The sequence below is a fragment of the Culex quinquefasciatus genome, chromosome 2 (assembly GCF_015732765.1).
Source record: "Culex quinquefasciatus strain JHB chromosome 2, VPISU_Cqui_1.0_pri_paternal, whole genome shotgun sequence".
In the NCBI taxonomy this organism is placed as follows: Eukaryota; Metazoa; Arthropoda; class Insecta; order Diptera; family Culicidae; genus Culex; species Culex quinquefasciatus.
Window position 1 is genome coordinate 186,960,333 of NC_051862.1, and position 141,729 is coordinate 187,102,061.

A 141,729-nucleotide genomic window follows, 5' to 3' on the forward strand; every position below is an offset into this window, starting at 1 on the left:
GAAAACCAACACGTTAGCCATACATTACAGTTTAAAAGTTGGCACTTTTTGTCCACTAAAACATTATCAAAAAAGGATCAAAAATCTAAGTGGGCTAAGTTTTCCAAATTTGGAGTGAATTTAAAAAATATTTGTTCCCTTTAATTGTTTTTTTTTAAATAGTCCTAATTATCAATAACAACTTTGCCGAAAACATCAATACTTGATTCCCGAAATCGTGAATTGAGTTCATGATTTTGAGCACCACAAAATATTTACGTTTAAAGTGCAAATGTACCATACTCAAGAATAAATTCCTTCGTGGTTCTTAAATTCATGAAAACAATTCATGATTTAGGGAATTGTTTTTTTTTTTATTTCTGTGTAGCACTTTTCTATGGACCGCCCCCGAGTTAGAATGGAGAAGGCAATGATACAAAATAGTTTATTTGTAGAGTTTTATTGTGAAAAGTTCCAACTTTTTTTGTGTTTCGGGTGTTTAACGGAAGATTTTTTGTATGCAACATTCTTGAGAACTGCGATTTTTTGACAATCGTCGATTTTTTTTTAGTATTTGACAAAATAAAAACATTTTGGTAAATATTCAATAGCTATGTTTACGTTTTGAATATTTTGAAAACAGGTTCCAAATATTTGAATGATAATTTCATATATATGGCTAAGTTTGCTTAAATCAGGAAAATGTTTTTAAAAAATAAGAAAATTTGAAATATGTAATTGTTTTAGGCCTGCAATCATTCAAAATATTATTGATTATACTTATTACATTATATTTATGTAATGGAAAACATTAGAGGAAATTTTAATGCTATTTACTCATCTTAATATAGAACTTTTTAATCCAAATTGATTTCATAAACGAAAGCAATGATAGCAGAACAATTTTTTCAAAGGTCAATCTGCTATTATTTTCAAGTATCATTTTCAATATCCATAGTTGAAAAGTAAATAACTTTATTTTTTAAAGAGCTGATAGATTGCCAATTTCGATATAAATTGTAAAGATCTTTCAAAACTCTATTTAACAATCAACAAAAAATAGAGTCGTTCGTGCAAATTTGTAACTATTGTGTTAAAAAAAGATTGCCAATCACAAAGCTTTCTTTTAACTAACAAAATACACAATTTAAGAAATTCTTATCAAGGCTTTATTTTTCAATAGGTCCTAAATCGTATAAAACAAAATAGCTTATTGTATCTTAAAAAAACTCTATTTATAAACTTTAGCTAAAATTATTTTAGGTCACTAAAATGAAGTAATTCATATTTTGAGTGATTCTGTTCATGACATTTCGGTCAGTATTCCCAGTGAGCAAATGTACTCATTTAACGTGAAGACTTCCATCATCGCCATGATTTTTCGTTCAAAGATATAAATTTTGCGTCGCTTTTAATATTTTGACAAAATTCCATCAACAAGTTGTTTAGAATAGTGCCCTACACATGCTGATACTTTTTGGTAACGATTATCCCATATCTTGCAAATTTATGGAAATCGTCATTAATCAATGATTGCAAACTAGGACGTCAATGACTGTGCCACCAAATTACATAAATATTGATGCACAATTGATTTAGATCAAAAATTCCTTCAGTGGCTTCAAGAAGGCTACAACAGAAATTCTAAATTGAATTCAATACAGAGCTTTTTAGAGTGATGATCAATTTTTTTGGAAATGATCAACGGCTTCACCTTAAGTGATCTGACTATGCCGAGCCAGATAGGAATTGAACCTATCACCTTCCGCTTACAAGGCGAACCTCGTAACCTCACGGCCAATTTCAACCATAAAATATCAAATGTTTGTCCGAGTAAAAGTTAGTTTGCATTTGAACATCCAATTATATTTTTTTGTGCATGCGAAGCGAGTACACGACATGTTTGCTAAATCATCCCTTCCGATTAGTCTTGTAACGCTAGTTTCTCAGTGAAGAGCACCATAAAAAACATACCAGGTTCGTCGCTTGTTGCGCGTCCTCGGCTGCAGTCCTTCGTTTGACTATTGTTTCTTTCTGGTTTTCACACAATCACGAACATTTTTTCGTTCTCTTCAAGACGACGCCAAGCCACACAATGGCCACTGTTGTAACAACAGAAGAAAAAGAACAAAAAACGCACACAAACACACACTATTCAGCTCTAATCCGGATGTTGATCCTTCTGCTGCCAGCTCACTCACGATAATGGCTCTCGGGAGCGCTTGTCCGTCGTCCAACCAACACCATTCTGCGCACACAGCTTCCATGTGTGCACGGCGGGAAGCGCACAGACACCATCAGCAAAAGCAGAGTTGGGAGGGTAATTTTCGCTGTAATAACAACTTCCTCCCCGGGGTGAGAACGGTGGATGAAGACAAAAAAGAGTAACATTTCGATGTGTGTTTGAATGTCGGATTAAAAGCTTTTTCTTCTGCTGATGATGATGGTTACGTAAACGCCTTTCTGTATGGGTGAGCGCAGAAGTGGTCAAAATAACTTTACAACCGCAGACGACCGACGCGCGATGATCTTGCTGCTGAGGTGGAAAACGGAGAAACAAAAATAACCCGAAGAATTAATTATGGTTGGAAAGAAGCAAGCGCAAGAATAATCGAGCGGCCACCAACACAAGGACGTTTGATGTAACCAGTTGAAAAGTAAACAGGTTGGTTGGTTGTGTTGCTTGAGAGAAACCTTGAAATTCCTATAGGATATTAATGTAATTCTTTGCTGACTGGAGTCAGAACACATGAAATCGTTAATCTATGCGGTTAGCTTAGTTTTATGGTTTTAAACAAAATTTGAATATTGTTCAAGTATGAGTATAGTGTCTGATTCGATGACCAGGGTTACACCTTTCAATCTCCAAAATAAATTTTATATTGATAAATCATATAATTATACCTTTTAAATTTTTTGGTTTCTCGGTAACTTTGAACAAAATTTGCTTTGCCTAAGCCTCTAAATAAAATTTCAGGAATAATTTGACAAAATCAGGCAATTTATATTTTTTCCTTGTGTATATTCTAATAGATATATTGAGTATTTAAAAAAATATTGATAACAAATGTTTCACAATACTCAAATAAAAAATATCAAAAGCGTTTTCCAGTGCATCTTTTTAATTGATGGTCATGTTTTGTATACTGGCCTACTTTATTAAGTTTATAAATCTGATTTAAGAAATTATAGTTCATTTGTTATATATGCCAGTCATTAAAAAGAGTAAGCTTTTTTGATTTTTATTGAATTTATCTGGATTGAAATCGAATTTTGGGGATCTGTGAAGGTCAAAAGGGGAGGCGTTGTGAGCTGCACAAAATGGCGTTCCTTACTTAATTTGGCAGAAAATTCACGTACGACAAGTTAGCACGACGGTGACGATAAGGTGTTTGTTGTACTCAATAAAAATAAAAATAAACCTTTCATGTAAAGCACTGTTTAAAATGAGAATATTTTCTCCCGCCAACTGTAATACTGTAATACTGTAATTAAAGAACGCTCCCTTGGTCACCTCTGACTAGATTAAAAGAACAAAAATTGAAAAAAAAAACAAGTTGCAATTACGTAAACAAAAACTCTATGATTTCCAGGCATTATGGATCAGATTTTGTGTCACACTTTTAATACAACATGTCATTTTCAACACACATGGTTAATTGAAATTTTAAGTGAATAATAATTAAAATTATTTATCAATGAGCAATCCACCATCAAAACTAGAAATGGATTTATTTTTTTTTATTTGGCTCAAACTTTGTTGGGGCCTTTCCTATGATCAAAGAAGCCAATTTGTTTCATTAGTTCACCCCTACAATTTTGGCAGGTGTCCATGCAAAAATGGTACGTAAATATTCGAAAATCTAAATCGTTTGAATTTTATAATCGGTTTGGTGTATTTGGCAAAGTATTGATGAGGACTATTCAGAAAAAAATGATACACGGAAAAAAAATATGCCGATTTTATATTTTATTATTGTTAAAGAAAAAAACAATTTTGGTATTTTGATTTTTTTGTATGGAACAAAGAACCGCAACATTTGAACTATATAAAAGTATGGGCAAAAATTCAGTGACGAGTTACGATTTTTTGGAAAAAAAACTATTGAAATTTTACTGCACCGAGATATTGCCACCAAAAAAACGGTTTTTGTTTTTTTTAATACATGTTTTTAAAACGGTGCACTTTAACAACAAATCTGTAAAGTAATTTTCGATTGCAAACATTGATTTTACATCTAAAAGTGAAGGCAAAAATAATCGAGTAAATTTTGTGTTTATCAAAAAAAAAAAAAAAAAAACACACAATTTAAAAAATAACTAGGCGGCAAAATTTCTGGCCATTCTTTTCCATGGCTCGAAAATTGCGGTTTTTGTCCTTTTAAACAAATAAAAAAAATAAAACTAGAAAATACAAACTTTGGGAAATTGAATTTCTATCAATAAATAAAATAAAATTAAATTTTAAATCGGCATATTTTTTCCCTGTACCATTTTTTCTGAGCCGAAGACACCACCAGTCGATCAGAAAAAAAAACCACGTTATGAATTATGATGATAATGAACTGTGAATGCTTCTAAATTAACATTGCATTATTTTGATTTCTTTTTTCAATGATAAGTGGCTACTAAAATGACACACAGTAGTCCCGCAAATTAAAAACAAGCTCGGATATATTTTTAGAAAAGGAGTAAAAACTCCTTATTAGAATCATCATCATTGATTTTCCAAATATTTTTAGCGAATTTAAAATCAGAAGCTGGTAATCATTACAGTTGTTCATTTTTTTAGAGACTCTACTTATCCGTGACTTTGCTCAAGATAATCAGTATTAAGGTGAATTTGTTATAAACAGTTCTTTTTTAAAATATCATTTTTCGTATTGTTGAATGCACAATTAAACGACTGAATTGAATTTGTAAAAAAAATATCCTAAAATAGTTCATTGGGTCACAAAATCGCCATCCTCCTGTACTTTACCTGCACAAATCTGAAGCTCCCTTCCGTATGCTGTACAGCTTCGCTCACCTGTACACACCTGAGAGATACACATAGCACAAAGGTGGATATCAAATAAAGCACTCATACACACGATAGAAGGCAGCACACAGAAATTAAATACTTTTGGCCGGCCGGATGAGGAGGTTTGCCGGCCAGCCAGCCTCACCTGTATGTATTCTTTTAAGGCTCAACACCACCAGGTAACTCGCTCAAGTTGCACATGTGTGCTTACTGGCGTTGATCATGTAGTGGTATTTCAGCTCAACCTATAGCTGGTCCAGCCTAAAGCCTCACCTCGGTCACGACTGCTCGGCTGGGACTGGGAAGAATTCCAAAAGTCCCCCGCGGAAGGCGACGGTGATCTACGCAGTCAATTATGTGCTGGAGAGTGGGTTGGACGTGCAGTTGAAGTTCGGTTCAGGTGACGAGCTTAGTGCAGGGCGGTGAACCTAATTGAACCATAGTGTAATCTGTGTGTTTGCCAACGTGATAAGCTTAAACGGAGAAATTGGCGTTCAAGTCACCCGCGGATATCATGCAGCGATGAGTCATCTCAAGTTTCTGGGAACGAAACCACGGGAAGCTGCCGAAGGTGTAATTACAAACCCTTGAGGTATCGAATGCAGAAGAAGGAAAACCAGTTCTACCGAACACACCACGTCCAACAAGTAAACATTCTAAACAACAACTTTAACGTTGGATCGTGACTTGGGACACGCGAAAGTGCCACCACATTCCTTGCGCAAGTGTGTTGTTTAGAGATTTAGCAAACACAACAGGTTGAACGCGTCATCGCGAACTTGCAATACCATAGACGATGTCATCGCTAGCTCGTACCAGAACGATGGTGTGGCTTGGGCTGGTGGTCTTGGCGGCGTTGACCGTAGTGTCGATCAGTGCGGCATCGGAGTTCTGTAACGAGACCAAGCCGTGCAAGGAGGACGAGTACTGCGATGAGCATAGTTCGAATTGTGCGCACTGCAGCCAGATTTGTACCGCCGGAAGGCCGGAGTTCAGCGAGGTGGACTGTAACGGCAGGTGTAAAGGTGAGTGGTGGAGAACTTTAGATCATTGCTGTTATAATTGTTGTGAGGAGTGATGATTTTTACAAAAGGTATTAGTTACATTAGAATTCAAATTTTCTTCTAAATGGGTAATTCTCTACCAACTCACACGAAATCAGGAAAAGTTGCCCCAACCCCTCTTCGATTTGCGTGAAACTTTGTCCTAAGGAGTAACTTTTGTCCCTGATCACGAATCCGAGGTCCGATTTTTGATATCTCGTGACGGAGGGGCGGTACGACCTCTTCTATTTTTGAATATGCGAAAAAAGAGGTGTTTTTCAATAATTTGCAGCCTGAAACGGTGATGAGATAGAAATTTGATGTCAATGGGACTTTTATGTAAAATTAGACGCCCGATTTGATGGCGTACTCAGAATTCCGAAAAAACCTATTTTTCATCGAAAAAAACACTAAACAAGTTTTAAAAATTCTCCCATTTTCCGTTACTCGACTGTAAAAAATTTTGGAACATGTCATTTTATGGGAAATTTAATGTACTTTTCGAATCAACATTGACCCAGAAGGGTCATTTTTTCATTTAGAACAAAATTTTTCATTTTAAAATTGCTTGTTTTTTCTAACTTTGCAGGGTTATTTTTTAGAGTGTAACAATGTTCTACAAAGTTGTAGAACAGACAACTACAAAAATTTTAGTATATAGAGATAAGGGGTTTGCTTATAAAAATCACGAGTTATCGCGATTTTATGAAAAAAAGTTTTGAAATGTTCAAAAATGGAAGGGGTCGTACCGCCCCTCCGTCACGAGATATCAAAAAACGGACCTCGGACTCGTGATCAGGGACAAAAGTTACCCCTTAGGACAAAGTTTCACGCAAATCGAAGAGGGGTCGGGGCAACTGCTGTGTGAGTTGGCGGAGAATTACCCAAATAAATTTAACATTATACTGAGTGCAAAAAAAGTGTCTGATTCACAGTTTGTATAATATTGACCGTACAATTACGCCAGCTCATTCTGACAACATAATTAGAAGCATTCAATTTAAAATGGTATGAGTTTATTTAACTTGATTTGTTGCACTTTTTTTGCAGATTTTTGCAAATTAAAAAATAGCATAAGTTCTAAATAACTTGAAAAGGGTAGGTGACTTTCAGTGTACAGCAATTTCACGTCAAATCAGCCAGTTGCCTGGCCAGACCCATTTTTTTGGTTGGCAATTAGGGTCCTAGCTGAGTTCGGGTTCTCAGAAAATAATTTTTCGTTTATTTTCGTTAAAAAGATATTTTTTAATTTTTTCAGAAAAGCTGCTTTTTTCAGTTCAGAGAAAAGTTGATCCATCTGGTTTCATGTGGAATCACTGTATAAACATTTTCAAACGTTAAAATTTAAATCATTAACAAAGAGTTGACCTTTTTTGTAATTATTGTTTAATGTAGTCTTCAACGTACCTATAAATTATTATTTTTTTTGCAAAATAGGGCTTTAGAGATATTATAATAGCATTTAAATATCGCCGTTACTTTCTTTTAAATAATTCATGGGTTTTATTTTTGTAAATGGCTGGCAGAATTCTTTGGCGTGACTTCCGAAAATTGTCCATTCTCAAGTTTTTTTTTAGATCTAGAAAAAAGTGTACTGGTTTTAGATGCAAAATTAGACAATTGTCTAAATGATAGTTTAGAGTTTATAATTCTAATCATATTTATACCGGAAGGGTAACATTGAATGTTAAACCCTTTTGAAATTTTAGTCCTGATTTTTTTTTGAAAATATTGTTTTCGAAAATATCGGAAAAATTCTCAAACGTTTCATATTTTAACGTTGTAAATCGGACCATTAGTTGCTGCGATATCGACGTTAGAAAATGGTGGGTTGTTTGGTAAGACTCAGAAAACATAAATTTTCCTGTTTTTGAACCTTTTTGTATGGCAATATCTCAGCAATTAAGGGTCGTATCAACAAAGTTCAGAAATGTAAAATATAGAAATTTTCTCAGCTTTTCGTTTTTTTCCAAAAGTGGGTAAACATGTGCACTAATTTTAAAAAATGAAAAACTACTACTATTTTCTTAAAAGTTACGTTTTCAAGGCTTTAATTTGAAAACGGTCAACTTTATCAACATTTCATCAATGTACTTTTTGATTGCAAATTTGATTTAAAAAAAAAATGAAAAATGAAGATGAACAATTTTTGCGATACATATTTCGATTTTTTGAAGAAAAAAACAGTGTATTGATTAAAAAATTCATAACACGGTCACAATCTGGAAATTTCTGAAAAGTTGGCTTTTGATTTCCCCTAAAACATATCACAAAATAAAAATTGTGTTTTTTTTTGCAAATCAAGTATGAGTGACAAAAAGTCAAATAAAAAATCACCATTTTTTACCGTGTATCATTTTTTTTCAGTGTAGTCCCTATCCATACCTACAACTTTGCCGAAGATACCAAATGGATCAAAAAATTCCTTCAAAAGATACGGATTTTTGAAGTTTCATACATCATTTTTGTATGGACAGCTGTCAAATTTGTATGGAAAATTATATGGACCAACTAATGATGCTAAATGGCTTCTTTGGGCATACCGAAGGCACCAAAAAAGTTTCAGCGAGATTAAAAAGTACAAAAATTAAAACTAAAAAAGACCGATTTCGTAGAGAATTGCTTATACGGATTATATATTGAAATAAACACGATTCGGTGCCGTAAAATCGCGAAAATTGATTATTCCTACTTATCTGTAATCAAATTTGTAACTTTTTCTCAATTCTAGATTACCTAATTCTGCAACGCATCGCCACCCTGGAAAACAACCTGTACACCACGATCATCATATTCGCCGTGGTCCTCGTTCTCCTTGCCGTAACGGTGGCCATCATCATCGGCCAGTGGTCCCGCAAAAATGGCCACCTTTCGTGTGCCCGGCTAAAGCGCCTCATCCGAAGGGACGAAAAATCCAACCCACCACCTGCGATGGAGTACACCCACGAGAACCCGCACACCAAGAGTCCCAAGTTGAACGCCCGGAGTTCGGTTGGTAGCGCTGGAGGCACCAGCCACAATGGTCCACTGCCGTTGCCTCCGTCGGCGGTGGGATCGGTGGCCACGGTTAGTCCGGCCAGCATCTACATGGGAATGGAGGCAAATGGATCGGTACGGACTACGGTTACGTCGCTGAACAGTCAATATCCGCCGTCGGAGGTTTGGAGGGATAACTATGCTTACGATAATGGCGGATTGGTTGTTACTCCCACTGAGAATAATTATGAATACGTTGATGCTAAGATGCATTTGAGGAGAACTTAGAGTGTGAAGTCTTTATGAGAGTGGACTAAGGTACTTTGGAACTAGGTAGTATGCAAATATTCTTGTCCCAGTGATAGTTGTGAGTGTTTTAATTCAACAATTCCCTCCACTAGATTTTCGATTAAGGATTAGTATTATACAATGTTCTTTGTCAAAACACGTTGAAATTACGTTTAAGATACCCATCACAAACAATCACAAAGAATTTATCCATCACATATTTTAGCAAGGTTTTGATAGTCACCATACAGTCGTAGCAGGATATTTCTTTCCAGCAAAAAATCACAAAACTCAGGAGTTCCTTAAATAAAACGTATTTTTTTCGACCCAATGAACAATTACAATTCATCAATAATGGAACAAAGCCGTCTATTCGTTCAGAGTAGCTACTCCTCTACATTCGCACTAAGTAATAACTAGGTAGATATTCGCTAGGATTCGAATAAATTCGCACAAGCGTGGCGTTTTTAAAATCTCGATAATTGCATGGCAATTTGATATTCGTTTTTATGTAAATACTATAAATTAGGACACACCAGAATAGTATTAGTATCAAGTAAAATCTTCTTGTATGGCAACATAAGAGTTAAGTTACGTTATAAGTACTACAGATGAAAAAAAAAAAAAACTTGAGTATTCGGCCTTAATCTCTCGGTACTGTACAAAATTGCGTTTAACTCCCCTCTAGATCACACCCAATACTGATTCCTTCTAAGCAGTGGGTTTGGCTGTTGTTGTGCCTGCTGCTGCTGCGCGGACTGCAACTGGTGTTGCTGCGGAAGCAACTGCTGCTGCTGCGCAACCGTTGCGTAGTTCACATCCGGACCAACCTCGCACGATGAGCTCCACTCGTCCCCTTCATCGCCGTACGGATAGTTGAGGTTGTTCCCGTGCTGGAGCAACTCGCCGTGGATGTCCATCATGTCCTCCTCGGGCTCGGAGTCCAGCTGCAGCGAGTTATCGAGCCCGATCGGGATGACCTTGCAGTGCGGGATGCTGCTCATGATCGGCAACGGGGTGGACGCGTTCGTCACCGGGAGGGAATCATTCTCGGACGGGGTGTACATGCGGTTGTTCAGCGTCATAAAGTCCGGGGGACGTGGCAGCGACGGTGGATGATCTTTGTCGGGGTGGTCTTTGGGGGAGCCGCTTGATCTGCACCTCAGCAGGATGATGATCATTACGAGGATTAGAATTGTGGCGATTGCTGCGCAACCCGCAATCAAGTAATCGTACGGTATCTGACTCTCGGCTGTTACAATGTCCACGTCGTTGTTGTCGTGGGAGTTGCGCGACGGGGAGTATATTTCGATTGGGACCGTTCCTTGGCCGGGTTGAGCCGTTTTCGTTGAGAGGGTGTACTCGAAGTTGTCGTTGATGGACTGGAAGTCCTGGTTAAACTTTCTCGCCACGTAGTAAATGACTCCACTTTTAAGTTCTTTATAGGTAAACGAAAGAATATCTTTGTCACTCGGTTGTTCGATGTAGTCCAATCCGGAGCTTCTAACGATTTTCCTTAGTCGACCGTACTTTGGTCTTCTCGTAATAGTGATTTTTGGATTGTAGCGATTTAATTTGAGCTGGGCTGGATTATCAAAGATGAACGTTGAACTCAGCCGAGTCTTTTCGCCAGGTGTGATCGTAATAGGATTAATGATAATAAATGGCTGTACTATCATGCTCACATCAATCAGGCACGCTGATGTAGTGTCCGGTATGAAGGCATCCAACTGGAAGCTGTCATTAGATCGAGCCATATCCGTCTGCATGTAGTTGATCCGGCCATCTTCCAGCTGGCGCTGAGTGAATTTCAGTACCGGTTTATTATTCGAGATGATGATTCCTCCCATTGGATTCTTTGTTACATTATAAACGATTCTAGATTTCTGAACGTTTGTCTCCACAGAAACGTGCTTTATCTCAAGAACACCCAGGTTTGTGCCTTGCTGGACTATGATTGGTTGACTGTTGAATCCTGGCAGAATGGTGATCGGTAGAATTTTGATGTTGAATATCTCGTAGGCAGGTTTGTACTTTCCATCGGAAACCTTGAAGTAAAACGTGGTCGATTGAGGATTCCCGGAGTGCGTGTAAATGATCCTGTTTTCATTGATATCTGCCTGTGAGAATTGATTTCCGTAGGTAATTATGTCTTGTGGATAACCTTCGTCGGAAATCTTGAGCAAAACACCTAAATTTGGTCCACTAATCACGTCGTAGATGATATCTTTTGGCCCAGTATCGGCGTCTTCAGTCAGCAGTTGCGACGAAGTAATGGTTTGATTTTCTCCCTCAATAACCGATATATGGGGTGAAGCTGTGACCAGCTGGAAGGGCTGATCGTTAACGGGATTGATCGTAACCGGAATCGTAATGTTACACAAGAATAGATGCCCCGGTACAAGGTAGACTGCCAGCGACACTTTATCCTCCACCGTGTCAGAGTGATCATGCTTGTAGATCACCTTATTCGTGTAGAAATCATTCAGCGAGAATCGATTCACCTCCGGAATCATGTCCGCCAGCTCAACCGTACCGTGCGCTGGAGGGTAAACTTCGATGTACAACTCGGGATTTTGTATTCCAGCTCGAGTCTCCAGATATTCGAGGACCTTCGACAAGTCCAATTTTATTGGGCCAGATTCACCCTCATCCAATGTAATCCTGGGAACTGGCAGAAATCGCAAAAGTCCTCCAGACGATACTGATACATCAATACTGAAGACCTGATCAACCAAACTGTTCGACAGTGGAGCAGTCACGTCAAAGTAGAACGAATCGTTGGTTTTCAGCTCAACCATCGGGTGAGTGTGCTCGTAGAAGATCCTTCCATTCTCCACATCGTGCTGAGTAAATTCGGTGATTTCGTTCGTATAATCGTGTTCCATGTGCTCAAACATCAACCGTCCCATCTGAGGAGGAATCGTTACCACATACTTCACGTCTCGATCGTCATCCGTGCATTTGTAGTTCAGCTGATCCGGTAGAATCTGCTTCCGTGTAAGCGGAAATACGTGCAAGATTTCATTCTTTACCAGCTCAAGTGCCACGGGATTCGTTACAATGTGCAAGATTTGTTCGGTAGTATTGTGGATTCCATCTGTCACGTAGAACAAGATCTTTCCGTTTTGATTGCTGCTATCGTGAATAAAATAAACCAGATTCTGGTTGATGTCCTGTTGTGAAAACGTGTGAATTTTACGACTGTAGCTGTCTTTCAAAGCGACGTATCCTCCGGACATTTGTTGCACGTAGAATGTCAGGTTCTCCGGTGCCGTGTCGTAGTCTTGGACCACTAAAAAAGAAGATACGATTAGTTCAAAGTACAAATTCAGTTTCTAGTAACTTACTCAAATCCGAACTCTGAATCATGGACTTTCCGCCGATCCACATGTGCATACCGGTATTAGTTACGATCTGCGGCACCTCGTCGTTGATCGGCAAGATCTGTATGTTCAAGTTGAACGGAACGCTTTCCTTGTTCCTGCCCAGCGCCACTATCCGTATCGTGTCTGACGAGTTTTCACTTCCGTTGTGGATGTAAGTGATCACGCCCGCTTCCAGCTGCTTCTGCGTGAATCGGTTTACCTTGGAAGATTTACCGGATTTGATGCTTCCGTGCAGCGGATGGTCCAGTATTTTATACTCGAGAATCTTTCCGACGTAATACTCGGAGTAGGGTGTCATGTCGGTCGGCTGGAGTTTGACGCTTTTTCCTGAAAATTTATAACAATTGATAAATTGGAACTATAATAGAAACGATTGGATCATACCCTCTTCCACGACTATCGTGTTGGTTCGCATGTACAAATGTTCCGGAATGATAACGATTCTCATCACAAGATCTCGTAACCAAGTGATCCCGTTTGTGACGTCGAAGGTGAAATAGTCCAACGACTGATTGACTCCAGCCTGGATGTAGAACATTTTTTCTGAGTTGATTGTCGACTGATCGAACACCTTCGAGTTGTACTCGTCATCTGAGGTGATTGACTGTATCTCCAGATATCCATGCTGTGGTTGGGTACTCACGAGGTACGTTATATCTCCAGGAGAAATGTTTGGGTGGACGATCTGAAAATTACTTTGATTAGTTTAGTTTTAAAATGAGGATCTGGATCTCCATACCTCTAAGATATCCCGAGATATGATAACACTAGTGGACTCCTCCACATACAACGTTTGATTACGTCGAATTCGCAGCGGTTCCCAGTAAGCTGGAGGGTAGATCCTGATCATTATCGCTCCTTCTGCCCAAACGCCCTTTGTCGTTACTCGATACCTAATCTTATCCATAGAAGCAACGTCTCTATTCCAGTACACCAATCGCTCACCGATCAAGTCAACTTGAGTAAAGTTCATCGTCGTGGTTGCGTTTGTCAATTTCTGCAACTGCGTTGCATTGAATCTACTCTTGAACAGCTTAAGAACTCCATTGCTTGGGTCGCTGAGTACTTTGTACTCGATGTCTTCTGGTTTGGCGTTCAAATTGGTATCCACGCTTAAATCATCCAAAGTTAACAGGACAGCTCGACCTTCCTGAACAATCGATGCATTGCTCTCTCTAATTTTCAAAAATGGATCCGACGCTTCGACCTCCATAGATCCAGGAACCTCATAAAGTCCATCAGTAACAATAAACGATAGCTTTCCTTGATCAGTTCCGTTGTGCTGGAAAATCAGTCTTCTATTGTCCAAATCATCCTGCGTAAAGAATTCTACCAGCTTGCCATTCCTGAACAGTTCACCGTTAGTACATGTCACCGATCGAAACTCAATATCCGTGCTCCGCGTTTCAATATCCGGATCAGCGTACTTCAAATCCACCGAAGTCAGCAGCTTAGTTTCTTCCCGTACGATATGGAACACCTTGTCAAACACCCTGTACGGTCCATTGTCGTTCAGCAGCGATATCTCAACCTGGATCTCACAAACGAACTGAAAATCGGTCTCATTGTCCGACAGAATCAACAGCCGGAAGCTATCCTGCGTCGATTCGGAGTCATCGTGGCAGTAGTGGATGTCACCCAAGTACAGGTATTGCAGTGTAAACGAAGATACCTCTTTTGCTTCGAAGGTTCTCGGATTTACCTTGCAGAGCGATCCGTGCTTCGGGTAGTGCGTAACGTTGAACGTCAGATAGTTGAACTTGTTAAACAGCACTTCAAAGTTCGTTCGTGAAAGAGCGGTTTTGTTACCCTCATGTACGTAAACTTTCTCACGCTTCTGGTAGATGATCTGCTTGGCTAGATAATCCGGTGGGTTGTATATGAAGTCTACCTTTCCCTGAACGTCGTCACACTCCGGGACGGACACTATAAACTCAAACGTATCGATAAAGTTACCGTAAGACGATTGAAACGTTCGATACTTGATGATGCTCTTATCAATCTCTTGTTGGGTGAAGGAATCTCCCGGTTTAGCGTACTCCGGATGTCCTTCAACGTAGATGATACCGAACTTGGGAGGCTTTACGACCGTGTAGATGATGTTGCGGGCGAATGTTGGAATTGGAGTTGTTTGGTGGAACAGGTAGTCCGCCCGAATCGTGTTGTCTTTCGTGTTGATGTACATGTTGTTCTGTCGAACTACTCCGATGCGAAGTTTGGTGAATGAAATCCTGAAGTCGTACGTGGGTGTAGTTACCGGACCAAGTGTAACTGTGAACTTGAACTCGTCGTGCTGGGGAAGATCCGAGGTGTGCAGGTAACGAATCTGACCGAGCAGGAGTTGATTGCTGCTGAACGAATCCACGGATATCCAGGAAGAATCTACGGATCTTAGTTTTTGCAGGCTTCCGTAAACGGGGGCTTGAACTACGTCGAATCTCATATCGACATTATCTTCCTCGGAATTGGGAACAAATGACAAGTTGTGTGGTGTAATCAGTGCTGAGGATTTGTGTATCAACACCAGTCCCGTGTTGTTCATCATACGCAACTGTAAGGGTAGAACAGATACCCGTATCGCACTGGACGGACTCGTTTCTATGCCGTCGGAGACCTGAACGTTGAGATCGAATGAAGAGTCCTCCGAACCTCGGGAGTTGATCAAATAGGTAACGAGTCCATTGTTGACATCCGATTGAGAGAACGAAGCAACAGCTCGGCCGTTCAACTCAACGCGACCGTGTTGTGCTTCCGAGTTCGGATTGATCAGAATCGTGTACATGAGAGAATCTGACGGACTGTCAGGATCTTCGGCTTGTATGAAGTCAGGACCGATTGTCTTCGGAATTCCTTGGGTAACTCGCAGAAGCTTGTTTGAGGGTAGTCTTAATACGGGTGGATCGTTTACAGGGGTTACGTTGACGTGCAGTACGAATCTATGCTTTCCCTCGAGGTACTTGGGCAGGTGGTTCCGATTCGCGGAAACGATCTGCATATCGATGGTCATGTGATCGTTGGAGTTTTCCGCTCCGTTGTGGGTGTACTTGACCTTGTCGGTGGTGAGATCGATGTGGGAGAAAAACTTCATCTGCGTTGCAGAAGCATTGCTTTCCGACCCATACGAGTGGATGGTAACCTTACCGTGCTTTGGGGGTTGAACGATGTGGAAAATGATCCCAGCTTCCTGAATCCCTGATTTTGTGAAGTCGAACAGCACATCGATATACTTGGGCGAGAGGAAAGCTATACCACCTTCCATCACTTCCATTGGATTAATCATCATGAGTTCCTTCTCGAGCACTAAATCGGACCGCGAGAAGATCTTGTAGCTATCAGCATAATCCGCCTTGATGCAATACGCTTGATCACAATAACAGATGAAATCAATGATTCCCTGATGGTGGCACTGTCCGGAAGGAATGCAAGGTTGCTTTTCGATGCAAGGGTATCGCCAAACGCAGTCCACCGTAACTCCATGAGTCACTTTGAAGTTTGGGAACCCAACGGCATGATCGTCCAGCACGATATCTTTGATGCAACCTTTCAGACTAGATTCCGTTGCACGGGCGCCTTTCATGAAAGCTTTACGCTTCTTCCTAAGATCGTACCCGCCGATGAAAAACTCTTCCTCGAGCTCAATCATTTGACTACTACCGTTGGCGAACGTGGCACTGTTCGTTACATCGTCAATTGTTATCTGTAATAGAAGGACAGTCAATTTAAATTCGATTAACTTCAAACAAAACCACTTACATCAACCAACATCGGACTGTAGGTAACCGACACGTTGTGCCACTTCCCGTCCGAAACATTCCTGTCCGGTATCAACTCGACAGCGTTCGATCCTTTCCCAACCAGCAACCGCACCTGACTTTCGACGATCTCCAGCGCCATAAAGTCATACCGCGGATTCGTGGGAATGTTGCTCAACAGCATTCCGAACGGTTCATTCGTTCGGAACTCCAGGCTCCATCGATCACCGGATCGTGACGTGGGTTTCTGCAGGATCACATAACTTTCGTCATCGAGGAAGCTCACCGGGGTGGTGACGTCGGCGTCGAATTCCGGCGCGCAGATCCACGAGACACGCTCGTTGGTGACGTGCCCGGTGCGTTCTCGAGCCCGCTTGAAGATGTTGATGTTGTTGTAGAAGATCTGCGAAAATGACCGAGTTATTATTGTTGGTTTTTATTTGTGATAACGCTACCTACATCAGCGATACATCCTCTAAAGTACTCCAAAGGGTTAAGGTACGGAGCGGAGAAGTCCCCAACACCTCCGATGAACACTCCAAAGTGCACGTTTAGCTCGGTCACGTTCGACGGAAGTGTCTTCGTGGCAAAGTACTCATCGATCTGCATCGTCAGGTTGGCTGCGTATCGCGAGATCGAGATGTCGTGCCACTGCAAGTCGTTGAATTTCAGCGTCACAGGTGACCAGAGCTGCAAACGAGAAGCGCAAAACTCGTAATTTATCTTAAACCAGCGTCGAATGCACACTTACATCCGTGTGGTACTCATCAATCTTGAAGCTGAACCGGATCCGACCCCCATCGATGCTGAGCAGAGAGTAGTCCGTCCGGCCGGCCGTCAGCAGAATCAGCGCGTTGTCTAGCCGGGACCGGAATCGCAGCCGAATGTTTGTGGATATTTTGGCTTCCTGCAGCGGCATCACGATGTGGCTGGCCCCGTAAAACGATACTGCAAAACAAACAGAACACGAACGGAAAACAAATTAGCTGTGCTGCGCTCCCCCAAAACGACAAATAAATAGTCGGGATGTTTTTGCTCCCTTTTCAAGTTGGATTAGCATTTTCCGACGCGACCGCGTTGATGGATTGAATCATCGACGCCAACGGGAATTCCGCTCGATCGCACGTGTGCGACTCGGAACGACGGCGAGAGAGGCTTTCCCAAATCAAAATAAGCATTCCAACCGTCGTTTTGTGCTGCGTTAGTTTGGACAGATTTTGACCACGTAGAATCTTGGTCTAATCCGATGTAATTTTTCTAGTTTAGAACAGCCAAGTTAGTTTCCAAACAAACCCTTTCGTAATTCAACGAAATTTTTGGAAGAGTTCATCGATCCACTTGAAGGTAATACCTCGATTAAAGATTATTAATTTTACAACCAGCCAACACAAAACCCATCCAAACATATGGCACCCACAGGTCTATAAAAAGATGACGACAATTTGTACCGTCGAGCGCGCGCCGTCAGCCGCGATCGACGCATCATTCATTCACTAAAGTTAGTTGGGAAAAACTGCTCTAGCATAACATCGGATGCAGTGGCAGAGGGTCTGTTTTTTTCATAAGGGAGATATATACGAGTTTATGCTGTTTGGCTCTGTGTGTTTATTTTTATGCGCTTATTGACTCATAGTGTGTATCCATGCACTTCTGTGTTGTTTATGACATTGGTAGTGTTGGTATCTGTATGGTTAAGAGTGTGGGAATCGAATAGTTCATCGTGGAAATGCATTTCAAACCGCCAGTAGTATTTTGTATATAGTGCACAATTTTTAAGTTAAAAGCATTTGTATATTTTATTTTCGATATTTTTTCCAATTTGAAAATGATAAATTATGGAAAAACGCCCTTACAAAAACCACATTCTAAAAGCTGTAAAAATTGGCACCGACTTAGTTGATCTAACTGCTGCTTTTTTGAGATACAGCCACTTGATGTTGAATCACAATTGCACCGGCTTAATTAACTGTTATTTTTCAACAGAAATCTTGGATCTATTGTTTCGATTTTGGAAATGTTAAAATGATTATTATGCTTCATGTTAATGTGTTTTTTTTTTCAGAGGTGACAATATGATTATTTTCGTTTTTCTTCGTAATTTAAAATCATTCACGAAAAATGATCTTAAATACATGAAAAATCAATGAATAAATTATATTTTTTGAAGAGAAGTGAGACAAAACTGAGTCAAAACAAAACATCTTCTCCAAGTTCTTTTTAAAAAACTAACTTAATCCACCTATGTGGTTGGTGCCTTCCTCACTCTTTTCCAACAATGGGTGATAAGTGATATGATGGGTTTGGACACAATTTTCGTCTGATTTCGTTAAGTTCCGGAATACAAAAAACACACATATCACTCAAGGGCTCATAAGTCGCATCTTAAGTGGTCAAAGCATGAGACAGGGTTGCTAGATCTTCAATGTTTTAGACACGTTGGAAAGGTCTTTCGATTACCTTACCAACGATGGGTTGGATGATGGATCCGGACATTGTTTACATACATTTAAGTGAGATCCGGCTACAAAAAAGTACGTAAATATCACTTAAGTGGTCATAGCTCAAGACAGGGTTGCCAGATCGTCAATGTTTTAGACTCGTTGGAAAGGTCTTTCGATTACCTAACCAACGATGGGTTGGAAAGGTCTATCCGATCATTGTTTACATGCATTTTAGTGAAATCCGGCTACAAAAAAGTACATTAATGTCACTTAAGTGGTCAGAACTCGAGACAGGGTTGCCAGATCTTCAATGTTTTAGATTCGTTGGAAAGGTTTTTCGATAACCTAACCAACGATGGGTTGGATGGTGGATCCGGACATTGTTTGCATACATTTATGTGAGATCCGGCTTCAAAAAAGTACATAAATATCTCTTAAGTGGTCATAACTCGAGACAGGGTTGCCAGATCTTCAATGTTGTGGACTCGCTGGAAAGGTCTTTCGATTACCTTATCAACGATGGGTCGAATGATGGATCCGGACGTTGTTTACATACATTTAAGTGAGATCCGGCTACAAAAAAGTACATAAATATCACTTAAGTGGATATAACTCGAGTCAGGGTTGCCAGATCTTCAATGTTTTGGACTCATTGGAAAGGTATTTCGATTACCTAACCAACGATGGGTTGGATGGTGGATCCAGACATTGTTTACATACATTTAAGTGAGATCCGGCTACAAAAAAAGTACATAAATATCACTTAAGTGGTCAGAACTCGAGACAGGGTTGCCAGATCTGCAATGTTTTAGACTCGTTGGAAAGGTCTTTCGATTACCTAACTAACGATGGGTCAGATGGTGGATCCGGACATTGTTTACATGCATTTGAGTGAGTTCCGGCTACAAAAAAGTACATAAATATCACTTAAGTGGTTATAACTCGAGACAGGGTTGCCAGATCTTCAATGTTTTAGACTCGTTGGAAAGGTCTTTTGATTACCTAACTAACGATGGGTCGGATGATGGATCCGGACATTTTTTACATGCATTTAAGTGAGATCCGGCTACAAAAAAGTACATAAATATCACTTAAGTGGGTATAACTCGAGACAGGGTTGCCAGATTATCAATATTTTGGACTCGTTGGAAAGGTCTTTCAATTACCTAACCAACGATGTATAACATGATGATGTTTGGTTCAGTTTACTGCAATTTATTCAACTTCCGAAAATATGCGAAAACACGTTTTTATACATAACTTTTGAACTACTTATCAAAACTTCAAACAATTCAATAGCACCGTATGGGACCTTAAACCAAGTCGAATGCGACTGGTTTGGTTAAAATCGGTTCAGCCAGTGCTGAGAAAACTGCGTGACATTATCGGTCACATACACACACACATACACACACACATACACACACACATACACACACACATACACACAGACATTTGTTCAGTTTTCGATTCTGAGTCGATATGTATACATCAAGGTGGGTTTTCGAGCTTTAAATAAAAAGTTCAATTTTAGAGCAGGATTATAGCCTTACCTCAGTGAGGAAGGCAAAAACGAAGTTGACTTTATATCTGTTGGCCACTAGTGTCTTCCTTTTTATCTACAAGGACTTCGCCGCCTTGGGCTCCTAAGTGTATGAAAGTATGGCACGGAGCGACGGCGCCGAATACTCATATTTACACAAAGAATTTTAGAGCGCCCGCGGGGAGCGGTCGTGGCTGAATGGTTACGATGTTCGCTTTATAAGCGAATGGTTCTGGGTTCGATACCCATCTGCTCCCAACGAGAAAGTTCTGGACTCATTGAATTTGGAATTAATGAAAAAACTTGTAGCTCACGGCGGGGTTCGATCCCCTGTCCTTAGGATTGGCAAGCAAAATGCTTTCCACTTAACCGTGGAGCATTGGTAGCTTGAGGAGAAATTAAACTGGTATAGTTGAATCCAAGAATCGGACAAAGAGTCAAATTGAATGCAAGTTGAACACCAGAACGTAAAAAAAAAACCAGATTGCAAAAACCAGATTGCATGCAAGATTGCAAGCGCAGTTGAAATTGAATTTAAAAACTAACTTAATCCACCTATGTGGTTGGTGCCTTCCTCACTCTTTTCCAACAAAGGGTGATATGTAATATGATGGATTTGGACACAAATTTGATCAAAAAAAACACACATATCACTCAAGGGCTCATAAGTGGTCAGAACTCGAGGCAGGGTTGCCAGATCTTCAATGTTGTGGACTCGTTGGAAAGGTATCTCGATTACCTAATCAACGATGGGTCGGATGATGGATCTGGATATTGTTTACATACATTTAAGTGAGATCCGGCTTCAAAAAAGTACATATATATCACTTAAGTGGTCATAACTCGAGACAGGGTTGCCAGATCTTCAGTGTTGTGGACTCGTTGGAAAGGTCTTTTGATTACCTAACCAACGATGGGTCGGATGATGGATCCGGATATTGTTTACATACATTTAAGTAAGATCCGGCTACAAAAAAAGTACATAAATATCACTTAAGTGGTCAGAACTCGAGACAGGGTTGCCAGATCTTCAATGTTTAGGACTCGTTGGAAAGGTCTTTTAATTACCTAACCAACGATGGGTCGGATGATGGATCTGGATATTGTTTACATACATTTAAGTGAGATCCGGCTTCAAAAAAGTACATATATATCACTTAAGTGGTCATAACTCGAGACAGGGTTGCCAGATCTTCAGTGTTGTGGACTCGTTGGAAAGGTCTTTTGATTACCTAACCAACGATGGGTCGGATGATGGATCCGGATATTGTTTACATACATTTAAGTGAGATCCGGCTACAAAAAAGTACATAAATATCACTTAAGTGGTCAGAACTCGAGACAGGGTTGCCAGATCTTCAATGTTTAGGACTCGTTGGAAAGGTCTCTCGATTACCTAACCAACGATGGGTCGAATGATGGATCCGGACATTGTTTACATACATTAAAGTGAGATCCGGCTACAAAAAAGTACATAAATATCACTTAAGTGGTCAGAACTCGAGACAGGGATGCCAGATCTTCAATGTTTAAGACTCGTTGGAAAGGTCTTTTAATTACTCAACCAACGATGGGTCGGATGATGGATCCGGACATTGTTTACATACATTTAAGTAAGATCCGGCTACAAAAAGTACATAAATATCACTAAAGTGGTCAGAACTCGAGACAGGGTTGCCAGATCTTCAATGTTTAGAACTCGTTGGAAAGGTCTTTTAATTACCTAACCAACGATGGGTCGGATGATGGATCCGGATATTGTTTACATACATTTAAGTGAGATCCGGCTACAAAAAAGTACATATATATCACTTAAGTGGTCATAACTCGAGACAGGGTTGCCAGATCTTCAATGTTGTGGACTCGTTGGAAAGGTCTTTCGATTATCTAACCAACGATGGGTTGGATGATGGATCCGGATATTGTTTACATACATTTAAGTGAGATCCGGCTACAAAAAAGTACATAAATATCACTTAAGTGGTCAGAACTCGAGACAGGGTTGCCAGATCTTCAATGTTTAGGACTCGTTGGAAAGGTCTTTCGATTACCTAACCAACGATGGGTCGGATGATGGATCCGGATATTGTTTACATACATTTAAGTGAGATCCGGCTACAAAAAAGTACATATATATCACTTAAGTGGTCATAACTCGAGACAGGGTTGCCAGATCTTCAATGTTGTGGACTCGTTGGAAAGGTCTTTCGATTACCTAACCAACGATGGATCGGATGATGGATCCGGATATTGTTTACATACATTTAAGTGAGATCCGGCTACAAAAAAGTACATATATATCACTTAAGTGGTCATAACTCGAGACAGGGTTGCCAGATCTTCAATGTTGTGGACTCGTTGGAAAGGTCTTTCGATTACCTAACCAACGATGGGTCGGATGATGGATCCGGATATTGTTTACATACATTTAAGTGAGATCCGGCTACAAAAAAGTACATATATATCACTTAAGTGGTCATAACTCGAGACAGGGTTGCCAGATCTTCAATGTTGTGGACTCGTTGGAAAGGTCTTTCGATTACCTAACCAACGATGGGTCGGATGATGGATCTGGATATTGTTTACATACATTTAAGTGAGATCCGGCTACAAAAAAGTACATATATATCACTTAAGTGGTCATAACTCGAGACAGGGTTGCCAGATCTTCAATGTTGTGGACTCGTTGGAAAGGTCTTTCGATTACCTAACCAACGATGGGTCGGATGATGGATCCGGATATTGTTTACATACATTTAAGTGAGATCCGGCTACAAAAAAGTACATAAATATCACTTAAGTGGTCAGAACTCGAGACAGGGTTGCCAGATCTTCAATGTTTAGAACTCGTTGGAAAGGTCTTTTAATTACCTAACCAACGATGGGTCGGATGATGGATCCGGATATTGTTTACATACATTTAAGTGAGATCCGGCTACAAAAAAGTACATAAATATCACTTAAGTGGTCAGAACTCGAGACAGGGATGCCAGATCTTCAATGTTTAAGACTCGTTGGAAAGGTCTTTTAATTACTCAACCAACGATGGGTCGGATGATGGATCCGGACATTGTTTACATACATTTAAGTAAGATCCGGCTACAAAAAAGTACATAAATATCACTAAAGTGGTCAGAACTCGAGACAGGGTTGCCAGATCTTCAATGTTTAGAACTCGTTGGAAAGGTCTTTTAATTACCTAACCAACGATGGGTCGGATGATGGATCCGGATATTGTTTACATACATTTAAGTGAGATCCGGCTACAAAAAAGTACATATATATCACTTAAGTGGTCATAACTCGAGACAGGGTTGCCAGATCTTCAATGTTGTGGACTCGTTGGAAAGGTCTTTCGATTACCTAACCAACGATGGGTCGGATGATGGATCCGGATATTGTTTACATACATTTAAGTGAGATCCGGCTACAAAAAAGTACATATATATCACTTAAGTGGTCATAACTCGAGACAGGGTTGCCAGATCTTCAATGTTGTGGACTCGTTGGAAAGGTCTTTCGATTACCTAACCAACGATGGGTCGGATGATGGATCCGGATATTGTTTACATACATTTAAGTGAGATCCGGCTACAAAAAAGTACATATATATCACTTAAGTGGTCATAACTCGAGACAGGGTTGCCAGATCTTCAATGTTGTGGACTCGTTGGAAAGGTCTTTCGATTACCTAACCAACGATGGGTCGGATGATGGATCCGGATATTGTTTACATACATTTAAGTGAGATCCGGCTACAAAAAAGTACATAAATATCACTTAAGTGGTCAGAACTCGAGACAGGGTTGCCAGATCTTCAATGTTTAGGACTCGTTGGAAAGGTCTTTTAATTACCTAACCAACGATGGGTCGGATGATGAATCCGGATATTGTTTACATACATTTAAGTGAGATCCGGCTACAAAAAAGTACATATATATCACTTAAGTGGTCATAACTCGAGACAGGGTTGCCAGATCTTCAATGTTGTAGATTCGTTGGAAAGGTCTTTTGATTACCTAACCAACGATGGGTCGGATGATGGATCCGGACATTGTTTACATACATTTAAATGAGATCCGGCTACAAAAAAGTACATAAATATCACTTAAGTGGTTATAACTCGAGACAGGGTTGCCAGATCTTCAATGTTGTGGACTCGTTGGAAAGGTCTTTCAATTACCTAAATAACTATGTATAACATGATGATGTTTGGTTCAGTTTACTGTCATTTATTCATCTTCCAAAATTTGCGAAAACACATTTTTATACATAACTTTTGAACTACTTATCGAAACTTCAAACAATTCAATAGCACCGTATGGGACCCTAAACCAAGTCGAATGCGACTGGTTTGGTCAAAATCGGTTCAGCCAGTGCTGAGAAAACTGAGTGACATTATTGGTCACATACACACACACATACACACACACATACACACACACATACACACACACATACACACAGACATTTGTTCAGTTTTCGATTCTGAGTCGATATGTATACATCAAGGTGGGTTTTCGAGCTTTTAATAAAAAGTTCAATTTTAGAGCAGGATTATAGCCTTACCTCAGTGAGGAAGGCAAAATACCTCGCTATAAATAGCCCGGGCGACTGATAGAATTCATCCAATTAGAGATGAGAAGAATTGAAAGTATTCCCATTAAAAATGAGCACACACGAAGAATTCGAACAACAATGCCAAAGGTCGTTACCACTCGCCTAGGGTGGCTCCTCAGACCATTCACCTTCCCAAAAACCGTCCAACTCCAAGCGAAACTTACTTGAGGATACCGTGGAGATTTTCCCTTAATACTCTTAAAAAAGTGGAGCATCAACACTTCCCGTCTTCCAATTCCCTTTCCTTGTTCCTGGTGCGCGGTGGAGATGGGAGCGGCCGGCAATGGACGGCTGCCATGGTGGTGAGAATCTGGTTCAGGTGGAATTGGTTCTATACCCAATTATCGATTCCTAGGCAACTTGGGCTTGGACAATCATCACATCACATGGCGAAAATCCAGTCTGCAATCCGCTAAAATCACCGTCTCCTAGCGAAGCGAAGCGAAAGAATTTTAGAGCGCCCGCCGCGGGATTAGAACCGGCAACCTCTGGATTGTGAATCCAGTGCGCGGTCCGATTGATCCACACGGGCGGGACAAGGTCCTATCAGTTCAAACAATCATGATCACCGTTTTGCATTACAAATTCGGACACTTTTTTCAAATTAAAATGTAAAAAGCAGAGGTCATTAGGGTGACAAGAAACCTTAATCTTAACCGATTTTGCTCAAAATTGGCACAGTCACTTCTTTTTGCCTAAGGAATCGAGTCAGAATCATCCCTGATGTCGATTTTTTATTGTCACCCTATTGGGCATTCGTTTATAATTATTTGCAATTTTAAAATATGTTTTCTAAAGATAAAAATGTATAAAAATGTTGATAATTCAAAACATATTTTTCAATACTCTTCAGAATATAAGCGTTTCCGCTAAAAAAGTGAATTATCTTTTTTGTGAACTTGCACTTTTTATCCTCCTATATTTTTTTTCCGTGTATCCATTTTCTTGAACAGTCTTCATAATAACAAACAACTTGGATGTAGACACCAACTCACTAAGAAAATAGTTTTTCTTTATACAGATTTTCAAATATTTTCCCCAAAAAAAATGTTTCGTTGAAATTTAAACTTGTGAACTTTATTTTCTGTAACTTTTATGTTTAGAGATATTTCAAATTTAATTCAATGGACAAAAAAGCATTTAAGAGAAGGACTTGTACCTGGTAAGGCCGATGCAAATATTTAAAAAAGTTTTTGTCCCTCGGCCCTGGCCGAGGTCAAGGGGGAGGGGGGGCAAAAAAATAAAAAAATATAAAAATTTAAATAACAAGCCATAGTCTTCACATTTAAATGAAAAAAGTGTTTTAAAATGCATTTTACACTAGTTCAGTTGTTTTGCAATCATTAGTTTTCAAAAAATCTAAGATCTGATAAAAACAAAAATTGTATCGAAAAAAAAGATTTTGCATCGGAGATTTTCAAAAAATCTTAAGATTTTTTAATAAACCCAAAGATGTTAAAAATGATTTTAAACGCAGAAGAATGTATTTTAATTTGATTTCAGCTGGTTGCACTTGAATTTTCATTGAAATTTTGAAGTTTATTGTAAAAATATTTTTTTTGCCCCCTGATTTTTCGGGCCAATATTGAAGGGGGGGGGGGGGGTGTGACAAAAACTTATAAAAATATTTGTACCAGCCTATTATCACTAAATAAAAATTGTTCTAAGGGTTAACTTTTGTCCCTGATCACGAATCCGAGGTCCGTTTTTTTGATATCTCCTGACGGAGGGGTGGTACGCCCCTTAGAGTTTGAACATCGGAAAAAGACGAGTTTTTCAATAATTTGCAGTTTAAAATGGTGATGAGATGGAAATTCGGTGTCAAAGTGAGTTTTATGAAAAATCGAATGGCGGACTTTTCGAATCTGCAATAACCCAGAAGGGTCGTTTTTTCATCTAGCACAGCATTATTCATTTTAAAAAATTCTTGTTTTTTTGTGCTATTTTTTGCCTAAATAGTTTTTTGCCAGCAATTAAGCGAAACATTCTTATAGACAACCAACCTTAAAATTCAGTAGTAAATCGAATTAAAGATAAATACCACACTAAATCACACTTACCCTTAACGGCATCGATGACTGTGAGAAACAGCGAGGCAAATGCCACCGCCAGCACGAGCACTCGTCGCACATTAATTTTCTCCATCTTTGGTGCAGATCTGGATTATCTTCCGAAGCTAATTGAGTGACCGCGTTTACGCTACTTGGCTTAACTTTATTTTACTCGGTTATCGTGTGGCACTGAATTAAAAGCACTGTTTTCAATCTTGTCGTCACTTTCGACTGCTTCACTGCTTGTTCGCCTTCCTGCTGCGGGTGGCTTTCCGTTTGCATTTTATCGTACTCATTGCATTAAACACTGAAAAAAACGCATCGTCGCTGCACACAATTCAACTAAGTAACCATCATAAATTCTCATCATATTATCAGCCCAAATATCAGCCCAAACACGCGCCACTTATTTACAAATATTTGCCAATCAATTAACGCTCCTTAATCACCCGGTTGTCGCATTCTGGTCAAAACATTCCCATTAGAAGGGTTTTTCTCCCTCTGCTTTTTCTAAGTTTATTTTTCAATTTCTTCCCGTTTTGAATTCGAAAAAAACGCCAACTCCAACGCTGGGTGACGCACACGAAACGTGACAGTTGGGCACACCCGACCGTCTCTATAAACTACAGCGCGCGCTTATGGGCTAATCTTGCGTGAAACTTAAGCGTTCTTCCTCTGGCGGCGAGAACATGTGTATTTATGCTCTCGAGATCCCTTTCACTCAGAGAACTCTCTAAACATGCAGTTTGTTATGGGTGCTGGCTTGTGGTTGCGTGGGGGAAATCGCTGTGTTAGAACGACAGACAATGATGTGATGAAAATATCACAAATATTGCAATTTGAGGTTATAAAAGCTTAGCACTTTTCAAAGTTAACAAATTGTATTCAATAATTAATATTCCTGTTGCAAAATTCGGTCAAAATGAAACTATCAAAAATTAAGTGATAAAAAATAAAATGGTGTGGTTTGGTACAAGTCTCCAAATAATAACGTTGTTTTTCCCTTAAACTTATTTAAAATTTCCAAAATTCTTATTTCTTGATTTTGGATTTTTGATATGTTTTAGAGGACCCAAAATTGCATCTTTAGAGCCACAGAGAAGTAGATTGCCTCTGAATGATTATAATTTGCCATAAACTTATAATTTCTTGATGAAACAAAAAATATCGAATTTAATTGTTTTATTGATATTTTGTATACAAAACTGAATTTGCTACAAGATCCTTATTTTTTTTAAAAGGCTCATAAAATTCAATTCAAAAAGTGCTCATTTCCAATGTGGCGCTTTCCGATATATTTGCCTCAGGTATTAAGAAGATTGGTCTTTTCGTTCTGAGATACAGCCACTCAAAAACAATTTATCAACAAAATTTAAGTTTCTTATAAATCTCCCAAATATCACTCAAGCTATATCTCAGAAACTAATAATTAATTTAAAATAAAAAAAAATAATCATTCATGAAATTTTCTGATCAAAACTGACATAAAAAGCCATAAAATCAGTATAACGTTTTTTATTTTGCCATAATACTTAATTTTTTTTATATTCCTTTTTTATCACTCTACTTTATTCAAAAAGGCATCATCAGGTGGACATCAAAAATGCTCAAAAGTCGTTAACAATTTTCTAGTAATGAACTTGAAAGTGCTTTTAAGAGTTCTGAATTTTGTTTATCTATGTAGTCCCAACAGTTTCTGTTATGGGAAATAAAAAAAAATTACACAATAGTAATTTGAGCTGTGCTTGGGATTTGACAAGGTTCTCATTTTTTATTATTTTATTTTCCTCAACAACATTAAAATATCATTCTAAAGAAAGATTTTGGAGGCTTTGTAAATGCGGACCCGATTCTTCACGAGTCATGTGAAAAAAATTCTTTTACTTACTATAAGAAGAATTTCGAATCAAATTTTAGCCACTCACTGCGTAAGTCTTGTTTGAGAAACTATATGTAAAGTTTTAGCCGAGTGTTTTGTTGTTGAACTTTATTTTTTCCATCAACCGTGAGGGTTTCCAAAAGCAAAATATAAAAGGGGAGGGCTGTAAATTAAAGTTAAGAGCATCAGCCAGCCAGCCGGCAGCAGCTCCTACACTATATTTAGCGACAACAAGAAGCCATGTCGTTAAAGTCGTGAAGATCGTTGCACTCTCGTTTTGGGTGAATTTTCTCCGGCGGTGTTGTTTTCCGAGCAGAAATGTCAACAGTGGGACACACTCTCTGACTGGTAGGATTTCGAATCCATTAGACACCGGTTTTCAACAATGGCTGCGTTTCCCTTGAGTATGACACTTTTTTCAACTTGTTTTTAAAAGTTTGCTGTCAGAGATGATCGATTAAAAATCATACTGAGGAATGATTTATGCTGAGCATTTTTATGTCAAACATTTCAAAAACTTCATTCGTAGCTTACGAACATAGGCAATAAATTGGAAATGTTCGCGAACAATTTCGGAAACCGTCAATCTTCGCCCCATCATTCTCATGTCACGGCCTGGCTGACGGGTTGTCTGGATGACTAGTGGTGGCCATCTTGGCTGGTTGGTCATGCTGGATGATCAGCGAAGAAAAGTGCCGCTATGTGACTAATTGATTTTAGTAGCGCAGTGTGGTATACGATTGGTGATTTACCAAGTACATTTCTAGATTATTTTGAAGGGCCTATAAGCTATTGTGTTTCATATGTTTATAGGACCTTTTTTGAAAAAAAAACTCTAGATTTGTGTTTGATTAAATTTATCATATGAAATTTTAAAGGTTTCCAAAGCACCAGAAGAAATAATGCAAATCATGCTAGGTAAATTAGGAAAGCAAATAATTTCCTTGTTCCCCTACTGAATGCAAAGAGACTATTTGATAAATGACAGAGTCAAACAAACAATGAGTTTATTTTGCTTAATCATTCAACCGTTAAATTCAAAATTCTTGGGAAATATGAACAGGAGGTAAACTTTTTTCAAGTTTCTGCTTTAATTTAGTTGCTTCTATGAACAAAGAAACAATAATAAGAAAACATAATTTGGATTTCTAAATAAATTCAATCGGTTACCAATACGCAATTTTCATCAATCTCAATCTGTAAAGTTTAATTATCTTGCTTAAAATAGATTATTGGTGTTTCACAATCTCAAACTACTGTAAACCTTATGTTATAATCTCTTTTCCTTTTCTTGGCATTATTGTGAACAACTTTTATTTCAGCAAAAAGTTTACTTCTTTTGTTTTATTTGTTCAATATTTTTTTCGTATTATAATAGACCATAATTTGCATATCCAAATGACACAAAACTTTTCAAAAAGCACTATATTTATTCGCAATAATTATTCCATCATCGATTGTAGCGCAAGTAGCACAATTTTCCGCAGATTTTCCTTCACCAGTCACCCAAATTGAACCTAGCACGCATCCATCTTCCTGCTCCACATATATTTTATGAATCATCCGTTCGCCGCCACCACACGACATCAGCAGCACTTGGCTCGTGAGCTGTGATGTCGTTTTGTTGCCTTGAGGATCTATTTTCGTGGAACACTTTTGCACTGTTATTTTCCTGTCTTCCGGGAAATTCAACCCGATTATTCGTCACCTTTATCTTTGATTGGGATTATTCAATCGCCCAAATTCACGTTTTTCGCAATCAAAATTTGCCTTTTACTTCCATCACTACAGAAATCTCCCCCAAAAATCACTCTTATTCAGCGGCCAACCAGGGGGACAAAAATAAATATCCACTAAAAACGCGTGCTTACTCACTCGCGGTTCTCAGGGTTCTGAAAGCACGGGGCGATTTTCTTCATTTTCTCGCTGCGCGCAGCAACGACAGACTTACGACGACAACGACGACGTCTCTGCTGCTGTTTTCCACTTAACGTTAAGTACACTACTGCGATCGACGCCGGTGCCGTCTGGCTGAACTGGCTCTGTTAGTTTTTCCGTACGAGGGGTGTGGGGTGAAATTGGCATTTGAAGTTTTTTGTATACTTGAAAATTAAAATCTATAATTTTCTTTTTTTTCAATCAAATAAATTTTCCAAAACTGACAAAAAACAATTATTTTAATGCTTGATTTGAAAAAATAAAATTGTTTCTATCAAAAGAGCAGAAAATTTCACAACAGTTTAATTTTTAACAGCATTGAAAATCGATCAAATTTATACATTCCAATATGCCGTCAGAAGAAAAATTAGGTATATTTAGGCTTATGAGGAAAAGTAATTTTTCAAAAGTATTTTTAACTTCATGAGGCTATATCTCACCAACCAAATATCCAAACAACAACGTCAAAAAAGATAATTTTAACCTGTAAAATTTTTATGTTTCATTATAATTTTCAATCGCATTTTGAATTAAAAATTAATTTCAGAATGTTGTATGATATCAATTTATTCGAAATAATCATCATTATTTAAAAAAATCACAGCCCCGGAACCAGATTTTGATTTAAATTGAGTGAAATATTGTTATTTTGAGAATTCAACTTTTTGTAAGGTAAGAAATAATTTGGTATTTTTTTAACCGAAAATTTCGCCAAAAGTAAATTTACAAAGCGGAAAAAATTGACAAAAAATTAGGTATTGATAATATTAATGATAATTCCGATTTTTTTACGAGAATTTGAAATTTTTTAATAACATTGGTAAAGTCATATGGGTAATTCTCTACAAACTCCCACGAAATCGGGAAAAGTTGCCCCGACCCCTCTTCGGTTTGCGTGAAACTTTGTCCTAAGGAGTAACTTTTGTCCCTGATCACGAATCCGAGGTGCGTTTTTTGATATCTCGTGACGGAGGGGCGGTACGATCGCTTCTATTTTTTAACATGCGAAAAAAGAGGTGTTTTTCAATAATTTGCAGCCTGAAACGGTGATCAGATTGAAATTTGGTGTCAAAGAGACTTATATGTAAAATTAGACGCCCAATTTGATGACGTACTCAGAATTCCGAAAAAAACGTATTTTTCATCGAAAAAAACACTAACACATTTTCCGTTACTCGACTGTAAAATTTTTTGGGACATGTCATTTCATGGGAAATTTAATGTACTTTTCGAATCTACATTAACCCAGAAGGGTAATTTTTTCATTTAGAACAAAATTTTTCATTTTAAAATTTCGTGTTTTTTCTAACTTTACAGGGTTATTTTTTATAGTGCAACAGAGTTCTACAAAGTTGTAGAGCCGACAATTACAAAAAAATTTGATGCATAGACATAAGGGGTTTGCTAATAAACATCACGAGTTATCGCGATTTTACGAAAAAAAGTTCTGAAAAAGTTACTTTTTGCTTTTCTCTTTATTTCATCGTCCGTGTCTGTCGCGGGTGACCATGAACGGCCATGATCGATGACGACCAACTTTTTCAAAAAAAAAAAAAAAATTCGTAAAATCGCAATAACTCGTGATGTTTATTAGCAAACCTCTTATGTCTTTACATCAATTTTTTTGTAATTATCTGCTCTACAATTTTATAGAACATTGTTACACTCTAAAAAATAACCATGCAAAGTTAGAAAAAACACGAAATTTTAAAATGAAAAATGTTGTGCTAAATGAAAAAATGACCCTTCTGTAGATTTTAAAACTTTTTTAGTGTTTTTTTCGATGAAAATTACGTTTTTTTCGGAATTCTGAGTAGGCCATCCAATCGGGCGTCTAATTTTATATAAAAGTCCCTTTGACACCAAATTTCTATCTCATCACCGTTTCAGACTGCAAACTATTGAAAAACACCTCTTTTTTCGCATGTTCAAAAATAGAAGGGGTTGTACCGCCCCTCCGTCACGAGATATCAAAAAACGCACCTCGGATTCGTGATCAGGGACAAAAGTGTGAGTTGGCGGAGAATTACCCATATAAAACATGTCAATTTTCCAACCTTTATATTTTCCTAAATTTAAAATGTTTTTCTTTCCAATGCTTTTTAAAGATTAAAAATTTGGTTAGAAAATTTATTTTTGGCAAAGTATTGGTCCAAACCCGAGGTTACCTTGTAGAGGGTTAATAAACTCTATGTAAATTATTTTTTGATAAGTTTTTGCATAATTTGTTTACTTTGGAAGTGAGCAGGATACACTCATTGTTTGCATACGCATATTGGCTTCTTCACATTGTTTTGCTGTTTAACTCCGATTTAAAGGATCGAACTTGCAACATAATATCACTTTCATAGTCCATTTTACCCTAAACATCCCTCCCCCACAAAAAAGGTAGACAGCACTAAGCGCGGACACACACAACCGTACGCACGCAAATCTACCACGCGGCTTTTCCACTCCCACCCAAAGCTGGGGTGCGCCGTGCCGCCTAAGTTTTCACAGTGCGCGCGTTCTTGGCGTAAGGACCGCGGCCACCACACGTCACTAACTCGCGCTGACCGGCTCAGCCGGTGATGTTTATTTTCCTCTTTTCATTCAATCCAATCATCCGAGAGCGAGTGAAAAAACAACAACAAAGATTCGGTGATGATTGATTTGTGTTGATTTGTGCGTATCCCGAGGTACTTCGGAAGTTTTAATTTATTTTCGGGATGTTATCTTTCAATATTTATCATTGCCTTTTCCTAATTCTTCTCCTTATTCTGTACCGTTATCAGTGGTGACACTGGGTTTGGGGGGTGAGGTTAGGTCATATAATTTTTTACATTTTTGCAAGACTCAATCTCACCCTAATAACGATTCTCTGTTTTGATGTGACCTTCTTGTATAATTTATTTATGTAGATTTCTTTACATCATTTTTAAACAAACTTTTTGTGTCTTTTTAACAACTCACTTTCAGTGCTAGCATATTTTTTCACCGTGCAACCATAATAAAACATATGCTTCAGGGAGCCGCTGCAGTCGTGCGTGAAAATTCTCGCCTCCTCTTCTCTCTTCTTCACCCACCCACAAGTGATGGTGACATCGGCAAGACACTGTCTACTTAAGCTTAAGAACGAGTGAGACAACAACAGCACCTAGACAGGGACGCACTTTCAGAACGGAAGAAGAACAAGATCGGAAAAACGGCGCGGCGCCACGCGTGGATTTTCACGAACTAAAGAAAACGCGTCCGCTCAGCCCGACCGATCGGCTCTGACTAAAGATCTGCTCTGTGAGTGACCCGAAGTCGTCGGGAAAACTGTCTCAAAGCGGCTGAGCATGCGCAAACATAATGATGCTGGTGCTGAGTTACTCTCACGTCGCGCGATGCTGAAGGGGAAGCATTTAATTGACTATCCCGAATTGACGCTACCGATTTTTTTTTGCTGGTGCAACCATGCTGCCATCTGCGATGATACCGATACTTTCGGTTTATATTGGAAAGTAATTTTGTTCCAAACTAATTTGCTTATAATGTTTTGTTACAACAAAAATACTTCAAAAAGCAATTTTTTCTAGTTTTTAGTTTTTAGTTTTTAGTTTTTAGTTTTTAGTTTTTAGTTTTTAGTTTTTAGTTTTTAGTTTTTAGTTTTTAGTTTTTAGTTTTTAGTTTTTAGTTTTTAGTTTTTAGTTTTTAGTTTTTAGTTTTTAGTTTTTAGTTTTTAGTTTTTAGTTTTTAGTTTTTAGTTTTAGTTTTTAGTTTTTAGTTTTTAGTTTTTAGTTTTTAGTTTTTAGTTTTAGTTTTTAGTTTTAGTTTTTAGTTTTTAGTTTTTAGTTTTTAGTTTTTAGTTTTTAGTTTTTAGTTTTTAGTTTTAGTTTTTAGTTTTTAGTTTTAGTTTTTAGTTTTTAGTTTTTAGTTTTTAGTTTTTAGTTTTAGTTTTTAGTTTTTAGTTTTTAGTTTTTAGTTTTTAGTTTTTAGTTTTTAGTTTTTAGTTTTTAGTTTTTAGTTTTTAGTTTTTAGTTTTTAGTTTTTAGTTTTTAGTTTTTAGTTTTTAGTTTTTTGTTTATTCAAAACTTACAAAATTATGATCAACTCTATTTCGATCACATGTTTCACACACACTTTACTCTCGTCTGCCAAAAATCATCCACCAACACTTTTAAATCATTTGCCGGCAAAAACAAAAAAAAAATGAGCCATGTGTGTCTAAGATGAACTCACGCACGCGAATGACGAACCCAAAGAGGGTAGACCAAGAGGCAACGTATCATTACACTATGCTTTCCCATCAATCCAACAGTTCAGCGTGTTCGTCATGAAGCAGCAGCAGTCATCTTCACCAGCTGGCAGTATTTGGTTGTGAGGTTGGTGATCGTTCTTTTTGAGTAGACTTTGTTTTAGATTAAATTTTATTATGGTAAATAATGAATTACATTGTGGTTTAGTTGATGAATTAAAAGGTTTCTTTTGCAGAATTGGATTAAGGTCGCTCTAGCGACATTCATAGTGATTTTAAGTTCAATACACCACAATGACGGAGCAAGAATTCTGCTCGTATCGACGTTCCCCGGCAAGAGCCACTGGCTGACGTTCGAGCACATCTTGGGTGAACTGCTCGAACGAGGTCACGAGATAACCGCGATCACCAACTATCCGCTGAAGAACTCGAACCGACACGGTGATCGCTACCGGGAGGTGTTGATCGATCCGCCGTTCGACTTCGAGGCTGATCTTCCGATGGAGTCGTACTACAAGACGACGGCATTCAGTAATCCGTTCTTCAAGCTGAATATCTTGCTGTGGCTTGGACTGGCCACTACCGAGTATGCCTTTGAGAGTCCGAATGTTGGGAGCTTCATGAAGGAAGAGGGGTTGGGCTATGACCTGGTGATCGCGGAACAGTTTGCGCAGGAAGCGTTTTTGATGTTTGGCCACAAGTATAGAGCTCCGATTGTTACTATTAGTGAGTATAGTTTTCCATCTTGTTCAATTTAAGTTGACTTTAAATTTACTTGTAGACACGCTGGGTTACACCGACTACATCGATCGGTCGTTTGGCATGATAACGCCACTATCATACGTTCCACACTTCTTCACCGAGTTCACCGATGAAATGAACTTTTTCGAGCGTTTGTACAATGTTGTGCTGACGGTGTACGATTGGGCCCATCGAAAGTTTGGGTTCATTCCCAAGCAGAATGCGCTGGCGCAAAAGTATTTTGCGAGCGAAGTCAGCGAGCTTGAAGGGCTACCAACAATTGAGGAGCTGGAGCTGAATGTGAGCGTTACGCTGACCAACAATCATATAATTTCGTTCCGACCTAGACCCAAGATGATCGGAATGGTTGACATTGCTGGTGTCCATATTCGGCCAGCGAAGGAGCTGCCAAACAATATCAAAGTAAGTATTACTTGATATTACTTCAAGATAATCATACAAACCTAACGTATCGCAGACCTTCCTCGACTCCTCACCGCCTTCCGGTGGAGCAATCTACATCAACTTTGGAACGTTCCTACGTAGTTCGGCTATGCCCCCAGAAACGCTGCAGGTTTTCCTGGAAGTGTTCCGACGACTACCTCAGTACAACTTTCTCTGGAAATGGGAATCGGACCAGGCTCCTGAACTACCACCCAATGTCCTTCTGCAAAAGTGGATCCCCCAGAACGATGTCCTAGCACATCCAAAGATCAAGCTGTTTTTAACCCACGGAGGCATCTTCGGTGCTCAAGAGTCCGTCTACTGGGGACGACCCATGCTGTTTGTACCGTTTTACGGTGATCAACACGGAAATGCCCTCAAGTTCCAGCAAGAAGGTATTGGTCTCACCATCAAGATCGCCAACGTGACCGTAGAAGAGCTACAGGGCAAGATCGAACAGATCGTGAAGAATGAAAGCTTCCAGCAGAACGCGGACCGACTTTCTAGCTTGTTCCGGGACAACCCAACGGATCCTCTGCAGGAATCGGTGTTCTGGATCGAGTACGTTATACGGCATCGCGGTGCCAAACATCTGAAATCAGCTGCCGTTAGAATGCCCTGGTACAGATACCTGCTGTTGGACCTGGCAGCTGCGACTGCTGTCGCTATTTACGTTTCAATTTGGCTCACGAAGCATGCAATTGGAAAGGTTTGCAAAAAATCTGACAAGAATTTAAGCAAAAAGAGGCAATAAGAATAAACTAATTTTAATGTTATTTTCCACAAACAAACTCGAGATATGCTCAATAAATGTTATTTTAGTAAAATTTTAAACTCCAAAAATCGAAATTTTCTCCTCAAAGTGACAACATCTTGAAAAGTGCACTTCTCCTCGAATCCAAACTGTTTGTACCGGTCACGTACATGTTAACGACGGTGAACCGAAATTTTGCCTGCTTGAATAAATACTGAGTTGCGAATCGGACATCGTACTGGTGCAGCACCGCGCGCTGTGTGCACAACACAGAGTAGAGGATAGCGCGCGCGGTGTTTACTTCACTCTTAAATCGTTTATAAATACACCGGCAAGCCGGTGACTTTGTGGCGACGCGGGTAAGTGGGATGGTTTTGAGTTTGAGAATTGAAATACTTTGTTTAAATTATTTAGAAGCATTTTTTTTTGCAACCGCCAAAAAATATTTACATAAAAAAATTATGTAAGAATAAAATTTAAGTCATTACACCTCTTGGATATTTTCTCCTTGCTTTGAAAGTCAACTATTATAGGGGGGAACCTATAATAGGTTTAAAATATTTCATTATTGTACAAAACATTAACAAAAGCATTAGATAAATTCTCTACGTTTTCGCAAATATTTTTTTTTTATTTGAATGAAGCCTTTGTCCTTGCATTTCCTAAGTCAAAAGAAACTATTTTGCATAATTCGTTTCTCCGTACAAGGCTGATCGATTTGGTTTTTTTTCGCAAGGTTGTAGGTAACGATTGAGACTTTTTAGATGAACGGATTTTGTTTTTGATCAAACTTTTTATCATTTTCATTTCAAAATGTTGTTAAAATGACATGTTTTCAGGGACTAAAGAATGCATCTTTAGCGCTTGAAAAATTTGATGCGAAATCTGATTTTTAAGAAAAAATCAACTTTGCAGTCAATAGTTACTCAGCACAATTTTAGGAAAGTGAATCGTATTTAAGTTCTCAAGCATTTTTTTTCTAAAATTGTTCAGTTTTTGCAATTTGAAAACACTTTTCGTTGGAAAAAACATATTCGAAAAGCTGAGAAAAAATATTTAAATTTTCCTTTTTGACATTGTTGATTGGACTTCAGATTGATCTCAGTGTCATCCAGGAGAAATTCACTTACTCAGGAAGCACTCGCTCTTAACCCCATCCAATTTTCCGTTGTGTCACTATTTAATCAACTTATTTTGTATCACTCTTAATAGAAACGTCAAAGTGCTGATATGCCAACATTAAAGGCGATGGAACTACCTGTTGTTCCTTTTACTAGCCCTCATATTTGTAATCGCGATACCTTGGAACTATTTGTGCAATTTTCAATGGTTAAAAATAATCTTTTTTTCAATTTTAAAATATTTCGATATTTCGAGCTAAAAATTTGGAAATGTTAAAAATATGTTTTTGCAATTCCGTCGTGAAACTATTGCGTTTACTGTCATTCTAGAACGTCTTCTTTTCTCTACCAAAATTAGCAGAATCGAATAAAAACACCTTTCGAAATAAATGCTCAAAAGTTCAGCACTGAAATGGATGTTGAAAAGATGAACTATTCAACACATGTTTCGAAATGTAATACTTTTTAACATCCAGTGGAATGTTTCACAAAAGTTTCTTAATTTACAACAACAATCAATAAAATATCATAAATCCTCAAAATATCATAAACATTTTTTTTGCTGAAGTTTTTCGTGTTTTTCTAAGTGTGATCTTGTTTGAAAATTTGAGAATCACTTTCAGTTTCCCATTAGTTTGAAAATCTTTTTATAAATATTGTCGAATTAGATTACATTTGATTGTTCACGTTTTTTTGTACGAAAATTTCATTTTTTTCATATTTGTGTTAGCTTCTGAAAATTTTTCCTGTGAAATCTGCAATGAAATTTGTTTTTTTTTGTGTATGGCATGCTACGATTTATCTGCCGTTATAAGTTTCTAGGCAAATCATAAGCAATTTGTTTCTGTTACTTTTATTATTATATTTAGGAGACATTTTAATTGGTGCCCAGTTTTTTTTTTGTTTTGAGCTGAGGAATCACGGATAATGATTGAACACTCAATAATATTTTTCCGTTGTATTGCGCAATTCCCACTAACTTGGACTTCGCACTAATTTATTGCTATCGATCGCACTATTGCGACTTGTCAAACTGGCTTGAGAAATTTTAAATTTCCTAGAAAATAATCAAAGCGAGCCGAGGGTACTCGCTCGTTTTTCAGCTGTCAATCGCAATTTTGAAGTGCGAAAGTCCAGTTTGGTGGAAAATGCGACTGGAAATGTAAATAAACAACAACTGGTTGCCTAGTTTTTCAAACTTTTGTTGTCAAAAGGGCGAGAGAAAAGAGCGGGCCAAATCCAAGTTACAGTGCAAGGGTCAATAACTATTATTCATTGTTTTAAAATTTAACGAGATTTTACACTTGCGTACATACTTCCCGAACTATTTTTTATAATAATCTTTTTTATGTTCTAAATCTGGTTAAATAGTTTTGTTTCAGATAGAAATTTTTATCGAAGAGAACTTTAAACTTTTTAATAATATATTCACATAAAATACTTTGGTATTAAACTGAACCGCTACTCCCGCCCGTGTGGATCAATCGGACCGCGCACTGGACTCACAATCCAGAGGTCGCCGGTTCGAATCCCGCGGCGGGCGCTCTAAAATTCTTTGTGTAAATATGGGTTTTCAGCGCCGTCGCTCCGTGCCATACTTTCATACACTTAGGAGCCCAGGGCGGCGAAGTCCTTGTAGATAAAAGGAAGACACTAGTGGTTGGTACTAGCAATGGTGGCCGACAGCTATAAAGTCAACTTCGTTTTTATTAAACTGAAACCAATTTGCCTATTAGGGTGGATTTTCATGGATTTTTTGATGACCGACATCGAAAGCGGCTTTCGATGCTCGTGGTCAGATTTGGACGAAAACGCAGTTTTTTCAATCAGGTTAAGTCACAAAATGACTGAGAATGATTTTTTAATGTATAATTAACAATACAAACAAATATTTATTGCCGGAAAGTCGCAAAAATGCGATTTTCCTACTTTTCATTTTCGATGCACGAGCATCTTAAGACGACCGACATCGAAAGCATACTCACGACCATGCTTTGCTAAAATGTCAGTGCATTGAAACTCGATGCTCGTCCAGTGCTTTTTCATGTCACAGCGGCACCCTGGACACAAACCCAAACTAACGCTTTGTAACGCTGCGAACGAGATGGGAATGAAACTTGACGAAACTTGACGATCTGTCAAAAATCTGTGTTGTCAAATAAAAACAGCTGATTTTGTTTTCGGTTGGTCGCAGTCGTCTTAGTAAAATAAAAAAAAGGCGGTTTGGTGCGCAAATTTTGAAAAAGGTTAGCATACACAACTTCACAGGCTAATCACAATCAGTTTTAATCAAATATTGCTTCATGATATTGCAGATTTAACCCGAGCCATGCAATGTTGGAGCTGGAAGACCTAGAAGGAAATTGGCGTGTTTGGCTAGAGGGCAGGCGGCTCCAAGAAGGATTCGATCGATGTTCGTGCTTTTCCGGCAAGAAGAAAGATTCAAACGTAACCGGAGAGGCAAAGGCTGTCAGCTACTGGCCGTGATGAGCAGCTCCAGAGTGGACAACAATACCATGCTGATCGCGCCCGCGCTGTCGTCCAGATCTTTGGCGAGAAATAACCAGGAGGTGCGGGAACAACAAGCGTTCACTACGTAAACACCCACTCCAGCTTTGCGATGAAGCAACGTTCGGGTTGGACTTGTTTACGATGCTGAAGGGAATAGGAATGTGAAGGGACCCATGCAGTGAAGGAGATCCTGCGCAACGCTCCATAAAACTAGGTTATCGTGACGTTCCTAAGTAAGTTGACGGTGGTCAATGGAAACGTCGAACAAATCGGCGAGTTCCAGGGGAATAAAACGAAGTCCATCGGAGGTGGGGCGGCCAGCCCGTTGCTGAGGAAAAGGACGGCCAACAAAGAAAGAAGATGAAATCATGGCGATGAAAACGGAAAAGTAGGCCTTGAGAATGGATCAAGTTGGTGGGTCAGTCAAAAATAAAACTTTGTTTTGCCAATTTCAAAAAGTTTCAACTCATTCAAAATATTGGGGAATAAATCAAAATGGATTAACAAAGAGCATAAATCTAATAATTTAACGCTTTATAAAACATCCGAAAGTGTGCGGAGCTAGTGGAGTCGAGCGGGAAGCCGGTTTTGGAATCTGAGATAACACCCGAATGGGAAATGGGAGCTGAGGACTCTTTTTAATTACTCGGATTCTTAGATGAAGTCGTTTAATTGAGAAGCTAGAGCTGGAGTTGCATAATCTTCGGTTACTAAAGTCGAAGCCGGATTTGCTAAATTTTCAGAAGCCGGAATCAAAGTCGCATCTAAACTTGACTCCGTTGGCTTCAAAAATAGATTCTAAAATGCAAATATCACATTTTAGTTAGCTTATATTTTTAAAAGAAAATATAAAATTTCAATTTTTTGTTTCTAAAATGTCTAATATTTCATTCTAATAAATTTTATAAATTTTATAAATTTTATAAATTTTATAAATTTTATAAATTTTATAAATTTTATAAATTTTATAAATTTTATAAATTTTATAAATTTTATAAATTTTATAAATTTTATAAATTTTATAAATTTTATAAATTTTATAAATTTTATAAATTTTATAAATTTTATAAATTTTATAAATTTTATAAATTATATAACTTTTAAAATTTCATCAATTTTATAAATTTTAAGAAATTCATTAAATTCATAAAATGTGTATAATTTCTCAAATTTCTCAAATTTTTTAAATTTCCTATATTTCTTAAATTTCTTAAATTTCTTAAATTTCTTAAATTTCTTAAATTTCTTAAATTTCTTAAATTTCTTAAATTTCTTAAATTTCTTAAATTTCTTAAATTTCTTAAATTTCTTAAATTTCTTAAATTTCTTAAATTTCTTAAATTTCTTAAATTTTTTAAATTTCTTCAATTTCTTCAATTTTTTGAATTTTTAAAATTTCTTAATTTTTTTGGTTTTGGGGATCATAATTGGGTCCTAAAATCAAGCTTAGATTGCTGATATTATTGTTTACAGCGATAAAGCTTATTTTTCTGAGTACAATGACCCTTTGTACGACCACAAAAAGTTTAAAATGGATTTTTAAATTAATTTTGAAAAATTTACCTCGCGTTCCTTCTTGACAGAAAAGTTCCTACTTGACAGCTCGTTCCAAGGGGACCATAGTTGATCCATCGAAAAAATGTTGTCTTGTCAACAAAAAAAAATTGCATTAAAATGAAAAAAAGTGATCAGAAATGTTTTTTAAGCGTGTTATTTACCGTTGTACATAAAAATTGACATAAGGCTTTAGTACCCAATTGAGCTATATTTTGCAAATCCCGTAACTTGTCATATTCCGGGTTTCACCGGAGTACCGAGAACCGGTCCCAAAGTTGCAAATGATGAACTTTGACATCCATATTGTCCTGTCAAAACTTGTTCAGAAATAATCCCGTAATTTGCCATATTCCGGGTTTCACCGGTGTGCCGGGAACCGGTCTCAAAGTAGCCAGATCGGCCAAAAAGTGGTTTAGGGGATCATAGATGAGCTCGATTTTGAAAATGATGAACTTTGACACCCATATTGCCATGATAGAAATAATTTTATTTCTGACCGTCCCTTGACCGGTTCCCCGGGGGTAGGGAACCTGTCCGCCCAATCCGGAACATCCCCGGTGGTTCAAAATCCATGGTCAGCACTGTCTGTGGGTAGAACAAAGATCAAAACATGAAAAATTGTATTTTTTCCAAGATTTCTGTTAACAAAATTGTGGAGGACCCAAAAATGGCAATGTTTGACCCTGTTTACCCAGTGACTCACCGGAATATCTCCGGCCACCGGAACATTTCCGGGTTCTGCGGGTCATTTTTGGAAAATAGACATTCTAACGAGTCCAACTAACAAAGAAGTAAGCAAATTGGTTGAATTTTCGCAGAGTTATGGCCATTTTAGTGATTCTAGTCTGCTCATACGACCTTTTGAAAAAGATTTATTGAGTAACATCAGCTTATTTCAAAAGTTGTGCTGGAATTCCGACCGCCGCGCAATGCTGCATTGTTTACTTTTGAATATGTCATTTTTCATCCTTCGTTAACTTGCATGCAAGTGTTCCTTATTCCGGAAAGTCGATTTTGGGTTTGTGTCCAAGCTAAGTGAAGTAACGCAAGCCATGAGCATCGAGTTGGTTCGATGCTCGTGCTCTCGATGTCGTTGCATAATCCATGAAAATCCAGCCTTAATGGCAAATAAAAAAACATTTCACCAAGAAAAGTTAAATGACATAACGCTCACAACACCGTTCAGTCTGTGTCGAAAGATTGATAACTTAAAGTGCCCGTAGTTGCTCATTACAACTCATCGAGATAATAACTCCCAACCTTCATTGACACACCGTCCGTCCTCATTAAACCTCAACTGCCACCCATTGATTAGCGTCCCCAAACCGGCAACTGGGCCCTTCGTTTGCTCGCAGACCGAATGCACTCCGACGACTCGGGAACCTTCTTGGCGTCATTGTCGTCGTAGCGGTGTGTCGTCCTCAGAAATCGGTTCAGCGGGTGCGGCGCTTCGACTCAGTTGAACGCCGGCCGTCGAACTTCGTAGACCAACCAACCAAGCAGCGGCTTGGACGTCGCGCGTTTCGTGTGAAAGTGTGTGAGAGTGTGTTTTTCGTCTTCTTTTTGAGTGATTGCAATAAATTTCGCTGCGACAGCTGAAATATACATGAATTGAAGACGAATTCGATAAATAAGCGGGTTTTGTGTGTTGACAACTGCAAGGGTTGCGGACACGCTGGACACGTATAGAAGACTTGCAGACGTTATCGGAAACATGAGTTGATGAAATTGAAAACGGTGTCAATGCTTCAATAACAGGATGTTCTTCTTCAATTTGAAAGTAGAAACACAGATTTCAATTTCGTAAACACGTGTTTACCTTTAGCTAGAAAAAGCAGTGGAGACGCCTCGTAGTTGGTGAATGCAAGTGCAGTTGATGCAGTGCGGTGTAACCGCTACTGGACGATGAACATCGCAAAGTGACTATATCTTGATGACACCCGGTCAGCGACGAGATTCGACGTGATACAGTAGTCCATGTGACGAGAGCGATTACAGTCACAGCCGGTCGTCGTAAATTTGTTGACTTGGTGCTCCTCGCCAGTTTTCCGCGGAACTCTCGCCAGAACAGTCCGTTGGTCGTCGAGATCTTCACCGTGGATTATATAATTTTCGTGAAAAACGGTGATTTTAGTGTGTCGCCGCGAGTGTGTGATCTTAAATTAGTTTCCGTTGATCCGTTTGTTACTACCGAATCAGCACGTTTTCAACGGTTTAACACAAAATGGTACGTTTAATCACAAACGGTGTCGAACCATTCTTGACCTACGACAGCGTCGTGTTCGTACAAACTTGTAACACGGGTCGCCGTAATTAACCTCCCCCAGCTTCACTGCTAAAACGTGTGTAGTAGCTTGTACAACTCTTCTGTCCACAACCCAGTGACAGTGACAGTGAAATTCACGAAATGGGTCATATTGTGTCGAATGAATGCCAAGTTTAACAAGAAAGTGGCGTCGTCGGCGATGGCATGGTCTTCTTGGCGCACCACAGCCGAGAACCGACTGTCCGCAACTATTTTTAAGGATGGGAGTGAATTTTGCGCCGGGTTAAATTTAGATCCCCGATTTTGTTTATGTTTTGGGTTCGCCCCACCTCCCTCCTGGTTGATTTTTTGTGGCGTTGTGATGCAGCAAAATACGCGACAGTATCGAGAAGAACTTTGTTTGATGTATGAACCAACATGTGCGTACGGGGGAGTCTGCGATCAGCAGAGAAGCGAGTCAGACGTGCGTCCCTCACACACAAAAAAAAGTGCTAAAAAGTGCAAAAAATGCCTCACGGCAAGAAAAAGAGGCGGTCCTCACCAGCAGGATCGGCAGATTTGAAAAAGCTAAAGAATGCCGAAGCGCTACCTGCAAAGCCAGGCAGTTTGGACAAGGACGCTCAAAATTCGTCTGGAAACCTGTTCGCTACCCTCCCTGTGGACGTGAGCGAGAAGGAAGAATTTGAACGACGGGAAAAGTTGCCACCCATTTTTGTGAAAACATCGTCATCGGATTCGGTGCGAAAGTGGCTGACCGGGTTTATCAAATCTGGTGCTTTACGAGCTTCCATTCGCTTGTGTGCTGATGGACTCAAAATTCTGCTACCTACCAGAAAGGATTACAACTACGTTCGGGATTTCCTGAACAACACCAAGATTGAATACTACAGCCATGACGATCCAGGTAAACGCCCCATGAAACAGGTCCTCCGAGGCCTGTACGACATGGATGTGAATGTGTTGAAAGAAGAGCTCAAATCTCTGAAGTTGAACGTGATCGAAGTCTTCAAGATGACGAGACACAACAAGGACATCAAGTATCGTGATCAACTGTACCTGGTTCATTTCGAGAAAGGATCGACAACGCCGTCTGAGCTGAAAGCAGTTCGGGCAATTTTCAACATCATCGTGACTTGGGAACGTTATCGTCCAGTGCACCGTGACGTGACACAATGTTCGAACTGCTTGCAGTTTGGACATGGTGGAAGGAACTGTTTCATCAAGAGTCGTTGTGCAACCTGCGGAGGTGAGCACAAAACTCAAGCTTGCGAAACAATCAACGAGAACATCGAAGCGAAATGCTTCAATTGCGGCGGCGACCATTCGACCAAGAATCGAAGCTGCCCAAAACGAGCTGAGTTTGTGAAAATTCGGCAGCAAGCGACGACGAGGCACCAACCAAATCGTCGCATAACACCACCAACTTTCACGGACGTGGATTTTCCTGCTTTGGCGTCACCTGGAGCGGGATCTGTTCAAGTGGTTCCAAATCTGCAGCCATTGCCGTTGAATCAGCGGCAAAAAGTTGCAGAGAACACAACACCTCCTGGCTTCAGTCAGCAACCGAGGGAAAACCAACCAACATCAACGGGTGAAGGCAGTAGTGACCTGTTTTCACCACAAGAACTTCTGAACATTTTCATCGAGATGACAACAACACTGCGTGGTTGCAAAACTCGTGCGGAACAAGTAAGAACGCTTGGAGGATTTATCTTGAAATACAGTTCGTAGTTTACTCGTTCTAATGATTTTGAATATTTCAATGAATTTACTGTTTTTAGTTTTAAGTTAGGATTAGTTGTTAATTTTTTTCTTTTTTACCCAAATGTATTCGATTCAATGCAAAAATGTAAAACAATTTGAAGTAAATAAATGAATGTGAACAGTTAATAATAAAACGAAAAATACAACAAAGCTGAAGAGCATTTAGCCATACCACTTAGAATGTAAATGAAATGTAATTATTATAAGAAAGTTCAATAAAGACATATTTAATTTCAAAAAAAACATGTGCGTACGTTTTTTTGTTGTTGTTGTTTTCGACAAACAAAACTTTCGATTTCAAACGTGAGTTGGCGTCAGGTGGAGACGTTTTGGCAACAGCAGGTTATTTGTTATGGAGACAGCTTGAAATTTATGAGTTGAATAAGTTTTAAAAACCGATTTTTTCTAACAAGTTTGGCCTGAGAGCAGTTCTTTACATTTTTTTTTGTTTGTTTTTATTCAAGACGTTGCTAATTTTGGTATCGAAGTTGTTAAATTAAAAAAAAAGTAGGTTTTAGCTCCGTAGGATAAGTTTTTTTTCCTGATTGGTTATTAATTTGTTTAATTTTTTAATTTTGTATTGAATTAAAAGAGGATTTAAAAATAATTAAATAAGCAAATTTAGCAGTCATCAGTCATAATAATCGGTTATAGCTCTAAAAATCTCTTGTCATTTTGCTCATGAGTTGCTGATTGCTGTTGTTTCTATTTAAAAGCAAAATTTCAAATCAAATCAAATTATTCGCTCTACAGCATTGCCTTGGCGTTCTCGATTGCGAGATTCCTACTCGAAGCTAAGTGTTCGAAGGCTTGATAGTTGAGGCTATTGCAAACCTCTTTTTACACCTAAGCTTCCTTCTACCTCGGGATTCGAACTGATGACCTTTGGATTGTTAGTCCAACTGCCTACCAGCGACTCCACCGAGGCAGGACCCAGGGAGACGACTCCTACACCTGGACTGAGCTAACGACCTAACCTCTAGGTTAGACCGGGACCAACATTTACTTCCCTGTCCGACGGAAGGCGTGATCAGACAAATCTCGTCTCAAAATTTGCCACCGGGACCTTCTGGGATCGAACCCAGGCCGACTGGGTGTATATGAAAAAATAGGAGCATAGTTTTTAAATTCTAAAAACTTTTTAAGTGTGGTCAACGCATCCATTTTTAACAAATTTTAATTTTTAATGTAAATCTGTCTTGTATGTATGAATACAACAATCAATTACACAACACTTTTTTTCATAAAACCGCGATAGCTCGTGATGGTTACAAGCAAACCCCTTATGTTTTATATCGTTTTTTGTAATTGTCTGTACTACTACTTTGTAGAACTCGAAATTTCAAAATGAATTTTTTTATTCTAAAAAAAATACCCTTCTAGGTTAATGATGATTTGAAAAGTACATTAAATTTCCCTTAAAATGACATATTCCAAAAAAAATTACAGTCAAGTAACGGAAAATTGCAGAGTTTTTAAATTTATTTTAGTGTTTTTTTTCGATAAAAAAAATATTTTTTTTCGGAATTTGGAGTAAGCGGGGCGTTGAATTTAACATAAAAGTTCTTTTGACACCAAATTTGTACCTCATCATCGTTTCAGGCTGCAAATTATAGAAAAGCACATCTTTTTTCGCATGATCGAAAATGAAAGGTGTCGTACCGCCCCTCCGTCACAAGATATGGAAAAAACGAACCTCGGATTTGTAATCAGGGACAAAAGTTACCCCTTAGGACAAAGTTTCACGCAAATCGAAGAGGGGTCGGGGCAACTTTTCCCGATTTCGTGTGAGTTGGTAGAGAACTACCCAATTATGATTAATACAAGTTCCATGATTGAAGGAGGATGTCTCTAAATGCATTACGCCGTCGCATTGACTTTGACTGTCCGAAACGTTCTGAATGGATCGTTGATTTCTAGAGTTTTTTAAAGGTCCTTTAAGCTGTTTTGTTTCATATGTTTATAGGACCTTTTAAAAAAATCTAGATTTGGAATAATTATTTATAAAATTAAAAAAAAAACTGAAGAGGAAATGATTCGCATTCATGATTCATGATTAGGAATTTTGACACTTACAACCACAACTTTTTTGCTGCTGCTTTAAAAAAAATGAAGTAATTTCAAAACGTGATTCTTAAATTTGTTAATTTTGACTCAAAAAAAAAAAAACTTTTGCGAAATATTATGCAATAAACAATTTTTCTAACAATTTAAAGTTGTATAAATTTTAAAATACAATGAAGTGATGTGATTCAAATCTATTACAGTATTTATTATGGCAAAATAAACTCAGCAACAAAATTAGGACATAATAAATATTTATTAGTTTACCTACTTCAAGGCAATATTGATACATACAGTTTGATCGACTCGAGTGAGCCTCCTGGCTTTTATTTTGCTAATTTTTAAATTAGTTTAAATAATTTAATTGAAAAATATTTTTTTGAGATTGTAAACCGGCAATTTGGAGCCGCAATATTTTTTGCCTCAAAATTTTGGACACTCTCCTATTTGCTTATTTTTGAAATAATGTCACTTTCATCGTTTTTGTTTTTATTTTTGAGTGAAATTGAGATTATTTTCCTTTAGTGAAATAACTCATAAGTTACACTTAGCTAAATAGGACACTTATGAATATGCTGGGTACAGTACGATTATTTTTTTTTATTTGTGTGCAGGGATGAAATATTCGCATAAAAATCTTTTTCGCTTGTGATCATTCTTCACCCGCGAAAGAGAGAGGAGGTGATTCACAAAAAAAATCGTTCCCTAACTTCTCCAAGCAAATCAATCTGTTGAAAATTTTACGTGAATTTCCTACTCAGCACTACTTAAAAAGATTTATTTCACTTTGCCCATCTACAAAAAGTGACAGCTCATTTTTCGACGTGTGACGTTACACTTGCAAGTGTAGTAGTGGACAAGATGTTCCGGCGAATAATCAATACAATGATTTTTTGAGATTCCTTTTACCGCTTTTTCGTGCACGAGAGAGGTGAGCCATACCTTCGGATTTTTTCTCTTGAGGAAGGTCAATAAATTTTCTTTTGATGATGAATCTTCCATCGCAGTTTGTGTGGATCACACCTACCAGTCGAGTTTAACTGCAAATTGTTATGAAAATTAATCTAATGACACAACACTAAGTGAAATTAAGTCCAATTAGAGATATACAAGATGTCCGGGTTTCTAATTGCCGGGAATTTTCATCATGACGTTATTCCACTAGTTTGAAACTGAGTTTGATCGTCCAACTGAGCTTGTCAATCGTGCAAAAAGTTAAAATTTCGCTGGCGAATTGAAAGAGATGTTTGCGTTACAAAAAGAGATCAATTTTTTCCGCTCTTCGCTGTGATGCTTGAAATGCAGGTTTGATTTTCAATGAACACAAAATTTTAACAGCTCAAATATAGTTGTATCTAAAATCAATGAACTCACTTTCAATCTCAATCACATTTTACTAGTCTTACAAAATGCAACTTTTTATCCACTTTGTCAGAACACCTCGTTATGAGCCTAATCAATCAACTCGGTACTCGGTAATGATATTGCAGTCATAAGTAGTAGTTAGGTTTCAACTAACCAGTGAACAACTGAACCGCTTTTACGACGGACATTACTTTTATCTTAGTTCAAAAATCACTTTACAAGTCATTGCATTTTTTTTATCACTGTTGCTGTTTGTACCGATTTGAGAATTTTAAATGAGCTTTGAAGTGGTCCATGTTTATCATGCAATGTTTTAGATTATTGCGTATTTCTATAACTTGTGGCTAATTAGTATATCGCGTATAGATTTCAATGATTCAATTCACCGAGTTCAAGTTCACAATTTAAGTTGAGTTTACCTGATTTAACCACTGCATTTGATTTATTTTTGTCCAGCATTGGATCTTATTGGATATTCATTTACTTCTAGAATAACTCTGATTAATTTCCATATTGCAGCATTTCACGTCGCTTCTGCTGACCACGCTGCTGCTCGCATTTGCCCCGCTGGCAACCGGCTCCAAGATACTGGTGCTCGTCCCCTTCCCGGCGCCCAGCCACTGGCTGTGGTTGGAGCACTTCGTTCAGGAACTGCTCGAACGGGGCCACCAGGTGACCGCGATCTCGAACTTTGCCGCCAAGGAGCGCCATCCCAACTACACCGAGATCCTGATCGACCCGCCGTTCGACATACCGTACTACTGTGAGTGGTTGATTTTTTTTGTTCGAGTTTCATGGGGAAATTATGAGATTGATTATTATTTCAGTTCCTGTGTCAGATATTTTCGAGGCTAAATACACCAGCGATTTGTCCAACCTGTTACTGTACTGGAATGTAGGACTCACGACGACTAAATTTGCTTTAGAGAATCCTAACGTTCAGCAGTTCATCGAGCAGGATGACAGCGTGTTCGACTTGGTCATCTCCGAGCAGTTCTACCAGGAAGCATTTCTCATGTTTGCCCACAAGTATCGAGCTCCGATCGTTACCATAGGTGAGCCCCACGATATGTGGTTCTAATTAAATGCTCAAATCGAGTACGTTGCAGGAACCCTAGGATACTCGGACTTTATGGATCGTGCGATGGGTTTGCTGACTCCATGGTCGTTTGTACCACATCCAATACTGCTGTACATGGACGACATGACGTTTAGTCAGCGATGTTACAACTTCCTGGTATCAGCAGTAGATGCGTTGATCCGCAAATACTACTACATGCCCCGACAGGACAAACTGGCCCAGAAGTACTTCTCGGCGATTGAAGGTAAACTTGTAGTTATCGTTGAGGTCTTTGCATGAAAGCTGAACTTTTGTTTAGGTCCCGAATCCTTCCCATCCGTGTACGAGCTGGAAAAGTCCATCTCGGTAATGCTGATCAACAGCCACGTCTCAACTTCCCCACCGAGGCCGTCGATCTCAGGCCTGGTCAACGTTGCCGGAGCGCACATCCAACCGGCCAAGCCACTTCCGGCGGACATCCAGCGATTTCTGGATGGAGCTACCGAGGGTGCCATCTTTTTCAGTTTGGGATCGTACGTGCAGAGTTCCGACATGCCCAAGGACAAACTGAAAGCGTTTTTCGAAGTTTTTCGCAATCTCAAGCAGAAAGTGCTGTGGAAGTTCGAGGACGAATCGATGACGAACGTTCCGCGGAATGTGATGGTCCGAAAGTGGCTGCCACAGAGTGATATTCTAGCCCATCCAAAGGTGGTTCTCTTCATCACCCATGGCGGCATGTTTGGTAGCCAGGAGGGGATCTTCCGTGGAGTCCCCATGTTATTCATACCATTCTACGGTGATCAACACAGGAATGCTCTTAGGGCGGAACGGGCCGGCTATGCTCTGACGTTAAACTTTGCCGACGTGAACGCCATCACGCTGGGATCTCGGATCAACGAACTTCTTACAAATCCAGCGTTCAACAGACTAGCCAAGAAAGCATCGGAACTGTTCCGCGACAACCTGGTACCACCAATGGACGAGGCCATGCACTGGATCGAGTACGTCATCCGCCACAAAGGGGCCAAACATCTCAAGTCCATCTCGGTGGATTTCAACTGGGTCCAATACTTGATGCTGGACGTTCTAACATTCTTCGTGATTGCCATTCTACTCACATCGTTCCTTGTTTACCACATTATCGGTGCATTTCTAGAAAAGCCAACGAAACACAAATCGAAAGATCATAAAAGGCCAACCGTCCCTCCCAAAGTCAGAACCGTTAAAAAAGTTAAAGCGAATTAAAATATAGAAACAACTATTATTCAAACTCAACCAATCTCATTACTCACGGCCGTTCAGCGGCCGTATCAACTCGCATCAGAATCTCCAAAAGTACCACATCAACTGCCCCCGGTTGTCCACTTGCGATAGCATTAATGACTTCAGGTGTAAGTCCCAGCTCCAGCTTCTTGAAGACCTTCCTGTTGAGCGTTTCCCAGTTGTCCAGCTTTCGGGCGATCGAGAATCCGCGCGTGTAATTGTGTAGATCAACCAGACGTGGAAACAGCTGGTGGACAATTTCGGCAACCAGGACTGCAATGTTTGAACCAGTTTCAGTATGGGTTGTTACGAAAACCGTTTGGGGCAGTCACCTCCATCGGACATGTCCCGACTGAGCTTCTTTATCGGGCTGGACAGTTTGAACTTGTGAACCCACTGTAGTACAGTATCTCTCTCTTCTGGACTTAGCACCGGATATGGTGAATTAGGCATTTCCGTTATTGATTAATGTGTAACGAATGTCATACTGAAACTCTCTGCATGCTGTGTTTGTAGACTTAACTGAACATTATAAAAAACTAAAAATTAATGTTTTTTTCGCGGACACTTTTTGGGGGGAAGGGGGGGGGGGGGGTTTAAGCGATTGTCCACGCTCCATACAAAAAAGTTTTTTTTGTATGGACAATTCCACGAAGGGGGGGGGGGGATAGAGATTCCCAAAAAAGTGTCCACGTGGTTTATGGATGGCCCTAAACAACGAAAATTTCGCTGTTTCATTGACCTTAGCATTTATTGCCAAAGTTTTTTTAAATAGAAAGATCCATAAACAAAATTTTAATTTTTGTTCGTTTTTTTATGTTTTTGAATATTTAAAACAATTGTATAAACACCAAAATGCAAAAAAAAATAATTTGTTCATTCGACCTTAAAAACTCTAGAATAAATGCTGTGAAAAATTTAATACTTTAGGAATAAACAATTCTAATTAGATAATCGTATAAATTTCCAAATATTTACAGCTTTCAAAATTCAATTAGGAGTGTGAAATAATACAAAGCGTTTTCATGTTTACTTTGAATAGTTACTTATCAAAATAGCAATACTTGTTTGTGCAAATATTTGTTCCATTAAAAGTCAAACACTTTGCTTCCGTGAGAGCACACCACCTCGACTTGAATAGAATACAATTTGTTTATTTTGTCGACTTCATTGATAAGGCCAATCAAACAACACTCGAAATCTCAGCTTTCTATCGCCACTCTCTCAGTCGTCATCCGAACGCGACCGGCACCAAAAGTCACAAATCAAAATGAACGCCAAGGTGATAACCACGCTGCTGGCGTTCTTCTTAGTCGGCCAAGTTCAAAGCTACAAGATACTGTTTCTGGTTCCGTTTCCCGGTCCCAGCCACTGGCTGATGCTGAAGCACTTTATACGCGAGCTCACAGAAGTCCGTGGCCACGAGGTAACGTGCATCACGAGCTTCAAGTTTGGTGAACCGCTGAACCGGTACCAGGAAGTGTTGATCGAGCCGGCTTATCCGATAAGGGAGAAGTGTAGGATGGTGTGATTGTGTCATGTGGTATGAACTCATCGTTTTTTTGTGATTACAGTTCCGTTGTCGGCGATCTTCAACACGGCAACCTACAGCAGTGACTATAACAATCTGTTCTTGTACTGGAAGATGGGGCTAGATACTAGTCGTTTTGCGTTGGAAAGCCAGGCTGTTCAGCAGTTCATCAAGCGAAATGACCTTTCGTTTGACCTTGTGGTGTCCGAACAGTTCTTCCAGGAGAGTTGGCTAATGTTTGCGCACAAGTTCAATGCTCCCATCGTTACGATCAGCACTTACGGCTATTCGGACTTTATGGATCGAGCGATGGGAATCCTGACGCCATGGTCTTTCGTTCCCCACATGATTCTGGATTACGAGGATGACATGAACTTTCTCCAGAGGGCGTACAATGTGCTGGTGTCGTCGGTTGATTACGTGATTCGAGAGTTGTACTATCTCCCTCAACAAGATAAGCTAGCGAAGGAGTTTTTCGGTGATTTAGAACGTCAGCGTGGTCCGCTACCCAGCGTTCGGGAACTGGAAAAATCAATCTCAGTCATTTTGATCAATGCTCATCCCACGCTAACCAAACCTCGTCCTTCCACGGTTGGTTTAGTAAACATTGCTGGAGCACATATTAGACACCCAAAGCCGCTTCCAGAAGACCTACAGCGTTTTATGGATGGCGCAGAACACGGCGTAATCTACTTCTCCCTGGGAGCCTACCTTCAAAGCTCGGAAATCCCTCCTGCAAAAAGAGCAACACTCCTCAAAGTATTCGCCAACCTCAAGCAGCGAGTAATCTGGAAATTCGAAACGGACACCATCGAAGATGTCCCCCAAAACGTAATGATCCGCAAATGGGCACCGCAGAACGATATCCTAGCGCACAAAAACGTCATCCTCTTCATCTCCCACGGGGGCCAGTTCGGAACCTTTGAATCCATGTATCACGGAGTCCCAACCCTGTTTATGCCCTTCTTTGGGGACCAACACCGGAACGCCCTCCGAGCGGTGCGCAGTGGCTACGCTGGCCACATGATGTTCCAGGACGTCACCGAGGAGTCATTTGGGGCACGCATTCGGCAGCTGATCGAGGATCGGACGTTCTACACCCGTGCCAAGGAGATATCCGCGCTGTTCCGGGATACCATCGTAGAACCCATGAACGAGTCCATCTACTGGATGGAGTACGTAGTGAGGCATAAGGGAGCGACACATTTGAAGTCGAAGGCGGTGAACTTGTCGGTTGCGCAGTACCTGTCGCTTGATGTACTCGGAGCTGTGATGCTGGTCGTGGTGATTCTCATCGCGGGTGTTAAGGTTTGCTGCTGTGGTAAAACGGGACGTAAAGTTAACAAGAAGAAGACGCAGTAAAGCTTTGGTTTAACATTTTAGGGATTTTTACAGATTGTTCTTCATTAAGAACAGTAAATTCAGACAAAAAAAAAAGAATTAATACACGTTGGCTAAATTAAAAAAAAAACTTTCAAATGAATTTGACTAGTTTGCCTTTATTTTAGCGCTAAACCTGGTGAGCTGCCCTTGCTTAATGATACCCGGGCAGACGGTAATAACAAAATTCATGCCATTTCAATAACAAATTCTGTTAAAATAACAAAAAGTGTTATGGATTCTTCTTGAAAAAATCATTTTTGCATAAGAGTTGAATAACAGTTTATGTTATCATAACAAAATTTGTTATTGGTCTGATATTGATTGAAAGCAAACACAACCTGGGAATAACATTTTTTGTTATGGAAGAATAACTCCAAATGTTATTGGGATGATCGGATTAATTGTTAAAATAACAAAAAATAATAACAAAGATTTGTTCGAAGAATAACTAAAAATGTTATAAGTCTGTTATTACAATAACAATCCAATAACAAAAAAATCGAATAAGAAATCAAGTTATTAATAACATAAAATGTTATTGCCTAGTCTTTTCAAATATCAAAAAATGTTATTCCAAAGTTATTACCGTCTGCTCAGGTACTCGATCTTCTAATGAAAAAATTGTCCTTGCTGAGCGATTCAAGAAGTCCTTCGTCTTATCGTCCTATGTCCTCCTCATTTAGCATGATACACAAATAGTATAGATCAACTGAAAATTTTAATTAGTGGAAATTTAACGTGGAACCATCTTTAATTATATGTGAATTGAAACAAAGCAATATCTGAATTATAATCTTGAGTTTGTATCTCATTAGTATATTTCATTTAAAATTTGCAGATAATCATACAGCATATTTATATTCGTTCAAAAATTATGTATTAATCTACCAAATGATCGAGCTTCTGGACACGACCTTCTATTGACACGACAGCGTTTCGCAGTCCTCATCCTCACAAACATCGCAAACCTGCATCACCTTTCCCTCGTAGGACGCGATGGCGAAGCGATCCGAGTGTTCTGAAAGTAGAAAAAATATATGTTTTAATCAGCATTCAAAATGGATATTCACTAATCGTTCTACCTCCTTCATCGTAATAATCGTACACGACCACGTGCGCCGGACGATGCAGGGCAACCTTGAAGTGGCGTTCGGCGGTCACTCCGAAGCAGTTGGGTTGGGCGTTCAAGCGAAGGTAGTACACCACGAGGGAGGTTCCTCCGAAGCGAAGCTCCGTCTTCTGGATGTTTCTTCCGATTGACAGATCCCGTACGGAGCTTTCGTCCGCCACGATACCACTGGGGAAGAAAACTTCTACCAGCGCCATGTTGGAGTACTGGTAAGCTTCCCGGGCGATGAAGCTAACGCAGACGCTGAGTTCCTGACGGTAGTAGGTACTGTTTGGGAGAACATTGACATCCAAGTTGAAGCTACTCTGCCGGTGGATGATGTTCTGGTTGTATTGGTAGGAAATTTGAAAGATTCCGGTTCCAACGCCAGTGACTTGAACGTTCACATTCCTTGTGGCACTGTCGAGTTCTAGTTCCTGAACTGCCAATTTGTGGCTATCAACGTCAAAGGTTAACACTTTTTCCGCCTTCGGTCGGACTGTGACTCTGTAGTCATTGTTATGGTAGGAAGCTTTAGCGGCAAACTGTGCCAACGCTTTTAGTCCTACAAAAGTATCCTGCGTGCTTCGATAACCTCCCTCACCGTACCGATGGGTAGTTAACCAACGCACTATTGGAGTGGCATCCACGATCATGTCGTGGGCAATGTACGACAAAACCGCATAACCTGCCGTTTCTACTCCATATGAAGCGGTGTTCCAGTGACGTGTGCCGGTAGTTTCGTCATAAGTCGATTTCTCTATAAGCTTGTCAAGAAATGGTTTGGAAATTCGACGATCTGGTACAAGAGACAGCGCGTACGCAGTGAGTGCCAAATCGTAAGAATTGTCTATGTTTTGCAGGTTGAATGTAAGATAATTGATAGTTTTTTGAATTTTTGCCTCATTTTGCAGTCTGACGTTTCCGGCTTCCAAAATAGCTGCCAGAACAAACGCTGTAAGCGCAAAGCAGGAAGATCGTAACCCTCCTTGTATTGCCGCAGACCAAATAGATCCCACCTCTACAAATCTACCGTCGGGTTGTTGTTTACTCAATAGCCAACGATAAGCTTGATCGATTACGTTAGTATCGATGCTAATGTACTTGCTGGCCAGTTTAAACGATTGTGCTACAAACGCCGTCAAAAAGGTACCACCACTTCTTCCGCGGAACACGGAAAATGATCCGTCGCTGTTTCTATACCTTAGCTGATTTTGGTAACCCTTCTTTAGGTTTTCAATGGCCTTCGATTCAATTTCCTTGCTTATTGTCTTAGTTTCCGACAGGTAGTCTAATATCACCACGTTCGGTACAAATTTCATCATATTTTGTTCACCACATCCGCAAGGTAGCTGTATAAGGGAATCCAAATTTTTAACGACACACCCCAATAAATCAGCTGTCAAAAGAAAGTAATTAAAAATGTTATCCCTAAGCTATAATTCATCAACTCACGATCAAGCGTAAACTTGATAAACACCGAACCCTCGTCAACGTTCCGCGGAATATCGATCGCGATATCGTAACTTGCCGAGCGCTGCTTCGTAAGATCAACGAACCTCGCCTCGTTCCGCCGGATCAGATGACTCTCGGGAATCACGCGCAGGATGTGCTCCACGGAATCTGCCTTCAGCGCATTGACGGCCTCGATTTTAATTGCAATTTCACCCAGCTTTTTAGCCTTGATCAGGAACGAAACTGCGTGGCCATTGTTCGCGGGAACGAAAACCGCTTTCGTCCGTCGGGTGTCTGGAAAAGATCGTTCATGAATACCACACTTGACAATTGGAAGCAACTTCTTACCATCACCTGAAGATTTTTCCACAAACTCAAATTCGTTGTTTTTGTTGAACAGTGTCACACTCGTTGTCAGCGGGCTTCCGAGAAAATTGAACACCGTCACTCGAATGACTGCCACTTCGTCACGTTTGATCGAGTACGGTAGATTGGCAACGATGTAAAATGGCTGGTCTACGGTGAACATACGCGGCTGATTTATGATTCCTAGTCCCAGCGTTGGGCTCAGGGCAAATCCTGTGACGAGCCATGACGTGACCGTATCGGGAACCACCGACTCGATGGTCATTGAGGTGCTTCGTCCATCCAGGGTGTAGTTGCGCCAGAACCATGTTTCGGGAAACACTGTTCGAATCTGAATTGCGTGCTGTGGCCTTCTACTGTCTACGGATCGTCTGGATCGGGAATGAAGCACTTCAGCGTAAGCTGGAAAGTAAGGCAAGGTTAGTTTTTTTGATAGACTTTATTTTACAAGACTTACGTGAATCTACTTCAGAGGTCGTCCGTAAAAACAATCCCAATGTCTGAAAATAAGCCATATTTAATTTTAAAGAAGCTTTCATTTAAAATGTCACAATTACGGAGAACGGGTCCAGCTCATCCACGTGTATTGCACTGTATTGATCTAGTTCAGAAAAAACGTCGGCTCTAGTGAACAGGTGACCACCGTGACCTAAATGAAGAACACTCTGATCTATTCCGTGAAACGCCACATACGAGTCTTTCACCGCACGCATATCTACGTAAACATCCTGGCCCGGATTGTAATTATCGCTGTCGAGGAAGAATTCAAACTGAAAGATATCTTATTAGCAAATATTTTTCAAAACAACAATTTTCAACAACTCACATCATTATTGAAAACGTCAAAATCCAAAGCTAGCACATCGTAAATCAAATAGTCCCGACTGATGTGGGAAATTATTAGCTTGGCTTGGGGTGCCATTTCGGCCAGCAGCTTGTACCGGAAGGAGTACTTCTTCTTGTTCATGACATTCACGTGTCCAGCATCGATGATGCGCCCCCGCGCCACAAAGGTGTACGAAAAATGTTTGAAACGTTCCGTGCAGGATACCTCAAACACCACCTCCTTGTTTGGACGCACTCTGGAAATGATAAAACGGTTAGTTTTTGTTGCTGGATCTTGATTGTATAAAAAAATAACTAAAAAATATCACAACATTAACCATAATATATTGTTTTGTTAAAAATGAAGAGAGAATCAATCAATTTTAAAGTATTGGTTGGTTTGGCTGAGTAGAAAAAAATAATACTTACTTGTATCTTTTTTCATTCAATGTGACTGTAATATACTGATGACTTAATGACTGAGCCGCATATATTTCCTCTTCAAACTCTGAACCTTCATACTTAGCCTGAAATTTACTAGAAATATTACAAATTTCACTACATATGCATAATTTAAATCACTCACCTGCAATTGAAACGATGCTGCAGAATTTGGTGGAACAATTTTCAACGTAATCACACCCATGTCATCGGGTTCTCGTTCAAAAGTTAGCTCATCCTCACCATCCTCAAAATAATCTCCATCGAATAAAATTTCAATTGTTGCTAACTTTCCACCTCTAGCCGGCGTTCCGTAATGATCCTTGATAGAAAACTGCAAGGTAAACAATTTCCCGGGTTCAAACATCGGCTCCGAGGGGACAACCGAAATTGTGTATTTGTTTCGATACACTTGAATGGCTTCCACGATGGTTTCGGTTTTGTCTAAAATAAATTTGAATCAAGTGTATTATTGTTTAGTTTAGCTACTTTACGGTGGAAAAATTACTTGATAATGTCTCCAACACACTAACTCTAGCAAAAACGTGGGTAACGTCACTGTCACCATCGACTTCTAGTTCCTCCTTCAACTGGAACTCAACTGTTGATTGTGCTTTGATACGACCCGAATAGGTGTGGTCAGGTCTCCTCTTATTGATATCATTCAGGAACAAATCGACCACAAGGTTCCCTTCCACCTGATTTCCCGACATGAACGCAGTTGCAACGTTTAGTTTGATTCGTTTATCTTTCACCAACAGCAACTCAGCAGGGTGCACTTTTACGGAGAATTTTGGTAACGTGTACTCCTTTAACTCAATTTCTTTCGAGATTTGCTAAAAGTGAATTATTTATTTTGATGATGAAATTAAAACAAAATAGAAAACCACATACGTTGCTTCCAATAGCCACAACCAAGTTCCACGTCCCTAGTTCAGGCGCCGACGCAAGCTGAACACTGGACTCGAAAACTCCCTTGTACAACATCCCGAACGGCCAACGATTTATCATGTTTCCCCTGGGATCATACAGAGTCACACTCACAGACTTTATGCTAGTCGCAGGTCGAGTATTCTCATCGACCACGACCACTCTGAACCGCAGAACATCGCCCGGTTTGTACACAGGTTTATCCAACTGAATAAACACGGACTCCGTTTTGCTGTGGTAATGAAGATCCACTTCCTCTTGGAAATCACCGTCAGCGTCGATTCCTCTAATCAGGACTTTGTACTCACCCTCGGGGATATTTCCCACCTAACAGACAAGCAAGATTAAAACTTCACAGTTAAGCTATTTTATACTACGCATACCTGAAGTGAAGCAGATTTTCCAGATCTGCGGGGTACCATGACGTTGGTTTCGTTGAGAATCGAATCATCGTTAGAGTTCATCAGTACAACATCGAACTGGGCATTACGAGACAGGGAGTTGGCGAAGGATACCGTAAATGGGGCGTACGGTCGGATTACATTTGGTCCAATTACCGACAGTCTGAATTTAAAAAAAAATTGAGCATAAATGAGTATAGAGTAGTACACTACAATTTTAAAAATCGGCTTTCCTTTATATTTTTCAGTTGGATATATCAAAGAAGCAATTTTGCATAATGAGTAGAGTGTAACAAAAGTGACTTTTTGGCGGGCATTCAGGGGTTTGTTCTGGTGGGCATACTTAGCTTAAATCCCAAATATAAGCTTGATTGGACGTTACATAAGCTGGCGTTTTGCATTTGAATTTTAAATATGATTAAACCCGTAAAAAGAGATTTTATCAAAAATATTATTTTTGAGGCACTTTGACCTCTAAAGCGATTTTCAACATCACTGGCGTGTAGGCATTGCACGCCCGATCCTTGCGCATCTATTGGTATAAATAACATTGAAGTTTGGAGCATCCTTGAGCTCGTTACAGACCTCAAAAATTTGGCATTTTTGTCGAAACATCGTCGCGGCAAAAAAGATATGCGTCGCACCTTGCGACGCCCGAGACGCCATTTGATTTTGCTTTGAACGATTTTTCGAAAAAATGGCAAATGGGTTTCACCTGCCGGAGGTCCTGAATTTTGTCAGTGCCTTTGTCGAAGTACAGCAGGTACAGTACCGGTGGTTTCCTTCGAGAGTATACTTTTATTTCGCGTGGTGCCGGTTTTGAGTCCCGATTTTCGTACGTGAAATACTTTAGGTTGTCGGCCTCGAATATCGCCAACGTCTTGATAAAGTGCACTTTGTCCAATGCAAGCACCGCCACTTTCGTCACCTTGGTGAAATATTGAACTTATGACGGTATCAATAAATCGTCCACGGTACCGGCTAGCGAGTCAACGGCGGCCTGTCTCTCGCCCGAGGCAGAGAAATTGCAAGTATTTTTGCCTTCTTTGCAACGTCTTCCAGTGTCATTGTTCGCCTGCTGAGTTGAGCTTTTGTCGTCGTCGTCGCTATCAGACAGCATATCGAACGAGTTTGTTGTGGGTTGCTGTTCCAACTGCTGCTTGTTCTTGCTAGTATGTCCACGTGTCCGAACGGGGCTCCTCGTGATGATTTGATGGCGTACTTGAAATTCCGAAAAAAACGATTTTTTCATCGAAAAAAACACAACAAAATTTTTGAAAACTCTGCAATTTTCCATTACTTAACTGTAGAAATTTTTGGAACATGTCAATTTAAGGTAAATTTAATGTACCTACTTTTCGAACCTACATTAACCCAGAAGGGTCATTTTTTCATTTAGAACAAAAATTTTCATTTTAAAATTTCGTGTTTTTTTCTAACTTTGTAGGGTTATTTTTTAGAGTGTAACAATGTTCTACAAAGTTGTAGAGCAGACAGTTACTAAAATTTTAATATATATAAATATAAATGGGTTTTCCTGTAAACATCACGAGTTATCGCGATTTTACGAAAAGATGTTTTGAAAAAGTTATTTTTAGTGTTTCTCTTCTGTCGCGGGTGACGATGAACGGCCGTTATCGACACAAGCAACTTTTTCAAAACTTTTTTATTCGTAAAGTCGCGATAACTCGTGATGGTTCTAAGCAAACCCCTAATGTTTATAAATCAATTTTGTTTGCAATTGTCTGCTCTACAACTTTGTGTTTAGAAATTTATTTTTTGTATTTTTTAATCCGACTGAAACTTTTTTGGTGCCTTCGGTATGCCCAAAGAAGCCATTTTGCATCATTAGTTTGTCCATATTATTTTCCATACAAATTTCGCAGCTGTCCATACAAAAAAATGTATGAAAATTCAAAAATCTGTATCTTTTGAAGGAATTTTTTGATCGACTTGGTGTCTTGGACAAAGTTGTAGATATGGATATGGACTACACTGAAAAAAAAAATGACACACGGTAAAAAAAATGGGTGATTTTTTATTTAACTTTTTGTCACTAAAACTTGATTTGCAAAAAAATACTATTTTTATTTATTTTTTTCATTTTTTGATATGTTTTAGAGGACATCAAATGCCAACTTCTCAGAAATTATCAGGTTGTGCAAAAAATCTTTGACCGAGTTTTGAATTTTTTAATTAATACTGATTTTTCAAAAAATCGAAATATTGGTCGCAAAACTTTTTCAACTTCATTTTTCGATGTAAAATCAAATTTGCAATCAAAAAGTACTTTAGTGAAATTTTGATAAAGTGCACCGTTTCCAAGTTATAGCTATTTTTAGGTAACTTTTTTGGAAATAGTCGCAGTTTTTCTTTTTTTTTTTTTAAATTATTGCACATGTTTGCCCTCTTCTGAATAAAATATTTTTGAAAGGCTGAGAAAATTCTCTACACTTGCATTACATTGCATTTTTAAACTTTGTTGAACGACCCTCAGTTGCTGAGATATTGCCATGGAAAGGTTTAAAAACAAGAAAGTTGATGTTTTCCAAGTCTCACCCAAACATCCCACCATTTTCTAACGTCGATATCTCAGCAACTAGAGGAACAGCATCACATGTGGCGTCGCGGTGTTCATCAAACATTCATAGCATGCTAATGAAAATTTGATGCTTTTCTGGGGAAAACCGTTGGTTCGAAAACCCCGGATGTATTGCCGTTGAGCTCGATGGGGGTTGAACGGATCGACCAGGTCTCTTAGGGAAAGTTGTTCTCCAGTCGATTCCGCTCATTTCTGGCCATCCTAGAAGTTTCTACATGTTTTCCCCGGGCCTGTAGGAGCGAATGAACGAAAATTCAAAATTTCCCATAGTAAATCCCATGTAAACTTGAGCTCGCTTGAGACAAGCCAGTTTTCAACCAAATGAGCTGAAATTTGGCGTGAGAGTCCCTATGGGTATGCCCTACAAGGGGAACCACACCAGAACTTGATCTGAGAACTTTTCAAAATCTGTACCCACCCTAATATCCATACCTACAACCTTGCTGAAGACAAAAAATTCCTACAAAAGATACAGATTTTTGAATTTTCATACATTGTTTTTGTATGGACAGCTGCCAAATTTGTATGGAAAATAATATGGACAAACTAATGATGCAAAATGGCTTCTTTGGGCATACCGAAGGCACCAAAAAAGTTTCAGTCGGATTAAAAAATACAAAAAAAAAATCGTATGACCGAAATCTGAGAGAACTGCTCCACTCCAAAAAATAACGCAATTGTAAAATAAAATTTGTGTTCTAAATGAAAAAATTACCCTTCTGGGTTAAAATAGATTCAATAATACAAAAAATTTCCCAAAAAAAAGACATCTTTTAATTTTTTCTACAGTTGAGTAACGAACAATGGCAGAGTTTTTAACACCTTATCAGTGTTTCTTTCGATGAAAAATAAGTTTTTTTTCGAAATTTTGAGCACGTCATCAAATCGGGCGTCAAATTGTACATAAAAGTCCCTTTGACACCAAAGTTCTATCTCATCTCCGTTTCAGGCTGCAAATTATTGAAAAACACCTCTTTTTCGCATGTTCTAAATTGAAAGGGGTCATTAAATTAAATTAAGTAATATGGCAGTAAATCGATTTTATTAATAATCGCTATAATTTTGATCAGGTTTATGATCTCTTGAAGCACATGAACGAAAAAGTTATAAATGAATTTGAATGCATGAATGAAAAAAAACACAGATGTTGAAGATTAAAAAATCATCACTAAATGTGTAGCCACTACTGCCAGTTAAAACCATGTTGGATAGTCTCATACTAACCCTTGACCATGGCCTAATCCGATCCAAGCAGCACAACCAAGCAGGATTTGCCCGATCCTCCTGACGCTCCAAGAAACCGCCATTGGTTCTCCGTTTTTTTTTGAGTCACTTTTCACTTTGTTTACTTTGTGGCTACTTTCACTAGCAGGTGATTCCGCTTGCCATTCTACTTGGTCTATTATTCACGACGCTTTGCGTTCTACTAAATGGGCTAGGGGACTCCTCGTGGGCTTCTTATATCTTACTTATCACAGCAATGGTACACTTTCCAAACAATGAAATTTATGACATGTGAGATAATTTCATTGGCAAAAAATTGCGGCAGTAGAGCAATGTAATGTTATTTGCTAGTTTACGAAAAATGGTATCGAAAAAGAAACTATTTTTCCAATTTTGTAGTAACTAAATACATAAAAAAGATAAAAATTAAAAAAAAAGCATTAACTCTTGACGCGTACTGTAGATTCCACACCGTGGTCACATGTTTCCGGTACAGGTGAAATTAAATGCGATGAATCTGTTCAAGACTGTGGCAGATAAAGAGCAGGAAGATAAGTGCCGCTCTATCAATCGTATATCAGTATGACACAGAAATCCGATAAGTTTATGATAGCTGTACTTTTGGGCGTGAGATAGAATTAACATATGACTAACTTCCCAGGAACGCTTTCTTTTCTTGCGTCCAAAATTTTTGTTTTTTGAATTGGCTACTACTTTTTCACTTAATTATGACCAACATTAGAGCCAAGGATGTGGATTGTTTAGAAAAAGTAATACTCTTGAAAAATACCTATTTTTTTACTGTCTTTTTCCACAAAAAATCAAACACTTAAAAATGTATTTAAGATTATTTATGAAAATATTTGATTCGAAGAGTTGCAAAAACCTTGTACCAATATTAATAAAGGACTATGCAATTCGAACCAATCGATGTTGACATATAATCAAGGACCAAGCTATGTGCAATGAGTTTTCTTCCATTCCATGTGTGTTTAAGTGCTTTCCAATCAGCTTTCATTTTTCAACTTACAATATCTCGGTAACTGTCGGTTCAATTTTCAATCTTGAAAATGAAACCTTTGTGAAATCAAACTATGTTTCGAATAAAATAATCTTTTAAATAGAACCCTAAATTTTTCAAATGGCTAAACACATATTTCACGCTTTTCTTATGACGCTATTAAAAAATGCAGGAGGGATGGGGGTTTGTGACGAATTTAATTTTGTACGGAAAAATACATCGAGAGGGGAGGGTTAGTCAAAAATTATCGAAAATTCTACGTAACTTTAAAGTTTATTTAATTCAACTCAAATCGGTTTTATTGGTGAATAATCAAGATACAATGAGTTATTTTTAAGTGGATAACAGAGTTTTGGAGTTCCTTTCAGCTGTGGGTTGCATCATAATAAATTTTGGAACAATTATTTCTTTAACTAAGGCACTAGCAAGAGCAAGAAAAAAAACTTTGATATTTTAAAGTTTAATTATTTCCACAAAGTGATTTTTTTATTTTCAATTTTAAGTGGGATAAATATGCAATTCTGGGTGGCTTGGCGGTGAAACAAAAGGAAGACAAATACATATTTTTAATGTCTTTTATTATATTTGATCAGTGTTTTATCACATTCATGAATCACTCTTTTACTTCTCCAACCTAGGGACACGACAGGGTCTCACAGTCCTCGTCGTCACAAACATCGCACATTTGCATCACCTTTCCTTCGTAGGTCGCAATGGCGAAACGATCGGATTGGGCTGAAAAAAAAAATCAGATTATTTTAAAGCTCAGAGATGTAAACCCGCAGGAGCTGTACCTCCATTATCGTAATAGTCATACACGACCACGTGGGCCGGACGATGCAGGGCAACTTTGAAGTGGCGTTCGGCGCTAACTACGAAGCAGTTGGGTTGGGCGTTCAAACGAATGTAGTACACGACGAGGGAGGTTCCTCCGAATCGAAGTTCTGTCTTCTTAATGTTTCTTCCGATTGATAGATCCCGTACGGAATTCTTGTCCGCCACGAGGCCACTGGGGAAGAACACCTCTACCAGGGCCATGTTGGAGTACTCGTACGCTTCTTTGGCGTTGAAGCTAACACAAACGTTGAGTTCCTGGCGATAGTAGGTGCTGTTGGGTAGCAGGTTGACCTCCAAGTTGAAGCTGGATTTCTCCACTACGATGTTCTGGTAGTATTGGTAGGAAATTTGGAAGATTCCTGCTCCCTTTCCTAACAGTTCGACTTGTACCTTTCTGGTGGTACTTTCCAGATTTTGCTTCAGTGTGTTTAACGATTGGGAGTCCACATCAAACAGGTACATTTTGTCACGTTTGGGAATCACAGCCACTCGGTAATCGTTCCGGTGGGTCGATACTCGTGCAGAAAACTTGGCCATCGCTTTCAGAGCAACGAATGTGTCCTGCGTTGACATGAATCCACCCCGGTCGTAACGTTGAGTGGTTAGCCACCGCATTATGGGCGTTGCATCGGGCACCAAACCATGCTCGATGTAAGAAAGCAGAGCATATCCGGCTATTTCTACACCAAGCGAACGATAGCTCCATGAACGTGTTCCAGTTGCCTCGTCGTATTGGGAGAATTCGACGAGTTTATCCAAAAACGGCAAGGACTCGTTACGATCCTTCAATGATATAGCATAGGTAGCCAAAGCCAAATCATATGGGTTGTTAATAGAGTCCAGCCCCGTTGTAAGATAATCGGCTGATTTTTGTAAAATCTCCCAACGTTCCCCGTTGACACTTTTTGACTCTAGCAAGGCAATCAGAACGTACGCCGTCAGCGAAAAGCAAGATGTTTCTAGACCTCCTTGCATATCAACGTGTATGATATCTCCAATTTCTTCGAATCTACCGTCCGGTTGTTGCGTTTGTACCAACCAATCTAATGCACCTTCAATTACGCGCTCGTCTATGTAAATGTATTTGCTGGCAATTGCAAAAGATTTTGCCACAAATGCCGTCAAAAATACACATCCCCTCATTTCTGGAAAAACGGCGAATGAATTGTCCGACAACTTGTAATTTAGTTGATTCTCATAACCTTTGGTTAGTTTGGAGATCAGGTCCGAATAAAGTTCCTCTTTAATCGTTCTAGTTTCATACATGTAGTCCAGCACTACTACGTTCGGTACGAGTTGAATCATGTTCTGTTCGCCGCATCCACACGGAAGACTTATTAATGACTCGAGGTTTTCTACAACCGAGCCGAAAATATCAGCTGGAATAAAAAAGCACATTTAAAATATTTTGATAAGTTCCAGGGTTACCAAAACATACGGTCCAAGATAAACTTTACGCTTACGGATCCTTCATCGACGTTGCGTGGAACGTTGATACTGATATCGAATTTCTGGTAATTTGTCTCCGAAAGGTCAATGTACCTGGCCTCATTCAGCTCATGCAAGTGACTTTCTGGTACAACACGCAGCATGTGCTCTACCGAATCAGATTTAAGCGTATTGACGGCTTCGAACTTGATTGCAATGTCTCCCAATTTTTTCGCTTTGATCATGAACGATACAGATTTGCCGTTATTTGCCGGCACGATAACTGGCTTGGTGCGACGAGTAACTAAAATGGGATTTTTTCAAATCAATCGTCAAGCACGATAATACAAGCATCTTACCGTGAGTCTCCACAGCTCTCACGTTCATATCGGACAGCGTGACATCTGTTGCCGACTCAAATTCAACATAGTTATCGACAAACTCAATTTCGTCGTTCTTGTTGAACAGTGTTACATCCGATGTCAAAGTGGTCCCCAGAAAGTTAAACACGGTTACCTGAATCACCACCACTTCATCGCGCTTTATCGAGTACGGTAGATCGGCGATAATGTAGAAGGGTTGATTTACTGTAAACACCCGTGGCTGCTTCATTACGCCCAGGCCTAGGGTGGGACTAAGCGCGAATCCATCGACCATCCACGACGTGACCGTATCGGGCACAACAGATTCAATCGTCATGAATGATCTTTTACCATCCATTGAGTAGTTTGTCCACAGCCACGTTTCCGGAAAGACGGTTCGGATTTGGGTCGGTGCCTTGTCGATTTTTTCTGATGATCTTGAGGATCTCGAATGGTGGTTTCGTGCGTATGCTGTAAGCAGAACCTGTTGAAATTTTCATTTTGTCATAAAGAGGATGTACTCTCACCAAAATCTACCGCAGCTGTACTCCTAACAAACAAACCCATGTCCTGTAATGCAAAGTTGATCAAACTACTAACTTTAACAGTCACTTGATTAACTCACATTGAAGGGTTCAAACTCGTCCGACTCTCCCACGCCGTACTGTTTCAAGTCACGTAACACATCGTCCTGCGTGAACGCATGTCCGTTACGGCCCAGGTGCAGAACGCTCTGGTCGATCGCGTGGAACGCTACGTACGAGTCGTTGGCCGCCTGCAAATCCACGTAGATGTCCTGTCCAGGCAGATAATCGTCGTCGTCCAGGCTGAACTCGAACTGGCAAGTGGCAATTTTCAAATCTGTCACACTATTGATATCATTAAAAAAAACTCACGTGATTGCTGAACATGTCAAAGTTCAGCTCCAGGTCGTCAAAAATGAGAAAGTTTTTCGAGGTGTACGTGACGATCAGCTTCGCTTTGGGCGCCATCTGCGGGAGCAGTCTGTACCGGAAGGAGTACCGTTTCTTGTTCGCTACATTAACGTGGCCCGAGTCGATGATGCTTCCGCGTGCCCAGAACGTGTAGGCAAAGTGGCTCATCCGTTCGGTGCAGGAGATCTCGAACAACACTTCCCGATTGGGGCGCACTCTGGATGGAAGGAGAACGTTGGTAAGGGCAATTTAAGTTTTGATCAATCACTCACTTGTAACGATTTTCGTTCAAAGTTACAGTTATAAACTGGTTGCTCTCTGACTGTGCTGCGTAAATTTCCTCAAAGTTGTCATACACGATGGAATCATAGGTGATCTCCATTTGGAAAGATATTGCCGTCCTCGGCGGTACGATGTCTACCGTTATTACTCCTTTAGAGTCTGTTTCCTTCACTAGTGAAATTTCGTAGCTTTCTTCACCAGACTCATCTCCATCGTAAATGATTTTGATTGTGGCAGATTGTCCATCACTAGCGGGAATTCCATTGTGATCCTGTACGATCAACTGCAACGAGAACAGACTTCCTGGGCTAAACAAATGGTCAGATTTGACCACCGAAATTGTGTTAGGATATCGATGCACTGGAATTCTCTCGACGATGGATTCAGTTCGATCTGGAAAATTTATGAATTGTAGCACGTTCAAATTCATTTTGAAATTTTAGGGTTGTAGGTACTCACTGGTGAAAGTTTCCGTGACGTTGACTCGGGCAAATACGAAAGTTACATCACTATCACTTTCCACCTCCAACTCGTCATTCAAGCGGAACTCAACCGTAGTTTGTCCTTCGATACGTTTTGTAGTGAAATAATCTGGCCTTCGTTTGCTAGCATCGTCCACAAACAGGTCCACCGTGAGGGATCCCTCCAGTGGCTTTCCCGAGGTGTAAGCTGTCTCGACGACCAGTACGATTCGTTTCTCCGTGACCAGCAATGCCCGTTGGGGATACACCTTCACGTGATATTTGGGCAGTACGTACTCTCGAAGCTCGAGTGACTTTGATGCTTTCTGAAAAGTGAAATTCTAGAAAACCAAGCTTTTCAACAATTATCAATTCCAAATCCTACACTTCTTCCAGTCATAACTGTAAAGCTCCACAGCCCTAGCGTGGGAGACGACGCCAGTTGAACCTGGGACTCAAACACGCCATGCTGAAGCTTTCCGAACGGCCATCGCCTAATTGAATTCCCGTTGGCATCGGAAAGGGTCACATTTACAGTTTTAATATCACTAGCCGGTCTCGTGTTCACGTCTACCACGACGATCCGGAACTTGAGCACATCACCAGGTTTGTAGACCGGTTTGTCCAGCAAAATGAAAATTGATTCCGTTTTTCCATCGTACGCAAGATCAATTTCTTCGTTGAATGGAATACCCACATCTTTGCTCCGGACCAGAACTTTGTAGTTGCCCTTTGCAATGTTCCCAACCTCGAACGAAACGGATTTCCCGGTCCGTCTCGACACAATCGCGCTGATAGTTTGGTTTATGGACAATTTACAACCAACAGGTCCTCCCTGCAGCGTAACGTCCACGGGTGCATGGCACGGAAAAGAATTTGTGAACGAGATTGAGTACGGTGTGTTCGGTCGGATCGTGTTTGGTCCAATAGCTGAGAATCTGGGAGATTAAATTAGTATACATTTCATTGACAGCTGGAAAATTCTCCAAAATTGATTTCAGACAGAGTGTTCATAGTTAAAATGATCGAATTCCATACAAACTTGATCTAAAGAACAAAACGGAAAAATATCAACCACAAATTTGGCTTGAATTCAACCAAATTTTAAATGGCTTATTTGTTATATACAAATTCTACAGATTTTTAAACAAATTATTTCGCTTGTAGCCTACAAGTTGTAGGAAACCATTTTAAATTTGATTGCAAATGTGTCAATTTAAATTGATTAAAAGAATTAAATACTACTCATTGTTTATTTTTTTGCCAAAATCGGTAGAACCGATTATTCAAAAAAGTAGTGGCATTAAAAAAATATGGTCGATTGAATTCTACCTAAATCGGTAAAAAAAACAACCCTAAAGGCAATATGGCGACTTACCCTTGTCCTTTGCAATACCCAATGAAACAAATACCTAGGATCAGTAGCTCTAAAACCCACATCATCCAACGATTTGTCACAAATCGAGTTACTAAACTCATTTTGTCGCGAAAAAACTAAACTATTTTCCAATGTAACTTTGTTTTAACGATGCACTGTGTAAAACTGTAGCACTCTATTAGCAGCTTCGCGAACTGCACTGAATACGAATGGTCAGTTGGATGCCTTTTTAATTTCTTTCTTATCAAAGAGATGGTCAATCTTTTTCAAGTGGACCTGTGTGGATACTAAGCTCAAATAAGTTGTTATGCAACAAAAGCACACTTTAACAATGTTTGGTAGTAATTTGCAATGTTATATTTTTTAATATTATAGTTTTCAAAGTGATGGATGCACTTTGAATATTATTTTTTTTACATTTTATATTTAAAGTTTTTTCTGTGCAACTAGATTTATTTCTGTGCAGCTATTCGATGAAAGAAAGACATTTGTTTTGCTCTTCAAGGTTCTTCAGTTAAGACGGAAATGATTTATTCAATTGGTCATTTCCTTTTATTGGTTCTCGGTTGAGTTAAAACTGGTTTAGCCGTTAAGTGTGTCAGAATATTTTGAAGTTAAACAAATTTAGTATATCTAAAAACTTTCTCATCATTTTCTCTTAAAAGAATGTCTCGGTCATGGATTTCAGTCGGTTCGCAATTTATTGATCATTGGCTCGAGACAGTGCACGGTTATTTAGGAAGGGAGAATCACCCTGGTTAACCCGAAGCAGTACTGGGAGGACACGCCAGCGTTACGCAGTCTTCGTCTTCGCACACATCACACAGCTGCATCACCTTTCCCTCGTACGACTGAATGGCAAATCGATCAGATTGTTCTGAAAAAAGTAAAGGATTAAAGTTTTTTGGTTCTGCATGTATAAACTAAGCATCTTACTATTGTCGTAATAATCATACACCACAACATACGTGGGTCGATGTAGTGCAACATTGAATCTACGTTCGGCAGTTACGGTGAAGCAATTCTTTTGTACTCCAAGCCGAGTGTAGTAGACAACCAACGAGGTTCCACCGAATCGAAGTTCCGTTTTCTGAATCGCCCTGTTTGATGACAGGTCCTGGACGGCATCGTCGTCCGCCACGATACCACTAGGGAAGAATACCTCAACCAGTACCATGTTGGAGTACTGATAGGCTTCCTTCGGATTAAATTTGACGCACACGTGGAGTTGCTGCCTGTAGTAGGTGGTCGTATTCATCAGATTGACGCTTAAATCGAAAGATGACTTCTCTTTGAGGATGTTTTGATAGTATTGGTATGCTACTTGGAAAACTCCTTTTCCGATGCCACTGACTTCTACGTCGATACTTCTCGAGGAACTGTCAAGGTCCAGCTCTTGAATGCTCAGCACTTTCTTATCGACGTCAAAAGTTAACAATTTCTCTTTCTTAGGACGAACCGTAACACGATAATCATTCCTGTGGGCCGACGCTTTGGCTGCAAATTTCGCCAATGCTTTCAAACCAACGTAAGTGTCCTGGGTTCCCGGGAATCCTCCCAGATCGTAGCGCTGGCTGGTCAACCAACGCATTATAGGCGTTGCATCCAATATCTGTTCACGTTGGACGTAAGAAAGTAGCGCATAACCAGCTATTTCAACGCCCAGAGATTTGTAGCTCCAACTTCGCACCTTATTTGTAGAATCGTATGTGGAGGACTCAACTAGTTTATCGAAGAACTTTTGAGAACTTGCCGGGCTCTGCAGCGACAAAGCGTACGTCGTAAGTGCCAAGTCGTACACATTGTTCATGTTGTCGAAATTACTCATAAGGTAATTGGCAGATCTTCGAATCACATCAGAATGTGTCTGTGCAATGCTTTTTGTTTCCAAAAAGGCGGCCAAAACATAAGCCGTGAGGGCATAACTTGTTGAACGCAAACCACCTTGCATGTCTGCGTGGGCCACGTCTCCGACTTCGGTGAATCTTCCATCCGGCTGCTGCTTTCCTGCCAACCAGGCAAACGCTTTGTTCACCACGTCAATGTCCACGCTCATGTACTTATCGGCAATTTTCAACGATTTTGCTACGAACGCAGTCAGGAAGGTACCACCTCGGGAAGAGGCCCAAATGCCAAACGAACCATCACTGAGCTTGTATTTCATCTGATTTTGGTAGCCACTCTTCAAATATCCAATGGCCTTTTCTTTTATGTCATCTCGGATCGTGCCAGTTTCAGACAAATAGTCCAGCACCACGATGTTCGGTACGAATCTCATCATGTTCTGCTCGCCACAGCCAGTTGGCAGGCGAATCAGCGATTCCAAATTTTTGATGGCCGTTCCTAGGATGTCAGCTGAAAATAAAGTAAAATATTGAATCAATCGTTTTATAAACCACAACTCTAGAGTTTTTTTTTAACGTTCATAAACTAATGTCTTTCATATGTTTATAGGACCTATTCAAAAAAAACTCGAGAACTGAAATAAGCTTCTAGCCGGGTTACAATCTAAAAATCCGTCAAGGACATAAGTTTAATTCATCAGGGTTTGGTCGTTAGTTTTGTTTCATGTAATTTTGCATAGCATTGATGTAGTTTTATGAAAGATAAAAAGAATAAAACAAGACAAAATCAGTTAATCGTTTAAGTTAACATGCTCAAAATGACATTCTGAACACTGGACCATAATTCAAAATTCGGCTATTATGCCAAATCAAGTATTCCGAGAAAACGCGTTTTAGTGTTTGTCACCAAATGTTCATCAAGGCAATTTCCCATAAGAGTGGAATATTAGCCGTTTGGTTTTTGCATCGGCAGCTAAATTTAAACACTATTTTAGTAAAATTCAAGTTTCAGAAGACGCGTTGGAACATCCTCTACCACCTGGTGCTAATAACTCGTTTTTGCCAAAAGTGGATATTAGCCGTTTTTTCAATGGTGGGCAGTGGATACATTTAAATTAACAATTTTGACAACACGTCAACGTTATGCTTCTTTTGTTGTGCAAGTGCCAAAAAAGCATGAAAAAAATTCTCTAACATCTGAAATTTTAAAAAATCCAGCCACTTACGATCCAACGTGAACTTGATCCTCGCCGACCCTTCGTCGATTTCGCGGGGAATGTTGACCTGAATCTGGAAGTTCTGCACCGTGTTCTTGGGCAGGTCGATGAATCGCGCCTCGTTCACCTCGTGCATGTGGCTTTCCGGGATCACGCGCAGCATGTGCTCCACCGAGTCCGTCTTCAGCGGGTTGACCGCCTGGATCTTGATGGCAATTTCGCCCAGCTTTTTCGCCTTGATCAGGAACGAGATGGGTTTGCCGTTGTTGCCCGGCACAATGATGGCCTTGGTGCGGCGGGTTGCTGGAAGTTTGATTAATTTAGTATTGAGCTTGACAGAAGGTGAAATTTACAGTCTTACGATCATCGGACGATTTTTCCACAAACTCAATTTCGTCGTTCTTGTTGAAAAGAGTTACATCCGTTGTCAGAGTATTGCCAAGAAAGTTGAACACTGTCACGTGAATCACTGCCACTTCGTCGCGCTTGATAGAGTACGGAAGATTGGCGATGATGTAGAAGGGTTGGTTTACCGTAAACTCGCGTGTTTCTTGCATAATACCCAAACCGTACGTTGGACTCAGCGCGAAGCCAGTAACGGTCCACGAAGTGACTGTATCAGGTACAACCGATGCAATTGTCATCTTGGAGTTTCTTCCATCCATGGTGTAATTTCGCCACAGCCAAGTTTCCGGAAAAACTGTTCGAATGTGAATCGCTTTTTCAACGCGTTTACCAAAAACGGATCCTCCAAATCTAGACAGTTGTTGGCGAGCATAAGCTAGAAACGGACCTTTTGTTAGCATAAATTTGATATCATGTTCCAAAAACAAACTTACGAAAATCTACTTGTGCAGTAGTTCTAAGAAATAGACCCATAGTCTGCAAAAGAAAAAGTTTATCTAGTACCAAATTTAACCAATGCTTAAGTTACGCAAAACCTACATGGAACGGATCAAACTCGTTGGCCTCGGTCGCTCCATATTGGCTCAAGTCCTCCAGCACATCATCTCTGGAGAACACGTGACCGTCACGCCCCAAATGAAGTACGCTCTGATCAATCGCGTGGAAAGCAATGTACGAGTCGTTGGCAGCTTTCAAATCCACGTAGATATCCTGCCCGGGGTGATAATCGTTACCGACTTCGTGATCCAGCGAAAATTCAAACTAAAATTAAAAATCTTGTTAAAACCACCTTCCGAGCAAAATATCCCCATTTACTCACATCATTGTTGAACACGTCAAAGTCCAGATCCAACTCGTCGAAAATCAAAAACTCCTTGTTGGTGTACGAGACAATAAGCTTTGCCTTGGGGGCCAACTGGGGCAGCAACCGGTAGCGGAAGGAAGTTTTTTGCTTGTTGAAAACGTTCACGTTTCCCGAGTCGACGATGGACCCACGTGCCACAAGTATGTAGGAAAAGTGGCTGATTCGTTCCGTGCACGAAACCTCGAACAGGACCTCCTTGTTGGGGCGAACTCTGCGGGTGAGATTGTGAAATTAGGTTAGGGACTTTAAAAATAAGTATTCTTGTTTTTGTTTTATGGTCTTAAATATAATCCCGGATATATTTCTTTTTAAAGCCCTGGTACTAAATCCCTGTATTGATCAATGCTGAAAAATCCAAATTTACAGAGAACTTCAAAATTCCTTTACCTCACAGGATTGGAACCTAATTCCAGTACTCGAACCATTACACATTCTGTTGTTGGGTTACCTCAGCAAACGTAAACATAATCTATAGTAATTCCGTTAGAATAAGGTGGAATTGTCATCAAAATTTGCAAAAATAATGTGTAGGAAGCAAACCTTATCGACGATAACTCACTTGAAATATCATTCTAAAATTACCTTATTTACCAAATCCTGAATAACTTCATAAGGCGTCATCCATAAAGTATGTCACGCTCTGGAGGGGTCTGAGCAAGTGTGACATTGCGTGTCGTAAGTATACACCCAGAACTGGACATCGGCATACGAGAGGATAAAGAGCACGATTCGGTAGTAAAATGGTACTGTGTGCGGACGGAGAGGATAAATCCCGAAATTACCGAAAGTACTTTACTCATGGTTCATTTCCCAAAAAAGTTCATCTATCAAAAAAAAAGTACCGGTACCGAGACTCGAACCCAAGACCTTCGGCATATTGAACCGTTCCATGGTTCGGTGAATAAATGGCGGTCATTTGTCCATATAAGCCACTCAATAGGATGAACTGTTCCAATGAACGAATGAACACGCGAGAGGACTATACTCTCGCAAAATAGCACTTTCCTCACGTTTCTTTTCGTGAGGACTATCCCCTCGTTCTTTAACTTTGGGTGTAGGAAAAGCGTGACAAAGCGGGGGAAGGCGTGAATAATCAGCTTTTTCAAAAACAGAAACATTTGAATGTTAATGAAATTCTCCCCACAAACTCGTAGAAAATCATGGGACATAATCTAGAAAAATATTTGTAATGGCCTAAGTTACTAATTTTTTTTCTCAAAATACCGTTTTTTAAACGATGCCAATTTTTCGATGTATTTTAACTTTATTTGAGTTTTTTTTTGTAAAATTCTAATTTTTTCACATGATAAAATATTTTTTTTTAAATAAACCTCACATATTCACTTTAAGGGGTTACACACCCAAAGTTAAAGAACGAGAGGATAGTCCTCACGAAAAGAAACGTGAGGAAAGTGCTATTTTGCGAGAGTATAGTCCTCTCGCGTGTTCATTCGTTCATTGGAACAGTTCATCCTATTGAGTGACTTATGTGGACACATGATCGCCACTTTGTCACCGAACCGCGGTGGCCCATACGGCAAAGGCACGGTTCAATAGGGGGATGGCGTCGCTATTTTTAGACCACGTTTTCCACTTTTACTCCATCGAAACCGACTACTTTATCGACTTCATTTTGCTGGGCGAGATAGGACGCCGTCTATTTTTAGACGATGACTCAGCACTTTTCCACTCTTGCACTAAAAAAAACCAGATGGCAGCACGATTTAACGCCACGTCCCTATATGTCGAAGGTCTTGAGTTCGAGTCTCGGTACCGGTACTTTTTTTTGATAGATGAACATTTTTTGAAGATGAACCCATGAGTAAAGTACTCTCGGAAATTTCGGGATTTATCCTCTCAGTCCGCACACAGTACCATTTTACTACCGAATCGTGCTCTTTATTCTCTCGTATGCCGATGCCCAGTTCTGGGTGCATACATGTAGAAAATCACAAAATTTCATATTACAGAAAATTTATTGAATCCACTAAAAAGATAATTTTCAATCACTCCTGAAAGTTTCATGAAGATATTATATGATTAAACTGAGTTAGAGACGATTTTAACACTCAAACGCTCGGGTAGTCATTTGACCCCTATTTTTTTACTTAAAAATCTCATAACTTTTGGTAGAATTGACCAAATTGGATGCTTCCGGTTGCAAAAGATCCAGATTTGTATATATTTTGAACTGTCAGATGGGGGACAAATATGGTCCACTTTTACCGGAGATATTCCGGATTCCGTTGGGGTACCTCGACCCTCCTATTTGGAGTTTTGGTCAATAGAACAAAAACCATTGCACAGAAAAATGCCGGAAATGATGCAAAACTTCAAGGCATCATTCTAATACATCAAAGCGCAAAGCGGACTGTCAAACTTTCTGAGCGTTTTTCTCGAAACACCGAGTTGATTTACGGGTGCCATAATATCTCGAGATGGGATGGACCAAATTGGCTGAAATTCGGGGTGAAGACTCTGGAGACATATCCCGTGTGCATGACGATGCCCGATTTTTAAAAAATACAAAAATCAAAAACTGATGATTTTTAATATGAAAAACATAAAAATATTTTTATCATTTTTAAAAATAAACTTTTTGGAAATCGGCCTTCGTCATGCACACACATGACCGGTTTGACGAGTCTTCTCCAAAATTTTGAGTCGATTTGGTCAAGGCAGTGTGGAGATATCGTGGCACCCGTTTTTTGAAAATGCTAACTTCAAATAGATATATCTCAGCAATGATACAACCAAATGTCTTCAAATTTATTTTGTTAATAGTTGAAAATGTATATTTTAATGCCCTGAAAACATATTTTAAATAAAATTAAGTGTAACCCCTTAATAGAGTCTTTGTTATAAAATCAAATTTTAATTTCATGAAAAAACTCACATCTGCATAATTTTTTTTTGTTTTTGGGTATAAAGCGATGCGATATGTTGTATGCATATTTACCTTATTCAAATTTTGAAAACTAATTATTGCAAAACAACTGGACTGTTGTTCGTGTACTCTTTTACGTCTCCCCCTTGACTTTCTGACCAAGGAACAACGAAGGACATAAACTTAAGAAGTATATTTTTTTGTGAAATGCATACCAAATTTTTTAAAGGTTTGATATAAATTTTGTTTTTTTTTTTGTATTTTTATGAAATCGGTATTTGAAGAAAATATTGGTTTTCAAAATTTGAAAATGACAAATTGATAATTGTTAAAAAGTGAAACTGTATATGGGTCATTCCATCTGAAGCGGAACAGCATTTGAAAATTACCCTCTCCGATCCTGCTCAAATTTGGCAGGGCAGTTGATACTATCAAAACATCCAAGAATCCCGAATGTCGTCCAAAATCGGACCACCCCCTCAATTTTGGTACCTTCCCAAAAAATAGACTTTTTGGCAATTTTTGGGCGAACCTCCCATCTTCCAACGGCGATAGCTCAGGAACCAAAAATCTTAGAAGGTCGGTCTTAAGCTCAATTTTGAAGTGAAATTGAACGTAGAATCCATTTCCGTGATCAAAATTTCGATTAAGATGTTTTTTCTATCTGTATTGCGCAATTCAAAACTTTCAATGGTCGTATCTCAAAACTGCCCTATTTATTTTTTAAATTTGACCTCACCATCGCATTCCCCTGCCAATTTTACATAAAAATCACTTATTGGTAGAAAGGAATATGTTTCGTTCCAGAGATATCGAATTTTGAAGTTTTGAGTTTTCAGTCGCAGCATTTGCTAGAAGCACACTGGTCGATTTTTTGGGGAGGTACCAAAATTGAGGGGGTGGTCCGATTTGGACGAAATTCGGGATTCTTGCATGTTTTGATAGTATCAACTACTCTGCCAAATTTGAGCAGGGACGGAGAAGGTAATTTTCAAATTTGTATTTTTTCTTGCAAGCTTCAGGTGGAATGACCCATATACAATTTCGCATCATTTGATATCATATTGAAAATTTTGAAATTGTAAATATTTTCTTAAAAAACGGTATTTTGTTAAAATTTTAGTAATTATAAAAACAAACTGTTATAAAATAAAAGTGCTTACAAAATTGTAAAACATTTGATACCCGTATTGTTTTTTATGAAATGTTTAGTTTTTTTCATAAAATACGTTGTTTTGTAAAATTTTAGTTTTTTTTTACAAAAAAAAACTCTTAAAGAGTGAAAATTTATTCAAAATTTAAAACTAATTACTTTCCTTATCGTTATCAAACTACGATAATTTTATTGTTAACAATCTTGTTGTTGTAGTTAAAATTGGAATCGTAGTTGGTGGAGTCGGGTCTTTTTGAAAAACTGGGTCGGAGTTGTTTTGTTATCTGAATTATAACTCGAAATGATTCAAAATTTTTGATAATAAACAGAAAAAGTATGATTTTAATATAAAATTTAAATGAATCCATTTATGAGAGTTTAACACCAATTTAACACAACAACACAATTCATTCGATGAACATTGAATTTTATCAGAAACAGTTTGTTCGGGAAATTACTTTCATTTAATTCTTTCCAAAAAATCTAACAGCGAAAATAGGACCATGTGTATTTTCTGGGTATCAAACCAATTGAATTTTAAGGAATGTTCAAAATACTTACTTATATTTCTTCAAATTCAACGTGACTGTAATAAACTGATTACTTCTTGATTGAGCCGCGTATATTTCCTCAAATTGATCGTACTCAAACGAATCGTAGATTACCTGAAATTATTGATTAGAATTTAGTAAATCACAGTTAACTTAAAAAAGTATCAAATCCATTACCCGCATATGTAGTGTCGTAGCCCCAGTTGGAGGCGTCAGTTCCAATGGTACCATGCCTTTTGCATCAACTTCACCAACCATGGAAATTTCGTCAAAGTTTCCTCCATCATACATGATCGTAATGCTTGCAGTAGTTCCTCCTTTAGCAGGAACTTCGTTGTGATCTTTGATTTCCAGTTGCATGTTGTAGCTCATTCTAGCGCGGAACATGGGCTCCGATTTGATCACCGTTATCGTGTACGGATTTTTATAAACCGGTATGCTTCTCATGATGGTTTCAGTTTTGTCTGCAATTATAATGGTAATGTTAAGATAGATCTAGCAATAAAATAAATGATTCAAATTACTGGTAAAAGTCTCCATCACGCTAACCCTAGCCCAAACATTAGCAAAAATACTATCTTCCTCCACTTCGACTTCCTTCTTCAAGTCAAACTCCACCGAAGTTCGTCCTTCGATGCGTTTCGTGACGGAGTGATCAGGATTTCTTTGGTAGATATCTTCCAAAAACAAATCCACCGTCAGCGTACCGTCCAGAGGTCTGCCGAAAGTGTAAGCCGTCTCAACGGCCAGTTTAATTTGTTTCTTTGAAGCTAGCAAAACCTCCGTGGGATACACTTTAATGTAATATTTAGGCAGGATGTACTCTCTCAATTCAAATTGTTTTTTAACTTTCTGTAATCAAAATTATTCATTATAAAAAGAAATCTTCTCTCAAACAATCCAATCTTACACTGCTTCCTGCCAGTGCCGTTAAGGTCCAGTTTCCTAGCACCGGAGACGATGCCAGCTGGAAGCTGGTCTCAAATACTCCGTTGTACAGCCTGCCAAAGGGCCATTCCATGATAGAATTTCCATCCTTGTCCGCCAGCTTCACCTGCACAGACTTGAGGTTGGTCACTGGTCGCGTGTTGACGTCGACCACGACAACCCGGAATCGCAGCATATCTCCCGGTTTGTAGACCGGTTTATCCAGCTGAACGAACAGCGACTCCGTTTTGCCATCGTAGATGAGATCGATTTCTTCGTTGAAACCAAAGTCAGCCGAAAGGCTCTTGATCGAAAGTCTGTACTCGCCGTTTGGAATTTCTCCAACCTAGAAACAAATGACAAGTTTAGGCCACAGTTACACCCAAAATCCAACTGTCAGACAAAGCGAACCTCAAATGTGTGCGATTTTCCTGTTCTTCTCGTTACAGCTAATCGGGCCGCCCTGTTCAACACGGAAACGGAATCGGTGGGTCCTTCCAGGACGACTTCCAGCCGTGCGTCACGTGACAGTGAGTTTGCAAAGGCAACCGTGTACGGCGTGAAGGGTCGAATCAGCTTCGGTCCAATTACTGACAATCTGTGGTGGGAGGGGGAGGTAGAAGCAAACAGTAAAACTAGGTGTTATAAGTTTTTCTCAGTGTGGCAGGGAATCCCCGGTGTGTTCATTTTCCATTAGGACTTGTAGACTATAACCGATGTTTAACTATTTAAAGCCTAGAGCTGTTTGGTTAGCGTAAACATAGAAAATGGTAAAATTTTGGTATGAATATGCAGAAATGCATTACTACTACCCACAAACATCAAATATTTTCAAAAAAATAAAGTTAAATTGAAGATCATTACCAGGAAGATGAGTAACTTTTGTTTGGGTGTACCCCATTTGGCATAATGGACATTTGGCATAACGGGTTTTTAAGAAGGACGTTTGGCATAATGGACGTTTGGCATAATTGCTCCAAGACATTAGGGACGTTTGGCATAATGGACATTTGGCATAATCGACGTTTGGCATAACTTGTTCAAAAACCATCGAGGACGTTTGGCATAATGGACATTTGGCATAATGGACGTTTGGCATAACTCGTTTAAAAATCATCTAGGACGTTTGACATAATGGACGTTGGGCATAGTTATTTCTAGATTTTTTTTTGTTTTTTTTTAGGAGTATTTCTTATTTTCACGAATGAAAATGTATTGTTTATTTACCTTTTTTATATCTTTAAGAGATTATTATTTTTTTTTTCGAAAATTTGGTATCTCTATATTATTTCCCAAATAGTATTTTTTTCCCTTTTTGATTATTATTCACAATAAATATTTTCATGAAATCGCGATATTTTATTGAAAATTTAGTTTAATGAAGGAAATATCTCTTGTTAGCTCTACATTTTTCCCCTTTCAGTATAATTAGCAATAATATTTTTTAAATAAAATTTTCCCTTCTTTTTTATGAAATTCAACTAAAAGATGAAAAAACCTCTTCAAATCATCGACAATTGAGCTGTTATAATGCAATTTTCCCTTCTTTTGATCATAATTTAACTAGAAGAAGGAAAAATCTGTAGATAAATTCACATTTGTCCCTTCTTTTTTCGAATTCAACCTAAAGAACACCCAGAACTGGGCAGCACTCGTCCGACACGAGAGTAGCGGTAAAATTTACAGACACAGAGAACACAGTTCTAGATGACTGAGAGAATTATGCCCTCGAGTCCGTTCTAAGAAAAAGTTCATCCTTCAAAACAAAAAGTCTGGAGCTTTTTTTAAAACCCTGACTCAAGGCGGTTTCAAAAACACCGAAAAAGCAAAACTGGAAATTTGGTTTATTGGACCTTATAAAAAAAAAAAAAAACTCCAGAAGTGTTGTCTACGGGAATTGAACCAGGGACCTTTAATATAATAACTCAATGACTAAACTGCCTTGGCCACAACAGCTTGGTGACACAAGAGTAGTGAGATGTCGATGTATGACTCTTGTTGAAGATTTACTGTTTTAATTAATTAATGAAATTGATTGTTTTGCAGGTATGAGTTGGAACCATTATTCTATCGAGTTTAGCATTGAACTCCTATAAATGTTGATGGAACAATACTCTTGACCCTGTATTTTGGGTGAAGGGATGTCGATTTTGCTATTAACACCGGCTCCGTGGCTTAATGGTTACGGCATCTGCCTCACAAGCAGAAGGTTCAGGGATCAAATCCCGGCCGGTACCTTTGAAATTTGGAATGCTGAATTTGAACTTTGAATATGAACAAAAACGAAAAATGAATCAGCTGCGATTCGAACTCACACCTCTGGATTGGTGGTCTGGGACGCTAAGCAGTCGGCCATCAGAAGGTTTACACTCCAGTAGTGAATTTGATCCGTAGTGTTGAAACATGTTATCTTCTCATATTAAATACGCGCTGATCCCTGATTTGCCTGACGGGATTGGAAGTCTAAATATAGATCGAGTTTCCTTCAGATGCTTGCTTCTATGTTAAGGCGGGGCCGAACAATGCCCAGCGACCTCGGAATTGGACCGCAAGGAGCTCTGTCATTCTGAAACGGGTCGTTGGAAGCAGCGCGAGGGCTATCACCACCTAATACCCGGGACTGAGATAAGTTGTATCAGCATTCGGCATATACAAAAGTCTGATACAAACTATACTTTCCCATAATATCGCTACCGGTTAGCGGGTATTGGATTGGACCACACACACACACACACAGGGATGTCGATTTTGATATTCTTTAAATATTTTCAATTAAGTTTTTTTTTGCAATTTTCCCATTCCCATCTTTTATATTCAACTTTAAGAAGAGAAATTCTCTTATAGATGTTCTCTTTAACATTTCTATCATTTTTGCACATTTTTTCTCTGTTGCTTTATTTTTTTTTGCAATAAAGTTGTTTATGCAATTTTCCCTTCTTGTATATATTTAAAACTAATCTTGAAGAAGGGATAATTGTTCAATTAAATTGATATTTTGAATAGAGGTAGGTGAAAACATAAAAATAAAGCGATTATCAAACGTTTAAAGAGTAGCAAATTGTGAATCTGTAAAGAAACTTTTTCTATAAGTTGAATTTTATATAAAAGAAGGAAACATTTCATAAACAAACTCAATTGTCAAATATTCAAAAAGTTTTGTTTAGAGATTTTCCCTTCTAAAAATTGAATTTAAAATAAAAGAAGGGAAAATTTCATAACTACTTATTTGTCAGATATTTAAAGTAAGAAAAAATGTACTTTCCTTATTTAGGTTGATTATTTAAGAAGGGAAAATTGCATAAAAAAAATAATTGCAAAATATTGAAAAAAAAAACAAACTGCAGATTTTTTGAGAGATTTTGCCTTCTTTTAGTTTTAAAATAAAAGAAGAGAAAATTGCTTTGAAAATCTTAATTGAATTTCTTTAAAGCAGAGCAAAATATTCATACATTCTTCAGGTTGAATTCTAAAAAGGAGGGAAAAGGAAAAATAGTATAAAATCTTGATTGCAAAATATTTAAAGACTGGCAAAACTGCCATCTCATTGATAGTTGAATTTAAAATAAAAGAAGGAAAAATATCATACAAAACAATAGCTGCAAACTTATTCTAAAAAAATATTTTAAATAAATTTATGAAAAAATGCATTTTAAAGCTTTATAAACAAATATTCCAAAAAGGGGAAAAATTACATCTATTGAAAAAAATAGATACATGATATCTTTGAAAAAAAAAATCATCTTTTAAAGTAAAATTATCTGTGTAAAAAATAGGAAAAAAGCTATAAATTATTATACTTTACAGAAAATAAATACTAATTTAATAAAACAAAAAAAGATAGCAATAATTATGCCAAACGTCCTTGATGGTTTTTGAACGAGTTATGCCAAACGTCCATTATGCCAAATGTCCATTATGCCAAACGTCCCTGATGTCTTGGACCAATTATGCCAAACGTCCATTATGCCAAACGTCCTTCTTGAAAACCCGTTATGCCAAATGTCCATTATGCCAAATGGGGTACACCCCTTTTGTTTAGACTTAAAAAATCGTTTTCTTGGAATTTGTTTGATTTTTATTCGATTCTTTAAAAATACTTTAAAATATGATTTGAATGTCTTGTTTTGCCTTCCTCACTGAGGTAAGGCTATAATCCTGCTCTAAAAATGAACTTCGTATAAAAACGTCGTAGACCCACCTTCACGTATACATATCGACTCAGAATCGAAAACTGAACAAATGTCTGTGTGTATGTGTGTGTGTATGTGTGTGTGTATGTATGTATGTGACCAACAAACTAGCTCATGTTTCTCGGCACTGGCTGAACCGATTTGACTCGAACTTGTTGCATTCGACTTGGTTTAGGGTCCCATAGATCGAGTTTTATACAGATTGAAGTTTGGATAAGTAGTTCAAAAGTTATGTATAAAAATGTGTTTTCATATATATTTCGATCTCACTTAACCGTATGTAAACTATGTCCGGGTCCATCATCCGACACATTGTTGGTTAACTTATCAAAAGACCTTTCCAATGAGTCCAAAACATTGAAGATCTGGCAACCCTGTCTCGAGATATGGCCACTTAAGTGATATTGATGTACTTTTTTGAAGCCGGATCTCACTTAAATGTATGTAAACCATGTCCGGATCCACCATCCGACCCATTGTTGGTTAGGTTATCAAAATACCTTTCCGACGAGTCTAAAACATTGAAGATTTGGCAACCCTGTCTCGAGATTTGGCCACTTAAGTGATATTGATGTACTTTTTTGAAGCCGGATCTCACTTAAATGTATGTAAACTATGTCCGGATCCATCATCCGACCCATCGTTGGTTAGGTTCATGGATCGCCGTTTAGAAAAGTTCAATTCTTCAGATATGTTTTTTCGCGCTTGATGATTTTTTGAAAAGTTAACCTTTCGCAACTTAAATCAGTTATTTTTTTTTGGCAATAAAAATAAGGTTAATTTGTCACTTAAGGACAAAAAATGCAATTTTCACGGGGACAATAATTTCAAAACACATTCATTTTTAACGTTACACTTATAGAAAATTTATTCTAAATTTCTTTTCCCTTTTTCTTCACTTGTTCTTAACAAAACAATATCTATTGGATTAAACTAAAGCAAAGAGGTTGTAAAACAAGTTCGATCTTTTTAATAATTATAAAAAGTAATTATTCAGCCTATTTTTTCCAAATGGAAACAGCAGTCTTGTCTAGCAGCAAATATAAATTTTACTAGAATCTTTATATATTTTCAAATATTTGAATATTGAAAAAAGTTTACATCACCCCTCATTCGTATTCCCAATTTCCACAGGAACCATTCAACCAAATCATCAAGTTTCGTGAAAATTTCACGGGATACTAACTTTACACAAGTTATGCTTAAACAACGAAAGAAATGAAATGAAAATATGATTTGATTTAGTTAGCTTTGAAGAAAGGCTGATGAAATACTATCGATTTTTTCTATCACAGTAGAAAATTTAATTATTTTATTCTTTTAAATTGTAAAATTAGCGAAACGAACAGTCAAAATTCATATGAATTGAAATTATGATTGGTGGTTGGTACTGTTTCTTGTTTACTTTATTTGAGTATTCATTGCATTCAATTCTTATTACCGTAAAACGGGGTGACTTTGATAGCCGGGGTGACTTTGATAGGTTTGCGATTTTTCCGCAAATGAAGAGTACAATTAAAATACGTAAGGAATGGTTTAGAAACATACTAACCGTGGTAGAGATGTGTTCAAATTACCTCAAAAAGATCATTTCATAACATTTTGACAACTTAAAAAGGTAGTTAAATATAGTTAAGAAAATGTTGATGAAAGTCATTATTTTCAACTTCTCAAAGTGTCTTGATTTTCTCAATGAACATGATTTTATATCGGAAAACGGAATGCATTTTCGGATTCTTTGGACAATTTTCCACTAGGCAAAAGGTTAAAAAAGTTTGTAAATCGATGCCTCTGTGCTCTCTTGTTCTTAGCTTGTTGGTTTTCCTATGTAGTTAGCATAAGAGAGCACAGAGGCATCGAAATAATAAATTATATGCGTTTTTGAAACACAATTAAAAAAAATCTCCAAATTTATAGGCAATTTCAGTTGAACAAATTTCATGTAAAATGTGAAAACTTGTGATTCGTGCTTCGAATTCAGTATAAAATGCAATATAAATCGATAATTTTACAAACAAAACTAGTTTTAGTAAATTTCAGGCAAAATTCCGACTTTTTAACAATTTTACCTAAAATTTATATGTATTTTGCTTAAAAGCTTGTACACTTAGTTAACTAAATATAAACATTGATTTTTTTTCTCTTTGAAACTATATCAGCTACTTTAGTGATGGTACATTTAGCGTACAAATAAAGTTTGAACATCTTAAATATGATTTTAACAAGAAAAACTAGGACTATCAAAGTCACCCCACAATTAAAACTAAGAATTTTTAACGTAACTTTTTTTCGAAACATTATTGAAAAAACTTTTTTTCCAAAATAGTGCATGGACTTTGTGTGGCCTACCCCAGTACATGTTTTAAAAATAATAATCTTGAGAAAAACCTTACCTGTTGGAAAATATTCTAAAAACAAAATGAAATCCTATCAAAGTCACCCCGGTTTACGGTATATATGTTTTCCTTTCAATTAATTTAATAATTTATATTAGTTTTTCAAACGAGAAATAATATAATTTTCATAATAAGCATTTCGATGAAATATTTGTTGAGTGTTGTTATTGTAAGCATTCATTTAAGAAAATTATCAAATTTCTCAAAATTTCACGGAAATATCCACAAAAAATTAACATCAACAAAATAAATCATTGTGCTGGATGTACCAGAAGAAAGTTATCCCCCCAAATATTTAGAGATAAATATTTGGGATCAGAACCAAAATAAACAATGTATTATGCAATATTTAAACAAAATATTTCCAAAAGACCAATAGACATAGGAAAAACAGGTGTTGAATACTGCTTCAGGAAACATTGTAGAGAGGTAATTCACAAACAATATAGTATATTTGTTTGCTATTGGCCCAAAATCAGTCTTATATTTTAATTGCAGTTAGAATTCATCTACTTTACTCGGTGTAATTTGACTAGAAAAAATGCACCCTGTTGCAATATTTTTTGTATATATTTTCAGTAATTCAATTGAATGGTTGCATAGAATATATTCGTGCATTTATAATAACGGAAAACAGACTTGAATTTTGAAAATGTATAATTTTTGCCTGGCTGTCTGTTGCCAAATTGGCCTTTAATTTTTTTTTCTTACAAATATTTTGCGGATAAAAATAAAAATTCATTTTTTCCGATCACCAGCTTTTATTTTTTGTTGAATGATTTATAAGAATTAATTAGCATGGAGCACAATAATTCTTCCGGTTTTCCCTCTAACAAGAACAGTTAAACACATGATAAGTGAAAACAAAATAACAATTGCATTCTAAACTTTTTGCTTCTATAATCACTTGCACTGTTTTCACGTAATTGCGTTCGATTTTCTTCCTAAATCCAAATAAATATCCAAACTCCACACTTAATCCATGTGACACAAATCGTAAACGAAGCTAAAAATCCCCGTCGAGCATAAAACCGAATCTTCCGCACACTTGGCAGAGCCCATCGCACCGCACTATCACTTCTTCTTGGGCCGATTGCGAATTCGAACGGGGATTTCTCGCAATCTGGGGGATTCCCTCTTTCCACAGCATCACAGCAGCGCGCAGCGGCACAATCAAAACAAACTCAACTGACCCTTGACTCTGGCACAGCTCGACGAACAGGCCGCAGCAGAGCACCAACTGCAGGAGCCACTTGAGGCGATTGGTCACCATCGCCACACACTCTTTCTCTCTCTCTCCTCACTAATTAATTGCTCTTCTTCAGTGGAGCTTTCTTCGTTGGAGCTGTGCTTTTTTAATTCGCGTCTGCTCCACGCGACGATCCGGACCTGACTGACTGACGATCGAGCCCGAGAGGATCGTGCAGTCTACTGTACGAATAGGGACTCGACCGAAGTCCTTATCAACGGCCAGAATTCGCTCGGCAGCAGAGATGAACGCTCACTTCGGGAAGAGAATTAATCAATGAGAAGTGAAAACAAGGATGAATGTTTATCAAAAAATTCAAAAGGGGAAGTACACTGGAGGATTTCTCTGTGAAAAAAAATCAAATTAATTATTTTTATTATTCAAAGGAGACAAGACTCTTCCTTTTGATGCCCAATTTGATCAGAATATTATTTTAAAAGGGGGTAATTCTCCGCCATTTCACCCAACTCGATTTACGTTAAACTTCGTCCTAACGGGTAATGTTTGTCCCTGAACACGAATCTGAGCTCCATTTTTCGATATCTCGTTACTGAGGGATGGTACGACTCCCTGTATTTGAAAAAAGACGTGTTTTTCAATCATTTGCCGCAAAAATGAAGATGGTTTGAAAATGGTTAAAATTGGACGCCCGATTTGATGGCACACCCAATTTTTTTTCGTGAAATTGGGATAACCCGTGATGGTTACAAGAAAACTCCTTATGTTAATACATCATCATTTTTTCTTTAATTGAGCAATTCCAGCTCAAATCAGGATTTTTCTGGTACTTTTGTACCCGACCCTCTCCGATTTCAATGAAACTTTGTAGACATGTTATCCTAGGCCTATATAAGTCATTTTTGTGTATATGGAGCCAATAGTACTCGAAAATAACATAACATAAAAAAGTGGCCAAAGACAAACTTGTAGGAAATTGGACGGGCTTTCTGAAAAGATACACTGAAACAAAAATACACGCCATTTTTATGTCATTTTTAAATTTTTAAGTTTAAAAGTTAAATTTGAAGGTGATGTCACGATTTTTTTTCGCTCAAAATTTTTGAGGAAATAGCCTAAAATGTTACTAAAAGACTGACGAAAAATGCAGGATGGTATGTCTCTCCTAAAAAAATACAAAAATCATTTACTAAAACTGTTTTTATGAAAAGTGGTCTAAACGTCAAAATTTTTAAAAACCGGTAGTGGGAATCCATTCCCCAGATAATTTTACATAAAAGTCTCCATATTGACCATTGTCCTATGTCCAATCCTTGGGAAGATACAGCGGTTTTAAAAATAAAAATGTTGAAAAAACGGGATTTTTGGTGGTTTTTGGCATTTTCTATATGACAGACTTGGTTTTTCAGCTCGTTAATATTTTTACCGGAAAGCTCGTCTAATTTCCCATAAGTTAAGCTTATTGATTTATATCGTTTTTATATTTACGTAATCAAATTTACTATCCTGGTTTCTACCACACTGAAAAAAATATTCTATTTTCAGTTATAAGCAATGTAATTAAGCTTATATCTGTAAGCCCTTACATCCAATTGAAATGCTGTCAAAGGCAAACTTATGGGAAATTAGACGAGCTTTCCGTTAAAAATATTTACAAGACTGAAAAACCAAGTCTGTCATATAGAAATTGTAAAAAACCACCAAAAATCCCGTTTTTTCAACATTTTTATTTTTAAAACCGCTGTATCTTCCCAAGGATTGGACAAAGGACAATGGTCAATACGGAGACTTTTATGTAAAATTGTCTGGAGAATCGATTCCCACTACCGGTTTTCAAAAATTTTGATGTTTAGACCACTTTTCAAAAAAACAGTTTCAGTAAATGATTTTTGTATTTTTTTAGGAGAGACATACCATCCTGCATTTTTCGTCAGTCTTTTAGTAACATTTTAGGCTATTTCCTCAAAAATTTTGAACGAAAAAAAATCGTGACATCACCTTCAAATTTAAATTTTAGACTTAAAAATCAAAAAATCTCATAGATGTGGCGTGTATTTTTGTTTCAGTGTATTTTTTTTTCAGAAAGCCCGTCCCATTTCCTACAAGTTTGTCTTTGACCACTTTTTGATACGACGCAACGGCTTCGAGGTACAGTAATTTTTAAATTACAGAATACAAAAATATTTAAATACCTTACGCCCTTCTCAAATGTTATTTTCGAGTACTATTTGCTCCATATGCACAAAAATGGCATATATAGGCCTAGGATAACATGTCTACAAAGTTTCATTGAAATCGGAGAGGGTCGGGTACAAAAGTATCAGAAAAATTCCTGATTTGAGCTGGAATTGCTCAAATATCTTTTTAAAAAACCCCTCCAAAGTTTTGTAACTGTAACTAACACGAAGTTTCGAAATTAAAGTTTTTGTTCGAAATAAAAAAAATAATCCATCTGCCGATTCAAAATGTACCGGGGTGACATTGATAGGATTTCAATTTATTTTCGGAATATGTTTTAGTTAACTTTTTGTACCTTTCAAAAAAAAATTAAAACTTCTTCTAGAAGTGCAGTTTTCTGGTACTTGTGTACCCGACCCTCTCCGATTTCAATGAAACTTTTTAGACTTGTTATCCTAGGCCTATACTGCCGTTTTACGGCGATATGATGTATACGCCATTGAGGTGATTTTGCTGTAGACACGATTTTCTGTTTTTGTTCATATTTTCAATTTTAAATGACTAATTTAAGGTCTGCTCTGTAGAAACTGTTAAAAAGTACAATAAAAATGTGGCCCCTACAAAATTTCTTGTTTTTTCCTATTCTCTACGATTTTAAACCACAAACATCATTTGGCCGTAAAAATAGCAATAAAAAATCACTACTTTTCCTGCCCAATGATGTATGTATACTAGGGTGGGTACGGATTTTGAAAAGTTCTCAGATCAAGTTCTGGTGTGGTTCTCCTTGTAGGGCATACCCAAAGGGACTCTCACACCAAATTTCAGCTCATTTGGTTGAAAACTGGCTTGTCTCAAGCGGGTTCAAGTTTACATGGAAATTACTATCGGAAATTTTGAATTTTCGTTCATTCGCTCCTACAGGCCTGGGAAAAACATGTAGAAACTTCTAGGATGGCCAGAAATGAGCGGAATCGTCTGGAGAACAACTTTTCCTAACAGACCAGGTCGATTCGTTCAACCCCCATCGAGCTCAACGGCAATACATCCGGGGTTTTCGGAACCAACGGTTTTCCCCAGAAAAGCATCAAATTTTCCTTAGCATGCTATGAATGCTTGATGAACACCGCGACGCCACATGTCAAACAGCTAACACGTGATTGTAAAATTTGCACCATAACAGTTTTTTTTTTTCATATTTGGAGGTTTAGAATACAGCTAAATAGTATCAGGATCTCCATAAATATTATTCTATTGTTCAAAAAGTAATTAAAAATAATTTTTTATAGGCGATGCTAGTCCACGTGCTAGCTGTTTTACATGTGGCGTCGCGGTGTTCATCAGCATTCATAGCATGCTAAGGAAAATTTGTTGCTTTTTGGGGGAAACCGTTGGTTCCGAAAACCCCGGATGTATTGCCGTTGAGCTCGATGGGGGTTGAACGAATCGACCTGGTCTCTTAGGGAAAGTTGTTCTCCAGACGATTCCGCTCATTTCTGGCCATCCTAGAAGTTTCTACATGTTTTTCCCAGGCCAGTAGGAACGAATGAACGAAAAATCAAAATTTCCCATAGTAATTTCCATGTAAACTTGAACCAGCTTGAGACAAGCCAGTTTACAGCCAAATGAGCTAAAATTTGGCGTGAGAGTCCCAATGGGTATGCCCTACAAGGGGAACCACACCAGAACTTGATCTGAGAACTTTTCAAAATCCGTACCCACCCTAATGTATACATTGCTCGATCAAAGCTGGCTTTATTTTTTGTGCCAGCAATTTGATAGCTGAGTGGATCCCGTAATGCATTTTACACGTGGATACTATAAGGGGGGAAAGTATTAGGAAGCGTTCTTTTATTACGTAACGCAGTTGGGGGAGGGGGTCGGAGGCCGTGTTACGCTCCATACAAAAATTTAAAATTTGTATGGAAATTTTGATACGAGGGGGGGGGGGTCTATAAATCCGACTTTTTGCGTTACGTAATAAATTAACGCTCCCTTATCGATTGTCTATGTCCATAAACACATTTTTTGCATGAAAAATTGTCAGCAAGGGAGGTGGGTGGGTCTAGAATTTTCAAAAAAGTGTCTACGTGGATGTAGATAAGGTGTCATCCATTAAGTATGTAACATTAAAATCAGCCAAAATTTATTCCACCCCCCTTTGTCACGATTTCCCTATGCTTTTAACACGCAACGTCACGCTTTCTCAAAACCCCCCTCTTCCCTCAGAACGTGACGTACTTTATGGATGACGCCTAATGGACGTCCCTTTAAGAATTAAATCGAAATAATGTAATCAAATATTGCCAAGTCTTGATTTGGTCCCAAAACCACAAATCAACATTTTAACAGTATTGAATTTGACTTTTATCAATGTATACATACATCATGATGAGTAAAATTGGCGCATACATCATTGTTTGTTTGCTTAATAAAATGGGCCCCAGAGCAGTTTTTTGAAAAATTCTTTCGCCAGGAGGTAGGGTAGAGTAGTCATCAATGAGACACGGGGAACAATGATAAAATGGCTCTCACAAGTCGTAGTTTCAACCAATCTGGATCATATTTGGGGGAAATGAGTGTCTACGAGATACACGTCTGCCATATTAGTGGCTTTGGTTATGGACGCTCCCTTGAAAAGTTATTCATAAATGTTTGATTCTCGGGTGTAAAAGTAAATTATGGACAAAAAATACTTTTTCGCTCGTAGGCTGCCATTTACACCAAAACTCATATTTCTTCAAATTTCTTTCGACGTTCCATAAGGATTGAGTTGGGCTACAATGTCCTTTCATTAGGTTTGACCAAAATTTAGAATATACCCAGAATCCAGGGCTGTCTCATTGTTCCCCACTCATTTTAGCCCATGGGTAACAATGAGACACTTTGATTTTTCTTCATTAAACATTTCAAAATCCATGTAAATCTTTCAAAACATGAATTGAAAGTGATTTTTGGCATATTTATAGAGTTTTAACTTCATTTAATCAGACATACAAGTTATGTGGTATAAATATATGGATTTTACAAAATTTAAATAATTTTGAGTATAACTTTTGTTAATTAATGTTTCATGTTGGGAAAATTGCTCTAAAATGTTCAAGGCAAGTCACTTGTAATGGAACAATACAAAAACATGATGTTTTACTAGAAAAGTATTGATTTTCGTAGAGTGTCTCATTGTTCCCCAGCTGTCTCATTGTTCCTGCCAAGTGCGTCTACAATGAGACAGTTGAATAGCTCTGGCTGTAGATGTCGGATCGATCTCATATTTTGGTCAATGTTTAAACACACTAAAACAAATAAAATGAAACAAAAAGCTCATTAAAACATGCTGATGAAAAAATTAGAAAAATCCTTAAAAGTTGAAAACCAAAAGTGTCTCATTGATGACTACCCTACCCTAGCTTTTAAGATTCTTTATCAGACTGTACAATAAAATTAAAAATGTCCAAAATGGCGTATACATCATATCGCCGTAAAACGGCAGTATATAAGCCATTTTTTGTGTATATGGAGCCAATTGTACTCAGAAATGACATTTGAGAAGGGCGTAGTTATTTAAATAGTTTTGTATTTTATAATTTAAAAATTACTGTCTCGAAACCCCTTAAAAAAGTAGAGCATCAACACTTCCCGTCTTCCAAATCCTTATCCTTGTCCCTGGTGCGCGGTGGAGATGGGAGCGGCCGGCAATGGGCGGCTGTCATGGTGGTGAGAATTTGGTTCAGGTGGAGTTGGTTCTCTTCCCAGTTATCAATTCCTTGGCAACTTGGGATTAGACAAGTTTGCAATCACCGTCTCCTAGCGAAGCGAAGCGAAAATTACTGTCTCGAAACCGTTGCATCGTATCAAAAAGTGGTCAAAGACAAACATGTAGGAAATTGGACGGGCTTTCTGAGATTTTTCAATTTTTAAGTTTCACAGTAAAGCTTGAAGGTGATATCACGATTTTTTTTCGTTCAAAATTTTTGAGGAATAGCCTAAAATGTAACAAAAAGACTCACGAAAAATGAAGGATTGTATGTCTCTCCTAAAAAAAATACACAAAAATCATTTACTAAATCTGTTTTTTTTTTAAGTGGTCTAAATGTCGGAATTTTCAAAAACCGATTGTGGTAATCGATTCCCAAGAAAATTTTACATAAATGTCTCCATATTGACCTTTGTCCTATGTCCAATCCTTGTGAAGGTACAGCGATAAAAATGTTGAAAAAAAAGGTTTTTTTTGTGGTTTTTGGCAATTTCTATATGACAGACTTGATTTTTTTTTCTCTCGAAAATATTTTTACAAGATAGCTCGTCCAATTTCCTATAAGTTTGCCTTTGACAGCTTTTTAATTTGACTCGTTTTAATATTTACGTAAGCTCATTTACCATCCAGGTTTCTACCACACTGAAAAAATATACTTTTTTCAGTGATGAGCAATGTAATTATGCTTATATCTGTAAGCCCATACATCCAATTCAAATGCTGTCAAAGGCAAACTTATGTTAAATTGGTCAAGCTTTTTACGAATTATTGTAAAACACATCTTTTTTTTCAAAACCGCCTTTCCGTAGCGAGATATCGAAAAATGAAGCTTGGATTCTCGGAACAAAACTTCAAGCCCTTTTTCAAAATTTGGAAGCAAAAAGTATCAAAAAATGCTGTTTACATTATAACAGTCATGCTACTACAGAAAATTGCAAAATTTGAATAAATATTTGAAAACATGTTTTTTCTAAAGTTTTATGTCTTTCCCGATCTGTGATGCCCTTTTTGATTAAAAATATTAAAATAAACTGGATGGGGAGGACAAAAACATGAAACAATGTTTCCAATCGCATATTGGTGTGCAAAATTTACATTCATGCGAGCATTTTCAGTTAGGCTCATTGAAAAATGGAATATCAATAAAATGAATAAAACATGTCATGTTTATGTTCTTTCTTATTTATTTAGACTTTAAACATTTTATTGCGATTATTTGGCAACTTTGCATGCCATAGTTTCACAATCTTCATCTTGGCAGATATCGCATGGTTGGTTAACAATTCCGTCGTATTTCTTTATAGCAAACACATCTGCAATAGAAAAAAAAAGTATCAGAGAGTCGTTACATGCCATCAAGGAAATCACATTCACATGGCACAAGCTTTAAGCACCACAGAGGCAGGTCATGGGTTAAAATGTAAAACAAGCAACTTACTGTTATCCACGGCATCATACACAACAACATGGGCAGGACGATGCAATGCGACGTCATAGCGACGCTCAGCTTTGACTATAAAGCAAGAGTCAAACTCTCCCAAACTTTTTTTTTTTTTTTTTTTAATTTATATTTATTCAAATTTCTTTTCCATGTACATTCATTCAGTTAAAATATTATTGAGTGTCCAATCACAAACGATGACTTTTCACCTCAATTTTAAATACTAGCAACTTTCATTTATTCATGAAATATTGTAGCTTTCGCTATTCAGTGATTTCAAATGTAGGAGGTCCTACATGTACAAAAGGGAAAAGGGATACCTTAAAACTAACTTATAAACTATATAAAGAGCGGATCAATGCAGCTGAAGACTGCAATGATTTTTGTCGAAATGCATCAATTATCTTATTGGACATAACATCCAAAGTGTCAACTTCGGCTAATTGATGAAGTTCACTGGTGCTGAACCAGGGAGGAAGTTTCAGAATCATTTTCAGAATTTTGTTCTGAATCCTCTGAAGTTTTTTCTTCCTGGTTAAGCAACAGCTTGTCCAGATCGGCACAGCATAAAGCATGGCAGGTCTGAAAATTTGTTTATAAATTAACAGTTTATTCTTGAGACAAAGTCTAGAATTCCTGTTTATAAGTGGATACAAACATTTAATATATTTGTTACATTTAACCTGGATACTTTCAATGTGATCCTTGTAAGTAAGGTTTTTGTCAAAACCAAGTCCAAGATATTTCACTTGATCCTCCCACTTTAAATTTACCTCATTCATCTTTATAATGTGATGACTTTTGGTTTAAGAAAATCAGCCCTTGGTTTGTGAGGGAAAATAATAAGTTGAGTTTTGCAGCATTTGGAGTAATTTTCCATTCTTTCAAATAAGAATTGAAAATATCCAAGCTTTTTGTAATCTTCTTGTGATGACACGAAGGCTTCTGCCTTTGGCGGAGATGCTTGTATCATCAGCAAAAAGTGATTTCTGACATCCTGGGGGCAAATCAGGCAAGTCAGAAGTAAAAATATTGTATAAAATTGGACCCAAAATGCTTCCTTGAGGGACGCCAGCACGTACAGGTAGTTGATCAGATTTGCTATTCTGATAACATACCTGCAGAGTACGATCCGTCAAATAATTTTGAATAATTTTCACGATATAAATCGGAAAATTAAACCTTTTCAATTTCGCAATCAAACCTTTATGCCAAACACTGTCAAATGCTTTTTCTATGTCTAGAAGAGCAGCGCCAGTAGAATAGCCCTCAGATTTGTTGCTTCGAATTAAATTTGAAACTCTCAACAACTGATGAGTAGTTGAATGCCCAAGGCGAAATCCAAACTGCTCATCAGCGAAAATTGAATTTTCATTAATGTGCGTCATCATTCTATTAAGAATTATTCTTTCGAATAATTTACTAATAGATGAAAGCAAACTAATGGGCCGATAGCTTGAGGCTTCAGCAGGATTTTTATCCGGTTTCAAAATCGGAATTACTTTGGCATTTTTCCAACTACTGGGAAAATATGCCAAATCAAAACATTTGTTGAAAATTTTGACCAAGCAACTTAAAGTTGCTTCTGGTAATTTTTAATTAAAATGTAAAAATGCCATCCTCACCAGGGGCTTTCATATTTTTAAATTTTTTGATAATAGATTTTATTTCATTCAGATCCGTATTAAAAACTTCATCTGATGAAAATTCTTGTTCAACAATATTCTGAAATTCTATTGAAATTTGATTTTCAATAGGACTCAAAACATTCAAGTTGAAATTATGAGCACTCTCAAACTGCTGAGCAAGTTTTTGAGCTTTTTCCCCATTAGTTAATAGAATATTATCACCATCTTTTAAAGAAGGGATGGGTTTTGAGGTTTCTTAAGAACCTTTGAAAGTTTCCAAAAGGTTTGGAATAAGGTTTAATTTGTTCGACATCTCTTGCGAACTTTTCATTTCGCAGGAGAGTGAATCTGTGGTCAATAACCTTTTGCAAATCTTTTGAATTCGCTTCAGTGCAGGATCACGAGAACGTTGATACTGTCTTCGGCGAACATTTTCAGACGAATCAGAAGCTGAAGATCGTCATCAATAATGGGAGAATCAAATTTGACTTGGACTTTAGGAATAGCAATATTCCTAGCATCCAAAATTGCATTAGTTAAAGATTCCAAGGCTGAATCAATATCAGCTTTGGTTTCTAAAACAAAATCATGATTTAAATTATTCTCAATATGATGCTGATACCTGTCCCAATTAGCTTTGTGGTAATTAAACACAGAACTATTGGGTCTGGTAACTGCTTCATGAGAAAGTGAAAAAGTTACTGGAAGGTGATCAGAATCAAAATCAGCATGAGTCACTAAAGGACCACAATACTGACTTTGATTTGTCAAAACCAAATCAATTGTTGATGGATTTCTAACAGAAGAAAAGCAAGTTGGCCCATTCGGGTATAAAACCGAATAAAGACCAGAAGTGCAATCTCTGAATAGAATTTTACCATTGGAATTTACTTTTGAATTATTCCAAGATTGGTGTTTGGCATTAAAATCACCGATGATCAAAAATCGAGATCTATGCCGAGTAAGTTTATTCAAATCCCCTTTGAAATAATTTTTATTTTCCCAGTGCATTGGAATGGCAAATATGCAGCTGCAATCATAATTTTCCCAAAAGAAGTTTCAAGTTCAATGCCCAAACTTTCAATAACTTTTAACTTAAAGTCACGTAACGTGCTATAAGTCATACTACGGTGGATAACTATTGCAACTCCACCGCCATTTCGATTCATTCGGTTATTAGTTATAACTTTATAATCTGGATCACTTTTCAAATAAGTGCCAGTTTTTAAAAATGTTTCGGTTATAACAGCAACATGCACGTTATGAACTCGTAAAAGTTGAAAAATTCATTTTCTTTCGCTTTTAAAGAGCGAGCATTAAAATTCATAATATTGATGGAATTACTTAGATCCATGATTAAACTTCAGGGTAAGAACAACATCATTCGCAAATTTTAATCCAATCTGGATTGCTTCCATCATGGATGTAGCATTACTCATTGTTTGAATCAAACCAAACAGTGAGTTTTGCAAAAAGTCATTTTTCAAACGTAACATCGCCGAGATCAGAAGATCCCAAAGCGTTGCCAGCAGAAAAATTTTCAAATGAGATTTGAGGTACCTGCCCAATTTCAGAAAGATTGGTAGAGGATTTAAAATTCGTGGATGAACCCGAACCCGAAACGACGTTAGCATAAGAAATGCCATTGTTGTTACCTAACTTTTCCACGGTAGGGGTATTTCTAGAATTGTTCGAGTGAGACAGCACGAACGTTTGATTTAAAGATGCAGGTACAACCTGACTTTGAGAAAATTTCGGTTTGGATTTCGGCTGATGCTTAGCACGAGAATCCAAAACCTTTTTCTGATGGGGCAATCCCAGAAATTTGATTTGTGATTTCCACCACAATTTGCACATTTAAATTGGGTGACTTCTTTCACGGGACAATTGTCCTTGTCGTGAGAAGAATCCCCGCAAACCATGCATTTTGGAACCATGGCGCAATGATCAGTACCGTGACCGAATGCCTGGCAACGCCGGCACTGGGTCAGATTCTGGCCATTACCGCCATGTTTCTTAAAATGCTCCCACTTTACCCGTACATGGAACAAAAACTGAACTTTGTCCAAAAGTTTCAAATTGTTGATTTCATTTCTGTTGAAATGAATCAGATAAAATTGTGAAGTCAAACCAAAGCGAGAAATATTCCCGTTTGATTTTTTCTTCATTGGTATTACTTGGGATGGGGCAAAGCCAAGCAACACCTTAAGTTCGTTTTTGATCTCATCCACCGACAAGTCGTTGGAGAGACCTTTCAAGACCGCCTTGAATGGGCGAGCATTCTTGGTCTCATACGTGTAGAAATTGTGTTTGTGGTTTTTCAAATAACCAACAAAAGTTTGGTGATCTTGTAAAGATTCCGTCAACAAGCGACATTCTCCTCTTCGACCAAGCTGGAACGAAACTTTCAAATTGCAAGTTTCCTTGCAATTCTTCAGTTGCGTTCGAAAGCTGGCCAAATCGGAGACGGAAGTCACTACAATTGGCGGAGCCTTTACTCGTTTCTCGACGGCAGAAGGCTCAGTACGAGGAGAAGGTTCCTTGTCATCAGTTTCGGATAAAACACCGAAACTGTTTGTCAATGGAATTGGAGGATTGACCTCACATTCAGAATCAGAATCAGACCTCAGAAGAGGCTGTTTTCTTTTTCTGTTTCCGTTAGCCGGTTTAGCGTTCAAACGCTTCACCGACGTAACGATCAAATCTTCAGAAGATTTGCGTTTACCTTTGTTTTGACGCATTTTGCAAGCAAAGTTCTCTTAAAAAGATGGCTTCGTTTGTAAAATACAACAAAAATTTCAGGTGGGGTTAGTCTTGAAAAGACTGTTTAGAATTTGGGAAAATAACTATTGTAGTACACGCGAACGTTAGTTCCCTGGTTAAGCAATTTGATTTTCTAAGAAAAAAAAAATGGAAAAATATAGTTTTTGTCACATAAATTGATTTTTCAAATTACCATGATTTTGTGTCTGCTTGCAAGATCTGTTATTGCGTTTTCATTATTGACGTGAAGGCCGCTTGGGAAGAACACTTCAACGTATGCTAAATTGGATGTAGTGTACGATTCAGGCTTCCTAAACTTAGTGCAGACTTTCAAGTTTTGTACACGGTAATTGCTGTCTTCCATCAACTTCAGACTCAAATCAAATCCATGCTTAGCGTCTTTCAGTTCAGTGCGATATTGATAAGCTACTTGGTAATAGCCGATTCCTATGCCATCAATTTCCACCGATACCTGTCTTACGTCTGATGGTACGATGGTAGTTTGAGTATAACGAGCATTGTACCTGTTTACATTGAATTTTTTCGCTAGCAATTTTTTCCATCTCAATGTGATTGTATAGTCATATGCGTCCACCGATGCCTTCAATGCATATTGAGCCATTGCTCGCAGCCCAATGAATGTGCTTTGAATTGAACTAAACCCACCAGTTTCAGATCGTTTGTTGGTCAGCCAGTTTACAATGGGTGTTGCCTCGATGACGGGATAATATTGCAAAAATGTAAGTACAACATAACTTCCGATTTCGGTTGAAAATGGGCCCTCGTTCCACAATCTGACAGCACCTGTTTGATTCGAACGCTCAATTATGTTATCCAAACACCGTTTTCCGGCCTCATGTTGCTTCAATGATAGTGCATACGCTGTCAACGCCAAGTCGTATGGGTCGACCAGTTTTGTATGAATTTTCACCAAATACTCAATAGCAGAGTTAATATTTGCGGAATATTTGTTTGCCAATTCCCCGACTTCGAGAAATGCCGCCAGAACATATGCAGTAAGGGCATATTTGCTCTGCAATCCGTTGTGAATTTTGTCTCCAACTTCTACAAAACTTCCGTCGCTCTGTTGATTACTGGCTAGCCACTTTAAGGCAGATTCGACAATTTCGTTGCTTATCAATCCGTCAACATGTTTTGCTGCAATTTTGAATGATTTTGCCACTAATGACGTGATAAATATGCTTCCTTTTTTGTGCTCTTCAGATTCCCAGTTACAAAAAGAACCATTGTTTAACTTGTACTTCAACTGATTATGATAGCCTGTTTTTATATAATTGATCATTTTGTTTTTAAGGTTTTCATTATCCATTTTGGATTCCGTAAGATAATCCAACGCAACAACTTGTGGAACAAAATCTAACATATTAGCTTCCCCATATTCTTTAGGAGTTTGCATCAGTTGATTGATATTTTTAATCGGAATACTTAAGAAATTTGCTGAAATTTAAAAAAAGTTAAAATAAGCCTAACGAAACATGTTTTTTTAAACGCTTACGATCCAAATCAAACGCGATTTCTATGGAGCCGGGTAAAGTATATCTTGGAATGTCAATTGTTATATTTTCTTGCGTTGATTTGTATTCCTGATGCTCAATATATCTTTGCTCGTTTTTGCTGGACAAGTAACTCTCTGGCTCCACCCGAAGTATATGCTCGACGGAATCCTGTTTCAAACTGTTGACCGCTTCAATCTTCACAGCAATTTCTCCAATCTTTTTGGCTTTTACTAAAAAGGACACCTGTCTACCAGAATTCCCGGGCATAATGACAGCCTTGGTGCGGCGCATTGCTGTAACGATAGATCTTTAGATTAAACAAGTTTATACGAACTTTGCACGTTGGATTACTGTCACTCGAAGATTGATCCACAAACTCAATTTCGTCGTTCTTGTTGTATAGACGTACATCAGTGATCAAAGTATTTCCGATAAAATTGTAGATCATCACTTGAATGACGGTAACTTCGCCACGCTTGATGGAGTACGGGAGGTGCGCCACGATATAAAACGTTTTCTCCACTTTGAAAGTGATCGGCTCGTGGATGAGACCCAGCCCGGTCGTGGGACTGAGCGCGAATCCTGTCACCAGCCACGACGTCATCGTGTCTGGCACCTGGGCCGAAAAAGATACATCGGTTTTGCCCTCCATGGACACATTTTGCCACAACCATGTTTCAGGAAAGATGGTTCTTATGTGCAGAATCTCTTTGGCATTTTGAAATCCTAGTCCGTATCTGGACAGTTTTGCTGTGCCTGAAATGGGATTTTAATGTTATTTTAGAACATTTTGCTCAATATTTCTCAAATATCTATCAACGTGAAGTTCTTCATGCACGATTGTAAACTTTTTTCGTTTCACAAATCATTTACAATCCCGAAACTACAACGTTTAGGTTCAACAAATCCAGCTAGGGGAACAGCATCTAAATAAATCGTGCCTCTAATGTTGCCATATCAGCACTTCGACATTCAAATGCAGCTCATAAAAAGCGTTTTCAACTTAAATCGCGTAGGAAGTGAGCCAGCTAGTTTCTATACATAGTTTTGCCAAAAATACGAGAATTTCCCCTATGAGCCAGCTTTAAAAAAACGGGAAGAGGTCCCAAAATCATGTGAAGGATAGCGAGATTAATTAGTTTTCCAAACAAATTACACACATTTTTTAAACTCTTGAAAAAAAATTGACATTGGTTGCACGCATTTTCCAATTAAACTATACACAGACCCCCATAGTTGATCGATGTTATCAAAGTTGTACTAAGTACATTTTGACATAACTAAATCAAACTTACCCGAGTCTTGTTTAGACGTTGTTTGCATAAATAATCCCATTGACTGTAATTTTAGATATGAGGAAATTATTAGTACAGAAAAGTGATTCATTAATGGTTTTTAGAAAGCATAGAAAACTCAACTTACGTGGAATGGGTCAAACTCATTGTCACCGAAGGAATCAAATTCTTTTACGACGTTCGCCTTTGTCAAATCGTTCCAGCTATCATTTACTAGCAAAACGCTCTGGTCAATCGCATGAAATGCGACATACGAGTCGGAAGTCGCCTCCACATCTATGTAAGCCTCTTGACCTGGGTTGTATTTTTTCTCGTCCAAGAAAATTTTGAACTGAAATCGAACAAAAAGAAATTAACTTGAGTTGCATATATCGTAACCAAAATGTGGCGTTTCACTCTTACATCATTATGAAAAACATCGAAATCAAGCACTATACTGTCCCAGATCATGTATTCTTTGTTGGTATAAAACACAATTAAGCGCGCCCTGGGTGCCAAGTTTGGTTTCATTTTGTATTTTAGAGAGAATTTTTTTCTGCGGAATGTTTTTACAAGTTTTGAATCGACAACAACTCCTCTGGCCACAAGAACATATGTTATGTAGCTCATCGGCTCGGAGCAAACAATTTCAAATTGCACCTCTCTGTTTGGACGTAACCTATTGAACAATAGAATATGATTGTCAGGAATAAATAACTCTAACCTTGTTGTAACTTACTTGTTGTATTTTTCTGGTAATATAATTCGGAGGTACTGATTACTCTTCGAAATTGCTCCATCAATTGTCTCTTCAAAGTCCACAGATTCGTAGGAGATCTATGAAAAAATAAGCTATCAATAGAGGTTCATCGTAAATAGCAATGCTTTAAAACATACCTGAACGTTCATTTCTGTTGCAGTTACTGGGGGCACAATATTCGGCAGAGATAGTAATCCTCTGCTGCTGATAGTTCCCACAATATCGGTTTCTCTATCCTCTTCGTTGTTCAGTCGATAAGTAACCCGAGTTGTTACCGTTTGTCCGCTACCAGCCGTACGTCCCATCCTATCTTTGAATGAAACTTGCAACGGAAACGGCATCCCAGGGCGAAACATTGGCCATGGTTTGATAAGAGCGATGTCAAATTCATCCCTAAACACGCGAATTGGTTCAAAAATAAATAGTGTTGTATCTAGAATAAAAAGTGACATTGTAGGAATCTGAATAAAGTAACATTTCGGACTAAAACAAATGATTGACTTACTTGTGTGCTTCTCAGTTACAGTAACATTGACAAAAACGTCCGCAAACTCTTTATCATCATCCAAATCAACTTCCTCATTAAGGAAAAATTCAAACATAGTCATCCTTTCAAAATATTTACTAATTGAGTGTTCCGAGTTTCTTCTTATTTTACTAAAATACAGATCTACTTTAACCACTCCTGCAACTGGTCTGCCAAATGTAAACTCCGACTCCACTGTAAGCTTTATAGTATTTTTCCCAGCTAGGAGAACCTCCGTTGGGTACACCTTGATCCAAAATTTGGGCAATACATACGGTTTAACTTCAAATTCTTTAATTTTCTGTACCTGAAACTGAACGAAAAAATGCATTTTTTTCTACAATATGTAGGAAAAAACAAACCTGTTCGGATTCTACAGTCAACAACCATTTACCCAAGTTTGGCGAAGAAGGCATCAGCACAGCAGATTCAAACACCCCGTTGTGAAGCTTTGCATACTGCCACTCCCGTATGGAAGTATCGGTAGAGTCCTTTAGTCCGACTGTCACATAGGACAGATTTGTCACTGGCCTGGTGTCCGAGTCTATCACAATAACTCGGAAGTGCATCATGTCACCCGGTTTATAAACAGGTTTGTCGATCTGGATGAATATGGAAAACACTCTGGGATCGGATATGAGTTCAATATCTTCCCGGAATGTTACACTGTGGTCCAAACTCCTGATAGACAGGTGGTATTCGCCATCCGTGACATGTTTTGTCTAAAATGTATGAAATGTGTTTTATCATTTAAGAGAGTTCATCACTTTAAAACAATAAAAAAAAATATTATAAACTCATGATAAAATTTACAAAAAAATAAACAAATATCAAAATGATTAAATGATTACTTTAGGCATTTCTTTAGACCACCATTAATCTGTTAAATAAAAAAAAAGAATCTGGGGGATTCTAGGCCGAATTATTAAGGACCGTAAAATTGAAGGACGACGATGAAGAACTTTCATCTATTCTATTAAAAAAAAAACTTTTTTGCTAGCCCACGAGTTAGTATATAAACCCACACAAACCTCAAATGTAATCCTTTGCTCAGATTCACGCTTTGCTTTAATCGTTTGTTTGTCGTCCAGGTCAGATCCGTAAAGCAAGATCTCCAGTTGAACATCCTTCGATAATGTGTTTGTTATGCTTACTGTGTAGGGTGCAAATGGTCGAATGGTTTTTTGGCCCAAAATAGATAAGCTGGAATTACCAAAAAAAGTTCACATGATTAGATTTAAAATTACATACAATGCTTCAACATTTCGTTGCCGTCGTGCTAACTAGTCGTACGTGCATTTTGGGCCAAATTGAGTTAAGAACGCCATTTTGTGCAGCTCACAATGCCTCATCTTTTGACCTTCACAGATCCCCAAAATTCGATTTCAATCCTGAGATGAAAATCAAAAAAGTTCCAAAAATTTTTGTCACTTTTCATTTGTAAGAAGTTCTAATCCTGTCGAGCTATCTTGACACTGCCTGTAAATTGATGTGACAATTGGCCAAAGGGACTTCAGGTCAGATCGCGTTTGACACAGATGCTTGACTACCGTATACATTTTCAATTATAACTCGGGACTCTGGCAACCAAATTCAACCAAACTTCTGGGCAATGCACAGAATGGTCAACCAAACAAAACGTGTGTGATATTGTTTACATTGCGTGCTCTCGTTTTTGTTTATTCAAGGTCAAACATTAAAACGCGTTTTTCTCGGATAGTCAAAAAGCGACGTACGACATGATAGCACGACGGCGTCGATTTATAAATAATATGGCATTAACATAGCATCAGTACAAGCTGAAAAAAAACAATTTTTCAAGCAATACAATATTTTTGCATTTGAATTTAAATTAGTGTTCAAACCTGCATGGTCAACAGTTTTTAATTGAAACCTTGCATAATTTTCATATGCATATGTAAGTAATTGGAATTAAGAATTATTTCGAATATTTTCAGAATACATTGTTGAACGCATATTTATGCATTTAAAATCGAATCAAGACTTTTTTAATCTTTTCACAAATTTCGAATTTTGGGCCACATCCAAGACGTAAAAGTTTAGGAAATAACTATTCATAACTGTAATAAAGTATACTTGCAATACTTTTTGTTTCGATATTCTGAAATCTAGGTGGGTAATTCTCCGCCAACTCACACAGCAGTTGCCCCGACCCCTCTTCGATTTGCGTGAAACTTTGTCCTAAGGGGTAACTTTTGTCCCTGATCACGAATCCGAGGTCCGTTTTTTGATATCTCGTGACGGAGGGGCGGTACGACCCCTTCCATTTTTGCACATGCGAAAAAGGTGTTTTCAATAATTTGCAGCCTGAAACGGTGATGAGATAGAAATTTGGTGTCAAAGCGACTTTTATGTAAAATTAGACGCCCGATTTGATGGTGTACTCAGAATTCCGAAAAACGTATTTTTCATCGAAAAAACACTAAAAAGTTTTAAAATTCTCCCATTTTCCGTTACTCGACTGTAAAAATTTTGGAACATGTCATTTTATGGGAAATTTAATGTACTTTTCGAATCTACATTGTCCCAGAAGGGTCATTTTTCATTTAGAACAAAATTTTTCATTTTAAAATTTCGTGTTTTTCTAACTTTGCAGGGTTATTTTTAGAGTGTAACAATGTTCTACAAAGTTGTAGAGCAGACAATTACAAAAATTTTGATATATATACATAAGGGTTTGCTTATAAACATCACAAGTTATCACGATTTTACGAAAAAAAGTTTTGAAAAAGTTGGTCGTCATCGATCATGGCCGTTTATGGTCACCCGCGACAGACACGGACGACGAAACAAAGAGAAACGCAAAAAGTAACTTTTTCAAAACTTTTTTTCGTAAAATCGCGATAACTTGTGATGTTTATAAGCAAACCCCTTATGTCTATATATCAAAATTTTTGTAATTGTCTGTTCTACAACTTTGAAGAACATTGTTACACTCTAAAAAATAACCCTGCAAAGTTAGAAAAAACACGAAATTTTAAAATGAAAATTTTTGTTCTAAATGAAAAAATGACCCTTCTGGGACAATGTAGATTCGAAAAGTACATTAAATTTCCCATAAAATGACATATTCCAAAATTTTTACAGTCGAGTAACGGAAAATGGGAGAATTTTAAAACTTTTTAGTGTTTTTTCGATGAAAATACGTTTTTCGGAATTTGAGTACGCCATCAAATCAGGCGTCTAATTTTACATAAAAGTCGCTTTGACACCAAATTTCTATCTCATCACCGTTTCAGGCTGCAAATTATTGAAAAACACCTCTTTTCGCATGTGCAAAATGGAAGGTCGTACCGCCCCTCCGTCACGAGATATCAAAAAACGGACCTCGGATTCGTGATCAGGGACAAAAGTTACCCCTTAGGACAAAGTTTCACGCAAATCGAAGAGGGGTCGGGGCAACTTTTCCCGATTTCGTGTGAGTTGGTAGAGAATTACCCAGGTTTGTAATCACTAGGTTGACAATAAAAAAAAGCGTAATCGGTTAAGGTTTTATGGATGTCATACAATTTTACTTAAGAATCTCACACTTGACAATGATCCGACACCTTTTGGTTGAATTATATGTATGCAGGTTTGCAGCACCATCATACAAGGTTCACGAGTTGCGTCCGACTATACGATCAGAATTTAACTGATCGCGATCCTTCATGCTACCGAGCTCACACTTTCAAATGTTGCGATTATTTCACTATCAATGAAAGCAGTACAGCACAGCAGAGAAGAAGGAAAATTAATCTTGGGAATTCCCATTGATTGGAAATAGGGAAATTTAAAGCTTCTTTGCTTTGTTTCTGAATTGACTATGGAGAGAGAGGTTTAAATTTTTGTTTTTTTTTTTTTTTTCATTTTATAAAGTTTTGGAAATTTTAAACACCATTTAAGATTTTTTTAAATCGCATTAAGATTCCTCAACATGTTATAGGCTGGAATTATAAAACATTTAATTTTGAAATATTCGTAACATCCAATTCTTCTAGTTTACCTGTCTTACTGTTGTCGTAACATGGAAATATCCCCTAACCTTTATTCTACAAAGACGGGTTCGCCGAGTCGGACTGACAAATTTTGAAAAGCTGAAGTCGGCATCGGAGTCACTAAATCTTCTGAAGTCTGAGTCACTAAAAAAGACTCCTGACTCCACAGCCTGTTTATGGATCATTTTTTGCTGTGGAATAAAACCATCAAAAAGGAAACTTTTTTTTGAAAAATTGTGATATTTTTGATACTATTAAAAAGATAATATTCTATCGGTGAAAGTTGCGTTTTCAGAAAAAAATGAGTTTTCCTATATAAGGTACCGTGGGAGGAGGAGCATGGTGGCTCAAGTGAATTCGAATTATTTGTTAATAAGCCTTACTATATGACGTGTTTTGAAATGTTTTACATTTCTTTTACCTTTGATTAGCATAAACTTTCGAAAAAGGTACTTTTTAATCAATTTCTTTAATTTTTGTTTGGTACCATACGTCTCCATTAGTATGAAAAAACACATTTTTGTTTTTGATAACGTGATTTTCTCAATCAGGAAGATAAAACACAACTTTCTACACGCAAACGAAAAATCCGCGAGGGAGGCCCTCCCAAATCGAATTGGACGTTGTCGTGCTCAAATTGTACGGAAATCCCCGCACGCTCGAAACGAGCTTAATAATTCACGCACACCATTACATGAAAAGCTCACCATACACTAACGCGCAGTTGCTCCTCACAATTGAGTGGTGTTCCGGTATGCGTGCTTGCTTGTTTCAGTCCAATGTATGTAGATGAGATAAGGTAAGGCGGGTTTTCCAACAATCAAAAAATAGTTAGCACGAATGCACAATTTGTTTAATTGTTTAACGTATACGTATAAAACTCCCATGGGTGTTTTCGATTTATAATATTTTGCTTCCTCCATACCGTGTTCATATAAAACACAAAGTTGTTCAACTATCCTAGGCTAAGATATGGACTACCTTTCAACGGAACTATCACCACATAGATCACACCTTAACCAAACATCAACGTAATACTAACCTCTGACTTTGACATAATCCAATCATGGAGCCCCATACTAGTACTATCAGAAACCACAAGCGATCTAATCTTAAGCGAGGCATCTTCAGGAAGCCACTTTCAAGACGAGGATTAAGCACTACCAATCGGATTCGCGAGTTGCGCCGGCGACGTTCAACACAGAACTGATCGTCGGCTCTGAGCAGAGAAGTCCATACTGGAAATGGTGATCCTGTTCGGGTACCGTAAACTGGAGCAAATAATAAGATTTAGGAAGATTTAGGTTATTCAGCGACTGCTCACGTAATTATTATTTATTGAATGTTTAACTCATTTTGTAGCTCACGTTCTTTTTCAAATCAAATAAGTCGAAAATTTACGCAACATAGTTAATCGGCTGCTTGCCAGGAGCGTCTACGTCACTACACCATGAAACGGTAGTTTCACCATCACAGATCATTAAAAACAGAAAATAACAAAAAACGAAAAAAAAAGAAATAACGAACTCGGGAAATCCCCGGGATCACCAAAGTGCGAAGAGCTGGTTTATTCAAGAAAGATTGAATTTTCAAATTCTTTATCAATTTTCTGCTGCTGTGCAATGCGTTGTTGATCGATTTTTTTCTGGGGGCTTCAATTAGAAATTAACGGTGACGTCTGGCAAGATAGTTTAACATTCTGCGGTTTCGGAGAACCTGAGAGTGGCTACTGCGAAAAGTGCGGTTTTCTGTTCTGAACTGTTCTTTGGTTGCGGCGGTTCGTCGCTGTACAAAAATTGCATGCAATATGTGGGAGTATCGATCAGCACTAATTCTCCATACAACTTTGGAGAAAAACCTTTCTGCCCTGTTTAAATATTTTTGAAAAATTCAAAGTGCACGTGTTTCTGGTGACCCTAAAGTTAATGCTTCCCCTCGAGTTGAGCCTGCGCAGGAATTTTGTTGGTGGGTGTTATAGAACATAAAAAGCATTTTAAACTAAATTTGACTGATGAATAGCTTAACCCTTTCAGGCCTGAATTTTTCTGAGCTGTGTTAATCTACAATTTTGGTACCAGTAGTTCATTTTTTCCATGAGTAAACAGAAACAGGCAAAAAAAAGTTACATTTCATTATTGGACGTTCTGGGTCCTCCAAAGTGTCCTGGAATATAGATCTTGGAGTCTACCGCCGTAACAACACGATTCTACCAAGTTTCCGATTATGGTTCATATTCAGCGATGTCCCTGGGACCCTTTGGCAACACTATGAGCTATGTGGATCACTTTTGGGATGTTCTGGGTCCTCCAAAGTGTCCTAGAATACAGATCTTGGAGTCTACCGCCGTAACAACACGATTCTACCAAGTTTCCGATTATGGTTCATATTCAGTGATGTCCCTGGGACCCATGGCAATACTATGAGCTATGTAGATCACTTTTGGGATGTTCTGGGTCATCCAAAGTGTCCAGGAATACAGATCTTGGAGTCTGCCGCCGTAACAACACGATTCTACCAAGTTTCCGATTATGGTTCATATTCAGTGATGTCCCTGGGACCCTTTGGCAACACTATGAGCTATGTTGATCACTTTTGGGATGTTCTGGGTCCTCCAAAGTGTCCTGGAATACAGATCTTGGAGTCTACCGCCGTAACAACACGATTCTACCAAGTTTCCGATCATGGTTCATATTCAGTGATGTCCCTGGGACCCTTTGGCAACACTATGAGCTATGTGGATCACTTTTGGGATGTTCTGGGTCATCCAAAGTGTCCAGGAATACAGATCTTGGAGTCTACCGCCGTAACAACACGATTCTACCAAGTTTCCGATTATGGTTCATATTCAGTGATGTCCCTAGAACCCTTTGGAAACACTCTGAGCTATGTGGATCACTTTTGGGATGTTCTGGGTCCTCCAAAGTGTCCTGGAATACAGATCTTGGAGTCTACCGCCGTAACAACACGATTCTACCAAGTTTCCGATTATGGTTCATATTCAGTGATGTCCCTGGGACCCATTGGAAACACTATGAGCTATGTGGATCACTTTTGGGATGATCTGGGTCCTCCAAAGTGTCCTGGAATACAGATCTTGGAGTCTACCGCCGTAACAACACGATTTTACCAAGTTTCCGATTATGGTTCATAATCATGATCGGAAACTTGGTACAATCGTGTTGTTACGGAGGTATACTCAAGATCTGTATTCCAAGACACTTGGAGGACCCAGAACATCCAAAATGATCCACATAGCTCATAGTGTTTCCAAGGGACAGACCTGAAATGTAGAACTAATCAGTAGATCTTATTCTGACATTTGGAGGACCCAGATCATCCCAAAAGTGATCCACATAGCTCAGAAGGTTGCCAAAGGTTCCAGGGACATCACTGAATATGAACCATAATCGGAAACTGGTAGAATCGTGTTGTTACGGCGGACTCAAGATCTGTATTCCTGGATGACCCAGAACATCCCAAAAGTGATCCACATAGCTCATAGTGTTGAAGGGTCCCAGGGACATCACTGAATATGAACCATGATCGGAAACTTGTAGAATCGTGTTGTTACGGCGGTAGACTCAAGATCTGTATTCCAGGACACTTTGGAGGAAGATCATGAAATCACATAGCTCATAGTGTTGCCAAAGGGTCCCAGGGACATCACTGAATATGAACCATAATCGGAAACAAATCGTGTTGTTACGGCGGCAGACTCCAAGATCTGTATTCCTGGACACTTTGGATGACCCAGAACATCCCAAAAGTGATCTACATAGCTCATAGTGTTGCCATGGGTCCCAGGGACATCACTGAATATGAACCATAATCGGAAACTTGGTAGAATCGTGTTGTTACGGCGGTAGAGATCTGTATTCTAGGACACTTTGGAGGACCCAGAACATCCCAAAAGTGATCACATAGCTCATAGTGTTGCCAAAGGGTCCCAGGACATCACTGAATATGAACCATGATCGGAAACTGGTAGAATCGTGTTGTTACGGCGGTAGACTCCAAGATCTGTATTCCAGGACACTGGAGGACCCAGAACATCCCAAAAGTGATCCACATAGCTCATAGTGTTGCCAAAGGGTCCCAGGGACATCACTGAATATGAACTATAATCGGAAACTTGGTAGAATCGTGTTGTTATGGCGGTAGACTCCAAGATCTGTATTTCAGGACACTTTGGAGGACCCAGATCATCCCAAAAGTGACCCACATAGCTCAGAGGGTTGCCAAAGGGTCCCAGGGACATCACTGAATATGATCCATAATCGGAAACTTGGTAGAATCGTGTTGTTACGGCGGTAGACTCCAAGATCTGTATTCCAGGACACTTTGGAGGACCTAGATCATCCCAAAGAGATCCAAAGGGATCGAAGTGGTCCCAAATGGTCGTGAGGATGTGACTGGTAATAACTAAACTTCATTTGCCTTGAAAAATCGTTGTAAACCTGAATTATCTTCAACATTTTCTGAAGTTTCCAAATTTCAGGTTTTCAGGATGTTCTAGGTCGTCAAAATGGCCATTAACAACCACTCAAACATTTTTTCCTAGGTAGAGAAACTCATAAATTACAACTTTGCTGAACAATGTTATATGTTTTGAGCACTGTGTGATTTTATACAACCGAATTTCGGTATGGGTCATATATGACCCATCAGGCCTGAAAGGGTTAATAGGAAGTGAACAAGCATGTTTCTACCAAGAGCTTTGCAAAGAAGTTGTTTAAATAATGAAAATCAGCAAATCGGCCCTGCTAAACATACGAAAATTTTCTCTACGTTTGCTTGGGTGCACATTAGGGTGGTCCAAATCCGGGCCCCTCCCTCTAATCGCTTGAAATTTGTATGGGAATAATCGTCAAAATGTATGGAAATGGAAATTAAGTGAAGGTCCAACATCTTAGAATAATGATCAAGATTTGACGACTCTTGCGCCCTCCACAGGTAAAAAACTGAATCAGTTGCTTTTCTCCATACATTTTGACGAAAACCATACAAACTTCAAGCGTTTAGAGCAGGCGGGCTCAAAGTTTTTGAATGCCGGGCCAAATTTGAAGCTCAAATGAACTTGCGGGCCAAATGTACAAAATAATTTATTAAGAAAAGAAATTGTGTAATTTTAATTTTAAAGACAATAAAACAGATATAACTTAAAGTTTTTTGTAATTTCTGCAATATTTCTAATATTTTTTGAACATTTTAAGAACAGAAAATTACAGTTTTATTAGTTCTGTTGATTTTATTGTTTAAAATAGGGGTGCCCAACCTTTTGGCCCTGAGGGCCGGTCTTATTTTTCTGAAGCAGTGACGGGCCGGAATTAATATTTGATAAAAGTTGAAAAAGTAAACACATTTTTTTTTCAATTTTCATATCAGAGCAATTCTCTACGAAATCGGTCTTTTTTCTTCAATTTTATTTTTTGTATTTTTTAATCCGACTGAAACTTTTTTGGTGCCTTCGGTATGCCCAAAGAAGCCATTTTTCATCATTAGTTTGTCCATAAATTTTTCCAAACAAATTTGGCAGCTGTCCATACAAAAATGATGCATGAAAATTAAAAAATCTGTATCTTTTGAAAAAATTTTTTGATCGATTTGGTGTCTTCGGCAAAGTTGTAGGCATGGATACAGACTACACTGAGAAAAAATGATACACGTTAAAAAAATTTTTGGTAATTTTTGATTTAACTTTTTGTCACTAAAACTTGTTTTGCAAAAAAACACTATTTTAATTTTTTTTTCTTTTTTGATATGTTTTAGAAGACATAAAATGCCAACTTTTCAGAAATTTCCAGGTTGTGCAAAAATCTTTGACCAAGTTATGAATTCTTGAATAAATACTGTTTTTTTTTTCAAAAAATCGAAATATTGGTCGCAAAAATTTTTCAACTTCATTATTCGATGTAAAATCAAATTTGCAATCAAAAAGTACTTTAGTGAAATGTTGATAAAGTGCACCGTTTTCAAGTTAATTCCATATTTAGGTGACTTTTGTGAAAGTAGTCGCAATTTTTAATTTTTTTTAAATTAGTGGTTTAAAAACAGGAAAATTGATGTTTTCTAAGTCACACCCAAACAACCCACCAGTGTTCAATGCCGATATCTCAGCAAGTAATGGTCCTACTTTCAATGTTGGAATATGAAACACTTGTGAAATTTTCAGATCTTTTCGAAAACAATATTTTCAAAAAATTTAAATCAAGTCTAACATTTCAAAAGGGCCAAACATTCAATATTACGCCTTTTTAAAATGTTAGTCTTGGTTTAAAAATTTTGAAAATTTTGTTTTCGAAAAGATCGGAAAATTTCACAAATGTTTCATATATTAACATTGAAAATCGGATCATTAGTTGCTGAGATATCGACAATAAAAAATGGTGGGCTGTTTGGGTGAGATTTAGAAAATATCAATTTTCCTATTTTAAACCTTTGCATTGCAATATCTCAGCAACTAAAGGTCGTATCAACAAAGTCCCAAGAAGCAAAATATAGAGAATTTTCTCAGCTCTTTAAAAATATTTTTTCCAAAAGTGGGCAAACATGTGCACTTATTTAAAAAAAATTAAAAACTGCGACTATTTTGAAAAAAAGTCACCTAAATATGGATTTAACTTGAAAACGTTGCACTTTATCAAAATTTCACTAAAGTACTTTTTGATTGCAAATTTGATTTTACATCGAAAAATGAAGTTAAAAATTTTTTGGACCAATATTTCGATTTTTTAAAAAATCAGTATTCATTCAAAAATTCATAACTTGGTCAAAGATTTTTGGCATAACCTGGAAATTTCTGAAAAGTTGGCATTTTATGTCTTCTAAAACATATCAAAAAATACAAAAAAATAAAATAGTGTTTTTTTTTGCAAAACAAGTTTTAGTGATAAAAAGTTAAATAAAAAAATCACCAGATTTTTTTTACAATGTATCATTTTTTTTCAGTGTAGTCTGTATCCAGACCTACAACTTTGCCGTTGATACCAAATCGATCAAAAAATTCCTTCAAAAGATACAGATTTATGAATTTTCATACATCATTTTTGTATGGACAGTTACCAAATAATAATAATAAAAAAAATACCCTACATTAAAGAAATAGTGTTGCGAATATGATTCATACATCTTGATTTAAAAAATGAAAAACAAAGATTACATTCAAAATTATGTTTATTTGACTTATTTTAATTGTTGCTTGTTTGAAATTGTAAAGATATTGTTTTTGACGATTGCAATTAAATACCTTGTTATATTTTTTCTTATAAAAAAAACATTAAAATTTCAATGATCGTTGCAATTTTTTCAAGTTTTTGATACATTTTTCAATATTTTTAAAATGTTTCCAGCGATCTTTTTTCAGTATGAATAATTTAATTTTTAAGCATTTTAAAAAAAAAACCTTTTTCACTAAAAAGTTGTTCTGGAAAAATACCTTAGTTTTGCTTACTTATTTATTTATAAAAAAATAGAAAAAAACTTCAAATTGAAGTTAACACAGTCAAAACTGAAAGAAATAACATTTTTTCTCTTTTTGTAAATTTTAAGACCACAATCCAAGTTTTTTCATAAATTTCAAAATTTTACGAAATGGATAAATTTGTTTTCCTGCACAATTTTTCAGTTGAAAAATATCAATATAAAAATTATAAGAATTAAATTCAAACATGAAGAATGTTCTTATAACATGTTAAAATTTGACCTCAAGCTTATTTTTTTAATTCAGACAATAATTTTATTTATTTAATACTTCATGAACAGCCCTAAGGGCCGGTCATAGAGATATTTTAAAGAGCCGTCGCGGGCCAAACCTACAACTTTGCCCAAGACGCCAAATCGCTCAAAAATGTCTTCAAAAGATTCAGATTTATGAATTTTCATACATCATTTTTGTATGGACAGCTGCCAAATTTGTATGGAAAATTCTATCATGGACAAACTAGTGATGCAAAATGGCTTCTTTAGGCACCTAAAAAGTTTCAGCCGGATTAAAACAATACAAAAAAAATGAATGACCGAAATCTGAGAGAATTGCTCACTTGTGTTATATATTTTTTATATTTTGAAAATGTTGACATGAATCTGAAAAAAATGTAACGACATAATTTTATCTATAAACTAAATGTAATAAATGAAAAGTCGTAGCAAAAAAAAAAAGTTTTTGTCCTTCGATTCTGAGGATGGTCGAAGGCGGAAAACCAATAAAAAATATATTCAAATTGTAAGTACAATCCAGAATTTAAATTTTTAAACATTTCAATCAATACATACATAATACACTCAAACCCCGATGGTTTGACCCCAACTCATGTCAAACGAACGGGGCCACTTTTTAGTCTGACACCCCTTTTACACGGAGTTCACTCAAACTATTTTATAATGGGGATTGAAATATGAATAAATCAATTGTTTTATATTAACAAAAAATAAAATAAGAAAAAAGATTAACATAAAAAAGTTAAAAATAAACCTTCATTTAAAAAACGTTACTTAATCCACCTGTAGGTGGTTGGTGCCTTCCTTGCATTCTTAAAAGTGAATACACTACACAGCCTCAAAAAAGTGTAGAAATAAAACTTATTTTTATCAAAATATCTGAGATCCGGCCTCAAAAACGTGTATTGAAAACACTAAAGTACTTATAACTTTTGATAGGGATGTCAGATCTGCAATCTTTTGAGCTCATTGGAAAGGTGTTTTGATTACCTATCCAAGGATGGATCGCATGATAGATCCGGACAACTTTTTCATCAAAATATTTGAGATCCGGCCTAAAAAAAGTGTATAAATAACACTTAAGTACTAATAACTTTTGATGGGGTTGTCAAATCTTCAATCTTTTGAATGTGTTGGAAAGTCTTTCAAATAACTTTCTAACAATATGTAACATGACGGGGTTTCTTAAAAAACTACCCTTTTTACAATCTTCAGAAGTTTAGCTAAAATCGTTTTTTTTATCATAACTTTTGAAGTACTTTACTAAACTTCATCCGTGGGACCCCAAGACGGATCGAAAGAGACCAAAACGGTCCAAATCGGTTAAGTCAGTCCGGAGATAATCGTGTGCATATTTTTCGGTGCACGGACTTACAGACATACATACACAGTGGTTGCAATATTTGCAAAAAAATACAAATTTGCTATGCAAAGATTCTGAATTCGACTAAAAAATATCAGGATTACTCGAAATGATCATTTTCTAGTTAAAAGAAGGTTTGAAATTAAATATTCCAGCCGTTTCTCACCCACGGTAGCTGCCTGACGTATGGCGTTGCGGTGTTCATCAAGCTTTCATAGCATGCTAAGGAAAATTTGATGCTTTTTGAGGGAAAACCGTTGATTCCGGAGACTTCGAATTGTTTGCCGATGCGCCAGTTCTAGGGGCAACGAATCCATATGCTCTCTTGGGGAAAAGTGTTCTCCAGACCATTCCCCATAGGCCTGACCATACCAGAAGTCGGCGCGTGAATTTCCGAGACCTGTACTGCCGTTCTACGCATAATTGTCCCATGTTCAAAAAAGTGCAACGCGAGAAAAACGCGATTGAAATTTTTCGACCGATTTCTGTGTTTCTACGCATAATTGTCCCGTGGGTTCCTATTCGCCCTATGTGTCCCTAATCGCCCCAGTTAGCAGTTTATCACCCTTATTTGTGATCCTCTTGCTATACAACAGGTAAACAAGGCATAATGCTTAGTAAAACTAATGATTCCGTGTATGAAAATACTTGGTGGGACAATTATGCGTAGAAGTTCAACTATGGGACAAACAGACTTGGTGTTGTTTTTGATGAGTTTCCGAACAAAGTACCAGATTTTATGTGTTTTTCTTAAAGTACACATCAGACTAAGCATAAAAATGGCATAAAGTCAAAATCGTCAAAAACTGACATGGGACAATTATGCGTAGAACGGCAGTGTAGGAGCGTTTGAACAAAAAGTTCCAATTTCCCATAGTAATTCCCATGTAAACTTTGACCCTGATGCGCGCAGCCAGTTTACAACCAAATGAGCTGATATTTGACATGAAAGTCCATATGGTCATGCCCTACAAGGGGAACCATACTAAAACTTGATCCGAGAACTTTTAGAAAAACGTACCCACCCTAATAACACATCCCCACAGACATTTGTTCAGAATTTGATTCTGAGTCGATAGGTATACGTGAAGGTGGGTCTACGAGGTCGAATAAAGAAGTTCATTTTTTGAGTGATTTTATAGCCTTTCCTCATTGAGGTGAGGAAGGCAAAAAATACAAAATCACTTTATAAATGGACAAAGGGCCATTTTTCATGATCATTCAAAATGGGTCCGCGGGCCACAAAAAAAAAAGACTTTGAGCACCTTTGGATTAGAGGGAGGGGTTCCCGTGGTCAGAATGAGATCATATTTGGAATTAAGCCTAGTGATGGGTCAATCTTTGATTTCAGGGGGTAGCCCCGAGAAAAACCGGATTTGGACCAGCCTATAGCCTATAGTGCACATGCTTTAGAATCAAACTGCATCATTATTTCAAACTTAAGGGAGTTACATATAGGGCAAACTTGCTTCGTGCTGCAGTGAAATAATTATAACTCAATCGTGAACCTACTCAATTTATTTGCTGATTTTTACACATTTACACACAACGATCAATACCAGAACGTCTTCCTCGGTGTTCTGTCCTCTTCGATGCCCATCTCTTGCATGACTTCCATCTCAAAAGTTTGCAGCGACGGTTTGAACGTAATCTCCTTCACCACATCGCCGGGCGTGTCCTTTGGCCGTTCCACGTACAAACTTTTGGCCTTGTAGTCGTGCGTCTCCTCGTTGCCCTTCGGAATCGGAATGATCCGACCGGTGCGGGTTGAAACGCGAACCTTTTCTCCGTCCTCGGTGAATCGCCACTCGACACCGGTTCCCTGCAGGTCGGAAGGATCAACGAGCCGAACCTGGTGCGTCACCAAAAGTGGCGCCTCCGAACGGATCGTGATTCCCGGGTAGTCCTTCTCGTCGGCAACCTTTCGCAGATGACAGTTTAGACCGGCCACGATGACCCAGTTGCGCTCCTGGAACACCTGACTGACGATTCCCTGCTTGCCCTTGTCTTTACCGGCCAACACCTCAACGCGGTCACCCTTGAAGAACGTCCAGTTGGCCACCGGTTCAACGAAGACCTTCTTGCGGATCGTTCCCGGCATGTTTTGCTGCCGGAACTGGCCCGTCCACGGTCGGTTCGTCGTGAAGCGGAACTTTTTACGCTCGACCGTCCGTGGCAGATATTGTGGCTTGCCGCGGGGTGTTTTCCAGTAAACCTACGGCGAAAACAAGAGAGTTGTGCAACGTGATTCTTGTCCGAGGAAATTTGACTTACCTGCTCCATGCTTCGCTTGATGTACGCGTCAGGTAAGTTGCTGAATTTCTTGGAAGCATCGCCAATTTTTTGTAGAATTCCGGTGAGCCTCATTGTGGATGTGGATTGTGTCGATAATTTAGGTAAATGGTAAATTTATTGGAAATCCTTTCGTAAAACTCAAAAATCGGCACGCGAGGTCCCGCACTGTAAACACACGAATGTTATGAAACGATTATTTTGGTTCAGCTTGACGTTTCTGACCGGGAGGAACTTGGCAACTTTGGTCGAATTCGGTGTGGTCGAAATTACGGTAAAAGTTAAACTGATTAAAAATATTTCACATTATGTTTTAATCAAATTAATCAAATAATAAGGATTTGCTTATTTAAACTCACTGAAAACTACAAACATTTTGTATTTATTATAGGAACTGGCATAGAAATATTGAAAATTTTGAATGGCCTCAAACATTAAACCAAATCTCAAAATGCAAAATCATAAAATTAAAAGGATGGATTTGGTTTTTTTGTATTTGGGTCATTTCGCCTCAACTGTACACAAAATAGTACAAATTCGAAATCGACTTTTTCTGATCAAGCCAAAATTTGGTGGAGCTATTGATACTATCAAAACATGTAAGAATCCCGATGTTGAGCCAAATTGGACCACCCCTTCTTTTTTGGCACCGTTCCAAAGTTTTACCACAGACAAACAGACATGAAAGTCGAGTTCACTAACTTGTCCCAAGAATGTAACGGTCATTTTTCAAAAATTTGAAAAGCATGGTAATTGCTTTCCGGTTTCACCACCAGAGGCGCCTTTGTGCTCAGCGACCGTTCTTCCAAATGACAGCTTTGAGCTTTCATTTTTATTTTGTTTGGGTTCCCGACAAGACGACAACGCTTGGAGTTATCCAACGTATTTTTGAAAATCTACGGATCGAAGTTGTTTTTCTGGGGCTTCCCGTGGGTTAGATCACAACGAAGATCATGCACTAGGTTCCGTCCGTGCGGCCGTGCCTGTTTCTCCGGTGGATTGGGCTGCGCTTGTTTGTGCAGAGTGATTGTTTGTTTGGGCAGCGGTTTCATCGGTGCCGTTTCTTTGTGACCGGTGCAGGCGGAGAGCTTGAAACCAGCTGCGCAGCGTTCTCTTTGGCGCGCTTGTTGCCAAGTTGATTTTGGCGAGGTGGAGGACCCCACCCCACCCATCAATCGGTGGGTGGAGTTTCCAGCACCACTTGTTTTGTTCGTATGACACGACCTAGTCCCGAATACTGAGCTGATGGCTGCCCTAGGATGAGTTGAAGGATGCCCTGCGGCTTGTTCGAGCACCCAATGGAATGAATACCCTAGCTGCTAGGTCAGATTTTTTTCAGGGCATCGCGTTCATCGAGGTAGACACAATGCGGGCAAGTCGTTGGCCTCTCTCCCACCTCGTCAGTATGACCGTGGCAACGGGAATATCGAGGCTGTGCAGTTGGTGGCCGGTTCTCCTTTTGCACCGGTTATTAAGGAGACTGCGCCGATGGAACCATTTGTCCTGGCAAACAGTCACTCCGCAAAGACGGACGCAGCCTAGTCCACCGGGGCACGGCCGCACGGAACCACCCCGTGGCTCCGCTCATTCAGCGGAACCAACTGCATTGTCTTCGTTATGATCGATCCGATCCGGTGTTGTCCGCGGCAGGGCACATGCTTTTATTATGAGTGTTTACTTAGCCAATGTCGAAAGGAACAAACTGACCTTGCAGCCGCGATTTTCCGTCGGGCTTCTGAACAGCAAAATGGGGAATTTCCGTCGAAACGGAGCTAACCGTTTTTTTTCTGCCCTTATGCATTTTCGATTTGTTTATGATTGCTTTGGATGCTTTGGTTATCTGTCAACATATACTAATACATACATCGCATGCCCTGCAGTCATTGGGGAGACAGAGATTCTAGGAATCGTAGATAGATGTCGTTAGTGGGCAAACGAAATTCAAATTTAAACTGGTCCCACTTTTTGGACAAAAAATTGTTCTAGCTTTCATGTCTGTTTGTCTGTGGTTTTACGGTTTTCGATTTTTTTTTTTTTTTTCAAAAAACCTCTTTTCCAAATGGCCATATCTCGGGCCATATCATGGAAACAAAAAATGATAGAGCAAAACTCGACAGCTATTTTTAAAGGAAATTGGAGGCTGAATTGAATGGCGTCATCAGAGTGGTGTGCCAGTACCCAGTTAACTCAATCGGAATTCTGAAACGGAATGCAATTAATATCGTTTACGTATTCCGTTTCAAACGCAACAATCGATTGTCGACATCTTGCTAGTTACGGTAATAGGCCCACAGCTCTTAACTTCAGTGAATCCTAGGATGACCCAGGACATTTCAAACCATCAACAAAGTAGTTTACCATACTCACTGACGCTATGCGGTTATAATCAATGGTAAAAAATCACTGACCTCTTGCTTGTTACGGCGGTAGACCCATCGGTCTTAACTCCGAGGAGTTCTTGGACGACCCAGAACATCTCAATAAGTTGTTACAACAATGCACTGTAGCCTACTAACTGAAGCAGTCTTGGTAGGATCCGTTTTCAAAATCTTCAAGTATCGACTTGTTTCTATGGTAAGCCTCTTGCACAAACGGTTCAAACGTATGAAGTCAAGAGAAGTCATGTTTCAATCATGCTAAAACATATCAGAACTTATAGTTTTTGCTGATACGCGTCGAATGAAGTCAAGATGATCGAAATCCATAATAAAATATGGATTTTATGAGTGATTTTAGAAATAGCAAAAATAAGATTTTTTGTACATTTTAATGCAAAATACTCAAACTTCAACAACTTGTAACTTTTGAACCCCGGGGTTTAGAGAGTTCGTCCAGAAGACCTTTTTTCATGTCTCGGCGAGATCTTTCTAATAAAGTGTCTCCCGTTCGTGTACATCCATGGACCAGCTCGCATACAAATTTGCCCATTCTCCTTTTAGAATACAGTTCCGACTCGATTATCTGAAGCCTCGGTTACCCTAAGTTTCGATTATTCCAAATTTTCTTATTAATATTTGTTTCGCTCGATCGAAATTCCATATTTTGCGGCGTAGATTTCTTCCAGTGTCTTTTCTCTTTTCGACCTAATCATCTCACCAACACAACCCCATTCTACTGTCACTTTTGTCCGCGTCAGCTGATGGTGTTGGTGTGTCGTCAGCTGAGTGAAGGAAACAAACAAGCCAAACTCAACAACACTCAAATCAGTTCCCCGCAGCAGGGCCATCCGCCTGGTATCGTTTCGTTCGTTCGCTCGCCGCCATAAGAATTCCGTCGAGTTCCGCTGGTCGGATTCCGTCGTACGGGCGGGGTAATTTGTTGCCCAAATTAATTCAGGTGGTGCGTGCGTGCGTGTGTGCGGCCGTCGCGACATCGACGACGCGGAAGGTTGCCGGATTAGATTAACCTTTTCTCTCCGGCTCCTGCTGCAAGGGTGGTGGTCGGGATTTTTGCTGGTGTTTTTGGATTGGGTGAAATTGGTACGGGAATTGTGTAATTTGAGCAGCAATCGTATCGATTCGTTCCGAAATGGAACCCGAGGTGGATTCGGCCAGTTCCAGCTTGGAAGGTTCGTAGCTTTGTTTCATTGCCAAATTTGGAATTGAATGACTAATCTTGAACCTTTTTTTATTACGCTTTCAGCTGCTGCCAATGGAACCGGAAGGCCGTCAGCAGATGAGGTGGAAATTCCTGTGCCGTGGGGCATCGTGGCCGGTGAGTCAGGAAGTTCATTCATCAAAAATCTTCCTTGGGAACAACCACTTTGATAAAATGTATTCCGCTTATCGGATCACTTGTCTTATCAATGTTCAGCATTATTGCACAGAATGATGTTGCAAAAAGTCACATTGTGGCTTGTACGAGAATCGATCGAATCCCCGCTGATAAGCGGACCTGTGCCGAACGTTGGCACGTGCTAGCATGTGTGGCGTTGCTTCCCGTATAAACAATCAGCGCATTGCAATTTGCATGCAGTGCAGTGGGAAGTGGGTAGAAAGGGACGAGGTGTTGCAATTAGAGCGTGATCGATACATTAGTCGTAGAGTTATTTTTTGCTTTCTTCCACGGAAAGCCGCGTAAACGCTGCTTTTTTTTTGTTTAGTCATGCTGCTGCTACCGCTACGTATGTGCGAATTCATTCATGTGTAATGTTATGAAGCCGTCCGCCGCGAGAGTGCGTAAGAAGTTTATGACTCGCGCTGGCAGAGCGTGTGACGTAAGGTGATGTAGTAAAGATGACGATATCGGCTGATTTTCGTGTGGACTTTGTACTAACGAAAGTTTAGTGAGTGTGTTGTTAACGAACAAAGGTGATAGGCTTTTCGCAACATTTTTATTGAATTTATTGTTGTACTTCTTGATTAAAATGATACGTTTTTTGTGGGCTCAAAAACACGAGACCGAGCTCATCCAGTTCTGTATAATCTTTACGGTTATATTTTAACAAAACTTTTCCAAACTGGTTTGAATAAGTTGAAAAAACTGTAAGTTGTTCTGAGAAAAATTAGCAAAAACTTCGTGAGAAGCTGATCCAAAATTATCGATGCCCGGTTGTACACTTCTGAATAATGCCTTGAAAAAAATAAATAAAAACAGAAATAACAAGCCATAGTTCCAACATTTGAATGCAAAAAGTGTTTTCAAATGCATTTGACACTAGTTCAGTTGTTTCGCAATCATTAGTTTTCAAAAAAGTATGATTTGACGAACACAAAACATTTAGCGAAAAAAAACTTATTGCGATACTAAACATCGAAAATTTTCAAAAATTCAAAAGATGTTTAAATCAAACCAAACATGCTAAAAATGATTTTCAACGCAGGGGAATGCATTTTAAATCAATTTCAGCTGATTGCAGTTAAATTTCCATTGAAATTTTGAAAAAATATTTTGTTGCCCCTCGATTTTTAAATTTTATTTTTTAGCAAATTAACACGTTGTTTCATGCATTGTTCCAGCCCGTTCGTCTTGCCCCACTAGTTGAGTAGATCGTACGAAAAATCAATAATTTAAAAATCTTTTTTTTTACAGTAAAAACAAGATTTTTTTAGAATCTTGTTCTATCAAAGGGGATATCCACAAACCACGTGGACACTTTTTTTGGAAATCTCAACCTCTAAAAGTGTCCACGTGGTTTATGGATGGTCCCAAGTCTGGAATAAGATAGTTATCAAAAAAGCCAACAGATTTTTTTTACGTTTTAAAGGCCGTTGCAAATATTTTTCGAAGTTTATGTCGCTCCAAATTTGTTCGAAAAATCAGAGGCAAAAAAATTTTTTTTTCAAAAAGCTTCAGAATTTTCATGAAAACAGAAGTCTAATCAACTGAAAACAATCTAAAATGCATTTTTCTGCATTGATAATCATATTTAGGATGCTTGGGCTCGTTTTATAATGTTTTAAATTGTACAGCACCACAAAAACTTTTTTTTTCGAAAAAAAAACAAATTTTCTGCAATACTTAGATTTTTGGAAACTAATGATTGCAAATATACCGAACAGTATAATGCGTTTTAAAACACTTTTTTTTTTATTAAAATGTAGAAACCATTGCTTCGTATTTCAATTTTTATACTTTTTTTTTTGCCCCACTCTCTCCCCTAGACTTAACTCAGAGTCGAGGGACATAAACTTCAAAAAGATTTGCAACGGCCTTAATGAGTTAAAACCCATAACTTTACCAAACTTTACCATACTTTACGAGCATTTCCTTAGCTTGTTACACCTGCCCCACTTTCCCCTATCGACAGCTCAGTAAAATTCGATTTTCACAAAGCAATTTTGGTATTTTTTTTTACCGAGCATTGCGTTCCTGATTTATGCAAAAACACATTTTTATACATAATTTTTAAACTTCTTATCGAAACTTGTTTTTTTTTGTGGAACTCCGAGTCAAATTCGACCGGTTTGGCCTAATTCGGTACAGCAGTGCTGAGAAAACTGAGTGACAATTTTGGTAACACACATACACACAGATAGAGACATTTGTTCTGTTTCCGATTCTGAGTCGATAGGTATACGTGAAGGTGGGTCTATGAGCTTTATGTAAAAAGTTCATTTTAGAGTAGCATTTTAGTCTTACCTCGGCAAGGAAGGCAAAATATCCTAAAATAGCTCCCGATCTTCAAGAAAGGGGACAAGTTTGAATGTGAGAACTATCGAGCTATTCCCATTCTCAACGCGGCCTACAAGTGCTGTCTTAGATCATTTTCTATCGTCTGTCGGAGCGAGCAGAGGACTTTGTTGGGACGTACCAAGCCGGTTTTGTGGAGGGGAAATCGACGACGGACCAAATCTTTTTGCTACGCCAAATCCTCCAAAAATATCGCGAGTACTTGGCGCACCACCTGGAACAAGTCACCAAGGCTGGCCGGATCCAGTGGGCCGGATACGTCGCAAGAATGCCGGATTGGCCGGAAGCACGCCAACCAAACCAGAACAACAATTCGGCGAAGTTGGTGTTTATCTCGGTACCAGCTGGAAAGATTTTTTTTTCTCAATTGCGCATGAGAAAGCTGACACCTATTGGACACTTTGAAATTTTGACCCCTTTTTTGCATTCGTCTAAATTGCAGGCCAAGGATTGATACCTAAGAGCATGCAATGGCACTGACCTTGTTGCGTGCTCTTCGGTTGACGTCCACGTAAGGAACATCCTGGAAGGAGCGTAACTAACTACATCCGTAGTTCTGTTAGATCATCCGAATTATCTTGATCAGAGCAGTATAGCTTTGGTTCCTTGCAAGTGTCCTTTTTTCTTACCTCCACGTTGGCTTGGTTTTCATGATGACCTAGCTGGTGGCCTGTGGAAACGGATCGTAAACCTTTGACCACCGCGGGTCAGAGTCGAGACGGCTAAAAGAAAGGGGCGCAACAATGTGGGAAAGGGAAGTAATTTGTGATTGTAGACGGTATTGTTTTGATTCGCAGTATGTTGAGTCAACTGCTGTGGATGTACCTGAAACATCTCACAACGGGGTTTCTCTTTTCTTCATTCTCAGCTACCACCTATCTCCTATTTTTATTTTGCTCTTCTGATTCCCAATTCTTCACTGATTCTTTTATTTAATATCCAACATTTGATTTTAATTTTATTAACTTTTGATTCTCTTATCTCTCAAAGATTTTCCACTCTTTTCTATCAATTGATACTGCTGTACAGTGTTGCAAAAGAGTGATAGAAAAGCTATCTATAGATTATCTCTGCACCAAAAATATCCGAGAGTATAGCGGCCGTCACTATAGCTTGTGAGATCTCTTCTTGTGTCTCGTGATTCCCAGCGATGCCATTCTCTCTCTATCACTCCTTCCCTTTTCCTCGACTATGCGCTCTCACCGCTGAGTCTCTCAATCTCTCCAAAAACTGCAATGAGTGAACGCGAGATGGCGATTAGAGCCGACCACGCATGACGCCCTTCAAACTGCGTTTGCAAAATTAGTTTTGTGGCGGCTTTTGTGGTTAAACGCTGTTGCGGTAGGATGTTCGTGGAAGCGAGAATGAGAGAGAAAAGGAAAATGTCAATCGCGAGTGGGTAAACACGAAAACGTGTTCGGCTATGTTTGGCGCTGAGAGTTTCAATGAGGAGAGAAGAGCAGTTGTATTTGAGGCATGAATATTCAGGCGAGATAATTGTAGTTGCTGAGAGGTGATATTTTGATATTTTAACAACCCTGCTGCTGTAACAAATTTTGTTTTGTTTTCTTTTCCTTAAAAATATACTTTTCCTTAATGTACTAGTAATATCAATCTATTTATCATTCGCCTAATCGTTTTTGATTTTATTGCGAATTTATTTATTTGAATAATTCTTTATCTTTCCTATAAATTATCATTACTATAATCTAAGCTTGTTTTGTATCTTTTTTTATTAACTATTGTCTAATTTTACATCTAATACATCTAGCTTCTCATTTTTATTCTTCAAAATACGCTCATCATTCTCTTACTATTGATACTTGATTTTTATAAAATAAATTCTCTTTAACTGTCAATTGTTTTCAATCTTCACCCTTTTTTCAAACAAGTGAGGTTTGAGCCCTTACTCAATTTATGGAATGGTTAAAGGATTAACACAAATATTACTATTGTATTTTTGGTAAACTTTTATAACATGCTTAGGACCAAAAATTGTAACAAAACACCGCGACAAAAGAAATAGCAACAGATAAACAGACTCAACAATAGGGAAGATTTCAGGAGAAAACAATACACAGTAAATAACAATTAGTTTTTGAATTCAAACTAAAAATAAAACAGTTTTTGCTTTAATGAAAGTTGTTAGGCACACTTTAAATGGTTAGGCGCTTATACTTACATCAAACCCTACGTAATGTACCACCCCCGGCCGAGTTAAAATGCGTAACCGGAAAAGAAGGTGTGCATGCCTGGCACGAACACTCAAAGCGTGTTCTAGCGTGCTGCTCGTACTGACTCAGAGCAAGGGTGAGATGTAGGTGTAAGGGCAGTGCGTGTTCGTCGAGAACCTAGTGCATAAGATCGGTCAAGGCTCGTTCTTACACTGAAAAAATTGCGAATTGCGATTTTTTTGCATTCGTCTAAATTGTTTTTTTTTTTTTACCAGAAGGACTTCGGATTTGCGCTAAAATCTCTCAAAAACGCTCTCCCCAAATAAAGCGCATTAGAAGCGCAAAGGCTAAGCGTATTCTACGTTTGATTTATACTAAGTGTTGTTAGAATAATCATCTTCTCACGCCCCAACCAAATGATTGATGCTAATCTATTTCACTTATCGTATTAGTTGATGGCCGATAATTGCTGCGCATATAAAAGTGTGCAATTACTTGCAATTTGAAATGCGTGTGAATTATTCAAATAAACCTGTTCGCTTTTCTTTCCATTCTTCTAGGCAAATGGTGGGGCTCGCGACTCAAGCAGCCGATTCTGGCCCTGCACGGCTGGCAGGACAACGCCGGCACGTTCGACCGCCTGTGCCCGCTGCTTCCGGCGGACATTCCAATTCTTTCGATCGACCTGCCTGGCCACGGAAAGTCTTCCCACTACCCGAAGGGCATGCACTACTACATCTTCTGGGACGGAATTGCGTTGATCCGGCGGATCGTCAAATATTACGCCTGGGAGAAGGTTACGCTGCTGGGGCACTCGCTGGGCGGTGCGTTGAGTTTCATGTACGCGGCGGCATTCCCGGACGAGGTCGAGGCGTTCATCAGTATTGACATCGCGGGGCCACCGGCGCGGGATCACCGGAAGCAGGCGGCGAATCTGGGCGACAGCATCGATCGATTTTTGCGGTACGAAACGTTGCCCGAGTCGAAGACACCTTGCTACAGCTATGACGACGCGATCGATGTGGTGCTGGCCGCGTACGACGGATCGGTTGATCTGCAGTCGGTGGAGGTGCTGATGCGACGAGGAATGGCCCCAGCGCCGGCCCATCTTGGGCGGGAAGGATTCCACTTTTCTCGGGACCTCCGACTAAAGGTGTCCCTGATGGGAATGCTTTCGTTGGAGCAGGTCGTGGCCCACGCCGAGCGGATCAAGTGCCGGGTGCTGAACATTCGGGCCGTTCCGGGGATGCACTTTGACAACCTGGATTACTACCCGAGCGTGGTGGAGGCGATGCGAAAGTCGGCCAGCGAACTGGTATATCTAGAGATTGAAGGCACGCATCACATTCAGCTGGTCAACCCGGAACGAATATCGCAGCCCATCACGGACTTCCTGCTTGCGGACCGGAAGTAGCGTGAGAGTTGAAAGTGTACCTTAAATTGTAATCGAATTTGTTGCACCTTGCTTTACGCCGGTTCCAAACAATGCACTCCACGTTATACTATAGAACAGTTTACAAAAAGGCGCTAAAAGGCACGTGATAGTTCAAGCACACACACACAAGATATAATCTTTAGAAAAAAATAGACAACAATACGAAACTATTTATGTTTTAGGATAGTTTGTAACCAAAATTAACGAAGGTGATAAGCCAAAACGGGAATTTAAAGCGAATGAGAGAAAAGGTTAAACGCAAAATGCCTTTAATTTAAATCCGAAACATCCCTCGTCAAACATAAGTCGGTCCGTACGCCTTCTTGGTGGTGCACGGAACAAGCGAACTTTCCTTCAGATAGTTCCCGATCGCCTTCTGCAGGATCGTCTCCAGCGGGCTGAAGGTGGCACGTGATCGAAGTCGCGCCTTTGACACTTCCAGCGATTTGAGCAGTTCAAAGTTGCGCTGACGCGCCGCCTCCAGGTCCAAGTTGGCGGGGACTTTGTTGGTGGTTTTGGCGGCTTTTGAGTCCTCTGCCGTAAGCTTTTTCTCGTTTTGATAGCTGGAAATGACATTTTATGGGATTAAATGGGTTAACTGACTTAAGCTAAACGTACAGTAATTTTAACTTTTCCTCCAATTCGTACTCCATCATGGCATATCGGTCATTGATATCGGATACAAAATCAATTTCATTTGTAGCCAGTTTAGTCATTGTTTTAGTCAAATAGAAAACTTGTGAATTACTAAATCAAACTAACTCTGAGTTGTTGATATCGAGCAGTTTGGTCGTTGTTGGTCCGTTGCCATGGTTTCCGCTACATTATACTGCTAGAACCGTGCGCGCCCTTTTAGCGTTTGGGATAAAGTCATGTGGATAAAGCACACGCAATGATACAGCTTTTCGTTCAAAGCTTAGGTTATGCGTTTGCTGTTATGGTGGCAGTTAACTTCTATGGCGTTTGAATGATCATCAAGTAAAGCCAAGAGTAAAGCACACTGGATTTGTACTGGTTTTATCGAGACGGTACGGATTTTGAAACCACGTTGTTGAGTTTTGGTCTGTCGGTACCCACTAAGAATTTTGGCTCGAGATTCGAGTCGAGCTGGTTCGAGATCGGGCCTGAATCGAGTCGAGGCTCGAGCCAACATTTTTGGTGGGTATGTATTTTACATAGGGGAACAGCATCTAATTCCAGCGTGCCTCTAATGTTGGCAGGTCAGAACTTTAACGTTCAATTAAAGCTAATTAAAAGCGTTTTCAACTGAAATCGAGTGATAAATAGCTCAATAAGAAGTGAGCAAGCAAGTTTCTATCAAAAGTTTTGCAAAATTAGTTGTTTAAATAGTGAAAATCAGCAAATTGGATGGAGTTAGGAGCGATTGCTTAACCTGCCAAACATACGAGAATTTCCCCTATTAGGTTTTATGCCGACTCGGTTTTTAGGTTAGAAATTTGACAGCTTGGCTGCACTGTTTACATTTTTTGCACGTGTGTCTCAGTAAAAATGTGTGTGCGTGTGCGCTCATGACGTCACGCTGTAAAACCTAATTGTCTATTGCATTTACATTAACATATTGTCTATTGTATTTTCACCGTTTTAATGTTGCATTAACGAATCTTGGGTAGGGGACCGAGTATGGAATGTTAACATTCACACTAATAACCTTATCCAGTTCAGACTCGATTATTCGAAGACCTTGATGTAAAAGTTTGACTTCGGATAATCAAATCAAGAAAAGAAATGTTTTTCGTTGTCTTATTTTGGATTGTCGCGCTAAGTAATTTCGAAAATAAATTAGAATTATTAAATCCAAAATTACGGTGTGATTTTTTTTTTTAATCATTAAATATTCATAAAATGCATTTCCCGAGTAAGTTTTTAAATAAAGTAAAGCCGTCTGTTCTCGATAAATTTACGAATCATCAAGTTCAAAAATGTTATGAATTGTTCATTTGCATTTCCTTTAAATGCTCTTTTCTGAAAACGATGAAATTTTACTGGATTCAGAGAAAAAAATAAAATGAGTGTCGGAGGTTGCGATGGCTGTTACCAGAGCTGAAAATGTCAGGGGTCCTGACGCGAAAATCGGCGACGCATACACGAATTTTTCAGATCCATTCACTGAACCGCAAAACCGTGACATAAACAAACCCGACTCAGTCGTGAGTGCCCTAGCTCACTGAGCAGCTGCAATGCGAGGCAGTAGTCGACCAACGCTCATTCGACGTTGCACGCACACACATAAAGAAACAAGTTTTAACACAAAAAGTTGGTATTTATGTGTGGAAATGTAATTTTGAATATAAGTTATGGTTGTTTTAAGTGTTTTGCACAGTCTAGAACCATTCAATTGTTTAAAAATAGTCAAAATAGTGTTTAGAGAGGATTTTACGAGTCAGTCATACGACACGAATTGAGTGAGTGTAGTTCATTTTTTCACGTCTCTCATTCTCCAGCTGCCGACCGGCACGAGTCAGGCGGCAGTGGTTGAACGGACACAGTAGGCTTACAGTCACATTCTAGCAGTGAACTGACATTTGGGTTTGCTTCATGTGTACGCTGGGTTGGAAACATTTTGCAGGCCTGGCTGTTACGACGTATGGCAAACCAACCAGAAAATTATTAATTTAATAGGCAATCAATCATTCAAATTAGACTAAAAGGGAGTCGCAGATATCGAATGTAATACTTTTTTGTTTTAGAAATAACATTGAAATCTTTTTTTTTTTTTATTAAATCACTCAGAAATGCTTTTCTATAAACATTAAGAAAGGTTTATTTTTATCATGCTAATTTTTCATTTAGAATCGCATTTTCTGGGCTTTATATTAGAACTATAATTTACAGTCATTGTTCCAAGAGTGAATGACAAAATTTCATTCAACAAACGCAATTTTCATGCTGCCCAGTCCGATGTTCTAGCAGAGTTCGTACAGAGCTGGATATTCTTACAGCATTCTAGCAGAAATGTTCCAGATGCAGTCCAGACTCGATTATACGAAGCCTCAATAACTCGAAGTTCGATTTTCTGAAAGTTCGTATGGGAATTCAGATAGTCGAATCGCAATTCGCAATTCGCAATTTTCAGTGTAAGAACGGGCCTTGACCGATCTTATGCACTAGGTTCCCGACGAACACGCACTGCCCTTACACCTACATCTCACCCTTGCTCTGAGTCAGTACGAGCAACACGCTAGAACACGCTTTGAGTGTTCGTGCCAGGCATGCACACCTTCTTTTCCAGTTACGCATTTTAACTCGGCCGGGGGTGGTACATTACGTAGGGTTTGATGTAAGTATAAGCGCCTAACCATTTAAAGTGTGCCTAACAACTTTCATTAAAGCAAAAACTGTTTTATTTTTAGTTTGAATTCAAAAACTAATTGTTATTTACTGTGTATTGTTTTCTCCTGAAATCTTCCCTATTGTTGAGTAGTGTTTATCTGTTGCTATTTCTTTTGTCGCGGTGTTTTGTTACAATTTTTGGTCCTAAGCATGTTATAAAAGTTTACCAAAAATACAATAGTAATATTTGTGTTAATCCTTTAACCATTCCATAAATTGAGTAAGGGCTCAAACCTCACTTGTTTGAAAAAAGGGTGAAGATTGAAAACAATAGACAGTAAAAGCGAATTTATTTTATAAAAATCAAGTATCAATAGTAAGAGAATGATGAGCGTATTTTGAAAAATAAAAATGAGAAGCTAGATGTATTAGATGTAAAATTAGACAATAGTTAATAAATAGAGATACAAAACAAACTAAGATTATAGTAATGATAATTTATAGGACAGATAAAGAATTATTCAAATAAATAAATTCGCAATAAAATGAAAAAATATTAGGCGAATGATAAATAGACTTGATATTACTAGTACATTAAGGAAAAATATATTTTTAAGGAAAAAAAAAATAAAACAAAGTTTGTTACAGCAGTATCAATTGATAGAAAAGAATGGAAAAGATAAGAGAATCAAAAGGTAGTAAAAATAAAATCAAATGTTTGATATTAAATAGAAGAATCAGTGAAGAATTAGGAATCAGAAGAGCAAAATAAAAATAGGAGATAGGTGGTAGCTGAGAATGAAGAGAAGAGAAACCCCGTTGTGCGATGTTTCAGGTACATCCACAGCAGTTGACTCAACATACTGCGAATCAAAACAATACCTTCTACAATCACAAATTACTTCCCTTTCCTACATTGTTGCGCCCCTTTCTTTTAGCCGTCTCGACTCTGACCCGCGGTGGTCAAAGGTTTACGATCCGTTTCCACAGGCCACCAGCTAGGTCATCATGAAAACCAAGCCAACGTGGAGGTAAGAAAATAGGACACTCGCAAGGAACCAGAGCTATACTGTTCTGATCAAGATAATTCGGATGATCTAACAGAACTACGGATGTAGTTAGTTACGCTCCTTCCAGGATGTTCCTTACGTGGACGTCAACCGAAGAGCACGCAACAAGGTCAGTGCCATTGCATGCTCTTAGGTATCAATCCTTGGCCTGCGGGAATTCAGATAGTCGAATCATAAACAAATTAATTCCTCAATTTTTTTTCGAGTACTGCGACATGATTTTATTCAAATTTAAATGGTTTGATTGCCAATAAAATTAATATGCGTTTTTAAAAGATTCATCATCGCCATTTTGGCCGCCATCTTGGATTTAAAAATTCTATTTAAGAGTAATACTTAAGCTTGACAATCAAAAATAAGACAAGGAAAAGAATTATTTTTCGTGATTCGATTATCCGAAGTGATTTTTTTTCAAGGCCTTCGGATAATCGTGTCTGGACTGTAATTGCATTCCCTGTGACCAAATGAATAATTTTGCATCATTTGTTCATCCACACAAGTCTCTACACAATTTTGGTAGCTGTCAATACAGAAATGATATGTTTACATATTTTTTGGATTTTTCGATTCCGTTGCAAATAAAATATGCCGTAAACAATATTTTTTTAAACTTTTGATTTGTTTTTGGAAACATAGGTCTAATCACTAAAAACTATCTGAAATGCAATTTCCTGCGTTAATAATCATATTTGAGCTTGTTTAAAAATATGTTTAATTTGGTGAAATTCCAGTGTACAGTACCGCAAAAAGTCTTTATTAGGAGAAATAAAAAAAATATCGTTAATATTTAGATATTTTGAAAACTAATAATTGTAATTAAATTAGACTGGTGTAAAATACATTTCAAAACACTTTTTTTTTTTCTTCAAATACTGAAAAAATAGCAAGTGATTTCAAATTATATTTAGTTTCTTATTTTAATATATTTATGCAACAAGCAAATTTCTAAATTGATGCAAAAATATTTTTGACAAACAAATTAAATAAAATATTGTTGAAATAGGTCCAAGTAATTTTTTCCCCTCACCCTTAAAATTTTCCAAAAACTTCCAAGAACATTTTTGTTTTTGCTAAACGGTCTACATAAATCAGAGCATTTGCATCAAGATTTACCATTCATAAATCACGTGGACACTTCGTATAATCGAGTCTGGACTGTATTTAAATTAAACAAAAAATGTTAACAGTTGAAAAAAAAATTAGTTTTGGCGAAAAATGATATTTATTTGGATATGCGACTTCAATGTATTATTGTTTGTGTCAGTTTCATGTCATTATGGAATAATTTGATTCTTGTTTATTAAGTTTAAATCAGTTTTTTACAAAATACATTTTTCCTATCTCAATCTCCCAAACAATTCCATCAAGCTCGTTCGATCGTCATTCCGTTGGAAAAACACTGTGCTCCTTCAGATACATGGGTGCGTTGATGCGCCAGCCCACCTGGGCAAACACAGTTTGGTTAAGTTCGGGTGTGGGTGGTACAAATACGTCTATCATGTACAAACTTGCATTATTCTTGCGCCAGCAGTGCCAGGTTTGGGCTCCTCAATTTGAGATGTTTTAGTTTCATTTTGCGTAGGCGGCTTCACCTCACTTGGCAAATAAAACATTTTTGGCCCACGGCCGTTTGAGAATCTGGGTTTGGTTCAGATTTCGGTCCCGAAATGGCATTGAAACAACTCGCAGGTTGGGTTAAGTCACGGTGGCGATGACGAGCTGAACCCCTGAAAATCTAGTCCAAACAGAAACCAGTCTGTGCAAACATGAGGTCTCTCGGTTAGCCTCTCACTGCTGATGCTGCTGCTGCTGCTGGGAAAATGCCTGGCTGGCTGTTTGGCGGGAAAATACACTCCATGTAATTCCAGCTGCCTCAGTTTCCAAACGTGTGTGTACGTGTGTATGAGAGTTTGTTGAAATTTCACCTGTAATAATGAACACTCGTCACACGAGCGTCATGTTCCGGTCCATATTCCGATAGTGATTAGAATCAAGATGAGCACAGATGAAGTCATTGAAGTCAGTTCCGTCACAAGTACAAACCAAATGATTCTCTTTCACACCAAGACCTATACCTTCCGTTGTATGTAAAAAGCCGATAAATACTCGAACAGGAGGAGGTGTCTTTTCTTTATAGGTGCATTTGTTTGATAAGACGACACGTTTGTATAAATTTAAAATATTGCCCCTTCGGGCTTCCATTCAGTAGTTGGCCGCAAAGTGGATAATATCGGGGAGTAACGCAGGTCGTGCCGAACGAGTTGCGTTTTTATCAAGTGCAACACAGCTCCCAGTTTAGAACGACCACGTGGTTGGTGGTGTAGGATCGCGCGTGACCGGCAGTGAAAACGTGAAGATCAATGGCCGATGGATTACACATGACCTTTGAACTTGTAGTGCCTAACAGGAGCATCCGAGTTACTCAAGCCGGACGTAACCGAAACTTGGCTCTGCTGTGGAAGAGTTTGTTCGTTTGGCTCGAGTTATGCGGGCTTCTTGGTGACAACGTGGTGGTGATCATCATCGATAGATCGACAGAGTTTAGAACACGTCAGCACATCTGAGTTGGAATGGAATACGGCGTGTTCAGGAATGGTGGCTGTGCCACGCTGTCAGCATGGGATCAAATTGTACTTGCTTAGAGTAGTTGAAAATCGGTACAATTTCTCAGTATATTCTGTATGCTAAAATAGGCAACGGTTAAGTGGAATGAAGATGAGGAGCAGAATATATTAATGTCTAAAATTATTTTATTCAGAATGACACTGATGCTCAGTATCCATTTACTCAGAAAGTCGTTACAATTAACAGTACTGGTAAAGTGGCTTAGTTTTTTCCGGTATTCATAACTTTTAGTATGATAAGAGTTTCTGATAAATTTGCAGGCGAGTCTAGCCACCTAAAGCACTTGGTTCAAACCAGTTTCATGAATTATACCTGCATAATAGTTGCTACTGGTTTTGCAACATGCAGAACAATGTTATTGCAGTCTGTTGCCAATTTCCCACAATACATTCGCTGGTTATGTAAATCCGAAGCTCCCAAAATCACCAAAAAGAATAATTAACCCATAAGCAGCTGCTTGACTCATCGTAATAGATTGATAGCTAGAATAGATATTTTTTAAATATTTGAAAAGCAATATTTTCTGATCGATTTGGAATGTTGGACAATGTTGCGGGCTTAAATAAAAAATGAAATGAAAAATTTCAACATAACATTAAAAAAACAAAAGCAAAAAAATCATAATCAAAATTAAAAGATCAATTTAAAAAAAATGCAACTATTCATTCTTGAAATATTAATTTATATTAGATGCGAACATTTTTTCAAGTTAAAACCATTTTTAAGGATATCTTTCTAAAAAAAGTCCTGCTCAGCTGCTAAGATAGAACCATGAAAAAAAAAATGAAATTTTCTTAACTTTTCGAAAAATCAAATATTTTTTTAGTCAAAAGTAACATGATGATTTTAGCCTTTTCAATGAGATTATTTTGAAGTCTGAACATTCACGTAAATATATTCTACTTAACTTTCATGTCTGTTTACTGATATTTGATTTTATCGTTTTAGTTATTTCGATAATTAAAAAATAATAATGTACGAATACTATTTTTTTTAAACAAAATATCGTATTTTCTGGAAGTACTCAAATTTTCATAATTTGCAATACGGGTATCAAATTTTGTATGCTTCTTCACTTTTATTAATTAAAAAAAGTTATTTTTTGCGAAATAGTTATTTTTTCACAAAATCCCGTATTTTTGCCTAAAAACAAGCGTAAAATAAAGTATTTTTTGAAAATACTCCAAGTTTCATAATTTGCCATATGCTTCTTCACTTTTATTAACAAAATAAAGTTATTTTTTGCGAAATAATTATTTTTTCACAAAATCCCGTATTTTTGCCTAAAAACTAGCGTAAAATAAAGTATTTTTAGAATTACTCAAAGTTTCATAATTTGCCACATGGGTATCACGAATTAAAATTATGTATGAATTTTCGCTTTATGAAATATTTTTTTGTAAAATTCTAAAACTTTCATAAAATACCGTATTTTTTGCAAAATAATCAAATTTTTATAATGCGAAATATGGGTATCGAACGAAGCGTAGTCATATATTAATTTTTATTTTATTAAAGTTTTTTCTGTATAGTACTGAAATTTCATAAAATAACTTATTTTTGGGCAATTAGGGACCATCCATAAACCACGTGGACACTTTGGGGGTATGGCGATTGTCCACGATCCATACAAAAAGATTTTTTTGTATTGACAATTGTCCACGAGGGGGGGGGGGGGGTTTAGATTTCCAAAAAAGTGTCCACGTGGTTTGTGGATGGTCCCTTACTCAAAATTTAATAATTCGCAATATGGATATCAAACCAAGCGAAATTTTGTATTAAATATTATTACATATTTTTTGGAAAACAATAAAATTTCAATTAAATACCGTATTTTTTGGCTAAGATACTCCATTTTGCATTATTTGCAATATGTGCCCTGCCGATCCCTAAGTTGCTATGGGGCGCGGGTTCGATTCCCGCCTTATCCTCCTGGCCTTCTATTGGATGGGGAAGTTAAACGTCGGTCCAATTGCGTAAAAGAAGTTTTGGGTGACTCACCACACATAACCTTCGGATGCCTAGAAATGAGCAGAAACTTGCAACAGAGCCCACAAAAGACCCGGGGGTGGTTAAAGTGGATTGCTTTGCTTTGTGTCAAACGAAGCGAAATTTTGAATTAATTTTTAGATGTTTTTAATAATTTTCTTTATGGGTATCAAACAAAGCGGAAATTTTCTGTATTTTTTTGCAAAATACTCAAATACTCAGACAATACCATGTTTTAAATAACCGCATTTTTCATAAAAAAATATTTTTTTTGAAAAAATACAGTATTTTGTGACGAACTTGTAAAATAAATGCAAATTTTGCACGAATTTGTAAAATATAAAAATTACATCTTAAATAATACTTGTGTTATGAACATCTACACAAGTATTATTTAAGATGTAATTTTTATATTTTACAAATTCGTGCAAAATTTGCTGAACCTCCCGACTCGCCGGCCGCTCGGAATTTTGCCCTCTAAATATTCCATAAAAGTAAGTCAAAGACCCCAAATCCCTTCTCTAGACACTGATGTTAGCAAAAATGTATCACTTTGCTGGCTAATCCCTAAAATTCGAAACAATTTGTTAGTAATGCAAAAATATATGTTTTTCAATGAAATTATGTTTAAATTATTTCAACCTGGTGTATCAATCCTTATTGGAAGAAATTGAAAAAAAAAACAAAATAGTTTTTGCATGTTTTTTGAGTATAAATAGTATAGTATAGAGTATAAATCCTCATCATATCGGTATTTCTCCTAAGTTAGTTTAAAATAGATATTGCACCTATAATGTGAAAATGTAAATACAATTTGCTAAATAATTGGTTTTACTTGGTCAAATTGAATTCAAATTGTAAAATTGACGATAAACTATCTCAGCAAAAATGCCAAATCATAATTAAATAGTATTTTACATTTCAGGCTCACCTTAAGAATCTGTAATCCTGTAGTAATTTTCGATGGTTTGTTCCAAGAGTACAAAAACTACGAAAAACTTCTGATTACTGTAACACCACGAAAGAAAGTTTGTGCCACATTTATGGAAAAGAAAAAGTCGTTTAATTTAACGACAGCCACAACTTTCGTCATCCTTTCCTACCACTAAAGCAAGAAAAAAACACACACGACAAAGTTTCTGCTCATCCCTGCGAATTTTCCGGCTGGTTGAAGAAAAAACTAACCGCAAGAAGATGGGTAAATCGCTACCGATAAGCAGTGGCCGCGAAGAATCTCCAAAACTACACTGATGGTCCATCTGTATCGGAATGGTCACTGAGGAACGAAGAGGAGTTGGAAGGTGCTTTGGGAAATGGGGAAACTCCCGTATAAAAACAGCAGCAAAAAAGAACAACATTGGGATAACACAAAAAAAAAATCCAAAACACTTCACCTACAAGAGGATCCACGACCACCGCCACCATCATCATCATTTTTGGCAAGTTTTTCCCCGGAAGAAACTCGTTCCATGGTGTTGGTCGACCGGAAAAAAATCGCACCACGTGGGGGGTTTTTTCCCCACATGATCTCTGCAAATGACACCCAAAACGGTATCGTCATCATCGTGATCGCACACATAAAAGTGCAATCATTGAGGACGGAGGAGGAGGTGTGGGCGTAGGTGGGTGGTGACCACTTGTGAGTTCTTCACGCACCACGTGACATCGGCCGAGCCGGAAGTGTGTGGTGAAGGGAGGGGATAATGCTGAAGTTTTTTTTTTTCCTTCTTCGTCGAACCGCCTCTTGAAGATTTTTGTTGGCAAAAAAAAAGCTGTTGTCCTGAAAACGACGGATGACACGCTGCGTCAAGCGGTTTCTGATACCTCACGTTCCACCGGTGACAGTCGGCCGACATGACTGGAAAGATGAAATTTTGTCGTTATCTTTATTGTTATCGGGAAAAAGCAGCGAGCAGCTTGGGGAACGAATCACTTTTGCGACACGTTTCACTGGAAGAAAGGTTCGATAATAAATGTTTTCGTGAAGGTCGTTACAAAATCCATAATTGTCAATGGTATAAGGCTATTATAACAGCTTACAATAATTTAATTTTCAATCCGAAGATTTCCAACAAAATCGTAAAAACTCCGTTCAATGTTGACACTCTTCATATGACACACTTCTTGACACACCCTGCAAGTGCGTCAACTTGTTTAAAAGATTTTTATTTTGATGTAATTTGACAAGTTATTGACAATAACTTAGCTTTTATATTAAACAATTATTTTTATATTGAATTTCAACCTTACTTTAATTATTTTAGGTTTAATCTCATTGAAAAAATAGCTTCTTAAAAAAACTAATTAAAACAGATCCGGTTTTTTTTTTTTTTTTTTTATGTTATATTTATTCAGATTTTCTTTTCCATGTACATTCATTCAGTTAAAATATTATTGAGTGTCCAATCACAATCGATGACTTTTCACCTCAATTTTAAATACTAGCAACTTTCATTTATTCATGAAATATTGTAGCTTTCGCTATTCAGTGATTTCAAATGTAGGAGGTCCTACATGTACAAAAGGGAAAAGGGATACCTTAAAACTAACTTATAAACTATATAAAGAGCGGATCAATGCAGCTGAAGACTGCAATGATTTTTGTCGAAATGCATCAATTATCTTATTGGACATAACATCCAAAGTGTCAACTTCGGCTAATTGATGAAGTTCACTGGTGCTGAACCAGGGAGGAAGTTTCAGAATCATTTTCAGAATTTTGTTCTGAATCCTCTGAAGTTTTTTCTTCCTGGTTAAGCAACAGCTTGTCCAGATCGGCACAGCATAAAGCATGGCAGGTCTGAAAATTTGTTTATAAATTAACAGTTTATTCTTGAGACAAAGTCTAGAATTCCTGTTTATAAGTGGATACAAACATTTAATATATTTGTTACATTTAACCTGGATACTTTCAATGTGATCCTTGTAAGTAAGGTTTTTGTCAAAACCAAGTCCAAGATATTTCACTTGATCCTCCCACTTTAAATTTACCTCATTCATCTTTATAATGTGATGACTTTTGGTTTAAGAAAATCAGCCCTTGGTTTGTGAGGGAAAATAATAAGTTGAGTTTTGCAGCATTTGGAGTAATTTTCCATTCTTTCAAATAAGAATTGAAAATATCCAAGCTTTTTTGTAAT

General features: G+C 38.2%; 13 protein-coding genes across 18 annotated transcripts; 5 read left to right on the top strand and 8 right to left on the bottom strand.

Moving 5' to 3' along the window:
• Nucleotides 1–5,244: 5,244 nt before the first annotated feature.
• Nucleotides 5,245–9,644, top strand: LOC6031182 (protein grindelwald). The gene is made up of 2 exons (XM_001841972.2): nt 5,245–6,027; nt 8,777–9,644. The coding sequence occupies exons 1-2, from the start codon at nt 5,799–5,801 to the stop codon at nt 9,307–9,309; spliced, it is 762 nt and encodes a 253-aa protein (XP_001842024.2). The 5' UTR covers nt 5,245–5,798; the 3' UTR covers nt 9,310–9,644.
• On the bottom strand, nt 9,608–34,183 carry LOC6031181 (chondroitin sulfate proteoglycan 4). Of its 3 annotated transcripts, none has more exons than XM_038252462.1 (9): nt 34,059–34,183; nt 27,115–27,432; nt 17,202–17,398; nt 16,910–17,140; nt 16,452–16,853; nt 13,438–16,395; nt 13,083–13,383; nt 12,660–13,025; nt 9,608–12,604 (listed from the first exon to the last, which is right to left on the bottom strand). In XM_038252462.1, exons 2-9 carry the CDS (start codon nt 27,197–27,199, stop codon nt 9,999–10,001), a joined length of 7,146 nt encoding a protein of 2,381 aa, XP_038108390.1. In that variant the 5' UTR covers nt 27,200–27,432; nt 34,059–34,183; the 3' UTR covers nt 9,608–9,998. The 3 variants fall into 3 exon arrangements, with proteins under 3 accessions (XP_038108390.1, XP_038108391.1, XP_038108389.1); XM_038252463.1 differs by lacking the exon at nt 34,059–34,183 and adding an exon at nt 30,860–30,924; XM_038252461.1 differs by lacking the exon at nt 34,059–34,183 and adding an exon at nt 30,693–30,884.
• A 932-nt stretch (nt 34,184–35,115) lies between these two features.
• On the top strand, nt 35,116–37,152 carry LOC6031180 (UDP-glycosyltransferase UGT5). The gene is made up of 4 exons (XM_038250992.1): nt 35,116–35,151; nt 35,378–35,867; nt 35,923–36,305; nt 36,361–37,152. Exons 1-4 carry the CDS (start codon nt 35,116–35,118, stop codon nt 37,078–37,080), a joined length of 1,629 nt encoding a protein of 542 aa, XP_038106920.1. The 3' UTR covers nt 37,081–37,152.
• Nucleotides 37,153–43,719: 6,567 nt separating this feature from the next.
• Nucleotides 43,720–52,063, top strand: LOC6031178 (UDP-glycosyltransferase UGT5). Of its 4 annotated transcripts, none has more exons than XM_038256019.1 (6): nt 43,720–43,802; nt 44,095–44,496; nt 50,248–50,491; nt 50,556–50,783; nt 50,838–51,053; nt 51,108–52,063. In XM_038256019.1, exons 2-6 carry the CDS (start codon nt 44,494–44,496, stop codon nt 52,031–52,033), a joined length of 1,617 nt encoding a protein of 538 aa, XP_038111947.1. In that variant the 5' UTR covers nt 43,720–43,802; nt 44,095–44,493; the 3' UTR covers nt 52,034–52,063. The 4 variants fall into 4 exon arrangements, with proteins under 4 accessions (XP_038111947.1, XP_038111945.1, XP_038111948.1 ...); XM_038256020.1 differs by having other exon boundaries at nt 43,721–43,812; XM_038256018.1 differs by having other exon boundaries at nt 43,722–43,802; nt 44,051–44,496.
• On the bottom strand, nt 52,030–52,573 carry LOC6031177 (sperm flagellar protein 1). Its single transcript, XM_001841968.2, has 2 exons — nt 52,384–52,573; nt 52,030–52,324 (listed from the first exon to the last, which is right to left on the bottom strand). The coding sequence occupies exons 1-2, from the start codon at nt 52,502–52,504 to the stop codon at nt 52,077–52,079; spliced, it is 369 nt and encodes a 122-aa protein (XP_001842020.2). The 5' UTR covers nt 52,505–52,573; the 3' UTR covers nt 52,030–52,076.
• Nucleotides 52,574–53,265: 692 nt separating this feature from the next.
• Nucleotides 53,266–55,065, top strand: LOC6031176 (UDP-glycosyltransferase UGT5). The gene is made up of 2 exons (XM_001841967.2): nt 53,266–53,568; nt 53,626–55,065. Exons 1-2 carry the CDS (start codon nt 53,322–53,324, stop codon nt 54,942–54,944), a joined length of 1,566 nt encoding a protein of 521 aa, XP_001842019.1. The 5' UTR covers nt 53,266–53,321; the 3' UTR covers nt 54,945–55,065.
• Nucleotides 55,066–55,746: 681 nt separating this feature from the next.
• Nucleotides 55,747–64,514, bottom strand: LOC6031175 (pregnancy zone protein). Its single transcript, XM_038255056.1, has 13 exons — nt 64,318–64,514; nt 60,474–60,654; nt 60,055–60,417; nt 59,669–59,996; nt 59,306–59,604; nt 59,149–59,246; nt 58,721–58,976; nt 58,452–58,664; nt 58,352–58,394; nt 57,877–58,296; nt 57,529–57,822; nt 56,048–57,472; nt 55,747–55,983 (listed from the first exon to the last, which is right to left on the bottom strand). The coding sequence occupies exons 1-13, from the start codon at nt 64,398–64,400 to the stop codon at nt 55,883–55,885; spliced, it is 4,104 nt and encodes a 1,367-aa protein (XP_038110984.1). The 5' UTR covers nt 64,401–64,514; the 3' UTR covers nt 55,747–55,882.
• Nucleotides 64,515–65,897: 1,383 nt separating this feature from the next.
• LOC6031174 (CD109 antigen) lies at nt 65,898–71,219 on the bottom strand. The gene is made up of 11 exons (XM_038250993.1): nt 71,022–71,219; nt 70,029–70,581; nt 69,642–69,969; nt 69,173–69,575; nt 68,862–69,117; nt 68,591–68,803; nt 68,493–68,535; nt 67,963–68,436; nt 67,614–67,907; nt 66,133–67,554; nt 65,898–66,073 (listed from the first exon to the last, which is right to left on the bottom strand). Exons 1-11 carry the CDS (start codon nt 71,120–71,122, stop codon nt 65,973–65,975), a joined length of 4,188 nt encoding a protein of 1,395 aa, XP_038106921.1. The 5' UTR covers nt 71,123–71,219; the 3' UTR covers nt 65,898–65,972.
• A 479-nt stretch (nt 71,220–71,698) lies between these two features.
• Nucleotides 71,699–88,870, bottom strand: LOC6031169 (CD109 antigen). Its single transcript, XM_038254420.1, has 13 exons — nt 88,650–88,870; nt 81,282–81,468; nt 80,854–81,216; nt 80,468–80,795; nt 80,121–80,407; nt 79,954–80,057; nt 75,308–75,563; nt 75,028–75,249; nt 74,922–74,964; nt 74,444–74,863; nt 74,092–74,385; nt 71,958–73,376; nt 71,699–71,898 (listed from the first exon to the last, which is right to left on the bottom strand). Exons 1-13 carry the CDS (start codon nt 88,727–88,729, stop codon nt 71,780–71,782), a joined length of 4,122 nt encoding a protein of 1,373 aa, XP_038110348.1. The 5' UTR covers nt 88,730–88,870; the 3' UTR covers nt 71,699–71,779.
• Nucleotides 88,871–95,765: 6,895 nt separating this feature from the next.
• On the bottom strand, nt 95,766–109,728 carry LOC6031168 (CD109 antigen). Its single transcript, XM_038255868.1, has 15 exons — nt 109,545–109,728; nt 105,536–105,707; nt 104,867–105,226; nt 104,484–104,817; nt 104,116–104,411; nt 103,958–104,055; nt 103,642–103,897; nt 103,367–103,570; nt 103,240–103,282; nt 102,296–102,700; nt 101,944–102,237; nt 100,621–101,885; nt 100,509–100,560; nt 96,034–96,135; nt 95,766–95,908 (listed from the first exon to the last, which is right to left on the bottom strand). Exons 1-15 carry the CDS (start codon nt 109,625–109,627, stop codon nt 95,808–95,810), a joined length of 4,065 nt encoding a protein of 1,354 aa, XP_038111796.1. The 5' UTR covers nt 109,628–109,728; the 3' UTR covers nt 95,766–95,807.
• Nucleotides 109,729–119,077: 9,349 nt separating this feature from the next.
• Nucleotides 119,078–120,083, bottom strand: LOC6046363 (probable 39S ribosomal protein L24, mitochondrial). The gene is made up of 2 exons (XM_001863545.2): nt 119,856–120,083; nt 119,078–119,796 (listed from the first exon to the last, which is right to left on the bottom strand). Exons 1-2 carry the CDS (start codon nt 119,946–119,948, stop codon nt 119,134–119,136), a joined length of 756 nt encoding a protein of 251 aa, XP_001863580.1. The 5' UTR covers nt 119,949–120,083; the 3' UTR covers nt 119,078–119,133.
• A 2,968-nt stretch (nt 120,084–123,051) lies between these two features.
• On the top strand, nt 123,052–129,878 carry LOC6046364 (probable serine hydrolase). Its single transcript, XM_001863546.2, has 3 exons — nt 123,052–123,441; nt 123,516–123,587; nt 128,740–129,878. Exons 1-3 carry the CDS (start codon nt 123,402–123,404, stop codon nt 129,591–129,593), a joined length of 966 nt encoding a protein of 321 aa, XP_001863581.2. The 5' UTR covers nt 123,052–123,401; the 3' UTR covers nt 129,594–129,878.
• On the bottom strand, nt 129,860–130,382 carry LOC6046365. Its single transcript, XM_001863547.2, has 2 exons — nt 130,233–130,382; nt 129,860–130,177 (listed from the first exon to the last, which is right to left on the bottom strand). The coding sequence occupies exons 1-2, from the start codon at nt 130,328–130,330 to the stop codon at nt 129,910–129,912; spliced, it is 366 nt and encodes a 121-aa protein (XP_001863582.2). The 5' UTR covers nt 130,331–130,382; the 3' UTR covers nt 129,860–129,909.
• Between the last annotated feature and the right edge of the window lie 11,347 nt (nt 130,383–141,729).

Bases quoted from the DNA above. Each gene is read 5' to 3' on its own strand.
- LOC6031182 (XM_001841972.2), top strand. From the start codon at position 5,799: ATGTCATCGCTAGCTCGTACCAGAACGATGGTGTGGCTTGGGCTGGTG. The intron at 6,028-8,776 runs GTGAGTGGTGGA...TCTCAATTCTAG, and splicing joins CTGTAACGGCAGGTGTAAAG to ATTACCTAATTCTGCAACGC.
- LOC6031181 (XM_038252462.1), bottom strand. From the start codon at position 27,199: ATGGAGAAAATTAATGTGCGACGAGTGCTCGTGCTGGCGGTGGCATTT. The intron at 17,399-27,114 runs GTAAGTGTGATT...TTTGTTTTGCAG, and splicing joins AGTCATCGATGCCGTTAAGG to TATCGTTTTACGGGGCCAGC. The intron at 17,141-17,201 runs GTAAGTGTGCAT...TCTCGTTTGCAG, and splicing joins TTGATGAGTACCACACGGAT to CTCTGGTCACCTGTGACGCT.
- LOC6031180 (XM_038250992.1), top strand. From the start codon at position 35,116: ATGAACTCACGCACGCGAATGACGAACCCAAAGAGG. The intron at 35,152-35,377 runs GTAGACCAAGAG...TTTCTTTTGCAG, and splicing joins GAATGACGAACCCAAAGAGG to AATTGGATTAAGGTCGCTCT. The intron at 36,306-36,360 runs GTAAGTATTACT...AACGTATCGCAG, and splicing joins AGCTGCCAAACAATATCAAA to ACCTTCCTCGACTCCTCACC.
- LOC6031178 (XM_038256017.1), top strand. The intron at 50,492-50,555 runs GTGAGTGGTTGA...TTATTATTTCAG, and splicing joins GTTCGACATACCGTACTACT to TTCCTGTGTCAGATATTTTC. The intron at 50,784-50,837 runs GTGAGCCCCACG...AGTACGTTGCAG, and splicing joins AGCTCCGATCGTTACCATAG to GAACCCTAGGATACTCGGAC.
- LOC6031177 (XM_001841968.2), bottom strand. From the start codon at position 52,504: ATGCCTAATTCACCATATCCGGTGCTAAGTCCAGAAGAGAGAGATACT. The intron at 52,325-52,383 runs GTGACTGCCCCA...CAAACATTGCAG, and splicing joins TCGGGACATGTCCGATGGAG to TCCTGGTTGCCGAAATTGTC.
- LOC6031176 (XM_001841967.2), top strand. From the start codon at position 53,322: ATGAACGCCAAGGTGATAACCACGCTGCTGGCGTTCTTCTTAGTCGGC. The intron at 53,569-53,625 runs GTAGGATGGTGT...TTGTGATTACAG, and splicing joins TTATCCGATAAGGGAGAAGT to TTCCGTTGTCGGCGATCTTC.
- LOC6031175 (XM_038255056.1), bottom strand. From the start codon at position 64,400: ATGGCGGTTTCTTGGAGCGTCAGGAGGATCGGGCAAATCCTGCTTGGT. The intron at 59,247-59,305 runs GTGAGTGATTTA...AGTAAATTTCAG, and splicing joins CAGCATCGTTTCAATTGCAG to GCTAAGTATGAAGGTTCAGA. The intron at 58,395-58,451 runs GTAATTGTGACA...GCTTATTTTCAG, and splicing joins ATGAGCTGGACCCGTTCTCC to ACATTGGGATTGTTTTTACG.
- LOC6031174 (XM_038250993.1), bottom strand. From the start codon at position 71,122: ATGAGTTTAGTAACTCGATTTGTGACAAATCGTTGGATGATGTGGGTT. The intron at 68,804-68,861 runs GTGAGTTTTTTT...GCCACTTGCCAG, and splicing joins TTGACATGTTCAGCAATCAC to TTCGAGTTCAGCCTGGACGA. The intron at 68,437-68,492 runs GTGAGAGTACAT...TTCTGCTTACAG, and splicing joins TACAGCTGCGGTAGATTTTG to CATACGCACGAAACCACCAT.
- LOC6031169 (XM_038254420.1), bottom strand. From the start codon at position 88,729: ATGGTGACCAATCGCCTCAAGTGGCTCCTGCAGTTGGTGCTCTGCTGC. The intron at 74,386-74,443 runs GTAAGACTGTAA...TCAAACTTCCAG, and splicing joins GGAAAAATCGTCCGATGATC to CAACCCGCCGCACCAAGGCC. The intron at 71,899-71,957 runs GTAAGATGCTTA...TACTTTTTTCAG, and splicing joins GTATGATTATTACGACAATA to AACAATCTGATCGATTTGCC.
- LOC6031168 (XM_038255868.1), bottom strand. From the start codon at position 109,627: ATGCCTCGCTTAAGATTAGATCGCTTGTGGTTTCTGATAGTACTAGTA. The intron at 104,818-104,866 runs GTTTGTTTTTTC...TTTTTCGTTCAG, and splicing joins TGACTGTAGAATCCGAACAG to TTTCAGGTACAGAAAATTAA. The intron at 104,412-104,483 runs GTAAGTCAATCA...TTTTTATTCTAG, and splicing joins TGTAACTGAGAAGCACACAA to ATACAACACTATTTATTTTT.
- LOC6046363 (XM_001863545.2), bottom strand. From the start codon at position 119,948: ATGAGGCTCACCGGAATTCTACAAAAAATTGGCGATGCTTCCAAGAAA. The intron at 119,797-119,855 runs GTAAGTCAAATT...TTTTCGCCGTAG, and splicing joins TCAAGCGAAGCATGGAGCAG to GTTTACTGGAAAACACCCCG.
- LOC6046364 (XM_001863546.2), top strand. From the start codon at position 123,402: ATGGAACCCGAGGTGGATTCGGCCAGTTCCAGCTTGGAAG. The intron at 123,442-123,515 runs GTTCGTAGCTTT...TTACGCTTTCAG, and splicing joins GGCCAGTTCCAGCTTGGAAG to CTGCTGCCAATGGAACCGGA. The intron at 123,588-128,739 runs GTGAGTCAGGAA...CCATTCTTCTAG, and splicing joins GCCGTGGGGCATCGTGGCCG to GCAAATGGTGGGGCTCGCGA.
- LOC6046365 (XM_001863547.2), bottom strand. From the start codon at position 130,330: ATGACTAAACTGGCTACAAATGAAATTGATTTTGTATCCGATATCAAT. The intron at 130,178-130,232 runs GTACGTTTAGCT...TGTCATTTCCAG, and splicing joins GAGGAAAAGTTAAAATTACT to CTATCAAAACGAGAAAAAGC.